Source organism: Kogia breviceps, chromosome 4, assembly GCF_026419965.1.
Source record: "Kogia breviceps isolate mKogBre1 chromosome 4, mKogBre1 haplotype 1, whole genome shotgun sequence".
NCBI lineage: Eukaryota > Metazoa > Chordata > Mammalia > Artiodactyla > Physeteridae > Kogia > Kogia breviceps.
Window position 1 is genome coordinate 100,355,138 of NC_081313.1, and position 144,179 is coordinate 100,499,316.

At 36.1% G+C, this 144,179-nt stretch overlaps 2 protein-coding genes and 1 long non-coding RNA gene across 4 annotated transcripts; 2 read left to right on the forward strand and 1 right to left on the reverse strand.

Moving 5' to 3' along the window:
• The first annotated feature begins 3,584 nt into the window (after window positions 1-3,584).
• Window positions 3,585-63,466, forward strand: SRFBP1 (serum response factor binding protein 1). Its single transcript, XM_059059877.2, has 8 exons — window positions 3,585-3,789; window positions 14,135-14,223; window positions 15,310-15,382; window positions 40,345-40,416; window positions 56,476-56,557; window positions 57,295-58,006; window positions 59,281-59,318; window positions 62,613-63,466. The coding sequence occupies exons 1-8, from the start codon at window positions 3,721-3,723 to the stop codon at window positions 62,795-62,797; spliced, it is 1,320 nt and encodes a 439-aa protein (XP_058915860.1). The 5' UTR covers window positions 3,585-3,720; the 3' UTR covers window positions 62,798-63,466.
• A 10,168-nt stretch (window positions 63,467-73,634) lies between these two features.
• On the forward strand, window positions 73,635-98,233 carry LOC131754368 (uncharacterized). The gene is made up of 5 exons (XR_010840215.1): window positions 73,635-73,843; window positions 74,996-75,131; window positions 89,939-90,180; window positions 92,423-92,537; window positions 96,771-98,233. It is a non-coding gene; the product is annotated as an uncharacterized lncRNA (long non-coding RNA).
• LOX (lysyl oxidase) lies at window positions 92,852-108,140 on the reverse strand. Of its 2 annotated transcripts, XM_059059879.2 has the most exons (7): window positions 107,117-108,140; window positions 106,657-106,765; window positions 105,428-105,565; window positions 104,009-104,165; window positions 100,534-100,629; window positions 100,055-100,170; window positions 92,852-96,656 (listed from the first exon to the last, which is right to left on the reverse strand). In XM_059059879.2, the coding sequence occupies exons 1-7, from the start codon at window positions 107,736-107,738 to the stop codon at window positions 96,650-96,652; spliced, it is 1,245 nt and encodes a 414-aa protein (XP_058915862.1). In that variant the 5' UTR covers window positions 107,739-108,140; the 3' UTR covers window positions 92,852-96,649. The 2 variants fall into 2 exon arrangements, with proteins under 2 accessions (XP_058915862.1, XP_058915863.1); XM_059059880.2 differs by lacking the exon at window positions 92,852-96,656 and having other exon boundaries at window positions 100,051-100,170; window positions 107,117-108,126.
• Window positions 108,141-144,179: the final 36,039 nt, after the last annotated feature.

The window sequence follows — 144,179 nt, forward strand, 5'->3', positions numbered from 1 at the left end:
AAAAGTCCTTTATAAATAGTTGCAAAATTTTCCTCTCCATGTAGAGCTTATCTTTTTACTGTCTTAACAGTGCATTTTGGAGAGAAGTGTTAATGTTGATTCAGTCCAGTTTATCAGTGCATTTTTATATGGATTCTGCATTTGTTCTGATATCCAAGAAATCTTTGCCTAACCCTAGGTCACAACATCTTTGTCCTATCTTTTATCCTACAAGTTTTACAATTTTGTGTTTTACATTTAGGTGTATAATACATTTTAAGGTTTTTTTTTTTTTGTATTTGGTGTGAGATGTGGGTCAAAGTTAATTTTTTATGAGTATCCAATTGTTTCAGCACAATTTTTGAAAAAGTTACCTTTCCTCCACTGAATTATCTTTACAACTTTGTTGAAAATCAGTTGCCCATATATGCATGGGTCTATTCCTCAGTTCTATTCTGAATGCTAAACATCCATGAGTTTAGTTGTAATCTAGAAATGTATGATTATAATTTTTGAAAGTGCAAAATGATAGAAATGTCAGTCATAAGGCATGTTAGATAAGGAGAATATTACTTTTGAGGTAATTTCCTTTTATCAAAGAACGTGGTGGGTGTTACAGACTGAATTATGTCTCCATATATTGAAACTCTAATCCCCAATATAATGATGTTTGGAGATGAAGTCTTTAGGGAGTCAATTAAGGTGAAATGAGGTCATAAGGGTGGAGCCCTAATACAATAGGATTGGCATCCTTATAAGAAGAGGGAAAGACATCAGAGAAGGCTCTTCCGGGTATGCACATTGGAAAGGCCATGTGAGGACACAGCAAGAAGGCTGTTTCTGCAAGGCCGGAAGAGAACTCTCAGGAGAAACAACCATGATAGCGCCTTGATCTTAGACTTCTAGCCTCCAAAACTATATGAAAATAAATTTCTGTTGTTTAAGCCCCCCATTCTGTGGTATTTTGTTGTAGCCTGAGTAGACATATACAGTGGGATTTGAGAAAGTCTTAAGAAGTTTGAACTTGGAAAACTTGAGTCCCCATTGTACATGCTTGCGAATCCTTACTTCCACTAAATGTAAAACTGCAATAAAGAGGAAAAAGATCTTATACCAGTTGCTTTTAATTATAATAGTTTTGTTGTTTCTTATCTCTGACAGCATTTAAATGATCCAGGACCAGCCCTTCAGGAATAAAAGGGGCATGTGTTGCTTTCTAGAGAAACCTGTAGCCTGATGAACACAAATGCATTATTATTACTAGAGGACATGTGTATAGCTTAATGAAAGCAGATTAGTTAGTAGAATCACCTCTGTAAAGAATCAAAATGATTTTTGAGGTTGTAACATCAAAAGACAGAGATGGATTGATATTGAAGTGATATATATCGGGTACAATGAAAAACTACGAGTCACTTTAAGAATGAATATCTAAGGTTGCTGAGAGCTTATCATGTAAAAGAGTAGACAGTACATAAGAAATTTCAAATTAAAGTAGAATATTGTAAATAATATAAGAATGACCTGCTGATGAGAAAAATTAACTTCTGTTGGGGGCTAAGAAAACAATTCTTAAAAAAGGATGTATAGAATGTGAACCTGTCTTGAAAAGTAGCACTTGAGAAAGCCGATCTGGCAGAGGGAGCATCATAAGCAAAGGAGAGAGTTTCTGCTATGAAAAGGTAGAAAACAAATGCTGAGCCTGAAGAGACTGTGGTGGCTAGAGAAATGAGATGTTGGAGAACAAGAGGAGTGGTCAAGAGAAGACACTACAGAGACTTAAAGAGCTACAGGCAAACTTCATATTAATACATTTTTTGAAGTATTATGGAATCATATCAACACCTTTCTCCTAAATTAGAAGACACATTTTCCACAAAGCTCTATATTTATCTTTAAAACAACCTTTCCTGGGCTTCCCTGGTGGCTCAGTGATTGAGAGTCCGCCTGCCGATGCAGGGGACATGGGTTCGTGCCCCGGTCCGGGAGGATCCCTCATGCCGTGGAGCGGCTGGGCCCGTGAGCCATGGCCGCTGAGCCTGTGCGTCCGGAGCCTGTGCTCCGCAACGGAAGAAACCACAACAGTGAGAGCCGCCCCCCCCCAAAAAAAAAAAACAACCTTTCCTGAGTATTTATGTCTGAAGTGCCTACTAGCCACCTGGGGTGAAAAACCCCTGCACTCCAGGAGATCAGTTTTAATGAGGAGAAGTAGCTGAATAAGGAGACAATGAAAATTCAGCATATGATTTATGAATGCAAAAACTACCTTGATGCAACGCTAGTCAAACAGGAAGTCACGCATTAGTCCGATTGTGCCCAAATCACACACTGAAGAATACCAATCCAAACACAAGACTGAGTTATTGTAAATTGAGTACAGAATCAGGAGTCAAGAGCATTGGCCCTGCACAGGACTGTCTTCCTGGACAGAAGCTCAGAAGTTGAGCCTGGCTTTAATTTTCTTTCAACACAGTCTTGAAATACTTAATAAGTTTATCTGTGAATTTGAGTTTTGTAAGTGAAATCCAGTGGGACAATGAAACATATGTCAAGGGCTTAGTCTCAGGTCAAGTGTGGTCTTCCCTGCCACATACTTCCATTTGGGTTCTCTGGCTCCCTACTTCTCTGTCTCTGCCCAGCAACTACTGCCACCTTGGTCCAGTACAGGCACTCCTCCCTGAGTCCTCAAGCATGGGTCCCAGGCACCTGTGAAGATGTGCACTAGCCCCATGGCATCCCTGTGCTTGAGGGAGCATCACATTAAATACCAAACAGAAAGCACATGACAGGTCAAAAGACACTACAGAAGAAAAGAAGAAACTTTTTCCTACTTTTTGAATGGGGGGGGGGGCTGCATTTTCATTTTTCACTGGGCCCCTCAGATTATGTAAGCAGCCCTGGAATCCTGTAGCAGTGGTTGGTTCCAGCTGGGCAAATCTTGACAAGACACTTGGCTCCTCGAAAGTTAGTTTCCAAACCTGTAAAATAAGAATAATATTTCCTATCTCATTGGATTTGACTATTTTGGAGATAACTCACGCAAAGGGTTTGTCCCAGCACTTGGCCCATTTTAAAGCTCTATACTACCAGGTGTTAACTATTAATATGTTATTTAACTCCGACTCAGTCCCTCATGTGTCCTCTACACGCAGCCTAATACTTCAAAACAGCCAAACTCACAGGCAGCATGAAATGTGCATACTGATTTTGCTTTATAAGTTCATTAGACCTTCTTACAGTGTGCAGAAAAATATGTCCATGCTTGAGCTATAAAATGACGCTGGTAAAAAAGCTGAATCTAACAGATGTGTTTGTTAGAAGCGCAAAAATCTTCACAAACTCTAGATAAAAATACGGAGCAAAATTGGTCGCTCAAGTGATCATTTCATAAAGGCTTTCACCCCCATTGAGACACGAAAAACAAGGTCCTTACACAGCTGGATCCACTCTGCGAACGAATATAAGAAAATCAGTATCTTGAAAAACTTCTAAACAAGGCAAAGGCTTCTGGAGCGCCCTCTTTGCCACCGGCCCCTGCCTGGTTTCCATAGGAACGCGCAAATCAGACGGGAAGCACTCCACGCAGGAAGTTGTTCTCCGTCACTTCCGTCCTTTACCTCAGAGTCGGTGTACCTTTTACTCGCTCTTCGGCTGAAGCAGTCGGCGGATGAATTTTGGGCCAACGAGGCCGCCGTTGGAGGGGCGCGGAAACGTACCGGCTTTCTGGCCGATGCAGTTCACATGCGGGCAGCCGCGGATCCTCTTACAGCTACCATGGCCCAGCCGGGGACTTTGAACCTCAATAACGAGGTGAGCACCGAGATCTAGAAACTTGTGGGACTGACCTTTAGGGCCCCCAGAACAGCTCTGCTGCGTCTTTTTGAAGGGCCTGGGCGAGGCGGGAGTCAGGCGAGTTTTCCGGAACTCAGAGACTGACAACAGTTAACTCCCCACCCCTTGGTTTCTAGGTGAAGCGTCTCTGGCCCACAGTCCTCGTGAGTTTTTATTTGTGGTACTTTGGGAAAATCATTTAATCTCTTTATTCAGTGTCCATCTGTAAAACGAAGCTCATGATAGTACCTTCCCCAACAAGGCTGGAGTGAGAATTAAATTAACTGGAGTATGTAGTGTTTGCACAGTGCCTGACAGAAAACTCTCAGTATATATTTCCTGCCTTTTGTTGACTGCAGAAAATGAAAGGGAGAGATTGAGAGCTGTAGCTTTTTCTAAGAAATTGTTCATCTTGAATGAGACCGTATCATTTATAAGGATGTACACTCACTCAGTACCTCATTTCTTCTTTCAGCTACTGTCTTATTTCTCTGCTTCCACTTACAGCAAAACTTTAATACTTGCTGGCCACAAGTTTTCGTCTCTCCTCTCTTAAATCCAGTCTTATCAGACGTTTTCCCTCATCACGTGTCACTAGGTTACCATTTCTGTCATTATCCCCTTTCTAGTTTCTGCTTCTATTCAAGGAAGTTATAGTCATCGAAGACTTAAAGTAAGCTGGAAAAGCAGGGATCAAATGAGGACCTCACAGCTACAGCAAAGGAAATTATTCTCCATTTTTACTCAGTGGATATATGAGTCTGCTGTGAGCAAGCCACTGTTCATATTACACAGTTCTGTAAGCAACCTTTTCTCAGGTAGGAAAGGGTAAGCAACATCCATCAATGATACAGGATAATGCTCACAGAAAAAAAGTTACGTAGTGCAGAAAAGTTTCCAAAGAGGGCAAGATGAAATGAGTGATACTTGTTCTTGGTCTTTAAGGGTTCTACACAGGATTGCATTCAGGAATTCAGTGATGGAGAAAGAAGGTGTTCCAACCAGAGGGATCAGTATAAGCGAGGAGAGAATGGGAGTGGGAAACCCCTTAGATTGTATAGGAATAGATAACTCTCTACTGATGAGAACTTGTGGGATAAAGTAGGAAATAAAGCTGAAATGTATTATTGCCTTACTACCAGTTTAGTAAGTCTGGGTTTCACTTGACAGTGGAGAACAGGGTATATTGAAGAGGAGAACTCTTGAAGGTGTTTATATTGATAAACATATGTTAAGCTCGTGCTAGTTACAGAAAGCATTTGGTGGTCTTTTTTTCCATTAGATTCCCTAGGAGGTATAAAAGATCTTAATTGGAGTGATGTCCTTGGAAATTCACTGGAGATACTAGTGAACTTCCTGTTCAATTTCGAAGTTACTGTGAAAGGAGTGGTGACAGTCATTTACCCGACTCTTCACTTAAGGCTCTTTCTTTTTCCACTTAGTTTCCAGACCTCTTCAAAACAGTTTAAATTTGACCTTTAGGAAGTCTTCACTAATTCACCTCAGTCTGGGTTAGGTGTCTATTCTTTATGCAACCAGGGTGCTTTCTACTTTGAAAACACTTGTTTACCTGTTTCTCTCTTTTGGTGTGTATGTCTGTCACCTGCAGCATATGTGGTCTGTAACTGTTTGCTGGATGATTGAATGAACTTATCCAATTAGGAAGTTTATACATCCCACACTGAAGTAAACCTTACATGTTCTAATATGAAGGTAGGAAAAAAAGGACAGAAGAAAATGGAGATGGTGGAAGAAAAGTGTTTTAATTTAAAATTAATGGGAGAAACACTACTAAGGGAAAAACATTTGTTTACATAAAAATTGAAAAACAAAGGGGGAAAAACGGGACAACCAATTAGAAAAAAAATACAGCAAATATGACAGATAAATGGCTAATGTCATTACTATAAAATAGCTCATGGAACTTAAGAAAAGTCATCTCATAGAAAATTGGTAAAAGAAATGAATTAAAACTTCTTCATGGAAGAAATATATATGAAAAAGAGTTTAAATTCACTGTTTTCTTTCCTATCTTTCCATTACTTTTCCATCATCACCCCTATCTTAGTCCAAGTTATATCTCCCAGCAGAACTACTATCCTAGACTCCCAGCTACTTTGACTTGTTTCCTCATCTCATCTCTCTAGTATAGCTGGAGTGCTGTCTTCAAAACAAATCAAATCATGTGTTTCCTTGCTTAGAACTGATTTGGTGGCTTCCTGTTGCTTTTGGTCAAGACCAGTCTACACAAAGCCAGTCTCCACTGTTATACCAGTACCCTCACCGCCCTCAGGCTGTGTACATCAGCCACACTGGCTTTCCTCCACTATCTAGCATAGCCTCCTCCAGATCTTTTGCACTTGCTGTTCCTGTTACCCACAGCTCCTTTTCCTCTCAGTACATTTTATACTTCCACTTAGTCACTTTCTCAGGGAAATGCGTCTTGACTTTCATTTACTCCTTTTGTAAGCTTTTGTAGCACTATTTACTTCTTTTTAGCATGTGTAAGAATTGCTTAATGTGTGGGGCATGTGAATGTGAGAGAGAGATTTCTTATGCCCTCAACCTGACTAAATTTTTGCTCACCATCATATCCTCAGTGCCTGTCTTTAAAATGAGTAACTTGAGGCATCATTTTTATGATCCTTAATAACTTAAATTAGGTCTCCTTAACTGAGATTCAGGAATGAATTTCAGGGATCGTATAACGACCTGAAATTATGTGTAATTTGTTGTATTTAGCCTGTCTCTGGGGGAGGGGGAAATATTTCATAGGTTTTATCACATTTGCAAAAATTTGTAAATCTCTGGTATTATCTTTGGAATATTGGTACTCATATCTGTGATTAATTTGATCGGAATCATTTTTCCATAATTTTTCATTATAGTCTTTTCTTTTACAAAGTTATGTGGCCAGCTAATTTACAGTATATTTAATTTCCCAAAATGTCTTTTGTGAAAATAAAAGCCACCTTGCAGACACAACTATTATATTATGCTAACGTTCAATGTCTTCAGCTCTAATTCTGTTTTTTTTCAATAATTTTCCAGGGCTAAAGGCTGACATTTGTAACACACTTCCTGGCTCTAGTTTCTTAAAATACATGTATTCTTCTGAAGTAAAGTAAAATTCTACCTTTACTTTTTTAAAAAATAAAGTATTACTTTTTACTTTATCTTATGATTATTTATTGCATATTTTATCTTCACAAGCACTCATGTGGACTTTGAAGAGAGAATATTTAATTGATTTATTATAGCAGTTTCCCTAATCTTTAACATAGTACCTTGTGTGTAATAAGTACCATATACTTGCTGGGTAGATAAAAGTATGGCTAACTCAACTTGAATCACCTAATGTTCAGATGAGGGGGAGAAATCTGCTAAATGAAGACTTTTTTCTCCCTTTCCATTAGAACCAGAGAAGGGATGTACAATTGAAAACAACAGTAAGCATTTAGTGAGTAAAGAATTTGCAAAACTAGAGCTGGGTTTCCTCCAGTCATTTGTTTCTTTAGGCAGCAGTGATATATAAAATCAGAATTAGGAGGTGAAACATTCTGATCTGGTACTCTAATTCCACAGTAGGGCCAAAGGCTTCTGTATGAAACTGACATTATTTTATTCTTGATAGCAAATTATTAAGAAGCTCATTAGAAAATTGCTTTCCATGTCCTGCAAGATAGTAAAGGTAGAAACTAAAATGCCAGAGAACAAAATGAGTTGCCTTTACTTATTTGTAAAAGATAAGAATGTCAAGAATTGTGTTTCTATGTGCTTCAGAAGTTGAAAAGCTCCAGTTTCATAATTAAATATGTGATACTTTTTAATAATTCTTTACTGAAGTAGTAAACTAGAGTCCATCCTTAAGAAGAGAACCATTTTCTATTTGGTTGTTAAACAATTCTGGGAAGTTTTGCTAGGTGGCAGCATATGCTCAAGTTGTAGATAATCACCAAGCACTCTAGAATTTTAAAATTGTTGCTCATTAGAAATAAAAAGTATAATTCAGTAGTAAATTATCATCCAAATGGCCAAATTAGAGGTCCTCTGTATAAAGTTGTAATTAATATTGTTAACTATGAAATAGTTCAAACATATGGAAAATGATATAACAAATGTCCTTATAATCTATTTTCTATATTTATCAAGTGTCAGTATTTTGCCATATTGTAATGCTTAATTCCACCCATCTTCTTTTCCACCTTAGAAGTATTACTCATTCCGTGTGTTTTCTCATATGTATTTTTAATAATTTTCATAACATATACCCATATTCATACCCAGTGTATAGTATTGTGTTGTATATTTTTACACTTTGTATGTGTGGTATCATACTGTATAAATGCAGTATCATATGTATCATTCTAAAAGTTACTTTTTTCACCAAATAGTATTTTCAGGGTTTATCCATAATACATGCAGATTTCCTGCATTGATCTAAAATGGTACATTGCTTATGCTTTATTTATATACAATATTTTATCTCTTATGCAATGTTTTGTAAAAATGCTGCATTGATTAATCTTGTGCATAGCCTTTTGCTATAGCTGGAGGTATGTCTTCTAGATTGTCGTCTAGGTTCTAGGTATGTCTTCTAGATTCCTTCTAGAAGTAGAATTTTTGTTAGGTGTTGCCAGTTTCCTCCAGAAGGAGTATACCAGTTTGCATTCCTACCAGCAATGTATGAGAGTGCCTGTTGCCTCACAGTCTCACAAACAATGTGTTGTCATATTTTTTTGTATTTGCCAGTCTTGACAGTTGGGTAATGAATAAGCAGAAGTTTTAATATATTCTAAGAAACAAAGATATACTCAGACTTTTCTTAGCACTGCAGGCTTCTCTAGAGCAACGAGCTCTTAGAATAATTGTTTTCTAATAACCATGGGTTTTTGTTATAAGTTAATTCATATGTGTAGCAAAGTTAGTATATTACCAAAAGAGGTTGGGTAATTGACTGGCTAGCAGATAGCCAACTACGAGTCATTTCAAGGTAACATTTACGTTTACTTTTGTCTGTGAACCAAAGTTTGCTCTCAGCTTTGTAGATCAGAAACTTGCTATTGTTGTCACCCCAAAAGTATTCTCAAAAAAGTATTCTCTCAAAAGCAAATTCATATCAACCATAAACTTATAAGAGACCATATAAATAACAAAGTTAGTTTATTGAGAAATATATCTAATGTGGATACTAATGCTCACATTGTAAGACACATTCTTTTCCTGTCTACTGATCCACATGAGCTACTTGAAATACAGAACCACAAAAAGGGTTTCAGGTGCATGATTCAGTGTTGAGGTGTGATACATGTGTCCCCATAATTGAGTTATTGCATTACAAATTGGAGTTCCCAGGTCTTTGAGCTGGGGAACCTTTCTTTGGAATCTTCTTGATTCAGGCACTGCCAGCTTTTGCTCTTTGTGGTTCCCTTTCCTGTGTTTAAGTTGACTCTTTCCCATATGTTCACATGGTCTTTTCCCAGTCAGGTATATTAGCTTTTTATTTATTTATGATTGTATTTTTGTACTGTCTATCTAATAGTTGATCCAGGTTACATTACTGTGTTCAGATTTCACCAGGTTAACTGAGGGCATCTCTATGCCTAGGTTCTAGGCAACACCTCATTTTCAGTGCCTGTATTTTGTGTGGGTGTGGATGTGTGTGTCTTACCTCTTTTGCTTGTGCTCTTATAGATTATTAAATGCATTCTTTTGCAGCTTGGAAGCACTCAGCTTGGGCTTATCAGTCTTGGTAATGATGACCTACAGAGTTTTGTCCTTCAGTTTTTGACTTCAAACTCTTTCCTTCCACTTCTTTTTCATTTTGACTTCAAACTCTTCCCTTCCACTTCTTTTTCATTTTGTCTCTTCTCTTTCAGCACATTTCATTATTCTGCCTGTTTTGTCTTTGCTTACTTTATCTTTCCTTCTTTTCCTCCTGAACAATATTATACTCTTCACATTTCTAACAATGACAGTTCTATTTGCTTTTGGTTGAAGAATTCACCAAAGCATGTTGCCCTTAAGCAGTATATTGGCCTTCTGACAGTACTGAGTGTTTTAGGCCTATTTGTTGACATCTGGGTTATCTGTCAACCAGCTTCATAATTCCTGGGTAACAAATGAATTGGCAACCTTTTAAATCCTAACTAAAAGGCTACTGATAGCTGTTTGTCAGTTTTACAAAAATAAATTTAAATGCTTGGAGAAAGCTAGGTGTTTGGGGCAGGCAGTGTGAGGAAAATAAAAGTAATAGTTCCATTTTTACAGGAAGTGAATATACTTATTTTTTTAGTATATTAAACTTAACAAATACTGGAAAAGTTTATAAGCTAGGAAAACATTTTTTGGCATTGGCATGAAACTAAGTACATGAAGCATTCCCTTTGCTTTTCAGAATTCCCTTATGCAGTAGTGACAAACATAGTACTTCTTAAATTGGAATTTTAAAATTGGAGTCTAGCTTTCCCAAGATTGAAATGTAACTGAGGACCAGTTCTGCCCACTGCAATTTATTAATTAAGTTTGGTTAAGAGCAGTTAGCAAATAGTATATAATCATCTCATGCACTTACAGGGTACAGCAATTAGAAATATTTGTTACTGTATTTTAATGCATAATTTATTACTTTCTATTTATTTTATGAATGACTTAACTTTCAAAAAATGTATCATAACCCCCTATTATGCTGCTTATGAAATGTAGCAGTTCATTTTTCCACTTAAACCTTGTCTAAATGGCTTTTGTTTATGCAAGTATGATTTTTTTTCTAAATAGATCTAACTTTGAAACAAATTTCAAAGAGGTTAACATATCTAGTGGAAATCTGATTACTCTACATTCTGTTATTATACTATTTTGAAACAGTGAATGAACTAGTGAGTATTGCTCCCTTTCTGGTCATTAACTTAACAAATATTTATTGAACACACTTATTGTATGCCATCTACTATGCTGGGTGTTAAGATGCAATGTTGAATAAAACCAGATATTTGACCTTTGTGGAATTTATAACCTAGTGGGAGAAAGATATGTTAAGCATAATCAGATTAAAAGTAAAATATTAAACTTAAAATAAGTGTCATGATAATTCTAGAAGCACTTTTTGACCCCTGAGGGAGGCCAGGAGACACTTTACTGAGAAATGACAGTTGGGCCAAAATCAGAAAGATAAGATGTTAAGCTAACATGGAGAGAAAGCTGTCCTATCAGAGAAAACAGCAGGTGTAAAGATTTGGTGGTAGTTGTAAGCATGGTGAGGATGGAGTAAAAGATGGCCCATGTGGCCATTCTAAGAGCAATTGGAAACCAGTGAAGAGAGTTAAGTAAAGGTGTTACATCAGATCTAAGTGTTAAAAAATGTATTCTGATTGAGTTATGGGTAACTGATTGGAGAAGGGCAGGAATGGATATTGAGAAAACAGTTGCCAGTAACTCAGCCAAGAGAGCCAAGAAGTCAAGATAGAAGAAAAATGGTACAATTTGAGAGGTAATGAGGAGATAAAATTATCAGAACTTGATAATAGATTCATTGTGAGGGATTTAGAAAAGAAAGCTACCTATAATGAGCCTAGGTTTATAACTGAAAGGATTGTTCTGTTCCCTTAAATATGAAACACCAAAAAAGGGATCGAGTTGGGAGTGAAGAACATGGGTTCAGGTGTGAGTTGGAGGTGCTTTTAAGCATACTTGAAATGTCAAGTAGGCAGTTATACATTTAGGTCTGGAGCTAAAGTGGAGATCTCATGTGAAGGTAGGAATTTTCGAGTCATCTTTGTTTCGGTGGCAAATTAAAACTGTATACACACACATAAGATCACTTAGGGCTAAAAAGTATATCTTGAAAAGAAGAGCTGGCCTAATCAGTTCAAGACTGATCAGAGGTGGATGTGCCTTTACAGAAGACCAAAGTGAAGTAGCTGGAGAGAAAGCAGAAAAACCAGGATAGTATTCTGTTACGGAAACCAAAGGGAGAGTATTTCAAGAAGGAGACAGTGTTCAACAGTATCAAATGCTGCTGAGATTTCAAGCAAAATGAAGTCTGAAAAATTCTTTTTGGATTCAGGGACTTTTAGACATCATTGCTGACTTCTAGAAATCATTGTGACAGCTTTTAGTAGACTGATGGGAATGGAAATTAAACTGGAATTATGTGGCATGCAGATAAGCAGATGGTGAGTTTGAACATCTCTAAAAGCTTGACTCTGGGGCAGTTGAAGAGAGGGTGCTCCTAGTGAACTTTGTACTGAGATGTTTTGTTTGTCTTTTCTTTAATGAAAATGACTCAAACATGATTAAAGATTAGTGGAAAACATCCATTTAAGAGATTGACAATGCTAGAGTAAATGGATAGTTTGTAGTAAGGGTTATAGGAAAGCAGAAGAGGATGGGATCCAAAATACAGTTAAAAGATTAACCTCAGAAAGTTCAGGGATATTTCTTATATTGTAACTTTATTAATAGAGGAGGATGGGTGATGCAAGTAAATTTACATTCATGGTAGTAGAAAGACGATGTTTCCCATCTGATGTTTATTTTCTCCATGAAATTGAAAAAGAGAGAAGAGAAAGGTTAGATGTTTTAGAAAAGCAGAAACAGATTTAAAATAGTCATTATAAAGTAGATAGAATGCCTCAAATATTTCCTGGCTCTTGGGGTACTGTGATAAAAGAACTCAGAATGTTGTTTTTATCCACGATTCACTAGAGGGATTGCTAACCAGAGGGATGAATTTAAGGTATTGACAAGTGTTGATTATGTACCTAAACTGGATAAGAGAAGGAAAATTATAAAGAAAAGGACTAATCATTTGAGAGAATGTATAGGGGTCAGTGAACTAGTGGTTCCAGTAAAGTCGAAGACCATTATGGTGGGTGGGATTGAACAAGCAAGCTGAAAGAAGTTGTGATCTCAGTGCAGAGTATTTGAATTGATGGTTTTAGAAATGGAATAGTTATGAGCAATGACTAGAACTACAGTGTGACCATGGAAGTGGGTGGCTATGATAGAATAGATTAGGTCATTAGAAAGGAGGAAGTCAAGAAGTGAGGATATAATATTGGGGGGGGGGTTATTCAAGTAGACACCTACATCACCCAGAATAATGGCAAAACTTAGGGTGGAGAGAAATTGTAAGTTGGTTGCCAATATCGTCAATGATAAGGGGGTGAAAGATATTAATGAAGGGTAAGAGGTAACAGGTAAATGCAAGACCTTGTAAAAACAGAATGATGTTGATACTGTTATTTTGGCAAGAAGAATTTGAGGATTATGTGTGCCAAGCACTCTTGCAAGGAACAGAAAACATGTAAATATTGCAAGTCCCCTGTCCTTCAGGAGATTATAGACAATAGAAAAAGACAGCCTCATGAGCAATTAGTGACAGTACAGTGGTAGGTGCTACCTACAGGTATAGTGGGAACTCCAAGGATGGAATGGTTATCTAACTGAAGAAGTCATTGAAGGTTTCACCGGAGCGATTATTTCTGAACTGAATTTCATGTAGTTCCTGAAGTGGAGGAGGGGTGAAGGATATTACAGGAGGAATTATAAGATGTATGCCTCTTAAAAATGATAGATAAAACATAAACTCAATAGCATCCCATTGCACTAAGTACTATTATAACATGTAGTTCTTTATCATTGGAATATTCCTATCTCTTGGCCAATAATTCTATTTTTTTTGTTCTTAGACCTCAGCATTGTCCTGTAATGGGGCGATTTAAAGTGTGTGTGTGTGTGTGTGTGTGTGTGTGTGTGTGTGTGTGTGTGTGCGCGTGCGCGTGCACGTGCACCTGCATGTGTGCCCTTGTGTTTTTTGAGTTATGCTTGAAATAATTTATTACTGAATATAAATAAAAGGGGTGTGCTAAAAACAAGTAAAATAAAATCACTTTCATGCATTTGCTTTTGTTAATACAAATGCCCATTCAGTAAATTAAATTCCTACGATTATGGGTGAAGCTTTGTTTTAAACCACAAGGATTCAAAGATAAATGTGGTGGTCTGTGATGTCAGGGAGCTCACAATTTATTATGTTCCAAGCCCAACAAGATGTAAGTGTAATTTAAAATACTAGCCACTGGGAATGCTGTGATTTTTTTTTTTTAATAAGTTGTTTCTCCTAAGTCCTCAGACGCATATTTAGAATGTTGATTTATTCCTTCACTGTTTATGGAAGAAGTTTGATTTCATCAAACTATGAATATAGTTAAATAAAGCTTTGATTAAAGTGGTAGACTTATTCTATAATATTAATACTCAAAATAAGGTATGTTTCTTCTTGAATTAAGAACCTCTCTAATTTTGGCTTTATTCCTTGAAGGTTGTGAAGATGAGAAAAGAAGTGAAGAGAATCCGAGTTTTGGTTATCCGAAAACTTGTCAGGAGTGTTGGCAGACTGAAGTCAAAAAAGTTAGTCATTTAAAGTCATGGTGCTATGACTAATAAAATGTCAAAAGTTGTCTTTATTCAGTATTTATAAAATTTGAGGGTAGGACCTAGAGGAGTAATTAAATGTCTTACTCATACAGCACTTTGTTTTATATGTAGATAGTGTCTGAGTGACATAAAATGTGCTCTGTCAGCATGTCCTTACATAGTTTGGACCATATTCAGTTAAGATATATGATAAATTCTGTTTTCTCAAAACTCTTCTTGTGGCTTTTTCAAAGTAAATCCTTTGGGCTTATTTATGTATTTTATGTTATTAGAAGTTACTTCTTTAAGATGTTGATATAGTTTAACAAATCAAGTGGTAACTTGAACCAGTTATAAAGATTTCATATCATCTTATTCCTTGAATTGATAATTAATTTGAAATCTTTAGTACCTTTTGGAAGTGTTTAACAAAACATTGTTTTCCATTTAATTTTTTTGAAAAAAATAATGTTTTGTAATTTTGGTATCACTAGTATTAGAGAAAAAGTATGTTATTTATAGTTCTTATGCTTTAAGCATGAATACTTACAAAGTCTTCAAGTGAAGACTTTTTGATTAATTTTGTTTCTGATTAATTTCTTGTTTTTTCTTTTGTAAATGTTTCATAAGATAGCCCTCCTCTCTGATATAATCGTGTATTTAACATCTTTATGTATTTAATTCCAGAGAACAGTTGTCATTTAATAAAATTCTATCCAACCTTGTAGCTTATGAAACTTAACTGTAGCTTATAAAACTTACATGAAATACAGTGTGCTATTAATCGATTGTTTAGAAAGTATTATTTGGCTTTCCCATTAAGGAATTAGAAGGCAAACTGTCTGTCAGTGGTAATAGTCATTAATATAATACCTGGACAGTGCTTATTTTTGCCAAAAGCTTGGGTTTGTTGATGGAATTGGGGTATGTGTTGGATGGCGGAGAGGGCAGTGCAGGATAAGAGAATGTTACTTAGAGATTTATTAAGCTCTTCTAAAAGAAATGGAGAGACTTTTCATTATGATACTAGTGTAAAATAAATGGTTTTTCTGGCTACATATTGTAGTGTGTCTTTTGCAGGGGTACCAAAGATGCACTGTTGAAAAATCAAAGACGAGCACAACGATTGCTCGAAGAAATTCATGCCATGAAGGTAAGAAATGGTGTGGATGTGTATATATGTGTGTTTCCATGTCTCCTGTCAGCCTGCATTCTGTGTGTGTTTGGTGTTACTTATTTGAATATAATTGTGAGTTGACCAACTCACAATTGTGAGTGTGGGTCTGTTTGGTGAAGAATGTAGCGCGTTTAGAAAATTGTAATGTGTTTGTTTGCATTATTCTATGTTTTTTACTGAAGTTGTTAAACTACTAGACTAATTTGAGTCAAAGCTGTGCCAAACTAAACTCATCTATGTTTAATAATGCTTCATACCTAAGATTTTTATTTTTACTGTAACTTTAGGCATGAAGTCTAAGTTAAGATCAAGTCTAAGTTAAGTTCATTCTGTTTGGTAATGTGGATGGTGATATTGGTGGCTGACATCATGCTTTGCCTATTGCCAACTCAATAAATTTTTGTGTGGTGGTGTCAGCATTTTATTCAGCTCTGTAGTAACTTGAAATAAAATTAGTATTGGACCAAAGTGATTCATATTTTTGTTTTCTTTCAGCCAGACTCTTCACTAGCATAATTTTTAGGTCTTCTGTCTGTTCTTATTTTGTGGAAACTTTCATTTACCAAATGACATACTATTAAATGTCTGGGAGACTGTTTTATTGCAGAACTGAAAAACAACATTTGGTACCAGCAATTACCTTAATTGCAGGGTCATTTTGCATGTATGTTTGACTATTACATTTTGGTAGAACTTCTAAGTTTTGAGATAGATAAAAGAGCAAGAGAAATCTAACAATATTTTAATAGAGTTAGATTATCAAAGCTTCTCACAATTTTTTCCTTTTGAAGGATGATAAAGTGTCCTATAAGATAAAGTTACCATAGTTAATCTGAATAGAAACCGATGTAGGACATGATCCTTTGGTGTGAGGTATGGTTTTTGTGGGGGTTTTTAAAGTTTGTTTTATTTTCACAGGACTGTAAAATTCATGGAAAATTCATGGAATCCATTTGATATCTCATAAGTTTTAATACCCTTAATTAAGGGTATTTAATACCCTTGTTGTCCAGTCATACATTCAAAATACTCTGTATTTGACTCTTAATTATTATTTATATCACTTTGTATTACAAATCATTTAGACTTTTTCTTTTATTTCCATAAAATTCCTGTGAGAAATAAAATCTTTAGAGATTTTTGTTTTTGAGGATAACACTAAGGTAGGAAGTTATGGTTTATGCTGTTGTCTTTCACTTTCTCTTAACCAAGCTCCTTACTAAATTACATTCCTTACCTAAATTTTTCCCTGTAATTTCTTCTGAATAGTCATTTTTGTAGTCCTAAATTATTCAGAGGCTTTTAGCTACTATATAATCGCTGATTTTATTTTACCATGGAAAGGATGGCTTATATATAATAAGCCTATGTACAGTATATCAGGAGTTTGGGAACAAAAGGTATTCATTAATCTTTAAAATACTTCCCTTCCATAACTCTCAATAATTAATTTAATTAGAAAGAAAAGTCCTATTTTATCTATATGTGAAACTTATTTTCTGTAATTCTTAAACCTCATCAGCAATAGAAAATCACTCACTGATAATTAAAGTTCATAGGTTTACAAGATTACTATGTCATGATAATAGTTTTTGTTTGTTTTGTTTCTATTTTTCCTTGTGTTTATAAAAAACCACTATGGAATTGTTGCCTCATAGAAAGCTAAAATTCCTAGCCTGGTATAGTCCTTGAATTCATAAAATTAATAGTATATATATTCTTTGAGTTAATGTCAGTGGTTAGCGTGGTTTAGTTTGGATACTCTGCCTTCAACTCCTTTTGTAATGGTATTTAAAAACTGGATTAAATCTAAGTATAAAAACCAGAAAAAGAGTAAGTCTATATGTTTGCTTTCCTTACATGTCAAATTTCATTCTTCATCCATGGTTCTTTTACAAAATTGGTCTACTTTTCTAAAAGAAGCAAATACATAAAGCATTTTTTAAAATTGAAAGGTCATTTGTAATTTCTTAAGGGAGTGTTTATCATGTACATGGGAGTATCAAAGAAATAGTCACAAAACAGAAAGCTCACAGTCTCAATTAGATTTGGAGAAAAACCTCTTACTCATTTTTCCAAATGAATTTTTTCCTTGGCTCATATACCATTACATTTTTAGTCTTGTTCATGACATACTGTTTTATACTTGCTTTATATGATAATAGGGTATTTTGTTGCAAGAAGACTTCCTTAAGAAGAAAACCTGATACATTTTTAGAAATGGGAGTTTGTTTTTTCTGGCCAAGGGAAAAAAATGGCCTGATCTATATGATACTATATAAAATGATAGATTCCAGTTTTATAGACTGTAATGTATAAATATGAAAGAAATCTTTGCTACCTTTTCTAATAGTATTCACACTTTTAACTTTGATACTAGTATATACACTGGCTTTTGAAACAGTTCCTTTTTCTTTGGATATTAAAGTAGCTTATTGACTTTTACAGATACCTAAGTTATTTAGCTAGAGAAGGAGATGGTAAAATTAAAGCATACAGTGAAATTAATCAAAATGTCCAAGAAATCTTTTTCTCAACAATAAAGGTAATATAACTAGCTTTTATTATTTACTACGTGCCAGGCACTATATTGTATGTTTTATATTCACTATCTCATGAAATAGATATTATTATCCCTATCTTACAGAATAGGAAACTGAGGCTTAGAGAAGTTCAGCAGCTTGTTCAAAGTCAAATAGTTGTTAGGTAGTGAACTAACTGTAACTAATTATAAAGCTGATACTGTCAGCCATTTCACCGTACTGCTTCATTAAGATGAGAACTTCTGAAATATATCTAGTCTCTACTCTCCTAAAGATTGGATTAAGTAATATAATAAGTGTGAAACTTGCCCTCTAGGAAAAAAAAGGCCCAAAGATGTGTAACAAGTTTTCAGATTCTTTAATTCCTCACAGCTAAATATACCCAGTTACCTCTTTTTTGTTTTTTTTACTTTCTCCTCTCTGAGGCCATTAATTTTCCTTATGCTGAATATTCCTATGCAATGATAATTTGTATATCATGTGAGATCTTGCTCTGCCTGCTACCTTTTACTTCTCTATTTTAAACCTCTTTCACCTTTTTTTGCATTTTTTTTTCTATTTTTACATGTTCTACTCTCTATTATTAAAAGCATCCTTTGAGCTTTATCAGCTGTTAGGATTGCCTTGTTTCATGCTCCACGATGGCCTGTTTCTAAGTGGTTGTCATTAGTGGATCACAGATAGGAAAATGGTGTAGATTATGATCTTTAGAAGCATTATATAAAATAAAGTAAAGTAATACATTATCAAAATAATATGATAACTACAGTTGACCCTTGAACACATGGGGTTTGGGGCTCTGACCCTCTGTACAGTTGAAAATCTGGGTAATAGTTGGGTATAATTTAGTGTGGGACCTCAGTATCTGTGGCTCTGCATCTGCAGAGTCAACCAACCTTGGATTGTGTAGTACTATAGTATTTACTCTTGAAAAAAATCCTCGTGTATGTGGACCCATGTAGTTCAAACCCATGTTGTTCAAGGGTCGACTATATATCATATCATTTGAACTTCACAAATCTAAAGTGGACAAAATCTTAATTTAAAGGACATATTTAGATGTGTTCTAGACTGCACACACCCCTTGGTTGCATGTTTGTCATATATAGTCATATATTAATTAGAATTTTATGGTATTTCAGGTTATATATGCTTTTAAAAAATTTATTGAGATTTTTCTCTGTAATTTCACGTACTATGATTTTGTTAAGTTTTTTCCATTATGAATGCTTAAAAAGAAATTTGCCATAGGTTAAAAGATGCCTTATTTGTCCTGAAAGTATACTGTGTTAATTATTTGTGCCAAATTAACATTTAATTCACTTATTCCACTAAAGTAATAGTATTAATAAGTATTAATACTATTGTTTTTCTAAGATTGTAATTATTTTTGATAGTTTCATCTTTTATTTGTAAGCCAATCCAAAGAATCATATCATCAAATCAGACTCATATATTAGAGATCTTACCTAGAATCCAGCTTTACTAATAGTTTCAAAGATAGATGCAATCAGAAGGCATAGGTGAACATAGGAGAGATTTAGTACTCTCCATGATTCCATAGGTCCTTCCTTTGCATCAGACATGTACTTTCTGGCACAGAGTAGATGAGATCTTTAAATGAGGAAGTTTAGGTATTACCTTATAGCAGCGAGCATTTAGATTTTGAAACATGCATTCTGTACCCCAAGGTTGTGTAGCTTACATGTTATTCTCCAATGTGCCATCCCTCATAAATTCATAGATTCTGGGTTAGTTTACTGTAAGCATCCTTAAACAACAGGACATCCCACTGAGAGCATTCATTAGATAACGACTTTCCTTCTAACAAAAATCAGCATATTTACCAGGAGAACCAGTTATCAGCATATTAACAAGTAGATTGAACTCCATCACATACTTTTCCCTGAGTTTCTTCCTGGTAAGGGACGTGAATAGATCCCAAGACAGCTGTTTTAATTCTTCCCCTCTCTGATTTATAATAGTATGCCTTTTGGCATTTTTTCCTTTTGTTTGTATTCCCCTCTAACTTTTTGGAAAATATTTCAAACCTATAGAAAAATTGTAAAGCTACAGTATAGTAATAATACATTGTATCACATACATGTTTGTCCCTTTACTGGTAATGGTGAGTTCCAGTCACTTGGTTTAGATATTGTCTGCCAGATTCCTCCGTTTTAAAGGTACCTTTTTTCTGTTTGCATTTGTTAAGTAATCTGTGAGATGATAACTTCGAGACTATGTGAATATCCTGTGGTCTTTTCACCCAGTGACTGATGTTCTTTGGCTGAATCAGTTAACAGTTTTTTATTGTTTCTGTTTCTCTGCTGGGATTTTTTATTTCTCTGATAAGATTTTAATCCATTGAGAGGAATTTTTTTTTAATATCATCGAGGATACTGATAATAGCCATTTGTGCTTGTGGAGAAGAAAATATATTTCTTTTTCTTGGTTCTTCATCTGCTGGGTAATTTTGTTTGTTTTTTGTTTTGGGCCATGCCGCGCACCATGCGGGATCTTAATTATTCCTCAACCAGAGATGGAACCTGTGTCCCCTGCAGTGGAAACACGGAATCCTAACCACTGGACTGCCAGGGAATTCCCATATGCTGGGTAATTTTGAATTGTACTCTGGACATTATGAAGATTAAGCAGAGATTCTGTGTTTGGTTATTTTTCTCCAGTGAGTGGTGGCTTTATCAGTTAACTTTTGGAATAGGCTTTAATTTCAAACAGTGTTTCTTGGACAGCACCTCTAGCTTCAGTTCAGATCTTTTGCCTTTTAGTGAGATGCTTTGAATCTGTTCCTTGGATGAGTTATTTAAGTTTAGGGATTCCTTGTGTGGTTCTTTCCCTTCTGGGTTTCCCCTGCTCTCTAAGTGGATAATGTACCCAGGCTTCACTGTTCCATATGTTCCTCAGCCACTGCTCCTGAACCATGCAGACTGCAGTTAGTCTTAGGTTGCACTCTGAAGAGATGATGTCTTACTTGTATAGCTTCCCATTTTTACTCCTAGTTTGTTTAGACTCTATATCAGAGCCTGTCTTCTTTCATTTACTCTGCTTTACCTTCACATAGGTTTTTTTGTAGTGTGTCCAGGTTTCATGTTTTGCTTTATTTTGTTTTTTGGAGGAAGGATTAATCATATTATCTGTTAGTGCCTTAGTCTGTTAATACCCAGAAATGGAAGTAGCCAAAGTTAAAAGTAATTGTAAATAGCTGAAAAAGAGGACTGAGCACCCATGACACTGACACTGTAAATTTAGGTCTTAGAGAGATGGAATAAGTAAGAGAGACTGAGAAAGTGTAGGCAGACAAAGAGAACCAAGAGAGTATGGTATCTAGGAAACCAAGTGAGGAGACTATTTCAAGAGAATGGAGTGATGAACTAGGTGTTTATGTTGATATTGTTGTTCTTGTTTTTAAAATTAGCAATATTATTTTTAAAGTGTAAACTCATTTATTAGATCATAATTACTGATGAATTTTTCAAGTTGTCGTTCTTCTGTGGTCTAGAATACTTTGCAGAACTGTGCTGATAGAATTAGAAAGGGTTTTGTTCTTGCTCATGTGATCCTAGGCATGCCTTCTCTCCTTCTTCCCCTTCCCTGTCCTATTTCTTTCTGTTAAAGTATATTTAAATCTCAAAAGTCTGAAATTGTTTCCACATTCATATTTTCTTCCTTTACGTATGAAACCTAAAAGCTGCAAACACTGTTCCAAGTATGGAAGAGGCATAATGTTTCTCTTTCTTGTTTGCTTCCCCATACTCATTGAGCATACCCACATTATGGTCTTTTATAGCTGCAAGATCAGCACTATAACCTATAATTCTCTTTTATAAATCTGCACTTTTAATTTAGATTATTTTTCTCTAATGCATTATAGAAATCAAGTAATAAAGAATTTCTTTAAACCTTTAGGTAACTTTAAAGATCCTCAATAAAAATTTTCAACTTAGGGTAGTATGTTTTGTTTGTTGGTTTTAATATTAATTATCAGAAACAGAAGAATGAATAGGCTCTCCATTTTATAGCCAGCTTAGCCAGTGCTCTAAGAGCGGTTAACTTCTAATTCAATTTTCTTTTAAGGGAGAATTTTATTGCCTCTGAAGGCAAAGCAAGATGCCCTGATTTAATATCCTTCTGTACTCAACTTGTGACATTTGAAGTGATAAACAGGAAGTCATAGTGGTGTTTTAAAAGGGCAAGGGGTCAATATATACCCTCTCTTCACACTCATGCAACAGTGTTTAGAAAGAGATCATCACATTGGAATTCTATTTTGCTTTCCTGGCATGTGGTTTCTGCAACTTTAAGCCAGTATTTTGAATAGCTCATAATCCTGAAATCCTTAGCAGTATTGCATTTTTAATGTGTAGGGGTCATGATTTTCATTGTAAGCTGTGTTGATATAAAGATGTTTTATCAAGTCTATGGTGGCCTTAAAATATTTTGTCTTTTAAATAAGAGCAGTGGTAGCAAATAAAAGTGGTATCCATTCTCTGCTTTTTAACCTTATTGCTTCTATTTGAAAACAAAGGAAAAGGTACAGGTCATTGTTGGTAAAAGTGATGAAGTGCTATTACCATTTACTGAGTCATTATGTACATTTAATTTTAAAATAAAAAACTGACTTTGGAATTGCTTCAGTCCAGATAAGCCTAGTTCAGAGGCTACTGAGTGTGTAAACAGGATTTAGGGGTAGGAAAGAAGGAGTATCACATGAGCCTTTTTTCCAAATTTTTTTTTTATTTCTTTCTGTTTTGTTTTGATTTGATTTTTTAAGTTTTGTAATTTTGGAAATTTGAACTTCCAACCTTGGCAGGACATTCCTACTAACTGTGAAAGCATCCAAAGCCCTTTTCAACTTTTAATTTTAAAAAATTTGGACAACTAATACTACTATCCTAATTCCAATATGAAATAAAGTGGTGATTAAGAAAAGTGGCAAATATTACAACATATTTTGTTGGAAACACACAGTGGGAGACAAAGGGCCCCAAAGAAAAGCAGCAATAAGAACAGTAAATAACTTTTGTTTAAATGGGATTTTCTTTTTATTCAACTGCAATATCACCTGAATTTTGGGTTAAAGGGAGACAGATTTTTAAACATTTACACTCCTTAACTTGAACAAGTTTTATGTTGTTAGATTTCTGTTGTAATGGAAACTCTATATTCTTTATGTTTTTTTCCCCTATATGTTAGAATAACTCATGTTAGTGTTTTGCTACTCAATTAGTATTTTGTGATGAGAAAAACTCAGTAAATGTTCTGTTTTTTTCTTGGTTGTGAAGAATTTTATTTTTTTTCTCTACCTGCCACTAAATTATGTAAACTATGTAGTCTTCTAATAAATAATAATAATCCCAAGGGTAGTGATTGCTCCAATTAAAAGTGCTTTTTTAGCAATTTACATTGAAAATGTGTAGTTCTTTTATTCTCCCCTTCTATAAAAACTAAACTCTTTACAAGGCATATTAATTTTATGTATGGGTGAGGTAGGGAGAGAAATTCTCACTTTTTTAATTCTTGATTTTTGTTGAAACTCAGTATATTAAAGTAGAACTTATGAGTTTTGGTGGTAGCGAATCAATAACTATAGTTATTCTTCTGTTCATCACAATCTAAGATAACCTCCTAGTTTATTAATGATCATATATCTTCTAAGACCCATAAAATTTTCAACCAGAAAAGAAAAATGTACAAATAAAAAAATGATTAAGAATTTACAGTACAGCTATTATAAATTCATATCATATACTCAGGTTAGTTAAATACATTTTAAATTAGAACCTATTATGTATGTAGATTAATAGGTTTCTGCTGTCAGGGAACATACTGTTCTGTGGGAAACAAGCGTATGTGTCTCTGTATGATATATACCATACCATGTTACAATCAAAGATTTGTAGGAACCTAGAGAAGGGATTGATTTATTTCATTACTTACAGGATTTAGGGAAGATCTTACAGAATGTGTGGCACTGAGTTGGAACTGTTTTAGAAAAGGTAGTCTAGGTAAATAGAGCACAAGAACAAAGCATATAGGTCTGCAAGTATATTGTGTGATTTGGAAGGGCTGCTTAGGACTCTTGCTATTATAGTATTCATTTAGCACATTGAACTGTAATAATTTCTTTATATGACTCCTTTTTTATGGATAGAATATTTCTGTCTCCAGTGCTTAGTGCACTAACTGACATAAAACAGACATTCAGCAAGTATTTCATTAATGAATTAATGTTGTGGCTGGAATATAGATTGAGAGGAAGAACAAATAGCTGAAGATAGTGGCTAAATGGAAGATGTGATTACAACTGAAAGCCTTTTGGGAAATGTGGGTATTCAAAGGTTTTTGAATAATCATATGTGTTTTCTAGAAAGAGAATGGAGGAGAGTGGAAAATTGATTAAAAGGAAACAAGATTGGAGGTGAGATCCCTGATTAGAAAGCAATTACTGGCTTAATTTTTTCATTCATTAAGGAGACATTTATTAAGGTTATCTTTATGGAAGCTAATATGCCATGTGATTCAGTGATCCTGCTCTGCAAAAATCGTACACTATCAGAGAAAGGAGCTGGTATTCACAGTTTTAAAAACTGGGTAAGTTATGATAGGGTCTTTGAAAATCTTAAAAGAGCAAAAGGTTGCTTCTAGCTAGTAATTAGGGAAGGTTTCTTGGAAGAGTTTAATAAAAAATTTTAATGTTACTGATTTATCAAATTGATATGATTTCCTTGATAGTATTTAATTGAATCCCAATTATATAGCAAGGATACTGTGTCATATAACAACTTTTCTTCCCAGACTTAAATATTATTTATAGCACTAGGAAGCTCAATTTCAGATATAAGAACACTGCTCATAAATAACTTAATAATAATTTTAGTTTTTATTGAGCACCTACTCTATGTCATGTTCTTTGCTACAGCCTACATATATGATCTCCAATCTTCACAGTTCCTAATTAGCCCTGTTTTACTGTAGTGGAAACTGGGGGTTTAAGCGTTATTTGCCTTGCTCAGAGTTACACTACTAGAGCATGGAAAGCCAGGATTCAGTCCAAATCTATCTGAATCAATAACCCATGTTCTTAACACTCTACTAACCTAACCTCTCTTAAGAATTAAGTGCACAATTTTATCAAGAATAATTGATAAATGTGCTTTTGCATTGTACTTTTAATGATCACTATTAATTGAAAAGTGAAAATAATAATGAAATAATATATCACCATTGCCCCTTTTGGAAAAAAATAGTATTTATTTTTAGTTTGATATAATTAGAATAGTTGGGCCTCCCTAAAGGTACAGAGTGTCTTGTTTTCCATAAAGGATTTTGTGTGTGCATTTAACATTTAGAAATAACATCTGGAAGCTAAATACCAAAATAATCAATTCCCTTGGGACTGTGAATTGGTAACTGATTATATTTCAAAACATTTTTGTTCCTTACTCAGTTTGGCACTATATTTTAAAACATTTGAATGTAACGTTCTAGAATTACTTGATGCAGGTTCTTTAAATTATAAACACATAGAAATATATTTAAGAAATATGTATGTATTTTATTATCATATATGCCCTTGAAAAAGATAACTGAAAACTTGAAGGTTCTAGAGAAAATACTTTGAAGGAATTAGAACTTATAATAACAAATAGTTTGACTTTCTTGAGACTTTCAAAGATTGTTCCTTATTCTTTCAGTTAAAGACTGCTCTCTTTAACATATACCTATACCCTTTAGAGTACCTCCCTATATCTTAGTCATAATTCTAAAATTATAGGGAAAATCTTCCTCAGTCACCTAATAAAATTTTCCTAAGGCCTTTTGATGCGTTTCCTAGGTGCTACACTCTTGGGGGGGAAATGTGCTATGAGCTTATGTAATTGTTAATTAAATTTGAGATTTTATTTCTTTCTTTGTTTCCTTAACTCTTTAAGGTTGGGTAAGGAAACCTAAACTTGCATGGGTAGGGTATGTAGATTTAAAAAATTAAGGAGTAAAAAAGTGAATATAATATATTCACACCAAGCTGTAATTTTGTCATTTTTTTATTTGATATACTAAATAATAAAAAATAATACCTATATATATCTCACCTCTTCTAATTATTCTTTACATTTTATTCTAAATAAAGTGGTTTTAAGTATTTTATTTATTCCTTATAAATTTGCCATGAAACAATGCTCTTTTAAACAAATGTTTGGATTCCACTTCAAAATGGTTAACTTTTATCCCCAAAGCCAGCCATTTTGTTAGAACAGAATCTCTCAAATGATGAAAGAATCTGTCCACTCTGACTTATTCCTTAGAGTGCGGAAGTGTTCTATGTAGAATCTTTGGGTTGATATAATTGGTCTGTCTCATTTTCTCTGCCTGCCTCTTTGAACATGACAGAAGTGGGTCATTTTATGTGCCAAGAACAGTTTAGATCAGGGAGGGGAGGATAAAAATGTTTTGTTCTGTTTTCTAAAAGGTATGTCTATTGTGAGAGATAGGAGTATATCGTGACAAGGTGGTTTTGGAGCTTCATTTGACCAAATTATTTGATGACGTTTATGCTTAGTTAATATCTATTTTAAGTGAAATGCAAATCTTTGGACTATTGAATTATGCAAGTTGTTTTTAGCACACTGAAATTGTAATTATTTTTGTGTCAGTAATTATTTTCATATCTTGATGGAAATAATTTATAGTTGAAAGATGAATTCCGTTTAGTTTTTAGAAATGAAGATTCAACTTTAAACATGAAAGTCAAGTTGGAAGTAAAATGAGACAGTATAGTAGTCCCTTATCTGCAGGCATGCCAAGACCCTCAGTGGATGCATAAAATGGCAGATAGTACTCAATCCTATAAGTATTATGTTTTAACCTAAACGTAAATACCTGTGATACAGCTTAATTTATAAATTAGGCACAATAAGAGATTAATAATAAAATGGAACAATTTTAACAATATACTGTAATAAAAGTTATGTGAATGTGGTCTCTCTTAAATCAGCCCCTTTAACTCTGCCAAAAATGTGGCAGGGGCTTTGTCATTGGCAAATGCAGCTTTTCCAGTAATTTTTATATTTTTCAGTCCAAACCTATTACTGAATCTGTGTAGTCATCACTTACTTGCAGTAAAGCTAGTGTCATTTGTTTCAGTGGATCCCTGGCTACAGTCTTCCTATAGGCTCAGTGCTTTCTGGTGCAGCATGTGGCCGTCAGGTGGAACACGTTTTGTGTTCATGTCTTCCATCCACAGATTTAATGCCTTTTCCATTTTAACTGAGCACTCATCCGAGATTTTTGCAGTTTGAGGTGCAGCAGCAAAACTAGCCTGAATTTCTTTTTCTTCTTCACCATTTCATGGACTGAAGATTTGTTCTTACTGTGGATCTTAGCACCCTCAGCTTAGGATTTTTTTTCTTACTAAGTCGAGAACTTCCACCTTTTCACTTAAAGAAAGCACTTTATCTCTTCTTTTTGGCATATTCGAATTGCTAGTGTCACTACTCTGAGGCTCTGTGTTACCTCAACAGTCAATTTGGTAGGAGATGTCTTCTGAGTGACTGACTAACAGGCAAGAAACCTGGACAAAGGGGTAATTGATGTACCAGGCAGGACAGGTCAGAATGGCACAAGATTTCATCGCACTACCCAGATTGGTGGTGCACAATTTAAAACTTATGAATTGTTTATTTTTGGAATTTTTTAAATTTTCAATCTGCCGTTTACCGTGGGTAACTGAAACCACAGAAAGCAAAACTGCAGATAAGGGGAGACTACTGTACTATTTGTTGATATTTAGTAATTCTTTTAACTGGCTGCCAGCAAAAACCTGACACTGGTAAAATTTCCTAATAGTAAACCTACTTTGTTTTATTATATCATCCTCATAATCAGCAACCTAAGTTAGATTTTCCTGTTGTCTACCAGACCAGTTCTAATTCCTTGTGGGTATTAAAAGCTTTTTTATCAGTTGGCCTCTCTCTTCCTGACCATTTCTGTCTACATGTTACAATCAATATTATATCCCCTCCACATACTTTGTGCATTCCTGTGGTTACGTTTCTGTAGCTTTATCTGATAACAAGGCAGAATTCACCACCTCGTACATGCTCTTAACAAAACCAGAGTGAATCATTTTCACAGCCTTCACCATCCTCTAAAACAGTGATTTTGTTGGGGGAGGCAGAGGTTAAATGTGCGAAGATTCCTGCCTGGGGACATATATCATAATGAATGGGATGTTTGTGCGATTTGAGAAAGGTCCCCCAGTGATTCTGGGTATCGTTTTATTTTTCCCGCCATTGAGAGTGACAGTACTCAGGAGAAATTGCCCTGCTATTTCATCTTCATATGTATAGTACTTGGGTGATCAGTTTTTAACAGTCTATTGCAGTGCTTGCTCCTTTGTGTTATGTCAGGTCATTTGCATGTTGTTTTGAAAATTAAACTCTACTCTTTCTGCTTATTTGTATTTTTATTTTTATTTTTATTTTTATTTTTAAACAACGCCTGATATTCTGCACAATAGAAGACTCTCAGTAACATATTTCAAATATTAATGTGCACATCTATTATAAATAGATATTTAAAGAGGTTATAGCAAAGTACCATTAAACTTTTCTGATCAAAATGAAGATAAATCTCTATCAAAGTTGTTTGGTAATTTTTTTGTTTCTTTTTCTTATACTCCATCTAATACTAATGCTAGAGACTTTATTATTAGTTCAGTTTTAATTTCAGGTTTAAGAATTTGAGTTTCAAATAGTGAGTTTTTTGAACTAAAATCAACAGTATGTTGATAACTTTTAAGATGAGGAAGGGTATAATTACAACAGCAAAGACGAATAAAGCCATTTGTGTTATTTCCTGAAATTTTTAACAAGTTTGGTTGGTATTGTTTTTGTACCATTAACTAATTGTGTGTTGTTGAGTCTGTTTCTTCATTTTAAAACTGGTAATAATTCCTGTCTGACTTCTTAGCTGTGGGGATTAAATAAAATATGCAATATCAGTGTTCCTAGTATAGTACTCTTTTAATAAACTGTTTAAGATTTTGAATCTCTGTAGTCTTTCACTCCATATAAATAGCATAGATGAAATATTATTCAGGATAGCCATTGCCTTCAATACCATTTTTTTTAAGGTAGTCCAAAACTATTCAATGACAGAGTTCTTGAACAGAGATCTTTTGGAGGTGTACTATACCATGCAGTCCATCATCATTTTCTGTGTAGCATTGTGAATTTAGACCAGTGCTGAAATCATTCTTATTATTTTAGTTTGTACTGTGGGATCCAAAAAATGAAAGTTTTACCTGATATTGTTTAATTCTGTACTTTGCCAGAAAAGTTTGCACATTTTTATAATGTCATTTCAGAACCATCCTCATGACCAAAGTACTTTATTTCAGCTCAACAAAAATGTACTAGGTCTGTACTTTGTATGCCAAATACTGTGCTAGTTTATACATATGTAAAAATTAATATGGCATTTGCCCTTGAGAAGCTTATAGTCTGATGAGAGACATGGACATGTAAACAGTTTCACTACAGTGTATAGAACACTGATAGATGTATTGGAGGAGCACCACTTATTACTGCTTTGAGGATTCAAGGAAAGCTTCCTGTAGCATGAAGCTGAGTCTTAAAAAGTGACTGAGTATAACTTCACAAGGTGAGAATGGAGACTTAAATTTATATCACTTTATCGTGTTTGTTTTGTAAAGGAAATACTTGCAGGATCAAGAAATACAAAGTTTTTAGATTATTTTACTAGTTTACCTAAATGAAGTTATATGTTAGGTGTGATAGCAATTTAGATTCACATATCAACCCGGTCAAATAATAAACTTGGATGAAAGACATAGTTATTAAATGTACTCTCTTGTAGTTCATTCAGCTCCTGAACAGGAGCATTGTTTACTGGCAGGTCTGATTTATGCTATACCCAATACTGAGATAACTGAGATACTCAGTTTAACAATTTATAATGTCTAACAAGTAAAAATAACTTCAGTATCTATTCTGTTAACAAGTATTTTTGAACATTTACCAAACGACATGTTCTTTTTAGGCACTTATGGTATACCTGAGGGGAGAAAAATAGAATTTCCTGGTCTTTTGTAATTTATTTTTCTGGGGGATTGGGGAAGAGGACATAATAAATAAGTTAATTATGTATTATGTTAGTGGATGATATACTGTGGAAAAAATAGAGCAGGGTACGAAGGGTTAGGAGACATGATATGAAGTAGTTTGATATATAAGTCTGGAGTGCAGAAGAGAGGTTTTGGCTGAAAAGAGACTTCTGGGAGTTGTTGACATGTATGTGATCTTTAAAGTCATGAAACTGGATGAAATCACTAAATCTTAGATAATTGTGAAGAGAAGAATACCAAGGACAGAATCTTGGTCTACTGTTAAGGTATTTAGTTAGAGGAAGAACTAGCAAAGAAAGCTAAGGAAGAACTAGCAAAGAAAACTAAGAAAGAACAGCCAATAGCATGGGTCCTGTAAGTCAAATAAAGAAAGTATATCAAGGAAAAAGGAGCAATTAACTTACTGAAAGTTGGTAATAGGCCAAGGAAGGTAAGAGTCAGATGCTGTGGATATGTCGAGTAAGAGGAGCACTGAGATCTGCTCGTTAGATTTAGCAATGTGAAGATTGGTCAGTTTAACAAGAATAGCATTGATGGGGTAAAAGCCTGCTTGAAGTGGCTTTAAGAGAAAATAAAGAATCTGGAGGTAGCAAGAATTGTCAAGTGTTATAATTAGGGTGACCATATGACTAGATTTCCCTGGTGTTTTGGTAGTAATCACTTGTCCCAGAGTTATTATTATTATTATTATTATTTTGCGGTATGCGGGCCTCTCACTGCTGTGGCCTCTCCCTTTGCGGAGCACAGGCTCTGGACGCGCAGGCTCAGCGGCCATGGCTCACCGGCCCAGCCGCTCTGCGGCATGCGGGATCTTCCTGGACCAGGGCATGAACCTGTGTCCCCTGCATCGGCAAGTGGACTCTCAACCACTGTGCCACCAGGGAAGCCCCCCAGCATTATTTTTAATAGCGCCTCATTTCACTCTCAAATGGGTCCTGGTTTGAACAACAAATGATATGGTCAGTGTAGTTATAATTTGCTGTCATTACTATGTTGGACACCCAAATTTGACCAGTAGTATCCTTTCTAAGCCAGCTTTTATGACTTTTTGAGAGAACTCAAATAGTTCTTCCTTTTCTGGCATAACAAAATTTTGCAAGGATTATACTTTTTCCGCCTCAGATCCATAATCAGCCATTTCTCTAAGAAGCCTTGTTTCATTTTAGTGACATTCAGAAACCAAGAATTGAATAGATCTTAATTGGGGAGAAAGGGAGCGAGAAAGGTAGGTGACCAGTTAGAGAAAGGCATTTCATGATAAAAATTTTAAAAGCAGACAGCCAGTCAAAGATACTGAGGTGGGAGAAGAGGAAATTTATTCAGGGAATTCTGTGTAAAACTGAATGAATGGCATATGAGACTCCTAGAAAAAGTGTATTATGTAATATTAGAAAGAGGCATTGAGACCAGGTAATGAAAGACCAGACTTAAGTTCTTTGGCTTCATTCTGTATTCACGACAGTGACATAATGGGCCTTGGAGTTAACTGGTTCTGGAAGCAGGAAACCCAGTTACGCTATTATAATCCACACAATCGATAATGAAGTTCGGAGCCTGTGGGTAGGATAATGGTAATCCAAAGGAGGGAACTAAATTCAACAGACACTACAGCAGAGAAAGTGGAAAGGGGGATGGGAGCATAACAGAAGCATGACTAAGAGGCCCACAGTGTCAGATGACTCTGAGCTGTCTAACCTGAGGAGCAGAGGCTGGAGATGCCATTAATTACCATAGATAACACAGGAATAGGTGAAGGAGGAAGACAAAGATATTTTATTTGGAAAAATCCCTTGGCAATATGATGACAGAGTATAACCTTATTGAAGTTCCATCTGGTACTGTATTTAGGAGACAGTAGAACAATATTTAGGAAATAAGGTTTTTGTTGTCACTGAAGGGTAACCATAATGAGATTTCCATCTGTGGAAAAGCATGAATTTGGATGTCAATAGGTCTCTCACGAGTTATTTCAGTTTCTTTATTTCAGAGAAGTGCATTTCTTGCCTCGTTTCCAAATAGACAAGAAAAACCTCCAAGAATCCAGACTTCTCTTGGCACCTTGTAATTCCCTGGTATTGGGATTAACCCCTCATAATCTAAATATCATGTTCCAATTTTAATCACATTTTGGAAACTGCAAACATGTTTTATATTTTACTGCGTTAAAAGCCCAATCTTAGAGCCAGTTGGAATTAATGTCAGCTTGATTACTGCCTCCAAGTTACTTTTTGTCTTTACCCAGTGTCCCTCCCCACTGCCTGACATAGAATAGTTTGGTTGCAAACATACTTTCCGCACTCAGCCAGAGACAACATTACACTGGTTACATAGGTATGAGTCAGTATATTCATTTGGTCAAACGAAAGCCTCTGGAGAGAAGAAAGACAAGGAGACAGCCAAATAATCAAAATTGGGATTAACTAATTTCAATTAAATTTGCTCTTTTGAATATAAGCAAAGCAATAGCATCTGGCACAGTGTGAAATAAAGGAACTGAAATATTCTGATGGATCTGGTTATTAGTGAATGGCTATCTTTAATGCAGGAAACTTGAGCAATGTTAGTTTAACATGAAGAAGAAGGAATTTCTACTTTATCACCACTGACAACAGGTTATGGCAAAAAGCAAAATGTGGGGGTTCTAGTTTGAGCCCTGTTGTAATACCTTGGATGAGTCTCTTAAACTTTATTAGGTTATCATTTTCTCTTCTATAAAGTTGAGTGGTTGGGGGTCCCCAAGGTTAAGTGATTCACTAGAAGGATTCACAGCGCTCAAGGAAAAAAAAAAAACTTTTATACTCAGAGCAACAATTTCTGTTGAAGGATACAGATTAAAATCGGCAAAAGGAAAAGGCACATGGGGGGAAGTCCAGGAGAAATCAAGCATAAGCTTGTGGATGCCCTCTCCCAGTATAGTCGCATGGACACACTCCTAGCAGTGATGTGTGACACTTGCAGAGTGTTGCCTACAGGAGAAGCTCAGTTGAGCCTTGGTGTCAGGGGTTTTATCGGGAGCCAGTCACATAGCCATGAATCACCTACGTGACTCATCTTAACTCCTCAGACTCCAGCTCCCCAGAGCAGAGACATGATCACCATAAATCACATTGTTAGGGTAAACTGCCTCATCAGATTGGTAAGCCTGTGGCCCAAGGACTCAGAATTTATTTCCTAGGAACTGGCCAAAGGCCAGTTCTGAAGATAGACCTCAGGAATGTGCAGAGTTTGAGCAGCCCAGGCCTGCTGAGTTAACCCTTTCCTACACAGGTGTAGAATTATGTGAGAGCTGAAGTCGCTTATAATTCTGATGTTTTATGAATGGATTAGTAACTCATAGCATATATATTGTAAAGAAGTTAATGCTTTATTTCATCTTTAAGATGGATTGGGTAGTTATAAATTTGAAACCTTAAATAAAAGAAACGAGTTATACTGATGCTAGAAATAAAGCTGGATTGACTGTCTAAAATAAAAGAATGTATGTCTTATACAAGTCAACACGGAGCCCTGCTCACTGATGAACAAGCTTGCAAGTGGGAAGATGAAGATTTTCAGACTTGAGTTATTTTAAGGACATCTAAGGGAAAAAAACTACTTAAGCTCAGTTTCAGAAACTAAGCTCAGTTAGCATTTGATTGGTGGCAAATTACTGTTATTTTTAATTTCCCTTTGATGATAAATTTAAACATCTTTTTTAATGAAAAATCTTTGCAGCATTTTTTAAAAATAGCTCCGGTTTTACTTGTCTAGTTTAGTGTGTCTCTCTTACACTCATTTTAAAGTTGTTTAGTGCAGTATTTCATATTTAGCATTTGTTACATAACTCAGGTATCTTCATTTTCCCATTGTTTTTTCTTGATCCATGGTTTTCTAATTGAGAATGGTTTTGTGTTTTTACTTTTGTCATTTTACTTTCTGTCAAACTTTAAAAGTGTTTAAAATTTTCTTTTTTAAGTTGAAATCTAGGTAGGTATTTTTTTCCAAAGTCCATAACATATGACTTTGGTATAAAATTTGCAAATTACCATATGGAATAATGCATCTTATTCTGCATTTGAAATTGCAGAATTATTTGAAATGGTTAAATTCAATTTAAAGTACAGAAAACTCTAAAATTTAAGAGAAATATTTTATCTGAAAAAAGGCATTGGAATTAGTTTCGTATAAAAGAAAGCCAAGTGTTCCTGTCTTAGTCATTTTACTTAGAATTAACCCCATATACTAGGCATGGCATAGTGTAAAATTATCTTATAAGTGTTGAACTGGTGTCTTTTCTTTCACATTTTTATTGGTATTTTCTTAACCATGTTTAAGTCTACCTTTCTGTGTTGAGTATGTTTAATGTCTTTGGAATAGGAACAGAGCTGCTGTGTAAAAATGTCTTTTGCTGGGTCTAGAAATGGATCTTAGCTTTCCAGTTGGTAATGAAATCTTTTCTCAGTAAGAGCAGTCTTGTCTTTTATGGCACCTGCCTGGCTTATTAGCTAATACGGTTTTCCACCCATTCACAATATAATATCTACGTTTCAGTGAGTTCTTAAGTAGTATTTGGCCCTCTCCCACTATGAATAAAAATTATGGTAACGTAGAATACTTTTGAGCAGTAAGTTTTCTGTTTTGCAACACTCTAGTAGTCCTAGCTATGTTTTCTAGTATTTTATCTCTTCATCTTTGCTTTTCTAAAGAAAAAACCCACATTGGCAACTAAAAATTCTTTGGAAATTCTGAATTTGACTTGTCTGTAGGTAAGAGACTTTACTGACCTCTCACTAAGAAATAGGCATTAAAATTTTTTCACTCTGGTCCATTTCTGTTGAACAAATGTATTGATATCATTATACTAGGATCAAATAGTCAAAGGTAGATAAGAGACCATTCTCACCCTTGAAGAACTTACACTCTGGGCTCTTCATTCCATTTTCCCATCAAGAAAATGAAAGAGGGCTTCCCTGGTGGCGCAGTGGTTGAGAATCCGCCTGCCGATGCAGGAGACACGGGTTCGTGCCCTGGTCCGGGAAGATCCCACATGCCGCGGAGCAACTAAGCCCGTGAGCCATGGCCGCTGAGCCTGTGCGTCCGGAGCCTGTGCTCCGCAACGGGAGAGGCCACAACAGTGAGAGGCCCGCATACCGCAAAAAAAAAAAAAAAAAAAAGAAAATGAAAGATTAAGCTTAGTATAAGCATAAATTATTCCCTGACTGTTTTATGCAGTTCCTCAGACCTTTTGACCAGGTGGCTTACTACCTAACCATGTTCAAGCTAGCTTAAGCAGAAGTGTTCCCAACAAGTTGGTTCCAACTACTTCCTCTTCTGAGTAGTTAGCCAGAAACCTGGCATTGTTGCAACTCTTTCATGTCCAAGCCTCTAAATACCATTTGTCTTTTAGAGTTCTCTACGTTTTACCTAAATGAGGGCTTTTTGGAGTTTTATCCACAAAGCTTGCAATCTTATGTGCTTTTCAAACTCTTGTGGGAAGCCATTCATTTATAATGAAGAGAGTAGATGTATTGTCAGGTAAGATACCACAGCCTCAAATCCAGTAAAACATCCATCATCCAAGGCATTCTTTGAAAACTGTGAATTACTACAGATCTTTAAAAAAATAAATAAATTCCCACTATCCCCTGCAGTTTATATTACTGATCTATTAGACCCTAGTGAATTTTGCTGTAGCAACCAGCTTTCATAATCAGTTTGAAGGGTAATTTATTCTTACAATATGAGTAAATTAAATTTTGTGGCTAAATTATAACCTATGATTAGAACTACTAAATCCAATCCAAGAATAATGAAAATAGTTGTTTAAGACTTCTTCCTTTAAACGTGTATTAGATATTCTGAGTCAGAATGTATATAAATTTAGAATTTGGAGCAATTAAGAGATGATTTGAAAGTCCTGGCAATTTACCATGAACTTGTCAAGTAGACTGCATAGCAGACTCTTAAGAAGGATTGAGAAAGGCTGTGGGTTAAATTTCATCTTACATACTGAAGGGAATACTAACATTTGAGGTGCTGTCTATCCATTTGGAATAACCCATCAAAGAGTCTTATTCTGAAAGGCAGTTCCTGATCTCTTCTGAATAAAAGTGTAGGGAGGGAAGAATAACTTCATAATATATATTTTATTGCAATTTTTGCATTGTCTAATAAACTGCTTGATTTATTAAATTCCTCAGTGTCTAATTAGGATAGTTCTGAACCAAAATTCTAGTTATGGCACAGCATTCCTGTCCATACAGTTTTGTTATTTAAGCACCATTTAAAAATTTTATATGAACTATGTCATAGGAGATAGCATTCCCTTTTAATGACACATATGTTTATATTTAAAATTAAGGTAAAAATGAATTGACCCAAAATACTGAAGTATGAGTGGGGTGATAAGGAAAGTTTAAGCCATCCAAATGCATCTAGATTTTACTTTTATAGTTTTAAGGTAAGTATTTAATTCTGGGCATTATTTATGGTGTATGGTGCTTGTCCAAATAATATGGTATAATGAATTATTTTATAATATGAAGATTGGTAAGAGATAAAAATGTATGTATATTAGTTTTCTAGTGCTGTTGTAACAAGTTAACACAAATTTAGTGGCTAAAAACAACACAGATTTATTATCTTACAGTTCTGGAAGTCAGAAGTTTTAAACCAAGATGTCTACAGAATTGTATCCCTTGTGGAGACTTTAAGGTTTTAGAGGTCACCTGTGTTCGTTGACTCATGGCCCCTTCCTCCATCTTCAAGGCCAACAGCACAGCGTCTTTAGATCTTAGTACCTCAGTATCCTTTTTTCTTTTCTTTCTCTAACTCATACCCTTCTGCTTCCCTCTTAGGAGGAGCCTTGTGGTTACAATAGGCCCAATCTGGGTAATCCAGGATCCCCATTTTAGGATCCTTAACTTAAATACATAATAAAGTCTCTTTGGCCATGTAAGGTAACTTATTCACAGGCTCTGAGCATGAGGACAGAGTTTATGTGTTATTCTTTCTCCTGTGCCTCCACATTTCTTTTAATTCTAGCTCTGCAGTTACATACTCAACATCAGTTCTTTTACCAAAATTATCTCTTGCTGGCTGAACTCCTCTAGAAGATTCCTCTGGACAAACACATGTGTACTGTATTTCCTGAATTCTTGCAAGTTCAAAACTGTTTTCTCTAGACCTGATTATTTAGAGCTATTTGACTGTAAAATTCTTGGCTTACACTTGCTTATATTGAAAATGCTCCTCCATACTTATTTTTATTTTGTTCTTGATATCTGATACCAGCTCAGTTTTTTCACCCTTATAACTAAATTGATCTCTTTGGCCATGAGCACTGAAGATTTTTTTCCTTTGTCTTTGAAGTCTAATAGTTTTACCAGAATAGGTTTCATTATTGATTGTTCCAGGTCTCTTTAAGCTAGGTACATAGTAAACCCTTTTGTTAAATTCTTTGGTTGTTTTTTTCCAGAAAGTTGTTTTAGAACTATAGTTTTAAGTACTGGCTTTTGTCTATTGTTTTTCTTCTTCAGAGACTCCGGTTACATGTATGTGGGATCATCCTTTGCCACTTTCTTTCTGTCCCTTTTTCTTTATCTTATTTTCATTTTCTTGACTTTCTTCAGTGTTTTCTTGACTTTCTTCAGTGTTCCTTATTAAATTTTTCTTTAAATCTGTTCTCTTTTTCTGTGATTGTTTTTCTTTTCTTGCATTTTATTTCCTAAGCTTTATCAACTATTGATGCACTTCTGTGTGTTACCTATTTCTCTTCTTCAGTGTTTTAATTTCTCATTTTGCAAATTTTTTTCTGTAGGTCCCAATTACTTGTTTGAGGCTCCCTAATGAAGTTTGAAGGGTTATGTTACAGTTGTCTTTTTGATGTTTAGTTTTTAGGAGAGAATCAGATAAAATGTTTTGATTTACATTTTCCTTTTTTTAAATTAATGTTATATGAATTTGACTTTTTTTCTTTTCTGAACTGCAGACATTTCTTATACAGGGCCCACCTTATGTCAGTATGGCAAAGTGACATTTTTTTAGTGGATAATGAGAAGGAGGACTTGGTTTACATGTATTTTCTTTCGTCTCTGTCGGGTCCTTAATGTCTTTTTCTTTCCTTTACCTATACTGTTATCACTAAAGGGAAGTGCACAACCCTTATTTATCTAATTCTCCTCAAAGCAGTGCTTCTTGAGGCTGTCGCCTTCAAAATCACTCACTTTCAAGCCCTTCCTTCTCTTTAGTGCTGTGAATTACCAAGTCTGAGACTTGTGTTCAACACTTTGACCTTTTGTAGTACTTTTTGCTTTCTTGTGGTGCTTTTTGTCTGTCATTAATGCATGTCTTGCAATCCACTCTCTTCTTTTCCTCCTAGTGTCTTAGTCTTTCATTCTCTGGCTTTTTATATTCATAAGTTTATAGCAGCAGTGAGAGCTGTTGAATTTGGTGTTAGTTTCTCTGCTTATAGGTATTTATATACTAATAATGCTGAGGGCATGGTTCATGTTTGGTTTTATTTGTACTCCTTGTTGAATTTATTGTTTTGGAGGGAATATGTGGGTGGGTTGAGATTTAGGTAGTATCATTACCTTCTGCACTTACTTAAGTTCATTTTAGCAATAAATTTAACCAATTCACTCTTTAGGCTGATTTTTGTCTTACAGAGTAAAAAAAAGGTGTTTGTAGCCAGCCATTGACAAACGTGGGGCAAGTCTTAAAATCTGGATTTTTAACTATAATTTAAATAGCTGTATTAATTTGAAACTGCTTAAGGGAGGCCATCTCCTAAATTAGCTCATCAAACTTAAAGACATTTTCAGCCAAAATATGTCACATAATGAACTTTTTTATATATACACACGTATACAATTTTAAAATGAGTCCATTACTTATATACTTTTTATATGGATTTGTTTTACATATACATTTTTCACATTTATATTAGTGTACACAAAATGAAATTGAGTTTTTACTCTCAGAAACAGTGCTTTCTGATCTTTTTGACATTGGATAATCATTATCAATATTTGATATTTTTTTCCATTCCATTCTTCTTCCAAAACTCCAATATAGCTCTTTAATATAGAATCTGTGGTAATTTTTCAGAAGGAGTTACACAAACCAGTATGTACAAGGATAGTCATCACATTCCTATTTATAAAAAGATCAAAAATCAGAAAATGTATTAATGTCCAATGCTAAGAATTTGGTTAAATAAATAAGAGCAAAAAAACCAAAAATAGACATTTGCCCTGTTATTAAATAAAGCTAGTTTACAAAATACTATGGTCCTGTTTTTGTTTTAAAATATAATTTAAATATCATTTTCACTTAATGTTTGCACAGTTTTTGTCACATCACATATCCACCTTACTGTCACTCAGTGTTGTTTTAAAATCAACTGATTTTTCTCTTTAGCTATCTTCTAGATAATAATTTTTTTAATGTTAATTTTTTTATGCATATTAGAATAACTTGATAACTATTAATGTAGAAAAATTGCATTTTCATATGATCTAAAGTCATCCTTCATTCCCTTAGTGGAATGCATATCAAACTTACATTCTTTTAAAGAAGCTTGTAGAAGAGTGTATAATAAAATTATAACCATGTAAATATTGCTGGTAATTTTACTTATTTTTCTTTCTGTTTTTCTGTGTTTTTTAAATTTTCTAAAATATCTGGATTAATTCCTTCCATAATAGAAAAGTGTTTTGTGGGTTAGATTTATTTTTTTTAATCAAGAATTAAGGGACTTCCCTGGTGGTGCAGTGGTTAGGAGTCCACCTGCCAATGCAGGGGACATGGGTTCAAGCCCTTGTCTGGGAAGATCCCACAGGCCGCAGAGCAACTAAGCCCGTGTGCCACAACTACTGAGCCCACATGCCACAACTGCTGAGGCCCGCATGCCTAGCGCCCGTGCTTAGCAACATGAGAAGCCACCGCAACGAGAAGCCCACACACTGCAACGAAGAGTGGCCCCCACTCGTCACAACTAGAGAAAGCCCACATGCAGCCATAAATAAATAAATAAATATTTTTTTAAAGTAAGAATTAAAATTGTTTCTCTGTAAATCTCTACATTTCTTTATAAATTGATAGAATTGCCAATGTCCTGAAATGTCATTAAAATAAGTAGTAGTTTCTTTAAATAATGGATTTCTTAAAAGCAAAACATGGGAACATATAATAATGACAGTTTAAAATAAGGCTCATAACTAAAATTAGTTTGTTTTATTCTTTTACAGGAGTTAAAACCTGATACAGTAACTAAATCTGCTCTTGGTGATGATATCAACTTTGAAAAAACCTGCAAAAAGGTACTTCTGCAAGGGGTTGTATTTCTTTTAGGAAAAGTTCCTTATTTGTATTGTTGACCTACTTTTTTCCTTTCAGAGAAAACTTACCAAAAGCCAGTTACTAAAATATCAGTCAGTGAGTCAATCACCTGGTGTGATTATTTTTTTAAAAAGCCAGTTACTATTAGTGTACAATGATTTTTCCCCATTTGAGCTCTACTACTGCCACCAAAAAATATTTTTATGGTAATTTATGAATTTTGCTTTGCTGTGATGCCACACCCTCAAGGACCTGAAAGGTATGTTGAAGTTAATGTGGCATTTGTGTGTTAGATAGCAGTTAGTCTCTTAATCTTACAAATTAGAATAAAGACTCTTTATTTTTATTCTTTCCAAATAGTTTTTATGAATATTTTATTTAATCCCTGCATTTACCCTATGAAAATTATTTTTACCCCCTTTTTGTAAGTAAGGAAACTGAAGCTCAGAAAGAATGAAGTGAGCTAATTAAGGGTATGCCACTGTTAGGTGCACAGTTAGGACTTTTACCTAGATGTTCTACTCCTTGCATTTGTGTCACTTGCCTTCATCCTTAGTATTTCCTCTTTTTCATTTCTACCCACTTTGCTAAAGGCTATGTGACAATTCCACCAGAGAACAGATTTTTGGATTAATTGACTTTTATAACGCTATTACATTTCTTTTTTCACTTTTATTCACATTTACTCTAATCTATATTATTTCTTCCTCTTGCATTTGTGCTTACTTTGCTCTTTCTCTAGTTTCTTAATGTGGAAGCTTAAATTACTGATTTAGACCTTTCTTTTTTCCTAATATAAGCAATTAATGCTATAAATATCGTTCTAAGCACTGCTTTAGCTACATCTTATAAATATGATATATTTTATTTTCTTTGAGTTTAAAATGTTTTAAATTTCCCTTGAAATTTCACCTTTAACCTATGGTTTAATTAGAAGTACGTTGTTTAATTTCTGAACAATTGGGGGTTTCCAGGTATCTTTTCGTTAGTTTTCTTTATGATCCATGTGCATACTCTTTATGATTTTTATTCTTTTAACTTTATTATTTGTGTTATTTGTCCAGAGTATGGCTTATCTTGGTGAATATTTCATGTGCACTTGAAAACAATATTATTATATTGGGATCAGTGTCCTATGAATGTCATTTAGGTCAAACTGATTGATGGTGTTGTTCAGGTGATTTACATCCTTACTGACTTTCTATCTACTTGTTTTATTGTTGACTAAGAGATGTTTGTTGGAATCTCCAACTGTAAATGTTAATTTCCCTATTCTAGCCTTAAGGAAAAAAATACTCTGATTCTACATTTATGTACACTAGCACTCACCTCTCTGCAATTCACTGATTTTAGCCATGTTAAATTTTAAAGCATTTTATTGTAAGAAGGCCAGAACATGAAAGTTTTTGTGTGTTTGAGGGGAGGGAAGATTTGTTGTTGTCACGGTCCTTGTCAGTAAGGCAACACCAAAGTCATGAGCATAATTTTACAAACAGCTTCCTTATTTTATACTAACATGATTTTACAGTAAATATTCTTATTTCATAGCATTCATTCATAGATAGGAAAAAATTTTAGTTCTGTTATAGTTTTTAACTTGTGTCTTGGTCTATATATTTCTGACAAAATAATGACATGTTAAATAGAATAGTGGTAATTGTATAAAAATATGGTAGAACATATTTGTTTCCTCTTGAGAGTTTAAAAAAATAATAATTTAAGGTTTTTACCAGAAAAAAATCTTTTGAATTTTCTGGTTGCTGCATTCTAAAAGTATTTCAATAATATTTGATTTGTGATGAGAATAAAAAGCAATTTATTTTTAGTTGGCTAATACTATGTTTCCATTTAAATTTCAACACTTAACACTTGACAGTATTATTTAATTTTAACTTGAAAATATCGAAAATAAAATATCCTTTGTCTTTTTTTATTTTTTTAACTTTTCAGTCAGATTTTTTTCCCTTTGGAAGGTTACTATTAGTTGATGTATGTGTAATATTTGTAGCATCATGTTTTTTTAGGATATCTTCTTTCATTTACAACCCTTCGTTAAACCTTCCATTGTGTGAAATGTCATCCTAAAAATGGGGAAATGTGTCTATATTCGCGTATCCATTTTTATTTTGTAATAGTAAATTCATTTTCATATTACTATATTTGTAGTCATGAGATTTATAATATTCACATAGAAAGTTTAGGATCTAACTGAAATATTGTCAAGCAAAACCTGATCAAAACCTGATTGCATTTCTGCTATTTTGGTATCTCCTCCAAACAGAAGGAAGGAAAGGGAGGTGGAGAAGGAGAAAAGGAAAACAGTTCTGTTTCATCAGAGTTCCTGATGGAACCCTTGAGGATTTAAAGCCAAGGGAAATTGCCTTGCTTAAAATGATTTCAGATTCCTCCCAAGCTATTTGATTTCAACTATTTTGCTACTGTTTTATGTCATTTGTGATATTCTTTGATTGGATTCATGTTCTGTATCAAAATATGTTAATAAATTAAACCTCTGGAATAAAAATGAGGCAAGTAGCAGTGTCATGGAGAGAAGACTGATTAGTTTGCCATAGGAAGGGAAGTTAGTGAAAGATGACTAAAGAGGAAATAAGGCTATTACCTAGAGCTCTGTACATTTGAAGCTGTCTGACCATCAGAATAGAGCAGAACAAACGAATTTATGTAACTTCTTAGAGCTTGCACAGTTCTTCCATATACATTATTACCTCAGTTGATCTTACAACAATGATCTCATATGGAAAACATTCATGTGTGCACATGTGTGTGTGTACGTGTGTGTAGTCATACTGGTAGTGTCTTCATTTTCCAAATTCAGAAAAGGGTTAGAAAGATTAAGTAGCCAGTTAATATTTTTATGAGAGTTTTAAAGCTAGAGAGTTTGGGGACTAGAACTGTGACATTTCCAGACAATTAATGCCAGAATTTCAAGGGCTTCTCAATTCAAAACATCTGTTATATGCAGAGCAATCGGCTAAGCACTATCGAAAAAAGGAAGGAAATAGAACACAGTTATATTAAACAGCTACAGGATGAGAGGAAGCAAATTAATATTTGTTAACATCTACCAGTTGCCTGACTCGTTAGATGCTTTATGTAAGTTAGCTTTCTCAGGGAAGATGATGATAATCTCGTTTAACAGATGAGACCATGGGCCCAGAAAGGTAAAATATACCCTATGGTCATAGGTAGTCAGTAGGAAATGACAGATCTAATTTTAAACCCAGGTCTCTGCCTACAAAATGAAAGTTTAGGACAAAAGGATGGAATAAATCCCATATATGTAAGACTGCACTTTGGAAATCATGATGTTATAGGGATTTTAAGAGTTCATTGAATACAGAAAAGTCTCCCATTCTCTTAAATGTGGACTCTAAGCCGTATTTTGCTTTGTTTGCCACAGTTCTTCTGATCCAGCTGAATAGACTGTTTATTATATCTCTAAATGTTTTTAATAAATACAAATATGAATGTGTTGGTTTATATCATTAGGTAAAATCTGGAATTGAATTTAAGTCCAGTGAATATTAAAAGTATGCTACTAGCATTCTACCTGTACTAGTTCATTTAGCATCAGTTTGTTTTAAGGAAACATTTCAAAGGAATGAACATGGTGTGTAAGAGAGCTTTTTCATTTTTAGACTCTTGTTTGTATTTACATGTACATTCTCAAAATTCTTTTCAAAATTGAACACCAAATGCTTTGTGTCCACAGTAAATACCCATATGCCAAAATAAAATGTGTCCATTAAAAAGTGAGGTGTTTTCCTTTTTTAATTTAATTTATTTGAAATGGAAGAAACTGGTGGTGTATGAAAACCACAGTTTCCTGAGAATTTTCCAAGGCAAACAGTGTGTCAACTTCAAGTAATGAAAGCTGTGGTTTCCTTCATATCCCCCAATATTGTGAAGATTGTTTCATGCACGTGTAAAAACTATTTGTTAATAGCGATTACTTAGCCTTTTAAGCTTCAAAATAATTTTATTTAAATTTAAGAAGTATGGCTGTATTTGAATTCTTTTATAAACCACCACATTTTCAGTCTCTCCTATGAAGTTTATCACATTCTACCTTGGGTTAGTTATTTGTGCATTTGTTTTAACCTTTTAAATTAGTGCAAGATCATGAACCTCAAAAGATGGTGTTTGTGTCCTTATGTGTAAGACTGTGCCTTCACATAATAAGGCATATTTATGTAAATATAAATATCTGTAAATATAAAGAGGGAGAAACTAAGTGAGGAAGGAAGATGGACAGGAAAGAAGTAAGGAAGGATAAAGAATTTGAAGTCCCTCATGACAGGGACTGTTGTATGACTCTTGTGAGTTCCTACACTTAAGCTCAGTGCCTTAAGCAAAATGTAGGCATCTCACATTGTAGCAGAGACCCAAAACACTGCCAAAGGTATGAACCTGAGCCCTCTTGATTAACAAGCCTCTTTTCTTATGTTTATATTTAATTTCTTTACAAAAAGATTTGAGGGAGGCTTGGAGTTGGTTCACAAAATGAGGGAAAGTTATCTCGAATAGTTTAGAAGAAAACTTGTTGAGAATACTAGACTGAATTCAGAAACCTGACTTTGAATTCTAGCTTGTTCCTAACTGGCTAAGTGGTCTTGAGATCAAGTCAATACTGTTAGTCTAATTGTTAGATAAAATCTTTGGTCTATATTCCCTTTACCTCTTTAACCTCTTGTTAAAATTTGAACTTAAAAAATTAAATGAATGATTTCTAATTGCTTTCTTAATAATAAAATTAAAGAAAGGTTTAAAGTGTTAAATTTGATAAAATTTTATTAGAGAAATTTAAACATTTATTTAAATGATTGCTGTAATTTATAAAATTCGGTATTTTTAACTAAGACTTTTTCCAAATCAAACATTTTAAGAACTACAGGCATACCTCAGAGATAGCAGGGGCTCAATTTCAGACCACCTCAGTAAAGCAAATAACAGCAATAAAGCAAGTGACAAAGTTTTGGTTTCTCAGTGCATATAAAAGTTATGTTTACACTGTACTGTAGACTATTAAGTGTGCAATAGCATTATTTCTAAAAAAATGTGCATACCTTAATTTAAAAATACTTCATTGCCAAAAAGTGCTAACCGTCATGAGTCTTCAGCAGGTTGTATTCTTTTTGCTGGTGGAGGGTCTTACCTTGAAGTTGATGGCTGCTGACTGATCAGGGTGGTGGTTGCTGAAGCTTGGGTGGCTGTGGTGAATTCTTAAAATAAGACAACAGTGAAGTGTGCTGCATCGATTGCCTCTTCCTTTCAGAAACAATTTCTCTGTAGCAGGCAGTGCTGTTTGATAGCATTTTACCCACACTAGAACTTCTTTCAAAATTGGTGTCAGTCCTCTCAAACACTGCTGCTGTTTTATCAACTAAGTTTATATAATATTCTAAGTCCTTTGTGGTCATTTCAGCAATCTTCACAGCATCTGCACCAGGAGTAGATTCCATCTCAGGAAACCACTTTCTTTGCTCATCCATAAGAAGCAATCCCCATATATTCAACTTTTATCATGAGATTGCAACAATTCAGTCACATCTTCACTTCCATTTCTAGTGCTCTTGCTGGTTTCACCACATCTGCAGTTACTTCCTTCACCGAAATCTTGAACCTCTCAAAGTCATTCATGAGGGTTAGAATCAACTTCTTCCAATCTCCTGTTACTGCTACTATTTTGACCTTTTCCCATGAATCATGAATGTTTTTAATGGCATGTAGAGTGGTGAATCCTTTCCAGAAGGTTTTCAACTTACTTTGCCTAGTTCCATAGGAGGAATCTCTAGCTATGGCAACTATAGCCTTATGAAGTGTATTTCTTAAAGAAGACTTGAAAGTTGAAATGACTTTTCGATCCATGGGGCTGCAGAATGTGTGTTGTGTTAGGAGGCATGAGAACAACATGAATCTCGTTGTACCTCTCCACCAGAGCCCTGATGACCAGGTGCATTGTCAATGAGCAGTAATATTTTGAAAGGAATCTTTTTCTCTGAGCAGTAAGTCTCAACAATGGGCTTAAAATATTCAATTCAGTAAGCCCTGTTATAAACAGATGTGCTGTCTCCAGACTTTATTGTTCCATTTAGAGAGCCTGGGCAGAGTAGATTTAGCATAATTCTCAAGGGCCCTAGGATTTTCAGAGTGGTAAATGAGCACTGGTTTTAGCTTCAGTCACCAGCTGTGTTAGCTTCTAGCAAGAGTTGTCAGCCTGTCCTTTGAAGCCAGGCATTAACTTCTCCTTTCTAGCTATAAAAGGTATCTTCTTCCCAAAAAGGCTGTTTCTACGTTGAAAATCTGTTGTTTAGTGTAGCCACCTGCATTGTTTATCTTAGCCAAATCTTCTGGATAATATGCTACAGCTTCTACATCAGCACTTGCTGCTTTACCTTGCACTTTGATGTTGTGGAGACAGCTTCTGTCCTTAAACCTCATGAACCAAACTCTGCTAGCTTTCCTTCTGCAGCTTTCTCACCTCTCTCAGCCTTCAAAGAGCTGAAGAGAGTTAGGGTCTTGCTCTGGATTAGGCTTTGGTTTAAGGAAATGTGGCTTGGTTTAATCTTCTATCTAGACCACTAAAGCTTTCTCTCTTATCAGGAATGAGGCTGTTTTGCTTTCTAATCATTTGTGTGTTCACTGGAGTAGCCCTTTTAGTTTCCTTCAAGAACTTTTCCTTTGCATTTACATCTTGGCTAACTGTCTGGGGCAAAAGGCCTAGCATTCAGCCTATCTTGGCTTTCAGCATACCTTCCCCACTGAGCTTAGTCCTTTCTAGCTTTTGATTTAAAGTTAGAGACATGTGACTCTTCCATTCACTTGAATACTTACAGGCCATTGTAGGGTTATTAATTGGCCTAATTTCAATATTGTTTTGTCTCAGGGAATAGGGAGGCCCAAAGAGAGAGAGAGAGACAGGGGAACATCTCAGTGTTCAGTGGATCAGTCAGAACATCAGTTGTTTGTTTTCTTTTATGAGCATGTTTTTTGGCACCCCAAACAATTACAGTAGTAACATCAAAGATCAGTGGTCACAGAGTGCCATAACAAATATAATAATAATGAAAAAGTTGAAATATTGCAAGAATTACCAAAATGTGATGCAGAGACACAAAGTGAGCAAATGCTGTTGGAAGAATGGTGCCAATAGACTTGATAGACACAGGGTTGCTACAAACCTTCAATTTGTAAAAAAAAATAATAATAATATTTGTGAAATGAAATAAAACAAAGCACAATAAAACAAGGTATGCATGTACATGTTTAACATCTTTTATTCATCTTATAAGAATGAAAATTTAAACCCTGAGTATTTATAAAGCATATTACTAATGTGTATGTCATTAATAGTTTTTCCATTTGCACAGTTTTTTTCCCCATTAAAATATTTTTTCTACTCCCCAAATCATGAGCTACTCAGATTTCCAAATCAGTAACAGATCATCAAGAACAGATATGAATTAATTAAATACAGCTAACAAATAAATAAAAGGAATTTTTTGTCTACCATGCTTCTGTTTGCAAAGATTCCTTTACAAAGGGAAGAAGCTTAAATTTTTAGGCGTTTTTGCATTCTAACTATAATTGCCTGCCTCAAACCGCATGACTTCAGGCAGGTCACTTACCATCTCTGGCTTTTGTTTTTTCTCATTTCTCTAATAAGCATCTCTTCCAGATCAAACATTCTGGTAATGCATTTCAGTCCCCCTTCAAAATTCTTACTGCATCAGATATGAAAATGACAGGGCTGTCCTCTCTGTGTGTGGTTTTGTTTTGAAAAAAAAAAAAAAAAATTAAATATTTTGTACCCCTCACACAATCCCAGCAAGATTTTTATGGTATTTCTGCACTGTATTATTTTTTTTAATATTCTTAAACAACTCTGACATTGTCATATTTCATTATAACAAGAATAGTTCATTCCCTAAGATATTTAGCAGTGATGTTGTATAACTAGCTTTATCAAAATTCCAGTTTATAAAAATTAGAAGCAGTAGGGACATATTGAAATGTTCATACACAAATACCATTGTAGTACAAAGTGGGTATGACACATACCTACAAGACAACATTTTTGTTAAATAGATTCCAGCTAAGTGAGAACATGAGAAACCATTTCCTTTTTCTTTTTCTTTTTTTTCTTTTATTCTAAAGATGCTAATATATTTAAATATTTTGGTAAAAAAGTTTTGTTTTTTGTTTCTAGCTTTATTGAGATATAAATTGACATAACATTGTATAAGTTTAAGGTAAACAACGTGATGGTGTGATATAAATATATAGTATGAAATGATTACCATAATAAAGTTAGTTAACACATCCAACACCTTACGTAATTTGTGTGTGTGTGTGTGTGTGTGTGTGTGTGTGGTGAGAACATTTAAGATTGACTCTTAGCAACTTTCAAATATTTGATAAAGTATTGTTATCTATAGTCACCATGCTGAATATTAGATCCCCATAACTTACTCATCTTGTAACTAAAAGTTCATACCTTTACTTCTCCCAGTCCTTGACAACCACCATTCTGCTCTCTGCTTCTATCAGTTTGGCTTTTTGTAGATTCCACATATAAGTGATACTGTGCTGGATTTGTCTTTCTGTATCTGGCTTATTTCACTTAGCATAATGCCAGATCCATCCATGTTGTCACAAATGGAAGGATTTTCTTCTTTCTCCTGGCTGAATAATATTCCGTTGTATATATACTATACCTTCTTTATCCATTCATCCCTCAATTGGCACTCTGGAGGAATTTTGGTAGGTATTGAGTTGAATTTCTAGATGGCTTTTGATAGTAGAGACATTTTAACCATATTAATTCTTCCATTCCATGAACATGGGGTATCTTTGCATTTATTTGTGTCTTCCTCAATTTCTTTAATCAAAGTCTTATAGTTTTCAGTATACAGATCACTTTCCTCCTTGTATTTTGCTGTTTTTGATGGTAGTGTAAATAGGATTGTTTTCTTTATTTTTCTTTCAGATATTTTGTTGTTATTGTGTAGAAGTGCAACGGATTTGAGTATGTTGGTTTTGTAACTTCACTGAATTTTTTTATTATTTCTAACAATTTTCTAGTGGAGTATTTAGAGTTTGCTGTATATAAGATCATGTCATCTGTATTCAGAGACCATTTTACTTCTTCCTTTCCAATTTGGATGCCTTTTATTTCCTTTTCTTTCCTAATTGCTCTGGCTAAGACTTCCAGTACCATGTTGAATAAAAGTGGTGAGAGTAGGCACCCTTGTCTTGTTCCTGACTTTAGAGGAAAAACTTTCAGCTTTTCATTGTTGAGAATGATGTTAGCTCTGTGTTTGTTATACATAATCTTTGTTAAACGGAGGTATGTTCCTTTTATACCCAATTTGTTGAGAGCTTTTATCATGAAAGGATGTTGAATTTTGTCTTTTTGTCCATCTTTTGAGAGGATCATGTGATATTTCAGCCTTCATGCTATTAATGTGGTACATCATGTATATTAATTTGTGGATATTGAACCATCTTTGCATCCCATGGTTAAATCCCACTTAATTATGGTGTATTATCTTTTTAATGTGCTGTTGAATTTGATTTGCTAGAATTTTGCATCTTTATTTATCAGGGGTATTGACCTGTAGTTTTCTTTTCTTGTAGTGTCCTTAAATGGCTTTGATGTCAGGACAATGCTGGCTCATAAAATGAGTTTAGTAATGTTCCTCCCTTTACGTTTTCTTTGGAAGAGTTTGAAAAGGATTGGCATTAATTAGAGAAGCTGTTTATTTTCAACCCATGTTCTTTTAAACAATTGTATTCCTACCAATAGAGTAGTGTTTATCCTAGCCACTGTTAAGGACATGGACACTGCCTCATAGTATAAACTGGATTTTGTATTTATGGCTATTCAAAACTTGCCCAGAGATATAAAATTGTTCTCTGGTATGGAGTGATTACAGGAAGTTAAATGCCCACACCTCTTAGATTTCCTAAGTAAGCCACATTGTCATCATATGCTAGCTGTCAAACTGAGAAGCATAAAGAATGAGAATATGTTTTATATCTTATGTTAAAGTACCTACTTTTGTCAACAAAGTACTTTCAGGAGAATAATACTTTTATTTGCTGATACCATTAACTGTTTCTTTAAAAACACAAATTACGTATAATCACAGAACCTAAAGCTGTGGTATACATAATTCTGCTTATTAAATTGTTATGTAATCATACCTGATTAGTAACTACTTAATTTTATAGACCTATATAGCTTGTAGACTCAAGCCTTCATGTTCATCTTTGAAATCACTGCTAGTACATATGGGTGCATAAGCAATATACTGTACAACTCCAATTGTGACAACTACAGTGTGAATGCCAACCCTGGGATTATACAACACAATGGCTATTTTTTAACCAATCTCACTTCTTATTAACCTGTATTCTCCCCAAATAAGTCCGCCACAGTTATAGAGGATGACATATAAGAATAACATCTTCAGTTATTAGACTAATACATAATTGTACAATTTTAAATCTTATTCTAGAGCCCCCCCACCTTTTTTTTTTTTTAAGAGAATTTACTGAAATTAGATCACTAAGTCACAATTAACTCTGGGATATCTTACAGGGCAGAGAAACAGCATTGCTAAGTAAATTCAAAGATTAAATGATTCCTATCAAAGCAGTATTACTTTGAGTCAGCACTAGACACAACACACAGTATTACCACTGTTCTTCTAAAACTTTATAATTAAGATGGAAAGATATAACTAGCTCTGGAAAGAAAAATACTCGGTTCATTAAAGCTTTTAGCAAGTTGTCAAAGCAGGGATTTGGTAACAGTAATAAATTTGGTTTTGAACAATTACACATGAATACATTTAGTCAAAATCTATTTCGTATTCCCAGAACTTCTTATCTAAAACGTGAAATTAACTCACTTGATAAAAATAATTACTTTCTAGTTTATCTGCTTTACAGATACAGTTGTTCATATATCAGGAATTTTCTTTGAAGTGAATTGAATTTTTAGTAGCTACTCGGGAAATATACTGAAAGAAAACAGTTAAAGAAAAAACAGATGCTATTGGAATGTCTTTTTCTCTTGTAACCTGAGGAAAGATTCCTGGGGTGTATATAACATTTGTCAGGACTAGTTGTTTTTGTTGTCACTGTTATTGTTTTTACATATAAATGTTCTAGAATTCGTAGTGAGGATTAAGACATACTTATGCACTAAATACCAAATTATTTCTACTAAGCTGGAATCTCTTATTATGTCAGCATTCAGGAAGCACATTTACTGCATTTAGTGCTATAACCTGTTGCCTCAATTTGGCAACAAAAATCTGTCATGGCAGTGCTTTTATTTTAAATTCAACTTTTAAACATGATGAGCCTGCTAAAAAAAATTTTTGTTCTGTTTTCCTCAGTTTTTAGTTTACCTCCACTGAGGATTCTACTTGCATGTGATGTAGAGCAACATTACACTCTTTCTGTAAAGGACAGTATTGTAAATATTTTAGGCTTTCTAGGCCTTACAGTCTTTGTCACAACTACTCAACAATGCCATTGTGACATAGTGCAGCCATAGATAGTATGTGAATGTATGAATTTGGCTGTATTCCCATAAAACTTTATTTTTAAAAACAGACAGCAGGTGAGAAGCTGGCCCATGGGCCAGTTTGCAAATCAAATAGTTCTACAAGATTGTAAAAGACTGAAATTAAAGCATTCTTTAACACTCTATACAAGAATAAACTCAAAATGGATTAAAGACCTAAATGTAAGACCAGATACTATAAAACTCCTAGAGGAAAACATAGAACACTCTTTGATGTAAATCACAGTTACAATTTTTTGGATCTGTCTCCTGGAGTAATGGAAATAAAAATGAAAATAAACAAATGGGACCTAATTAAACTTAAAAGCTTTTACACAGCAAAGGAAACCATAAACAAAATTAAAAGACAACCTACTGACTGGGAGAAAATATTTGCAAACAGTGTGGTTAATTAACTAACAAGGGGTTAATTTCCAAAATATACAAATAGGTCATACAGCTTAATATCAAAAAAACACAAATAACCCAATTAAAAAATGGGGGCTTCCCTGGTGGTGCAGTGGTTGAGAGTCCATCTGCCGATTCAGGGGACACGGGTTCGTGCCCCGGTCCGGGAAGATCCCACATGCCGCAGAGCGGCTGGGCCCGTCAGCCATGGCCACTGAGCCTGCGTGTCCAGAGCCTGTGCTCTGCAACGGGAGAGGCCACAACAGTGAGAGGCCTGTGTACCACAAAAAAAAAAAGTGGAGGGGGCAGATGAGCTAAGTAGACATTTCTCCGAAGAGGACAGGCAGGTTGCCAACAAGTACATGAAAAGATGCTCAGTATTGCTAATTATTAGAGAAATGGAAATCAAAACTACAATGGGGTATCACCTCACACCAGTCAGAATGGCCATCATCAAAAAGTCAACAAATAATAAATGCTGGAGAGGTGTGGAGAAAAAGGAACCCTCCTACACTGTTGGTGGGAATGTAAATTGTTGTAGCCACTATGGAGAACGTGTAGAGCTTCCTTAAAAAAACTAAAAACACAGCATAGGTGACCTATGCTGTGTGGAATACAATATAGTTAGAACCTTTTAAGCTGAAAGAACACAGTATGTTGCTTATTGAACATTCTAGGGAAATGAGCATATCATTCTGAATATTCTCTTTTTTGCTCATTATCTTATAGAGGAATAAACTGTTTGAACAACTTAAAGTACTGAGGTGTTATTTATCATTTGAATAAGCAGTAAAGGTTTCTTCAAAGTAAACAAACAAACAAACAAAACAAAAAAACTAAAAACAGAGTTATCATATGATCCTGCAATCCCACTCCTGGGCATGTATCCAGGGAAAATTCTAATCTGAAAAGATACATGCACCCCAGTGTTCATAACAGCACTATTTACAATATCCAAGACATGGAAGCGTCCTAAATGTCCATTGACAGATGAATGGGTAAAGAAGATGTCACACACACACACACACACACACACACACACACACAATGGAATATTACTCGGCCATGTAAAGAATGAAATAATGCCATTTTCAGTAACATGGATGGACCTAGAGATTATCATATGAAGTGAAGTAGTCAGAGAAGGATAAATATCAAATGATATCACTTATATGTAGAATCTAAAAAAATGATACAAATGCACTTATTTACAAACAGACTCACAGACATAGAAAATAAACGTACCGTTACCAAAGAGGGGAAAAAAAAAAAAGGAAACCCAGCAAGGAGTTGAAGAAACAGGATTGGCTCAACACTACTTAATGAATAGTCTCCAAATGGACTATATTTCTTGGAGAAGGCTGAACAGAGACAGTGTCTAAGAGTCAGAATCAAGGTGTATTAGTTTCCCTAAGGCTGCTGTAACAAAGTACCAAAAACTAGATGGTATATAACAACAGAAATTTATAACAAAATACCAAAAGTTAGTTGTTATATGACAACAGAAATTTATAATATTTTCTTGCATTTCAGAAGACTAGAAATCTGAAATCAAGGCATCAGTAGGGCTGTACTTCCTCAGAAGGTTCTAGGGAAGACCCCTTCCTTGCTTCTTCCAACTTGGCTTGTGGCAGGGTAATTCCAGCCTTTGCCTCAGTGTTGTTCCCTTTCTGTCTCCCTGTTCCTCTGTATTCCAAGTGTCCTCCTTATAAAGACACCACTCATATTAGATTTAGGGCCCACCCTGAACCAGTATGCTCTCCTCTTAATTAATTATATCTGCAATGACCTTTTTTCCAAGTAGGATCACATTCTCAGTTTCTAGTTAGATATAAAATTTGGGGAGGGGCTTCCCTGGTGGCGCAGTGGTTGAGGGTCCGCCCACCGATGCAGGGGACACGGGTTCGTGCCCCGGTCCAGGAGGATCCCACGTGCCGCGGAGCGGCTGGGCCCGTGAGCCATGGCCACTGAGCCTGCGCATCCAGAGTCTGTGCTCCACAATGGGACAGGCCACAACAGTGAGAGGCCTGCGTGCCACAAAAAAATAAAATAAAATTGGGGGAGGATACCATTTGACCCAGGACAGAAAGTAATTAGGCAGCAAGTCATCCTGGCACAGGATTTGCACCAGGTCTAATTTAAAGGAGTTGTTCTCTGAGGGACTCTACCTAGATAAGTTCTCCAAACAGAATAGATTTCAAACTGTTATCATCTTGCTTTTACTTAGGTACTCATAAGTGTTTATTATGGGGAAGGAAAAGGCCTTATTGGGCTGTTAACAATGAAGGGTAAATTTAAAGTAAAGATGTTTAAAGCTGATAGCTCTACTTTCACACACTAGTGAAATTTTTACTTGCTTCATAGAATATTTATTGAATGCCAACTATTATCAGTTATTGTCCTAGGCACTAGGTCTACAGGAATGTGGAAGGCAAAAGTCCCTGCCTCACAGATATGAAAATATCTGCACCGGCGTGCTGTGTTGAGTGATGTGAAGTAAATAGTGATAGAAAGTGTTTTAGTTCAGTTAACATTTAAGCAGAGACCTGAATACAATGAGATGATCAGCCCGTGTGTATTTGGGAATAGAGTATTCCAAGTAGAGAAGAGCTTGAAAAGGAAGAGCCTAAGCATCAGAAGGCAGTAAAGCTTTAAAAAGAACAGATAGGGAAATAGCATGATCTGGTTTTGTTTAAAAGCTTGCTGTGACTGCTATATGGAAATTGACTGTGAGAGAACAAGAAGCAATGGAGAATGACCAAGTGTGAGCTTATTACATTGGTCCAGGTGAGAGGTATTGGTGATTTGGTCAAAGGTAGTAAGTAGAAATGGTGTAAGTGACTGGTTCTGGATAGATTTTGCAGATGAAACCACAGGATTTGCTGAAGGATTTATTGTGAGCAGTGAAGAAAGGAGAAATAATGGAAGAATCATTTGAGTTTTAGGCCTGAGCAACCAGAAAAATTAAAATTACATACAATAAGATGGGAAAGACTATAGCAGAAGTAGGTTTAAGAAGAAAGTCACAGCATTCTCTTTTAACATGTCAAGTAGGTGGTTGGATATATGAGTCTGGAACTCAAGTTAGAGCTTGAGGTAGAAATTTGGAAGTTTTCAGCCTACAGGTGATATTTAAAGCAGTTAGTCTGAATTATGAATTTTCTAAATGTATAAATACTAATATATGTATGTGTATATATACATATATATATATATATATGTATATAATCCCATTCAGTTATCATCAAACATCTATAAAGTGTTGGCTATAAGCCAGGCACTGGTGGAAGGTTGTGAGAATATAGTAAAGGTAGTAGTCATTCAAAATAAAAATATAGAGCATTTGATAATTTCTAGGTCTCTAGTAAATGGAACTTCAAGCATTATAGTAGTCATGGATTATATCAACCAGCTTAGTACTAATATGTTACTTGATTCTTTCATATTATTTTAGTCTTCTTAACTAGATCTTTTAAACTCTTTGAATACAGGAGCTATATTACTTTTTTTTTTAATATCACACACGATGCCTACCACAATTCTGGAAAGATTTTTTTTTTGCGGTATGCGGGCCTCTCACTGTTGTGGCCTCTCCCGTTGCGGAACACAGGTTCCGGACGCGCAGGCTCAGCGGCCATGGCTCACGGGCCCAGCCGCTCCGCGGCATGTGGGATCTTCCCGGACTGGGGCACAAACCCGTATCCCCTGCATCTGCAGGTGGACTCTCAACCCCTGCGCCACCAGGGAAGCCCTGGAAAGATATTAAGTACCCAAATTCTGGAAAGATATTAAGTACCCAAAGAGTATTTATTCATTGATTACATGATAATTTTAACTGTTAAGAACAGTAGTATTTTTGTCATTGTGTTATCTTTAGCATGGATTACAGGTGAGTTGTCTAATTAGAATATTAACAGATTCCTGTTCCCTAACTCTTAACTTTTAAAAATTATAATGGATTGTATTTTATTCACTTCTTAGTAGTGTTACATAGTTTTTATTCCCATGTGCTTGTTATTTCAATTTGCAGCCTGATTCTACTGCAACTGAAAGAGCAGTTGCCAGACTAGCAGTGCACCCTCTTCTGAAGAAAAAAATAGATGTGCTAAAAGGTATGAATTAAATGACTTTTAAGACATTTAGGGTACATGATTTGAATAAACGGCCATTCATTTATTTACTTTTAGGGTGCTTTTCTCCTGTTGAGGATCTTTTATATTATAAATGTCTCTTTCAAATATTTCCAAATGTGGGAAGCTACCTGAAAATATGGAAGTTATCTGATGTCTGAAAAAATTTTGTATTTTTTCTAAATTCCTATTTCCTAAATATTGGTATTCTTCTAAATATTGGTATAATTCATATTATTACTTATGATGTTGCCACTTAGTCACATAATTTCTATTTATGTATGTACATTTTAAAATGTATTGAAAGAATTAAATGCTTCTGTCACAGATTAGAAGATACTTATGTCTGAAAGCACAATTTACGGTATTTACAATTGTATTAATACATTATTATTACAGAAATTAAAGTTGCCATTTTAGTCTATTTATTTGTATTTAGTGAAGTTTTTACTTTTCTTCTTAACATCCATACATGATGGAATAAATTTTCTTTTAATTTTAGAGATTTAAAATGGATACCTCTGAGCATTTTGTATGTTTGGTTTTGTAAAAGTCAGTAGATTTCTTTGTAAATTCATACCCATTATATATATGTAATATAAATTCCAATCATTCTCTTAAGTATTTCCAAACAATTTAAGAAATACTGTATTAAAACAGTAACGTTTTGTATTATTTGTTTCAATGCTGAAACAAGTCATATGCTGTTTCTCTTGCAGCTGCTGTCAAAGCCTTTAAAGATGCAAGGCAAAATGCTGTTGAAGTTAAGTCATCAAAGAATGCTTCAGAAGAAAATCATTCCAAGGACACTTTGTGTTCAAATGACGAAGCCAGTAAGTTACAGCATGAAGGAACTATTATCAGTGAGCAAAAAGAGAAAGAAGCCAAAATATTGGCAAAGAAACCAATAAATAATTCAAAAGAAAAAATAGCCAAGATGGAACATGGACCCAAAACAGTGGACATTCCAAATTCTCTATCAAAGCCTTCTGAAAAAGATTCTGCAGTACCCTCTGAACCCCAGAAGACACCTACTGACCCCCAAATGAAAACATTTAGTCAAACCAAAAAAGAGAAAGAGTCCAGTAGCTCACTTGGTGTTAACAGTGATGGAGAAGAATTACATGAAGAAGAGAAGGAATATTTTGATGATAGCACAGAAGAAAGGTTTTACAAACAGTCTTCCGTGTCTGAGGATAGTGATAGTGATGATGACTTCTTCATTGGGAAAGTCAAACGGACACGGAAGAAGAAAAGTAGTTGTCATTTTTCAGTTAAGGAACAAACCCCCCCAAAAAAATTGTTTTCTGAAGAAGATATACTTGAAACCCATCAGGATATGAGAAGTGATAATAACAAGCCACATACAGAAGCAAGGAAGTTTGAATCAGTGTTTTTCCATTCTTTATCTGGATCTCAAACCTCTGGAAGGTAAGAGTATTTTTTCATCCTGAAAGAATTAATTACTGCTTAATTTTTCAAAAGATACGAAATAACCACACATCCTAACATTGAGATACTATCTCTCATGCATAATTCTAGTTTGTACAATACATCCTATGTTTAGACTTGGCCCTCTCCAACTTTATATTGGATAATATATACAAATACATGTATGATAATGCCATATTTTTCCAACCTCATCAGAAAATGAGACAATATAGATAAATTTGTCTAATTTAATTGTCTAGCTAATTTAAGTTTATTCCTTTGATTATCAAAGTTTTGAAACTTTGAGTTAGCTTTTGGTGAAAACTTTTGAAAATTTCTCACATATCTCACTTTTTAGATAGAACTTTCTGAAAAGAATGTGGTGAGGTTTTTTGTTTTTTGTTTTCTCTTGTTGACCCAGGGCATTATTGTAAAACTCAATTGTTTTATTATGTATTTCTGTTTCAGTAGATAAGGCTGCTTGCCCTAACACTGAGTTTCTCCAGACTGCTTTATATTTGGTGATGCTGTCATCCTTATCCCTTCTGTTAATCACTACTTTTCACAGCTGTTTTGTTATAAATCAATAAGTTTAATTTCATTTGTAATTCTAATCTGGTAGGGGATATCGTCACATTTTAGAATAAAAATCATGGTTAGCTATTTTCTTCGGTAAACTTTTTCTATAATTTATAGGTCAGGCATAATTTTTAGTAGAATAGAAAAATGTGATGTTGAAATTTTCCAAAAAGGTCAGAGTATGGAAAAGACACACAAACCATCTTTGGATCCTTGAAAATTATTACATTATTTCATATATCTCCCAACTGTGCCTAAAAAAGCTATAGTTTTTCCCTCACTTGAAAATTAAGCACCACTATCCCTTCCCTCTCCCAAAAAAATGTTAATCTTAATTTTTGTTATATGTGATTGTTATATGTGACTCATTCCCCCTGAAAGATTTTTGAAATTCTTTGTCTAGATAGTTCTCAAAGGTACAAGGTAACTAAGACAGGATATTTTTGGCCAGAAATCCCTATACGGGTGGTGAGAGGAAAATTCCTACATGTTTCTGTAGTAATATTGGGGTCTAACAAACCTTTGATGTAGCTAAAACATCACGTTTTCATAATTTTTTTATTTGTTTTTTGGGGGGTAAAGGAGTATGATAGTTTTTTTAATGAGTTTTATCAACATTTTTATTATGTTATCTTCTTAAAGTCAGAAGATTTGTTTATCTTTTAAATGTCCTAATGGTGTTTTTCTTCTTTTAGAAATTACAGAGAACAGGCTCCAAGAAGCAAAATCCCAGGTATGTATTAATGACTGCCTGACTTCCATATGCAGTTGAGCAATGCTTTGCCAAAGAGGAAAAATGAAAAATTCTGGTTGCTTAGTCTGAATCAATTATGTACCCACAGAATGGAAATAGAGCATCTTATAATTATCAGAATAATTTTTAAATTTTATTTATTTATTTTTTTTACCCTCTATGTCCTGCCAGTAGGAAATATGTTAGACAAAAGTTATCAGGAAATATTTGGTCTATTTAATTTATCTTGAACTAATTAACATTTTCTTTAAGTAAATAGCTATGTAAGTTCCATCTTAGTCAATGCCATGCCATTAAACATTCAGTAATAAGTATGTTACTTTCAGGGTTAAGAGTGAAACCAGATTTTTAGATTAATTCATAACAAATCACGTTTAATATTTTGGGTGGTCTGACTTCTCTACATAATCCCAAACTCTCACTGATTTCAAATAATAAAAATTTATTTCTCACATTACAGTCTACTATGAATCAGCACAGGGGCTGTGTTTCACATAGTCATTCAAGGATCAGGCTCCTTCCATCTTTTGGCTCCTTTCTACTCCTGTTCCCAAGTATTCTCCACTTGGCCAACAAAAGGGAATAGAGTACATGGAGAATTTTGTAAGAAGTTTTCATGGGCCAGGCCTGAAAGTGTTAGGCATCAGTTCTGCTCACATTTCATTAGCCAGAATTTAGTTACATCACCCCATCCTAGCCAAAAGGGAGCTAAGAAATGCAGTCTAACTATGTGGCTGGGGGAAAAAGAAAATGGATTTCTTGAACACATAACTGTCTGCTGCTGACCATCCTTTTGATCATCAGATGGTAATTTCACTGGTAATTTTCTCCGGTAATTTCTCAACACATAGAGCACACTATGTGCTTCCTTCCTGAGGAAGCCAACCCAAAGTCCCATCCAGTCATTGTATCCAGTTCAAAGCCTAGGATCCCTGAGTGATGATGCAGTTCTTTCCATCAGATCTCATGATGTGACTGCTCAAAATTTGGTGACCTGTGCACTAAAAAGACACACTGCCTGCCCACAAATCAGACCAGATGTTTAGTGGCAGAGCAGGAACAAGGTAACCACAATAATAACTCTCAATCAGTTAAGGGAAACATGGGAGGTGTGCAACATGTCTACTACCTGAGCAAAGATTGTGAAGAATCTATGAGGAATTTTCTTATCCACTGTTCTCCATAGTCTCTGACTGTGTTCTTGGGAGGGTCTTTGTTCCATGGCCACAGCTGAAGTAGACAGTTAGTATGATCTTCTTGGGAGTTGCCCCAAGTGATTAGTAAAAATACATGATCGTGAAGATGGTTTAAAGTCTTAACAGTCAGGTTTTTTCCAGCCTAGTTTTGTGCTTTCTTTCACAATAAAAATTCCCTCCAAAACTTATTGGATTTCTGACCTCTTTTTTTCAATCAGTCCATCAATGAGCTAGTCACCACACCAAAAATTCTTTCTTAGAGCTATTTTTCAAACTTGCCTTATTTATGTTGGTGGGTCGTTCCCTGCCCCCACCCTCCGCCACTATCCCAATCATTCAGTGTCTGTTGCATTCATATTCTCAGGTTTGGTTGAGACGGCCATACCTTTTATCTCTGCTCCAGAGGTAAATCTCTTTGGACCTTTACTGCTTAAAATCTTTCTCAGTCTTATCTCTTACTGTTAGGAGTCCAAAGGCTTTTCTAAACCTTAAGGTCCCAAATATCTGAACCCTCTCTTCCCTTTCGATTCTGCTTGTGAGCTGGCCGGTTCTTTCCTGAACTCTCCTCTTTTTTTTGTAATACTTTGCCAAAGAGCCATCAGCACACTAATCTTTTTATTCTTTCCAGCCACTTACCCTTGTGCTGCAATTACATAGGCATGTAGCCTACTTCCCAGGTTTTCACTGTCAACAGTTTTATCTTTTCCTTAACATATACATAGGATGCTCACTTTTCAGCCTCAGGTATCCATTTCCTTAGTACCTACCACTGAACTGCAAAGCCCGTGCCAAATTTTTATGTTATTTTAATGGCTGTATTAAAATACTAGGTTTGACAAATACATGGCCTTATATTCACAAATACAGAATAACTATAAATTTAAGACACTCCCACATTTTCCCGATAAGGAAACCCAAGTAAAACATGTTTTTGTTTTTAGTTTATAAATTTATAATACTTAATTTATCCATTTGTTTGCTCGTGCATCTATGCTTTACATAATTATGTAAAATATATATCAGTTTAGAAATATTGCCTTATTCAAATTTCAGTTTACATGAAACAATTTCATTTAACATTTAAATTCATCACTCTTTATCACTAGAGACATTCTTTGAGTATTATAGATTTCTAGAGCACATGTGATTTGTACAAGATATGGGACATTTTGAATCTGTGTGCAGTGATGTTTTGGAAATGTTATCCCAACTGTACACTTACTTGTATAATATTATGACATTTGCTTTTTAAGATCTTTAAAAGGCTTCTGACAATGATGGCTAACTTGCAATGGAGAAATTATACACCCCTAGGACTGATTAATAAATCTGTATTAAATTTTTGCCTCTCTTTTTCTTTCTGATTCTATAAATATGCATTGATTCAGTCCTTTCAGGCTAGCATGTCTCCCAGTACTTTGTTCAAAATAATATAATTGAAGTTTCTCATAATAAAAGAGGTTGTAAGGACTAGAATACAAGTTGCCACTCTCATATCTGGTGGATAACTTTATGGTTAAAAAAGAACTTAGTCTTAAATTTGAGCAGATACAGCAGTTTACCTTGCAATCACAACTTTTTGTTTAATAACAGAAAGGAGTGGAATCAATTAACAGCCTTTTAAACAGCTCACCCATCAACACTGTTGGATTCAATATTTTAGTTAAAACATGTGAATTTTCTGGCTACATTGCTCCACACACAGGTGTCATGATAATGAATCATATTCCTTTAAAAATACAAAATGCCCCTCCTTTTAAAATTTTTTTGCCTTATATGTTGTCTGGACTGTGTTTCTTAATGTCAGTGTGAATAAGACAGCACAGCATATACTAGGAGGCATGCAACAGACATCTATTTGCAACTATTAGAAAGCATGTGTCCCAAAACTGACTGCTCATGTGTGTATTTCAACTTCAAACTTCCCTGTAGGACTTAGATTTTACACTGTGAGGTATTCCATTTAAGTAAAACTAAATTTCTTTCTTAAACACTGACTTGAGAAGATAAAATGTATTTGTTTTCTATGCTATTTATGTATAGATTTAGTTTTCATTAATTTTGCTTTGTCCTCCAGATTTTCAGCAAATTGAACCTCAGATCAATAATCAGTTTAATAAGAGTGCACGAAGAGGGCCTGAAAATACAAAACAGAAATCACAGCTGCCTCTTCATCCTTCATGGGAAGCAAGCCGGAGGCGAAAAGAGCAGCAATCCAAAATTGCTGTGTTTCAGGGGAAAAAAATTACCTTTGATGATTGATTAGTACTATTTGTTTCTCTATCTAAAATTTGTTTTTCTTTTTTTAACGTTTCTTTTTTTTAACCGGCCCATTATTTAAATATGTATTTGAATAAGTCTTTGAACGGGTTATAGAAATGAGTTTGGTTTTGTCTTTTTTTTTAAAGTGTGTTCAAGTTATGTTTAAGCTTCCATAGATCAAGTGCATACTTAAATTAATTTTAAATATGTCAAAACTATTCCCTTTATAAAAGAATATTGAGATGTTGGCTGTCCTAGATTTTCTCATTTGTGCTAATCATGAAGTATATTTCACTAGTTTAGCTCTATGTTTCTTTACTTTGAAAATAAATGTTGAGGTATATTTAAAATAATAATGGAAAAATATGAGGAAATTGTAGCTATCTAAAATAGATCATTTTTGCTGAAAATTGTTCTTAGCAAAACTAACATGGTAACTTTTATTATAAGTATACAGATAAATTATATAAGTTAATATTAACTTTTGTTATAGTTTTAATTATTTGTAATTTTTTAGTTTTTAACTGTTTTAAAATAAGTTCCCAGGAAAATTTTGCATTTCCGAATTAGGCTTCACTTAGTTGGACAACATTCATGTTTAAATGTAGCAACACAACCAAAAATGTGTTTTGTATTTTATTGCATATAAAGTTTCTGTCAAATCAAGAATGTGTAATATCTTGACCATGTGTTCTTTTTTTTTTTTCAGGCAGGGCTTTATTGGGGTCCCTGCTGCAGCAGGGGGCAGTGAGAACCAACAACAGGTTCCCGTGCTTGCTCTCTCCCATGTGTTCTTATAGAAACAGTTTTTGAGGAATCATAGATTGGAATTTATAAGAACAAATTCTGAAGGAGATGTGATTGAAGGAGCATTTGTACTGATAGCTGAGCAGAGGTTATGAGATAACTCACTGAAGAAGAGACTGCTTTATACTTCATAGTACTATTATTTAAAAAGAAAACAGGATTTTAAAAATCCCTTCAAATGTTTCACTTTTTGCTGCTCTGAGAAATTAAGGTTCTTGGTTAACTAAGTAACACTAATTAAATTCTGTTTTCTGTGCATTGGTGCTGTTAATGACAGAAAAAAACCTTCTGATTAATAGGAATTCAGAAGCTCTGGAAAGTCATTTTTATCTTTTTCAAGAGCTTAAGAATTTAAATAACTAGAGCAATAGAATTCAAGAGATCATACAGAAAGAAAATTATTTTTGCTGTATTAAATGCAAAATTTGTTTTTTTCTCCTTTTTTAAATTTTTATTTTTACATAATTCCAATTATGTCAAATTGAAATAAATTTCAAGTGAAATTTTAATTATGAAGAATTACTACAGAAAAGTTAAATAATGTCTCTATCCCTACCCAGATTTAGCCAAACTGTAAGGTTGAGAGCACTGTCTGTCGGCCCAAGACATCTAACCCCAACTTCAAGGAATTAAGGTTTGCCTACAAAGTTAGAGGAAAGAGCCCATACAAGACCACTCTCACTTCTGACACCAACTGCAGGTTTGGAGATTGCAGGGGAGGGTTCGCCAAATACACTCAGGTTCAAAAATTTGCTTGCAGAACTCACTGAAACCTATTATATTCCCAGTTATAGTTTATTACAGGGAAAGGGTACAGATTATAACCAGCCAAAGGAAGAGGATGCTTAGGGCAAAGTCTATGAGGGTTCTAAAAGCAAAGTTTCTATTGTCCTCAGGTTGCATTACCATTGTGGCATCAATATGCACAGAATATTGCCCATCAGAGAAACTCACTTGAGCTTTAGTGTCCTGAATTTTTATTGTGGCTTCGATATGAAGACATGATCAGTTGATTGCCAGCGTGATTGTTGCAGATGGATTAAGAATACTGAAGTCCCCATCCTAAATTACATGGTAGGTCTTTTTTAGTGCAGCCAGCTCCTGCCCTAAACAAAGACACTCCTATCAGGTATGACATAGAGTGCATCCACGAAACTGAAGGCAAAGGCACTTTCTCTCTTTGGGCAAGGCCAGGTCCTTTACTACACAATATTCCTTCACCCAAATTTCCCAAATATTAACATTTTCCTGTATGTACTTTATCCTTGACTGTCATCCTACCTTCTCTCCTCTCCTTTTTTCCTTCCTTTTCCCCTTTCTCTTCTTCCTTTTTTAATCTTTCTCCCTTTCTCTCTTGTCTCTTTTCTTCACTTCATCCCTCTCTCCCTCTCTACCTACTCTCTACCTCTCACCCTTTTATCATTTCCATCTTTTTCTCTCTCCCCTTATATTCTCTCTTTAAAAACAAAGTCATTCTCTATTCTTTTGTATTACCACACTCCAGTTATCACATATTCAGATTTTGCCAATTTCCCAGTGTCTTTTTACAGCAACAGAAAGTGCAGTATCATGCCTTACATACAGTTGTCACATTACATTCACTTGTCCTCTCTCTTTGGTTGAGAACAGTACCTCAGTCTGAGGATTTCATGACATTGACATTTTTCAAAAGTACAGATCTGTTTTGCAGTGTCCCTTTATTTGGGTTTGTCTAATATTCCCATTATCAAATTCAAGCTCTGCACTTTTGGCAGGAATGTTAGAGAAGGAATGTTGTATTTGTCCTAGTGCATCATATCTGGAGTTAGGTGATGTTGATATGGCTGGCCCATTACTGGTAGTATTAACTTCGCTTACTTGTTTCAAGTGGTATCTATAAGGTTTCTCCACTGCAAAGTTACTGTTTTTCTCTTTGTAATTAATAATTATCTTATGAGGAGATACTTTGAGACTGTTTAATTCTGTCCTGAAACTTTCATGCACTAGTTTTAATTACATTCATTCATAATTCTTAACCTGAAACAACTATTGGTATAGTAACTGTAAATGATGATTTTTTTTTTTAATTTCATCTTTTTTCTACACTTTTTAGATGGCTTTTTAGAATAAGGAAGAGTCTTCCATTTTCTCTTGTTTATTGAGTTTTGTTTTGTTTTGTTTTTCGGTACGCAGGCTTCTCACTGCTGTGGCCTCTCCCGTTGCAGAGCACAGGCTCCGGATGCGCAGGCTCAGCAGCCATGGCTTACGGGCCTAGCTGTTCTGTGACATGTGGGATCTTCCCGGACTGGGGCACGAACCTGTGTCCCCTGCATTGGCAGGCGGACGTTCAACCACTGCGCCACCAGGGAAGTCCCTATTGAGTTTATAAATGTACTTCGGTATTATCTCATGGGGACCTCTTTTTTCTACTAATAAGGTATTTTTTATTACTTCATTTTATCTATTATTGGCTTATGAGGTTTACTATAGTATACATCTTTAATTTATCACAGCCTAACCTCAGGTAGTATTTATACCACTTTACATATGGTCCAAGTACCTTACTACAGTACATTTCAGTTTTTCCCCCCAGCTTTTGTACTGTTGTTTATATACTTTTTGCTTGTATATTTAACCGTATAGTACATTGTTATTGATTTTGCTGTAATATTCCACTTGTCTTTGTATCATGTCCATGTTTTTCTCTGCTTCCTGGAACATACAGAACATTCATAGCTGTTTTAATGATCTTGTCTGGAGCAATTCTCAACTTGGGGCAGTTTTTACCCACAAGGTATATTTGGCAATGTCTAGAGATACTTTCAGTGTCACAGCTGGGGAGAAGGATGTTGCATCTAGTGGATATAGGCCAGAGATGCTGCTCAATATTCTACAATATATACAACAAAGAATTATCATACCCAGAATTTCAGTAGTACTAAGGTGGTGAAATCTTGGTCTAGGACTCATTTGGCACCACTACTGAGGCATTACGATTCTAAGAACACTGCCTAATTCTTTGTTAGGAAATATTTCTGTTGTGTCTGGTGAGAACACAAACTATACCTGGACCTGTGTTAGCTCCTAGGATGTTTCCAGTAACTCTTCTAGTGACTTTTTCCCCCGGCCTTGTTAGATTCTTTATATACATTGCACAGATCAGTATAATACAGTTGACTTGAGGGGACCATTGTACAGATCTCCAGAGCACTTTTACCTCTTCTGTGCATCTCCTTCCTCTCTATTTTTTTACCTCACAAATTCTAGTCACCTTAACCTATCTAAACTTTGAACTGTCTCTTCAGAAAGGCCATTGGACTATTTTGGATTTCCTTCCCCCTGCACTGTAATTTGGAAACTCTTCAGTGAGCTGGTATACTTATAGCACTCAACTCATTTGAGTTCCTTCTCTCAGGTATTAATATCCTGTACTGCTTTTTGTCCATTGTCTAAAACCTTTGTTTCATCCACTTTGTCCAGTTTTCTAGTTGTTTAATATAGAAGAACAAATCTAATCCCTGTTATTTCATAGTGGTGGGAAATAGAAGTTCTTTATTTTGATGCTCAAATTATCCTTAATTTGGTTAGTGGAAGCCCCCTCAAGCTGTCTCCTCTGTCCTTTTGGCATGTAAATCATTTCTGTAATAGTGAGGAAGCTGGTTTCTTATTTTCCACAATATATTTACTTATTTTCTCAACCCCAGAGTACGCAGAAGTTAACTTCAGAATTTCTGACTGATACCTTTGCAAAATACAAGTCTACTAACCAAACTTTAATTTATGTTTAGAGTTCTTTTTTCTTTAGCCTGAGGGCATATGGTCTCAAAACTAAGTTTGCAAGTTACCTGGGATAATGTCAGCAAAAATGGCTGAGTAAGGACATCCAGAAATTCTTTTTCTCCATTAAAAACAGTGAGAAAACTGTCCATATTGTCAGAATCAGTTTTCAGAACTGTGGAATTAACTAAAAGCTTACAGCAATCCAGGGAATGTTATTTATTTAAAATGGCAGAATCTTGGTAAGAACAGTATCTTTGTGACACGCTAACTTGCCCTATTTTCATCCCCCACTCCCCAAATCCATGATGTCTTGAAAATCAACAACCCACGGTCATGATGAAAACCTGCAGCCTGGCAGACACTGGAGGGGCCAGAACAGTGTTGGAGCTTATTCAAAGACACATTCCCCGAGAATTATCATTATTTGGCCAGTATGGTAGTTCACTGGAAGACCCCATGGCAATTCTGTCTTTATCTAACTTGACTAAGAGCTTTCCCAGTGTGAAAAGTGTTTTTCTTGAGATCACTTTTTGAAATCAATTAGAGGCAATTGTTAACATCACAGCTGCCTGAGGCAGTGAATAACAGTTGGGGAAAACAAGAAGTTAATCAAATTAAAAGGAAATCTGGAAAATTCAGTATCTTTAGGGAATTTGGTAAGTTTTGACAAATTTCCTGGAATTAAAGAAAAGTCACATGAATGACAGGGCTATGTGCATGTTCAGGAAAGTGCCAAGAAGGCGCTAAACCCTCACTTCTGGTAGACTTTGGGGGCTCTACATAACTAGGAAGTGAAGGCTGATGTGGAATTGTCAACTTCGTGGCCAAGTGTTGAAGGTGTGCCCCAAACACACATACAGACTCTCAGCAAAATGAGAGAAATATCAATTGCAAGCATTAAGGAAATCTTTGTCCAGTTATTAGTGTATCACTAAGCTAATGAAGCAGAGACTTTAGTAGCCATATACAACAAAGAATACAGACTTCACAAAAATAGTTCAAAAAAGTCACTAGACAGACAACAAAAAAAAATAGCAACAAACAACAAGCCCTGAGGAGAAGAGAATATCTGATTTTGGAGTTGCAACATTATATTTTTTTAAATGTCTAGTTTTCAACAGAATGTTGTAAGACATACACAAATAAATTGTGGCTCATATACAGTGGGGGGAAGCAATCAATAGACACTGTCCCAAGCAGGTCCAAACTTTGGATATATTTGACAAAAACTTTAAACTATTTTAAATGTGTTCAAAGAACAAAAGGAAGCCATATCTAAAAAACTAAGAGAAAGTTTGAGAACAATGTCTCATCAAATAGAGAATATCAGTAATGAGATAAAAATTATAAAGAAGAAATAAAAAGAAGTTTAGGAGTTGAAAAGTACATTACTGTGAAACAAAACTTTCAACAGATGGGTTCAACAGTACATTTGAGCAAACAGAAGAAAGATTGGGTAAACCTAAGAATTGATCAATTGAGACTATCCAGTTAGAGGGAAAAAAAAAAATAACGAAAATTTCAAAGACTTGTGGGGATACTATCAAATGTACCAACATAGGTATAATGGGAGTCTCATATGACCCCACATTTCCAATCATAGCCGTATACCTGCAAGAGAACTGAAAACTTGTTTAAAACAAAAAAAAACCTGAATATGAATTTCATAGGAGCATTATTCATAATAGGTAAAAAGAAGAAAGAACCCAAATATCCATCAACTGATGACTGGATAAAAGTGGTATGTACATGCAATGGAATATTATTCAGCCATAAAAAGGAATGAAGTATTGATACATATTGTGATATGGATGAACTCTGAAAACATCATGCTAAGAAAGAAGCCAAACACAAAACAGGGTTCCATTTATATGAAATGTCTAGAATACATAAATCCATTGAGATCAAAAGTAGATTAGTGATTGCTAAGGGCTGGGAGAAGGAGGAATAGTGAATGACTGCTAATAGGTGTGGCATTTCTTTTAGGATTAAATGTGTTCTGGAATTGGACTGTAGTTTGCACACCTTTGTGAATACAAAAATCCACTGAATTGTGTACTTTATAAGGATGCACATTATTGTATGTGAATTGTCTGTTTTTAAAATAATAATAATAAAAAGTTACCTGGGTTAGTGTTTCTTTTTTTTCCCTCTCCTTCCTTCCGTATAGTACTTCATTTGAAATGCATTTTAGTTCATATATTTATGATGGTATTTGATTTGAAGTATTTTTTTCTCCATCCTTGGTATTTTTATTTATTTGTTTCTTTATGTATGTGAAACGTTAACATTGTTCCATATGTTAGAGCTGCACAAAACAGTATACTCAAGAGAAGTGGCAACTCTGCCCTTGCAATTGTTTCTTTCCTTTCCAGCCCAATCCCACCCACCCCATGTAGATAGTCAATCTCATTGGTCCTTGGTGTATTCTTCCTATGTTTCTATTTGCACAGATTAACAAACATGTATATATTCTTATTTCCCCTTCTTTCTTACATAAGAATTGACATTTCCTAGATACTTTTATGATCTTTGCTTTCTTAATTTAAAAATGTATTCTGGAAATCACTACAAATCTGTCAATAGAGATTTTTCTTGTTTAAAATAAAACGAACAAATATAACAAAACAGAAATAGACACAGAAACAGAGAACAAACTAGTAGTTACCAGAACAGAGAGGCTTGGGGGGAGGGAATTAAAAGGTACAAACTACTAGGTATAAAAAAGTTATAAGGATGTAATATACAGCACATGGAATATAGCCAATTTTATAACTTTATATGGAGTATAATCTATAAAAATATCAATTCACTATGTTGTACACCTGAAACTAATGTAAGTCAACTATGCTTCAATTAAAAAAAAAAAAAAAATGTGTGAGAGGGACTGCACCTGCTATTGCTGGCTTCAAAGATAGAAAAAAGGATCACAAGCCAAGGAATGCAGGTGGCCTCTAGAAGCCTTCAGTTTACATCCAGTAAGAAAATGGGTATCTCAGGCCTACCCCTTCAAGAAACTGAATTCTGCCAACAACCTGAATGACCCACTAAAAGGATCCTCCCCAAGAACCTCTAGAGAGGAACACAGCCCTGCTGACACCCCGATTTTAGCCCAGTGAGACCTGTGTCAGAACTACATGGGTCTAAACTGCAGAACTATTAGTAATAAATTTTTGTTGCTTAAGCCATTACAGAATATAAATAAATAAAAAATGACATTGTACCTCATTGGGTAGGTGTATCAATTTATTCAACCACTCATCTATGTAGGAGCCTATAGATTATTTTTCATATTCTACATCTACAGTGTTTCAAACAAAATATGAACCAGTGGTATGTATTTTCATATTGTTGGAGGTATGCCTTTGGGGTAAGTTCCTAGAGCTAACACTGTTATGTCAGAAGATAAATGTATATGTAGTTAAAAATTGCCAGATTTTTTTTCCATGAGGGTTTTAACAATTTGTATTTTCACCAGCAGCATATAAGACAGACTTCTGTTTCCAACACCTCTCCAGTAGTGTATGGTGTTTTACATTTTTAGTTTTGCCAATTGGATAAGTGAGAAATGTCACTTCAGTGTAGTTTTCCTATACATTTCTCTGATTATGGGCATAGTTGAGTACTTTTTTAAATTTAGGGGGACAATTTTATATGAATTTTTGTGAATTTTTTCTGTCTTGCCCATTTTTCCATTGGTGAGTTGTTTTTTCTTTTTGTCCTTTTCCCCAGATTTTTAAGATTTATTTATGTTTTAGGGATACTAGCCCTTTATCTGTTATATGTATACTGCAAATATTTTTTCCTGTTTTGTCAATTGTCTTTTTATTTGCTTATAAGCTATTTTTATTTTGTCTGCCTTTTTCTAATTGATTTTTTAAAATTTTTATTTTATATTGGAGTATAGTTGATTTACAGTGTTGTGTTAGTTTCAGGTGTACAGCTAAGTGATTCAGCTATACATATACATATATCTCTTCTTTTTCAAATTCTTTTCCCATTTAGGTTATTACAGAATATCGAGTAGAGTCCCCTGTGCTAAACAGTAGGTCCTTGTTGGTTATCTGTTTTATATATAGAAGTTTGTATCTGCTAATTCCAAACTTTTAATTTATCCCTCCCTCACCCCTTTTCTCCTTTGGTAACCATAGTTTGTTTTCAAAGTCTGTGAGTTTGTTTCTGTTTTGTAAATAAATTCATTTGTATCATTTTTTTTAGATTCCACATATAAGTGATATCATATGATATTTGTCTTTTTCTCTCTGATTTACTTAGTATGATAATCTCTAGTCCATCCATTGTCAGTTGTCTTTTGATTTTATTTATGTCATTTACATTTCTATCATGTTTATCTGCCGATTATCATATGTAATCAGATGTACTGGTTTCTCTTTTTATTTCCTATTATTTCATTTTTGCATATAGATTTGGGATCATGGTTAGAAAATCTTACCCTACTATTTGTTTTCTACTTGGATACAAATATTGCTATCACTGCTTTGTGTTTCCATTTGTCTGGAATACCTTTGACTATCCTTTCATTTTTAGTCTTTCTGAATCATACTGTTTCAGATGTGTCTCTTGAGTAGAGCATTTTGTTGGGTCTTTATGAGCCAGGTTGAAAATCTTTCCTTATAATAAACCTTTTCACGTTTGTTGATAAGATGATTATGATTGCTTTCAATTCTATCAGATTATCTTATACTGTAATTATTATCTTTATTTTGTTCCTCTTCATAATGTTTGCTGTGTTCTCTTTTTAAAAAAGAAATTCCTAAATTTGACACTTAGGAAGGATAGTATTTCTGTTCTGGTGGTTATCTTTGTGCTTATACCTTTATTTAATGCCTTTAGTCCCTTATTCTTTTATTCACAATCTGTATTGTCCATCTTTAATGACATCCCTTAAGTATCACTTGTTGCCTAAATCACAGCTAATGGGTTTATTCTACTTTCCTTCTTCCATCTGCATTCCCTTCCAATTTTTAATTGCATTAATTTAGCTTCATTGGAACATACAACACGTAACATTGAACATTATTATATAACATATTATTCTACCCTTATCCCCACCTTAATTTTAGCCTTAGATTTGCAGTTAAGTATATTAAAGCTAAATTCCTGAAGTTTTCCCAGTTATGTTTTGTTTGGATGAAGTTCATTTTCTAGTACATTCCTCAAAAGAGGACTCATGGAAGGAATTATTTGAGCTCTTGGTATTTAAATATTTTTTTCTGTAGTTTTCATACTTTAAAATTTTTTCTGTGGTTTTCATACTCAAACGTTTATGACTGGATCTTGGTATTGTGGCTTTCTGAACAGAGATCCTGCCCCTCTTCCTTGTGGCCGCTAAACTTTTATTGCATCCGTGGTAAATCTTGCTTGGGAGAGTTTCTTGCTCCTTCCCAAGTTAGGAGATCTGGGTGAAGGATAGCTTCTTGACCTTTCTGAGGGACACAGAGTTGTTTTTGTTTTTTGTTTTCCCTTATACACTTCCAAGCCACAGTGAGTCTTTATACCTGTGTCCTGGCTAATTATTTGATGACGTTACCGTGGCTTAAGGCTTTTTTCTTAGTAGGGAAGAAGGATCCCCGTTGGTATTTGTGTCCTTCCTGTAACAGTAACCTCTCCTCTTTCAGGCCTGCACCATCAAGGAAAGTTTTCTCTTATCTTTGCTCTGTCCCCCATCTTTCTCCTGAGTGCCCAGTGTAGGCCCATGGAACTCCCATACCCTTTTGAGTACTTGACATCCCTAAATAATTCTACTGTATTTTCCTCTAGTATTTGTATAGGTTTATGTTTACCTTTAGGCCTTAATCTTTCTGGAATTTACCCCAATTGGCAAACTGCTTAATCAAACCAGTTAGTGACAATGAATCTGTGTTTCTCAGCCTCTCCTGAAGTTAGGTTGGGGTCATGTGACAAGCATTACTTATTTGAATATGGGTGAAAATTATGTAAACCACTTCCAGGTCTGACCCATGAAATCCTCTTCTCTCCTCCACCCTTCTTTTGTCCCTCAGCTGGGTTTCAATTCCCAGGGAAACAGTAGAGGACCCCATTTTCAAAATGAAGAAAGAACCATCAATGTTGGAACGTCAATAACTGTGGAAACCATAGTTATCCACCTTTTCCTCCATTTAAGCCAACTGGACTTAAGTTATCATCAAACAAGCATCTATTGTGTAAAACCACTGAGAATTTGGGCTTTTTATGGTTTGTTTTTTGATAGTACAGGGTATTACTCTGATGCAGAAATTGTTGCCAGAAGAAGGATGCTACTGTAACAAAAATCCAAAATTCTTGGCATTGGTCCACCATACAGTCAAGATGGAAACTAATATCCAGGGCTATAAAACTGGAGATTTCTGCATGCAGTAAAAGAACAATTTTTTAAATGGTCATTTACAGTTACTTGGAAGGTGGACCACATGCTTACTGACATCATAGTGCGGAGAGAGGCTGGAGAATGGAATGTTGGTAATGAATGTTGATTGTTACTATCTGCATTTATCAAGGTGATACAAGAAACAAGAAATGGGATGTAGCAAAAACTTGTTAGTTTGAAAGCGGTGGGGGGGGGGGAGTAAAAGGATGGAAAAGCCATGGCTTCTAGCCCCAAATAATAAGAGATTATGGACAAATGCCCACTAAGACTTTTGGCTCCACACAGTTCTAAGTAAGGATGTGGCATTTCCTCCTAAACATGATGACTTTAAGCCATGTTGGCAAATGAGGGAAAAAATAAGGCAAGCTTGAGAATTATATTTAGTAAAGAACTTTGGGGGTGCTATCAGCATATGTGACTGAATAGATACCTTTCCCTCAAAAACAGTAATCTGCTTTTTTGTAATGCTAAAGAAATTGCAAGACTAGATTTCAATAGCCTTCAAATGTTCTATCATTACTAGTATTTGGGGGCTTCCAAACTTGCTCAGGTAAGAGATAGGTTGCAAAAACTGTGAAGTCCCCCAGTGAGGGCAAGATCCCCATCATTTGTATCAAATGTAATAATGGACCAAAAAACCTCCAAAAAGGTAGATCCAGAGCTTTGAAGAACATTGAATAAGTAGTTCCTTCCAGATAGAAAAACTGAAATCAGGAAAATGTCCCACTGCCAGATAAGAGGGACCTCAAAACACCTGCCAGAAGGATGTCATAACTACTATAGACCATCACCTTCTGTGTGTCTCCCATGTTCCCTTTACCAGATGGCAGTTTTTATTACAAATGTCATGGCCATGCTTCACCACGATAAATCGGGCCAGCTGGCAGTAGGGAGATGTCTATAACATCTGTTGCTGGTACAAGTCACTGGAACCTCAAGTGGCCATATCCAGAACTGGTGGAAAGAACTATGCATTATTCAGAGATCCTGGACATTGAGCTGTTTGCAATAACTGGATGGAATTTTGGCATGTCTCACTTAGGGAAGGAGGGAACGTGCTCTATGTGGTAGGGCACCCGGTAACCAGAAGGACATACTATGTTAGAAATTGGCTAAAAAGTGTTCACTTAATCTATTTCTTATTTTACTTAGGTAACCGAATATGGGTAAAAGTGATTACATGATTTTTACATGCTCCACAGAACTTTCCAGGCAATCTCCACATTTCTTTCTTTGTTTTCCAGCTAGATGTTAACATATTGGGAAACCTTGCAAGATAGATCTTGAAGTTGGTGAAATTTCTATCAGCCAGGGTTCCTGCATGGTGGCATGAAACAGATCCCCACAACCTTACCCAGCCACCTGTTGAACTTCACATGAGTAAGAAATAAGTATTTGGTTATGTCACTGAGATTTAGGGTGTTATCTGTTACTGCAGCTAAGAATTATTCTAATAAGTATATGATATGTTGTTGGGATCTAACTTCTAGTTTTTCTGAAATGAATATGGTTTTAATGCTATTTTTGAGTAGTTGAGTCATCTCTTCTCTACTGATTTGAAATGTCACCATATAAGCGCAGCATTGTTCCTATGCTCTCTCTCTTTTCTGCGTATCTGTTTCTCTGATCAGATATTACATTTTAAATTATTATAGCTTTGTATTTTCCTTAGATACCCAGTAGCCCTGTTTACTCATAATTGTTTTTCTCAGAATTTTCTTGGCAAGTCTTTTGTCTTTTCTTTAGAAACAAATTTTAAAATCAGCATCTAAGTTTTATTTTTAAAAATTGTCTTGGGGGCTTCCCTGGTGGCACAGTGGTTGAGAGTCTGCCTGCTGATACAGGGGACATGGGTTCATGCCCCGATCCGGGAAGATCCCACATGTGGCTGGACCCGTGAGCCATGGCCCCTGAGCCTGTGCGTCCAGAGCCTGTGCTCCACAATGGGAGAGGCCACAACAGTGAGAGGCCTGCGTACCACAAAAAAAAAAAAAAAAAAATTGTCTTGGGATATTAATTTTGATTACTCTTAGAATTTTTTTGTAACGTGGGAGGTATATGTGTTTCAAACATGTTCTTATTGTTGTTCTCTAGTTGTATAAAATGATGGGTCTGCTTCCATGGATGGGCCTAAAATATAGAACTGTAGAAGAAATGATATGAACAGGAGCAAGTTCAGTAGTCTAAGTATGACATCATCGTGCAGAAATTAAGTAGCCTTAAGTTGAATACTGGAATGTTGTTTGTACTTTGAACATGTGTTTCTCCTCAAGGGGAAACTTGTTTTGAAAGAAAGTCATTCTCCATGCTGTTTTCAGGATATAATTGAAAGGATGTTTTTCAGTAAAGACAGCCAAAACTTAGAGGGTCAATGAATGGAGGAGGATTATCTGTGTTTATTTTTAAACTAAACATGGTATGAATATTCAGTGTTTAGCTTAGCTCTCTCTGTTATGGATGGGAGTTCATAGTCTTCACATAATACCAACAACAACCAATTTAACTCAGGTCTAAAATAGGTGTGAACTAGTTCTGATTTTGTTTTTGTTTTTTTTTAATCATAGGTACCACCTGTGATAAAGGAGAGGTTTGCAAGCCCTATCAAATTTTTAAGGCCTATAATGCCATAATTGCCTTATCAATGCTTAGAATTTTCTTACTTTAGTGAGTTCTATAATTGCATTACTAAATACTTAGAATTTTCTTATTTTAGTGCTTGAATTTATATTCTCTGCTTTGATATCTGCAAACCTCCCTCCCTCAGTTTTGCAGGTCTCTGTTCAAATGTCAGCTTATTAGGGAGAGCTTCTCTCATTTCCCTTAGAAACCAACTGATTATTCCTTCCTCTTTGCTTGGTTTTTCTTCTGTGACATTCATAGAAGTACATGATAGTGCTCAGTTAAATATTTGCTTTTAAAATACATATTCTATAAATATTTGAATAAATATTATTATTGAATAACTAATCATGGATATATACAAGTTTTTTCAGCATATCAATGACTCATATAGTTGAATACCTGAAGCTGCCAGTTAGAAGGCTATTAGAATAATCCAGGTAAGAGATAGAATGGCTTGGACTTGGATGGTAGCAGTGGAGAATGAGAGTGGGAGAGAAGGTAATGTTTGATTATAGAGGAGAAAGTATGAATTAATGCTGGAGAAAAAGCATGAGAATAATTGAAATAAGAAACAGTATCATTACTAGGCAGCATTAGAAGTTCATTTGAAGTTTACCGTAATTAATTTAAAATGAGAACAATTAGCACAGCCATTTGTATTTTCATTTTCTATGACCTATTTTTTGACCATATTTATTTGGGGTTCTTAGTCTTTTTGTTACTGGTTTGTAGGAGTTCTTCATATGTTAGTGAAATAAGCACTGTGCCTACCATGATTTGCAAAGAATTTCCATTTTGTCATTTGTCTTTTGACTTTGGTTTTTTTTTTCCAAATAAGGTATTTGATTTTGTTCATGTTATAAATGATATCTAATTTTTAACCTCTTAACTGGTTATTGTTGATGTATATGAAGGCTAAAACTTTCTCAGCTACCTTACAAAACTCTCACTGTTTTTTTAATAGTTACTCCACTGTTTCTCCTCCATCTTCCCAGGTTCAGAATTATACCTTCTTCAGATATTGATCGTTTTACTTGCTCCTAATTTTTGTAACTCTATTTCTTTTACCTAAGTATAATGGCTAGTACCTCCAATACAACATAAAATAATAACACTGAAAGTGGACCTCTTTGTCTATTCCTGACATTAATGGAAATGCTTTTAGTGCTTTCACTTAAGCATGAAGTTGACTTTTAGATTTAGAAAGATACATTTTATGAAGTTATGATCTATTCCTATTATTAAAACATATTTTTTAATCAAGAATGGATGTTGAGTTTTAACACATGCCTTTTAAGCATTTTTGAAAATTACTAGGTGATTTTCTCTTTTGTTCTTCAAAGATTTCGTGGAATAATTCTAAAAAAAATTTCTGCCTGGTGTATTTCTCTATTTTTTCTATATTAATTTATCTATTTAGATTTTCACCTGAACTCAATTTTATATTTTTCTTAAAAAGTAACTTTTTCAGGAATTACCTGACGGTCCAGTGGTTAGGACTCGGTGCTGTCACTGCAGGGCCCCGGCTTCGATCTCTGGCTGGGAAACTAAGATCTGCAAGCCACACAGTGTGCCCCCCCCGAAAAACAGTAACCATTTCATCCATGATATATATTTTATTTGCAGAGCTAAACAATGTAATCTCTTGATTTTTAAAATTACCTCTACAAATTTGGGTGAGTTCAGTCTTTTGTTTTATTTTGTGTATTTATGTTTTATACTTTTTTCTAGATTAGTTGGTTAATGGTTTACCTAAGTAAGGTATTCAGTTTTTTCTTTGTGTGGTCTTTTAGCCGTATACCAAATATTCTGATACATTGTGATTTCTAAGCTGCTGGTTTTCTCTTTTCCTACCTTTTTCAAATTGCATTTCAGATGTTTTTCCTATTTTCCTTCTCTGCTATTTTGGAATTTCTTTTGGTAGTTACCCTTTAAAATTTAAAGTGAATATTTTTAAGAATTAAAGTTAACCTCAGTAACTCTACCAGCCTACTAAACAATACATAAGCTTCCTAATTCTTGGATCACTTTTTTATCTTGTGTGCATTTGTGTCAAAAATTTCAGTTCTGCCTTTTAACTTTATCTCCAAATTAGACATTATCATTGTTGCTTTATACAGTTAATGTTTATATAGATTTACTCACAAGTATACCACTTTCTTTGTTGACCTTTTTTTTTTTTTGTCTTTGACCTTCTTTCTGGTATCATTTTCCTGCTTTCCTAGGTACACATTTTTCAACATTGTATAGTGAAGATCGGTTAGTGGTAAGCCCTCTTAGTTTTTGTCTGTTAGAATAATGTCTTTATTTCAGTCTCATTCTCAACTGACATTCTAGTAGGGTAACTAATCTTGGTTAATAATTATTTTCTTCATTAGTATGAAAATATTTCATTGTTTTCTGACTGTTTCTATTGAGAAGTCAGCTGTCATTTACATTGTCATTCTTTCTAGGCAACTTTTGTGTGTGTCAATGATTCTTTTATAATATGAAATATTTGAACGTTTTTAATAGAGGCTATCTTTATCATTGTAATCGTATATATACACAGACATACTTAATACTCTATTGCTTTAGAATATGGGTCATCGAACACTTTCTGTAACAAGTGAGAGTAAATATTCTAGGCCTTGCAGCCCATAACGTCTCTGGTGGCCACTTGACTCTGGTGTTGTAGCACAAAAGCAGCCATAGATAATATGTGAACAAACAGATGTGGCTGTATTTCACTAAACTGTATCTACAGAAACAGGTGGTGTATTTGATTTAGCCAATTGTCCATATTTGTTGACTTGCTTTAGACAGTATATTCTGAATAATGCTTAAATTAAATTGTTCTTCCTTTCAGCATTCTTTCCTCCATTACTATTAGTCAGTGATATTATCTTTCTTAGGGTTTATCTTTATACTAATAAATCTAAGAATAGGTAGATGGATATATTTATCTGCTTTCAATTACATATTTTGACCCAGCTATAAAAATATGAAAAAGTAGCAGATTTTTCTTTGCTTTTTCTTCCCTTCTCACTGTTTGTTATTTATACCATTTCTACCTTATGAAGGTTTATAGAATTTACATTCTGTTCTATCACCCTAATCTTTGTTGGTCACTTGACTTGTTGAAGGTCACACAGCCAGTAAGTGGTGAAGCTAAGATGTGAACTGAATAGCCTGTGTTGTTAACAACTACATCATGCTGCCGTATTTTTTGGAAGATTGGATAATCTTGGTACTAAAATTAACAAAGATTATATTATGGGGAGTGGGAGGAGCTGAATCATTTATAAATGTGAATGGGAAAATGTCAAATAATACTGCAAACCAACTTCTCTATATTTTTTAGTATTGTTCAGTATTACCATGGTTAATTAAATGATAGGAACTGAATTTGACTAAATGCATCATTCCAGTAAGACCAATAAAAAATCTTTTTGCATCCCATTAAAACACCAAGAGATTCATTAATCTGTCCATTTCTAAACAAAGCACTTAAAAAATCTAGGAATAGAAGTTTAATTTCTTAATGTGAAAATGGGTGTCTTAGACTAATAGCCAATATTGCATTTAATGGAGAAATATTGGAAGTTAGAAACATAACAAGGATGGCTGTCATTATACTATTATTACATTTTCACTTCACATTGTTTTGGAAAGTTGAAGCCAGTGTAGTTAGAAATAAAAGAAGTACGATAGGTATAGCTAACAGGAAAGGAAGAAATAAAATTAACATTGGTTCTACCTCTGCCTCATTTATAGTGGAATTTCCCATTCATTTTATTCCAATTTTATTGCAGTTACAGTAAGGGTGTTTTTTGTTTGTTTTTTCTCATCTTCATGTAAGGTATCCAAGTTCCCTCACCCCTTTCTCCAGAAGGACCCACAGGTATTCAGGACTGTTGAATGACAGGTTACCTGTAGGTAAAAAATCAGAGAAACTTTCATTCTGCTCCCCAAAACTCTGAAAGTTCTAATCCTTCCTCTTTCTAAACATCTTCCTCATCAGGTTGAATTCCCACTCTACCTTTCCTTTTCTTTTTCCACTTCCAGTTTTATTTGTTCTTTTGAAGCCAGAGAAAACAGCCCTACAAGTATGCCTATAAGAACGATCTGGAGATTGGTTCAAGACAGAGTAGAAGGACGTGCGCTCACTCCCTCTTGTGAGAACACCGGAATCACAACTAACTGCTGAACAATAATTGACAGGAAGACACTGGAACTCACCAGAAAAGATACCCCACATCAAAAGACAAAGGAAAAGCCACAATGAGATGGTAGGAGGGGTGCAATCACAATAAAATTAAATCCCGTAATCACTGGGTGGGTGACTCACAAACAGGAGAACAGTTATACCACAGAAGTCCACCAACTGGAGTGAAGGTTCTGAGCCCCACGTCAGGCTTCCCAACCTGGGGGTCCAGCAACAGGAGGAGGAATTCCCAGAGAATCAGACTTTGAAGGCTAGTGGGAATTGACTGCAGGACTTTGACAGGACTGGGGGAAACAGAGACTCCACTCTTGGAGGGCACACACAAAGTAGTGTGCACATCAGGACACAGCAGAAAGGAGCAGTGACCCCATAGGAGACCGAACCAGACCTACCTGCTAGTGTTGGAGGGTCTCCTGCAGAGGTGGGGGGTGTCTTTGGCTCACTGTGGGGACAAGGACACTGGCAGCAGAAGTTCTGGGAAGTACTCCTTGGTGTGAGCCCTCTCAAAGACCACCATTAGCCCCACCAAAGAGCCAGGTAGTCTCCAGTGCTGGGTCCCCTCAGGCCACACAACCAATAGGGAGGGAACTCAGCCCCACCCGTCAGCAGATAAGTGGATTAAAGTCGTACTGAGCTCTGCCCACCAGAGCAACACCCAGCTCTACCCACCACCAGTCCCTCCCTTCAGGAAGCTCACAAAAGCCTCTTAGATAGCCTCATCCACCAGAGGGCAGACGGCACAAGCAAGAAGAATGACAATCCTGCAGCATACGGAACAAAAACCACATTCACAGAAAGATAGACAAAATGAAATGGCAGAGAACTATGTACCAGATGAAGGAACAAGATAAAACCCCAGAAAAACAACAAAATGAAGTGGAAATAGGCAACCTTCTAGAAAAAGAATTCAGAATAATGATAGTGACGATGATCCAGGACCTCAGAAAAAGAATGGAGCCAAAGATCGAGAAGATGAAAGAAATGTTTAACAAAGATCTAGAAGAATTAAAGAACAAACACCTAAAAGAATTAAAAAACAAACAGAGATGAGCAATACAATAACATCAAAGATACACTAGAAGGAATCAATAGCACAATATATGAGGCAGAAGAATGGATAAGTGACCTGGAAGACAGAATGGTGGAATTCACTGCCATGGAACAGAATAAAGAAAAAAGACTAAAAAGAAATGAAGACAGCCTAAGAGATCTCTGAGACAACATTAAATGCACCAACATTCGCATTATAGGGGTCCCAGAAGAGAGAAAGAAAAGATCTGAGAAAATATTTGAAGAGATTATAGACAAAAACTTCCCTAACATGGGAAAGAAAATAGCCACCCAAGTCCAGGAAGTTCAGAGAATCCCAGGCAGGACAAACCCAAGGAGAAACATGCCAAGACACATAGTACACAAAAATTAAAGACAAAGAAAAATGATTAAAAGCAACAAAGGGAAAATGACAAAGAACACACAAGGGAACTCCTGTAAGGTTAACAGCTGATTTCTCAGCAGAAACTCCACAAGCCAGAAGCGGGTGGCATGATATATTTAAAGTGATGAAAGGAAAGAACCTACCACCAAGATTACTCTACCCGGCAAGGATCTCATTCAGATTCGACAGAGAAATCAAAAGCTTTACAGAGAAGCAAAAGCTAAGAGAGTTCAGCACCACCAAATCAGCTCCACAACAAATGCTAAGCAAACTTCTCTAAGTGGGAAACACAAGAGAAGAAAAGGACCTACAAAAACAAACCCAAAACAATTAAGAAAATGGTAACAGGAACATACATATTGATAATACCTTAATTGTGAATGGATTAAATGCTCCAACCAAAAGACACAGGCTTGCTGAATGGATACAAAAACAACATCCACATATATGCTGACTACAAGAGAACCACTTCAGTCCTAGGGACACATACAGACTGAAAGTGAGGGGATGGAAAAAGATATTCCATGCAAATGGAAATCAAAAGAAAGCTGGAGTAGCTATACTCATATCAGATAAAATAGACTTTAAAATAAAGAATGTTACAAGAGACAAGGAAGGACACTACATAATGATCAAGGGATCAATCCAAGAAGATATAACAATTATAAACATGTATGCATCCAATGTAGGAGCACCTCAATATATAAGGCAACTGTTAACATCTAGAAAAGAGGAAATCAACAGTACCACAATAATAGTAGGGGACTTTAACACCTCACTTACACCAATGGACAGATCATCCAGATAGAAAATTAATGAGGAAACACAAGCTTTAAATGACACAATGGAACAGATAGATTTAATTGATATTTATAGGACATTCCATCTGCAAACAGCAGATTACACTTTCTTCTCAAGTGCACACAGAACATTCTCCAACATAGATCATATCTTGGGTCACAAATCAAGCCTCGGTAAATTTAAGAAAATTGAAATTGTATCAAGCATCTTTTCTGACTACAATGCTGTGAGATTAGAAATCAACTGCAGGAAAAAAAACTGTAAAAAAACACGAACACATGGAGGCTAAACAATATGCTACAAAATAACCAAGAGATCACTGAAGAAATCAAAGAGGAAATCAAAAAATACATAGAGACAAATAACAAAGAAAACACAGCAATCCAAAACCTATGGGATGTAGCAAAAGCAGTTCTAAGAGGGAAGTTTATAGCTATACAAGCCTACCTCAGAAACAAGAAAAATCTCAAATAAACAATCTAACCTTACAGCTAAAGGAACTAGAGAAAGAAGAACAAAGAAAACCCAAAGTTAGTAGCAGGAAAGAAATCATACAAATCAGAGCAGAAATAAATGAAATACAAACAAAGAAAACAATAGCAAAGATCGATAAAACTGAAACCTGGTTCTTTAAGGAGATAAACAAAATTAGTAAACCTTAAGCCACATTCATCAAGAAAAAGAGGGAGAGGACTCAAACCAATAAAATTAAAAAGGAAAAAGGAAAAGTTACAACAGACACTACAGAAATACAAAGCATCATGAGAGACTACTACAAGCAACTCTATGCCAATAAAATGGACAACCTGGAATAAATGGACAAATTCTTAGACAGGTATAACCTTCCAAGACTGAACCACGAAGAAATAGAAAACATGAACAGACCACTAACAGGCACTGAAATTGAAACTGTGATTAAAAATCTTCCAACAACCAAAAGTCCAGTACCAGGCGCTTTCACAGGTGAATTCTATCAAACATTTAGAGAAGAGCTAACACCTATCCTTCTCAAAATCTTCCAAAAAATTATGGAGGAAGGAACACTCCCAAACTCATTCTAGGAGGCCACCATCACCCTGATACCAAAACCAGACAGAGATGCTACAAAAAAAGAAAATTACAGACCAATATCACTGATGAATATAGATGCAAAAATCCTCAACAAAATACTAGCAAACAGAATCCAACAAAACATTAAAAGGATCATACACTATAATAAAGTGGGATTTATCCCAGTGATATAAGGATTCTTCAATATATGTAAATCAATCAATGTGATACATCATATTAGCTAATTGAAGAATAAAAACCATATGATCATCTCAACAAATGCAAAAAAAGCTTTTGACAAAATTCAACATCCATTTATGATCAAAACTCTCCAGAAAGTGGGTATAGAGGGAATCTATCTCAACATAATAAAGGCCATATATGGCATACCCACAGCAAACATCATTCTCAATGGTGAAAAACTGAAAGCATTTACTTTAAGATCAGGAACAAGACAAGGATGTCCACTCTCACCACTATTATTCAACATAGCTTTGGAAGTCCTAGCCACAGCTATCAAAGAAGAAAAAGAAATACAAATTGGAAAAGAAGAAGTAAAATTGTCACTGTTTGAAGATACTATACATAGAGAATCCTAAAGATGCTACCAGAAAACTACTAGAGCTAATCATTGAATTTGGTAAAGTTGCAAGATACAAAATCAATGCACAGGGCTCCCCTGGTGGCGCAGTGGTTGGGTGTGCGCCTGCCTATGCAGGGGACGCAGGTTCATGCTCTGGTCCAGGGGGATCCCACATGCCATGGAGCGGCTGGGCCTGTGGGCCGTGGCCACTGGGCCTGCGCGTCCAGAGCCTGTGCTCCACAGCGGGAGAAGTCATGGCAGTGAGAGGCCCGCATACCACAAAAAATAAAATAAAATCAATTCACAGAAATCTCTTGCATTCCTATACACTAACAACGACAGATCAGAAAGAGAAATTAAGGAAACAATCCCATTCACCATTGCAACAAAAAGAATAAAATACCTAGGAATAAACCAACCTAAGGAGGTAAAATACCTGTACTCAGAAAACTATAAGACACTGATGAAAGAAATCAAAGATGACACAAACAGATGGAGAGATATACCATGTTCTTGGCTTGGAAGAATCAATATTGTGAAAATGACTATACTACCCAAAGCAATCTACAGATTCAATGCAATCCCTATCAAATTACCTATGGCATTTTTTACAGAACTAGAACAAAAAAAAAAAAATCTTAAAATTTGTATGGAGACACAAAAGACCCCAAATAGCCAAAGCAATCTTGAGGGAAAAAAATAGAGCTGGAGGAATCAGACTCCTTGACTTTAGACTATACTACAAAGCTACAGTAAACAAGACAATATGGTACTGGCACAAAAACAGAAATGTAGATCAATGGAACAGGATAGAAAGCCCAGAGATAAACTCATGCACCTGTGGTCAACTAATCTATGACAAAGGAGGCAAGGATACACAATTGAGAAGACAGTCTCTTCAATAAGTGGTGCTGGGAAAACTGGACAGCTATATGTAAATGAAATTAGAACACTCCCTAACACCATACACAAAAATAAACTCAAAATGGATTAAAGACCTAAATGTAAGACCGGACACTATTAAACTCTTAGAGGGAAACATAGGAAGAACACTCTAAGACATAAGCAAGATCCTTTTTGACCCAGCTCCTACAGTAATGGAAATAAAAACAAAAATAAACAAATGGGACCTAATGAAATTTAAATGCTTTTGCACAGCAAAGGAAACTATAAACAAGACGAAAAGACAACGCTCAGAATGGGAGAAAATATTTGCAAACGAATCAACAGACAAAGGATTAATCTCCAAAATATTTAAACAGCTCATGCAGCTCATATTAAAAAATCAAACAACCTAATCAAAAAATGGGTGAAAATCTAAATAGACATTTCTCCAAGGAAGACATACAGATGGCCAAGAAGCACATGAAGAGCTGCTCAACATCACTAATTATTAGAGAAACGCAAATCAAAGCTACAATGAGGTGTCACCTCACACCAGTTAGAATGGGCATCATTAGAAAATCTACAAACAACAAATGCTGGAGAGGGTGTGGAGAACAGGGAACCCTCTTGTACTGTTGGTGGGAATGTAAATTGATACAGCCACTATGGAGAACAATATGGACGTTCCTTAAAAAACTAAAAATAGAGTTAGCATATGACCTAGCAATCCCACTACTGGGCATATACCCAGAGAAAACTGTAATTCAAAAAGACACATGCACCCCAATGTCACTGCTGCACTATTTACAATAGCCAGTTTGTGGAAGCAACCTAAATGCCCATCGACAGACGAATGGATAAAGAAGATGTGGTACATATATACAATGGAATATTACTCAGCCATAAAAAGGAACGAAACAGGGTCATTTCTAGAGACGTGGATGGATCTAGAGACTGTCATACAGAGTGAAGTAAGTCAGAAAGAGAAAAACAAATATCGTATATTAGGGCATATATGTGGAATCTAGAAAAATGGTACCGATGAACCGGTTTGCAAGGCAGAAGTAGAGACACAGATGTAGAGTACAAACGTATAGGCACCATGGGGGGAAAACAGGGGGAGGGGGGTGGTGTGATGAACTGGGAGACTGGGATTGACATATATACACTAATATGTATAAAATAGATAATCAGAAACTTCTGTATAAAAAAATAAAATTCAGAAAAAAAAAAAAAACCTTTGACTTTGTTTGCTGATTTTCAGAAGTGTTTTGTGTGTGTTTTATGGGGGAAAGAGAAGGAACTCTTAAATAAATCTCTGTAATTCATTTTTTTTAAAAAAGGAAGAAATGAAAAGAACTCATCTGGCACTTCAGGGGTAATTTTTTTTTAATCTTTGTTCCTGAGTGAATATGAACTGGGAGTAGAGAAATGACCAATTGAGGGTAAGTGAGAAAGAAAAGAGGGTAAGAAATACCCTGAAAACAAAAAAATAAATACTAAGACCTAGCCCAGCTATATTTGCAAATAGGAGTCTATACATAGTATTTAGGGTTCTTTGGCAAGCGCTCAGTAAATAATAGCTGTTAGTTCTTGAGGAACTCATCTGGCTGCCAGTTAATCCTTTATAACCATTATCAATCTTTTAGTCACTTTGCTGATAATTAAAATTTTAGGGAGAAAGTCTCCTTAATTCATCGAGCTTGGGACCTGGAGCTGTGTCCTGCTTGGTGTAGGATACCTTGATTAACAATGCAATGTGGGAGAAGTATTCCCCCAAAAGGAAATCAGGGTGCTAATTTCTTTTAAATAGTAGGAAGACATGGTGCTAGCCAAGAAAGAGTAGCTGTCTACTACAAGTCTAGTAAGAGAGCATGAATATATGTGAATCTATTAAAAAAAAAACACAACACCTTAACAGAGAAGTGAAGTCCCTGTGTTTAGCCCAGGAAGTACTTAACTCCTGGAGAGACAAGAGAGGTAAGGAGAATAGTCAGTTGTCTAGTTAGGCCCGAGGAGACAATGCACAAAAGTAGTAGATATGAAACCAATAAAGTGGAGAATTAGGGCGAGATAAATGTAGGCCTTGAATGTCATTTAAAGTTCTTGAAATTTAGTTTACAGGAAATTGAGAAACCAAATTTAAAATTGAAAAATCTGAGGAAGGAGAAAGCTATGCACTTGTGTAGAGATTTGAAGGGAGTAATATAACCTTTCCAAGTGTCCTTAGCTTTTGTGTATTTCCAGTAACTATCCTCTTTGAAAATGTTCTAGGTCAAAGTTTTCCCATGATATTTCAAGTCAACAGATCACTTGTGTAATGTTAAAATTACCTTTGACAATAAGGGGAGAAAAATATACACGCACATGAGAAAAACAGCTCCAAAAACAACGTTTTGGCCTTTCTTGTGAAAGAGCACAGCACCTTAAATGTCTTTTATAAGGTTCCAAAACTATCTCAAATTACTAAATGGAAAAAAAAGATCAGTTATCAAGTTGCATGTTAAATGTTATTTAATTTAATAAAGTGCATTAATGAAAGAAACAAATAGTTCAATTCAAATGAAAAAGTGTATATGCCATTATGGAATACTCACTGTTCTTTTTTTAAGAAAATCACTTATTTTGACCTAAATAAGAAGGAAATCCAAAAAAGGGGGTATATGTGTGTGTGTGTGTGTATATATATATATATATATATATATATATATATATATATATATTTCACTTTGCTGTACAGTATAAACTAACACAATATTGTAAAGCAACTGTACTCCAATAAATTTTTTTTAAAAAGAAGGAATAAGTTAAAAGAAGCTTAAAAAAATTTAAAAATCACCTATTTTGAAAATTTGATAATGGATCTAGCAATGATCAATAATGGCTGCTAAAATGAGTAGGTAAAAATCTGATGGGGACTTCTATATTGGATGGATCAGACTGACAACACTGAACCCACTAGTCATTCTTAACATCACCAAAAGATAGATGGTAGAGACATCCTGCGCTTCCTCATATGATGCAGTTATGAAGGACACACCACCACGTATCATGTCTTCTTGCTCCCCCAAATCAAACCTAACCTACATCTGGTCAAGTCTCTAGATTTGACTTTTCATAGGAAATACAAGGAACAGAAGAATGTATTAAGTGACACCACCAGGACACAGTCTGAAAAATCTAGAATGTGGAAAATTCTATGAGACAGTAGATATACTATAAACATACCTATTTTTTCACACACATTAAGAGCAAGATAAAAAGAATGATAAAAGGGAAATATATATATATTAAAGAGACTTAAAACACATAATAACCAAGTCAATGTGTGGTCCTTGTTTGCTCCTGAATCAAAGAAATCAACTTAAAAGAAAAGGAAAAAAATTTTGAGACAGTTAGTGAAATTTGAATGCTAACTAGATACCTGATGATGTTAAGGAACTGTTACCTTAGTAATTACTGAAGTGAAATGAAAATTATTTACTGATGACAACCAACTTAAAGGATTTCAGTGGAACCAGGATGGAAGTATTGATTTTGAGTGAAAATCTAAAATACTCTGATAGGGCAAAGTCTAACTCTTAGATATTTTTCTAAGTACATTCAAATGAGACTAATGTTTGGGGTTAAAGCACTGTTATTGGCCTCTTGTTGATCATTAAGAGAGGACCCCCTGTTGCTAAATTGTGAAATCCTGTACATGATGAGAGAGAAAAGGAGAATGTCATTTGTTTTCCATGTCTCTAATACTCAAAAGTATTCCTTTTAGAAAATTGGGGAGAAGGGGGGCAGGAAATAAGGCTATGTGTACCTAGCTCCTGATAAACCTTCTCAAACTCTGAAACAGTAACAGAATAACTCCCTGCGGATGAAAAGGCAACTATGGTCAGCCTAGGCCTTGGAGAATATCTTGGCTTTGTAGGTCACTTTCCAGAGAGCTAGTTGCCTAAATTAGTGAAGAAGTTGCACCATGTATGTTTTCCATCCCATTCCTTCTGACCTCACCCTCATCTGCAAAGCAAATTTAACCCAGTTGCTGATGCTCTTGGACTCAGGTTCAGAAACGTCTGGGATGAGTTGTCATACCTGTGTACCACTCCTGCCTCACCCCAGCATCAACCCCGTGCCAATTTTTCTATACTGTGGATTAAAAAGAATGGTGAAAACACTAAGATAATATTGGGAGAGGGATGGGTATAGCTGACTACTTATTACTCTCACCCAAGCCTCTCATTACAGCTGCAGTTCTTCCAGAACACTAATATTTTGCTGTGCTTTTCTCTGAGGTTTTCATTCCCCACTTTCCATGCCATTGATTTATACCTACTCTACAGGGACTGTAAATGTGTTAGAAGCATAATGCACCTAACAAATATAGAAGGCAATGTTCCCTCTCTAAGATATCCCTTCCAGATGGAGTCTCTCACTGATGGTCAAAGACAAACAACAGGGTAGAGGGATAGTAGACGGGTCAGTGAGAATGGGTAGCATTTGGAGGAGCAAAATCTTAAAAGAATGGCTCTTTTTCTTATTTGTTTTCCTTTTCCTCTTTGGATGGATTATTTTTTCTTATTTTTTCTTTTTTTTTTTTTTGCAACTTCAAGGTGACTAGTTGAATAAAAAGGAGCTAGGATCTTCTCGCACTTGTAAAGATGAGCTTCCCTCCTGAAATGCCCTACTAAAGACTTTGTGAAATGGAAGACGGGGTGAGAGTGAACACTGTTCAGGCTTGCCAATAGGGGAGGTGAATAATCTTGAAAGGGAGAGCAAGATGGCATTACTTCTTTCTGGATGAATAATCAGCCCTTTGATACAGAGAATATGGGGTTCTCTTAACAGAAATGAGGTGGGTGAGTATTTTGGAAGGAAACACTATGAGTTGAATTTTATAGGTATTGATTTTATTAGTCTTTTTGCTGGACATAAATTGAGTGACTTGCTGGCTCCCAGTAATCTTTTCACTGACAATACACATCATAACTCACCCCCTTCCTCTGGAGTTATCATTGTCCATGCCCCACCTTCCCCTCATACCCACACATGAAGCCAAAAATGCAGTCACGTGCTTTGGATGGGAGCAGCCATCCTCTTACTTGACTCTGTCTCCTTGACTTTGGTGATTTAATAGGGTAAAGAACTTGACTCAATTGGACCTGTCATAGTATCCACAGTGACTGGAACTGACATTGGCACATGACCTAGACTGAGCCTATGAAATGCCTTCCCTTAGAATTTTCACACTTGAGTAACAGGCTAATGCCATTTTCTTTCTGATCAACAAGCTATGTTGGTGTGTAAGCAGATCTGCAGGCAATAAGGTTTCCATCCTTATTGAGAAACTAAACTAAGAGAATGAAGTTGACACAAACAGAGAAAAGGTAGCAAGAATGTGGTCTTGATAGTATTTGATTTCCTGGTTCCATCTGCTCCTGAGGCAAACCCTAACTTGCCCCTCCTCTGTTTGGTTACATAAGCCTAAAATTCCTCTTTGGAGTAATCAAGTTTAAAATATATTCCTGTTACCAGAAACCAAAGAGCCCTAAAACAAAAGCGAAGTGATCACAACTATCAGATTGTTTATATATCCATGAATCTTAGCCCCAGCATCAACCCAACTATAGATTGTTATGTTTTTTTCCTAAAACCATCTCACTGAAATATTGTCATTGTAATAATTGAAAATGTTTGATTCTAATGGTTTGCTGTATGACAATGAATGGTATAATTCACTAGTTTGCAAATGACTGGTTGGCAATATTGGCTCCAAATTTTTCAGGCTCCAAATGTATGCATTAGTTCAGTAAAGATATGTGATAAACATCCAGCATTATTGATTCATTTTTAAAAGGAGTTATCTCTTAACAAAAGTTTCTATCATTGCATTTGTCCTTCGTCCCTGTTATATACAGTTGTGTCATAAACTCTGGATTGACTTGGTATTTAAAGGAATTAGGAACTGGAAATATTGTATTTCTAACATTGGCAAAGACATGTTCTTGGTCATTGTATTGATGGTTCACCTTGTGGTTTGTGGCTATTTTTTCTCTCTCCAAAGTTGGTGCCTATTATCAACATTTTAAACAGCAAATTATTTGGAGCAAACTGTAAATACATGCATATATCCTTCCAAGTCATTCATTAGCAGTTTTGTTTTTCCCTGCCCACTGTGAGAAGTACTAAGATTTAACTGAAATTTACTTACTCTATGCTATTATGTATAACATAATAATTTCAATTATACAAAATGAATGAACCATGAAGAAAATGACTGGTTCATCCTGAATGTTATAAACAACTAATATGTAGGAGAGGAGAGATTTTAATTAGGGGTATATAAAGCTTTCAAGTTACCTAACAAATAAGAAAGATCTCTGTTTCCTACTGAAAAACAACATGATTTAGAAGCTGAAATAATCATTTCCTTTGAAAGGACCCTATTTAACCATGTAGTTTTTTGGAAGCAAGGCAGGCAGTAAATTGGTGGGTTTCAGGTATTCCTGTGTCCTACAGCACAAATGCTACCACTATCATACTTTAAGTAATTTGTAAATGATATTATTTTTATGAATTGATAATTACTTAATATTTCATATACCAGAGTTTTCCAAGAAGAAAAAAAGTTTAACAGGATAACAAGTGCTATTTAAAAAAAAAAAAAAAGACTTTTGTGACAAAATAAATTTGAGAAACACTGGCTAACAAACTGGTTTCTTTCCTGCAGGGCTTCTCAGAATCTTTAACATGGTAATATGTATTGTGAATAGCCACCATAAAGATAACATTTCCCATAGTTATTTTACTGTAGGGTTCTTTTTGAGTAGAGTATCTGTGAAACTAGAATTCCTTAATACATGCTTTAAGTGATTTATTCAACCTGTGTGTTAATTCCCTACTAATATGTGGCAAGGATTAGAAATATTAATAAATGAGTAACTTAAGGCAGTCAAAGTTTCTGATAGAAGGAAAAACCTGCCTTCCCCTATTGTTGGTTAATGAGCTAATAATAATGAACAGTGCCTGAAACACTCAACACTGATTAGAGAAAGGTAAACATCTTTTACACTAATAACATATTTTGTCTTGAGCAGGTGAGGAAAGCAGGAAATTGGTGGTTTCCAGTGTCACTAATGTCCTGCTAATGTCAAATCTGAAAATTGCCAGACACAAGCCTTCGTCTACTTTGCCTGCAGGAGCTCCTTAAAGGTGAATTGTTCGTGGGTTAATTTTTCAAATTGTCCTCCCAAAACACTTGCCCACAGTTTGGGGCCTGTTTGTCCTCTCAGGTTAGCCAGCTTCCAGGCTAATCTGGTACACGTTTAAATAAGGATTACTATGATAGCAATATTTTTCTTCATATAAATAATTTGTATCTAGAGCTGGATGTGTCCCCTGGGTGTATATATGCTCTTGTATATTTCTAAGAAATGCTAATCAAACCAGAGAGTGGTTATTCTTACAATGCTTGCCCTGCATCCTTGGAAGTGCTTGGTAATGATGACAAAAGTCAGAATCTGTTCATGTATGATAGTTTCTTTTTAAAATGTCAGCTAGAGTTTTATCCATCACAGACAAGTTTCAAGTCATGTGAGCTTGTTAAACAATTTGTTAATACAAAAGGCAATTAAGCAAAACCACCAACCATACACATGGCTTTAAGATCTTAATCTAAAGTGAAATTCATATCATTTATTTATATGTAACAATAAATGACCACTCTAGACACTTGAAATCATTTATTCAAGGCATTTTTACATAATCTTGCAATCATAGTGTAGGCATATAATAAAAGAATGTGAGAGTGTAAAGAAGAATATAAAGCCAGTGTCTGGGCATTTAAAATAAGAGCTCTTCAAAAAAGTTAAAAATGTTTTACAACTAGAATTCCTGAAAAATTGGGCAGAAACTAAAACTTCATTAAAAACATTACAATACCAAATCACATGTTACTCAGTTAATAGCAAGCAGTTATATATTAAATGTTTATAACCTGTGAGCTAAGACAACACATTTTACATTCAAGTTGAAATAATTCAGCACCATTTTGGCTAGAAGGATAAATGAGAAATGCCTTAAGTGTTCAAGAGTGGCCCAGGACTTTTGGTAGCTGGGAATGAAATATGGCTATTGATTGAATATATTGATTGCAAATGTGAATTCTAAACATAAAAAATATAGAAAAGGGTAATTTTTACTTATCAGTTATACTGTTACTATCAAAACAAGCTATTTTTAAAACAAAATATCTTCTGACCAGAAATTCAATATTTTAACAAATTTGGTAAAGAAAAATTTTTAGTACCATGATAATTTTAGTGAACTGCATTTCCTCTACAATCTAAGTATTGGGAACGTTTGTGAGTGTGATTATCTCCTATGAGGTCAAGGAGAAAAAAAATTGTTCATTATTAAAAATAATGCCTAATGAATAATTAGATGATAGCAATTGTGAATAAAGTCATTATGTAAAAATATAAAGATTTCCTGGAAATAGGCAAGTTATGTGTTTGTACGTTATGGTACCGTTGTGAGACTGAATCCTAGCCTCAAAGGTCAAGACATCTTTAATACACACTGTGGTCTGGTCTGAATAATTATGAGGCCACTAATATGGCATGTGGAAGACTCACTAAGTTATCTTCCCATTTAGCCGACTTTTTCACAGTTCTTATTAGTTTAAAAAACAGTCTCTTTTCAGTACTCAACATTCTTTGTATCATTTCTACTTCCTATTTAAAACATTTTTTATTTAGAGTTTGGTAAGACTGGATTATATTTTTTATTTTATTAATGGATAAATTTTATCAGCTAATCATTATCTGTGAGTCTTGGTGGTTATTTAGAGAAGAGATTCCTTGAGGTTCAGAAATATTGAGTGTTAAATCAATATTTGTGAGTTATTTGGGAGTGATTAGGGGTGGGGAAGAATATTTATATAAGGAATACGTGAGAATCTTTAACTTCTTAATCGAAACTTTTTTTTTCTAAAATCAGTGAAATAGTATGTGTTGTATTTAAAAGGCAAACAATTCAGGGGTTGGAAACATAGTTTTAACTATTAGTAACACATACATGCCTATATCTATTCATTTTTAGCTTTTTTTAAATAAAATATGGTCATGAAAAACAATAGTGCTTAAAACAGAAATTTTTTTAGACATGTACTTATGATGTTAAAAATGAAATAAGCTGAACCTCATCGGTAATAATGACATTTCAAATACTTATTGAGGTTAGGGACAATCATTTTCATATCCCAATGCCTAGCATATGAGTGCCTAGTGTATATTAGGCCTTTAAATGATGATGGATGTACAGATAGATGGAAGGCCCATGGAATGATAGTAAATACATCTTCTCATATGTATCCAAAGGCCATGATATTAGCTAGTTTTTAGAACAGGGGTAAGAATCTTAATGAAATGATAGGTCTTAAATCTGTAGATGCCAGTCTGGCTCAGTATTAATACTGACAGTAGTTTTTGTTTTTAAAAAAGCTAGTATATTAAAATATCTCTATTAGAAAAGATTACAATTTAAAAGGATCATTCTACAATCTTAAAACTAAAAGCAATTTAAGGCAAAGAGGTACATCAAAGAAGCTATTCCATAGCTCAGATACTAGCTCAGTGGAAGTTCTGGGTCTCTATCAAGCTGTCTGTGTTGTCTCTTGGTAAGTGTGTGCCCTGGCAGATGAGGATCATGTGGCCCACTCTATCTGCCCTTGATTACTGTCCATCTCTAGCCCCTCTTGCCTTGCTAGGCACTCGTTGAGTGCAGAACGGTTATTTGTAGCCGGTGTTGACATTATAACTCCATGACATATAATACAGGGATGCCAACTCACTTTTAAATTCTACCTAATGTGTCCTGGCACTGCAAATACCTTGCTTGAGATTTTAATACTGGTTAAGGAAGGAAAACGTCTGCTTAAGCACCACTAACTTAAAAGTGTAATTTGATTTCTTTCTGTACCTTTTGAATCTCGGAAAAATAGAAATTCTCCAAATTCTGTTGTGGCACATGGTTTCACAGTTTAAAATAAAATCACAGCTGTCTCATGCAACACAGTCCTTGGTTTTGCAGAAAGTTGTTTTTTTTTCCTTATTCACCAACATCTCAAGTATATAATGCTATGTGCTTTGCTAATTTGTATATTTCAGACACTCACAAAAAAACATGTATGACTGATTCCTGGATGACCTAGGATAATGTCCTTGTATCCATATACATTGTCATTTATTCTGGATAATTTAAAATTTTTCAGTCTTATTCTTTTTAAAGCTGATCATTTAAAAAATGTAGAAAAGTTGAAAATCCTAAGGTGTTTTTCATTAATATTTCTAAGTATTTTAGAGACAGTTGTGGTTTGGGGGACTTGTTTGAATGATTTTCATGTAAGCAAGGAAATTTTTTTGGCTAATAGTTTAATATACTTAAATGCATACTATCTCTGGATGTATTACATCTATCATCAGAATGACTTCCCATTGACATAGCTGTCCTATGTATAGCAGTCCCCAGAACAGTAATTTTAAGAATGCCAATTAAAAGGTCTCTGCCTGTAGGAAAACTAAAGAATAGAGGGGAGCATCAACAAAGGTCAGACAGGAGTTGGGCAGCTCAATTACTTAATTAATTCCAAAACAAAAGCTGACTTAAGTCAGAATGAAATTTTACACTTGACAGAAAGAAAGGAGTTTATCTACTAATTTTAAAATGTAAACATAAATTTTATATAGGGTGTAACTATCTGAATACATATATTGCCATTTCTCTGCTATATAGTAATATTTCTTGACACCAATGGTAACATGTTTGTTCCTTCTTCAGCACCATATGTGTCCATATCTATTTAAACAGTAGGAGCCTCATTTCTGAAGTAATCTATGCTAGGGCATATATAAGCCAGTTATTATTATGGTTCACTAAAGTTTCAGAACTTTAGAAAATTCTCAGTTTAAAATAATTTTGACTTATTCATTGAAATATTTTTCTTCGTTTTGCACTATAATTTCAGAAGGAGCATAAGAAATTTGGATTTCTTTGAAAGAGCCAAGTGTGCAATTACAGACTTGAAACACTGCATTAATTCACAAAGTAATGTGAATGATAATATTTAAAATTTCCCAAATAATGCCGATTTAAATGTTCAAAATCCAGTTATGTGCTTTGTTACAAAACAGTCCAAACAAAAATTCCTTTGTTGTTTTCTGTTCTCTCTTTCAAAATACATGAATCCTACTGAAGTTAATCTATTTTTTCCCACTTCAGAACACCAGGTACTGATTTATCCATTGGAAGTTTTGGCTTGCTTTCTAATACCTAGATTAAGAAAACAAAATAAGACAAATTATTAACCTGATAATACTCTGAATGAGTATAATAGACAAGTTTAAAGTCACCTTTATATTTATTTATTTTATTTTTTTTTTGCAGTACACGGGCCTCTCACTGATGTGGCCTCTCCCGCTGCGGAGCACAGGCTCCGGACGCACAGGCCCAGCGGCCATGGCCCACAGGCCCAGCTGCTCCACGGCATGTGGGATCCTCCCAGACCGGGGCACGAGCCCGCGTCCCCTGCATCAGCAGGAAGACTCTTAACCACTGCACCACCAGGGAAGCCCTAAAGTCACCGTTTTAAAATGTGTGTGTGTGAGTGTGTGTGTGTGTGTGTACAAATAGATGGATAGATAGCAATTTCCCTCCACCAAAGCGATAGTCACCTTCTGAAATCCATTAATACATTATTTTAATACTGATTTGAAGAAAGTGACTATGTCAGTAGCAGAAAGTGTATGCCTGATACCTACAGACTTGATGTTTAGAGTTAAAAGAAACATCCTCTGAAATAATCAAGGCTAAAGCAGGATTTATAGGAACAGCAGCCCTGGCCAGGTGAGTTCACTCCATGCAGCAAGTGTGGCATGTCCACTAAGAAGCAGGTTCATGACCTCTGCACTGTCCTGCATTAGTCCTTTCCCAGCATGGTTCTGGATGTAGAATGTTACATTAACAGGCCGAGACTGGGTCAAAGCCAATAAATCTAATATTGTATTTATATTGTGATCATAGATCCCCATGTAAATGAAATAAGAATCACTTAGGCCAAATCATAAACCATCAGTTTCCAAATAGTCATTTCTATGAAAAAAGAACTTAATCATGGTATCTTAGAATTGAACTGGGCCACAGAGTCACTTGGTTCTTACACTGAGTTTACAGTGAGGAAAATGAGGGAGATAGGACCCATCAAAGGCACACACTTTCTTACTGGGTGGTTTTTACACACCAATAGAATGCTCTCAAATATTTGATTAGCATGAAAAACAATCAGTGAACTAAGAGATGATGTGTCTTTAAGAGTTAAAGTACAATAATGTTACCAAGAGCATCACACACACACACTTGCTTACAGAGCCACGGACTGACCACATGGCTTTAGGCAAGATACACACCTTGCTCAAGAAACTTCAAAGACTTCCCGTGGCCACCAGCATGGAGTTCAAACTTTTTAGCTTGCTCTTCAGTGCTCGCTTTGATCTGGTCCCAAATTTTCCATTCTTTTTGCCCATGAAACTTATGCCTTAGCCAGACTAGAAGACTTGCTTTTCAAACATGCCCTGCAATTTCTTCTTGCCATGCAGTTGCAGGTGATGTTGACTCCTCCCAGCATGCCCTTCCTTAACTCTCTCCAGTGCAGTCCTCCTCAGCCCTCAAGGCCCAATTCAAATGCTGTCCTAAAGCCACTCCTGAATCTCAGCCAGAGAAAATTTCGCCTTCCTCTGAACTCTGATCCCTACCAAGGGAGGCGAAAGTGAAAGTCAAAATATAAGAGGTGAGCATCATTCTAAAGGTGAGGGTTTCTTTCGCAAGTCAAGGTTTCTGTACTTCTCCCATTATTTTCCACTCGTAGAGAAGTATGAGCTCATTATTTTATTACAAATCACTACCTATGGGTCCTTTCATTTTTTCATATTTTCATCTGATCAATATTGCTCATTAAAATTTTACATCAACCACTCTTGCAATTTATAGTCAGTGACAAGTGGCTAAAAAAAGAGAAAGAAACTATGCTGGAACAAAAAAAACAATTTTTATTTGTTCTAAGTATCTAGCAATATCCAATTCAGTAGATTCTACTGATGACAAGCAAGACACCTTCTATACAACAACAGAATCACCTCACCAGACCTTTTCCTCATGGGAGGGCAGCAGTTGTACCTGAGAGTCACTTAGCTTATTGTAGCAGAGGTCATCCTGTTCTGACTGCATTTTATTTTACCCCTAACCATGGAATTTTCATATTGTATCAAAAATGAAAGTGCCAATGAATACATAATGAGTGAATAAATTAAGGAATTATAAAAATTAAGAGAAATTAATCCAATCCACTTATTTTAAATTATTTTACTTTAAGTTACTCCTCTTCTGAGGATTTTCAGTTATACGGTGATCAGCTCCACACAATATGGGCCATAAACAGCCAGGTTTTCTGTATTTTGGGCATGTTCAGAAGAATATATTTGATAATCTTCTTTCAGTGCTACTCCTTTGCTGTCATAGACTACATCTGTCTCTAATGCTATGATGACACTTAAAAAGCACAGGCTTTGCTCCTGTATGGAAATAAGGAAAAGGCTCCCCTCCAAGATGAATGTAGCCCACTCCACTTTAAGCTCCACCTTCCTCCTGGCTAGGATCCCCAGTAGTGGGCAAAATATGCACAACCAGATAGGTTTATCTGTACTTTGGAAAGCCCACAAACTACAGGTTCATCTGCAGCAACCACTGTCCTGGTTTGTGTAGCAGGGAGAAATTTCTATAAATTTTAAGTTTCTAGTGTAGCTCTGTTAGACACCTTTCTGCATGATCCATAAGCACTGACTGGTGCCTCTCACATCACAGCAAAGCTGACGTGTTCAGTATCACTCTAATGGTGTTCTTGTGTTGGGAAGGTATCACTCACAGGTGGCATATGTAGTTAGAATCTATAACCCAGCATCACTAGAGCAGGCAGTGCTTAAGGGGTCAAGGTGGGACAGAGAGACAAGAACGCAAAACTACCTTTTAATTACTCTCATCAAAGCACCACGCCTGTAATATTTACATGCTGGGATTCCTTCTAAGATTTCATTCAAAGAAGGGTTTCAGGACTAGGAAAATTATGAAGGCACCTCCATACAAGCCTCCTTTTGCAGGGTATTTCCCTATTACTTGTGTTTGTAAGAATTCAAATATGTGCAATCTTGATTTCTACAGAACAGGTGGTCTGACGTCTTCAGCTGCATACTTTAAGACAGTCACTTTCAAAGTGTACTTTGAAGAACTCTAGGAATTTCTTCAGGGCTCCTTCATGGACTATGGGGAAGAGGCAGGAAACCCAACTCTCTGGGCTCCCACAAGTTTATCCACACTGCATGTTGCATATTTTACAGACTCAGCTGCCACAGGCTTTGAGGGTAAACAATGTGTTCTCTGTCTTGTCTTAAAAACTAAGTTTCAGAGTGATAAAAACCTGAGTACATCCCCTCCTCCATTCTCTAGCATTATCAAAAAAAGATCAGCTCTAATTATGTTATAGTACAGACTCTACCGTTTTCTACCTTTGGTCTATTTTACAAGGAAGCTGCAGTAGTAGTGAAAACAAATGTGTATAATGCCTATCAATGAACTAAAACTCATTGTCAGGAGAATTACTTAGCTAGGCAAATAGGACTCACGGTGAAATTGTGCAGCCTGAGGCATACGCATGATGTCCTGTGTAGCGAATTTCACAGCGGACGACATTGTTGGTATAGTCTGACTCTGGCACCAGGTAGCTGGGGTTCACACTGACCTAGGCAACACAAACATCATCTGTGTTTCAGATTTTATCAACAGTGTTTACTGGTTAATTTCTTCCTATTTTCACAGGGCTAGAACAGAGGCAATATGCTCCAACTAAATGAAGCAGGGAGGGGGTGTAAGTTAGGCACGTGGTTCAACTCTGGAGAAGTTATCGAAGGAGGCTGTATATTTTTCCCTAAAGTTCTTTCAAATAAGAATTTTAAAAATATATCTAGGTTGGTTTAGAAGTACTTCTAGAAGATATATAATTGCTTGAAGGACCATGATTATTTAACATTGGAATCCAGAGAAGAGGCCCATGAGTTGCAACTGAAATAAATTATGGGTACATATTCAACCCAAAGGTCTCTACCTTTAGAATATAGTTTCCAGGTTTTACATCTGTAATATCAATCCACTGGCAGTCTATGTCTGCATTATAGGTATCATAGCAGCCAGGACTCAGCCCCTGAAACAAATAAAATTCAAAAATTAAAAAGATGGTATATTGCTAGAATGTGCTAAAGAATATGCTTATTATTTGCAAATTAAATTTTAAGTTAGTACTTACAAGAGTTTGACATAAAACTATACTTATATTGCATCTCCTTTGAGAAGTATATATTACTCAGCCTTATAGCACCTCCAGCTAAAAAAAATACAGGACTAATATAAGTAGTAGTACATCTCGCTTCTTAAAATTGTTATAAATCACTAGTGATAAATACAATCTTAAGTGACAAAATAGGCCTCTACCAAAATTCTTGAATATTACCAATTCAGGAATAAAGGCCATGTAATAATCAACTTGACTCAAATGTCTTGTTATCAATGGAACTCTCTCCAATTTCTCTTCTTGGAAATTACCTTCCTATACTCTGAATACCCAAGATACTCTGTGTATAGATTTTATGGTATTTATCCTTCTCTCCTCTATATTAAAATCATACTATATAAGAATATATCTAACTAGAGATTGTAAGCTCCCCAAGGACAGAGTCTATATTGCATTTTTGAATAGTTAACACTTATGAAGTATGTATTATATGCCAGGATCAATTAAACATGTTAACTATATAAATTTAATTCTCACAACTACACGAGGCAGGAGGTAGTATTAACCCATTTTACAAATAAAGAAACTGAGGCATTATAAGGTCACTTAGGTCACCCAAGAATATATAGCTAGTTAATGGCTGAGCTGGTTTTGAGTTTAGGCATTTCGGGGACAGGGTCCCTGATTGTAACCACCACACTATGTTCTTTTTCACATCATTGCTGAATATTTTGTTGTATTAAAGGGATGATTGCCACATCAACTCTACTTGCAAAGATATTCACTTCAATAAATAAATGAGTGCCTTCTACAGTCTGAGAAGAGAAAAACACCACTAAGATATGGATCTTGCTCTCCAGAAAGTTATAGCCTGGTGAAATTTGCCCAAATTGGAGTCCATAGGTATATTCTTGATTCCACTGGTTCTTCATCACATGTTTTAACTGTTGTATTTGCAGTCTAATACTAATCAAAATGAATTTAAAAGTATAGGCTAGAATCATTTAAACTCAATACCACGATTTAATTTCAGCATCCAAAATTGTTTGGTGCTTAAGATCACTTTGGTCACCAGAGAGATGGCAGAATCATCTAACGCGTGTTCTACCAGTGCTGGTTTGCCTGTGGTTTGATTTGGGAAGAATGGGGGAGAACTGTGCTCTCATACAGCACACCAAACTCAAAAAGTACCTGTGCCACAGCAGTGAGAACCATTTTCCCACTTTGGTCCATATCAACTTGTGATCATTCGTTAACCTTATGTTAAGTAGTAAATATATAATGAAGAAATTTCTGTTTCTGATTTCCAGCACATAATTCTGATTCTGGCACATAATATATATTCAGTAAGTGTTAGCTATTATTGTTGCTACTACTACCACTACTACTACCACTACTACTACTACTATTACTACTACTACCACCTTCATGGCACTGTAAGGGATTCACTGGATTAGATACCCATTTAAGACTAGTTTAAATAATGCTACAATGCTTATCTTACCTTTAAGTGAACAAAAGAGCTTTAAAGAATGCTGAAATTGCCACTCTACCTTACTCAAGTGGCAGAATTGAAGTATAAGCTTTGATTATTTGAACTGGCAAACAAAAAAGGAGTTTTTCAGGGCAGCAAGCAAACAGTCATTTCCTGTATTCAAACTTTAAAAACTAAAAAAAGTGTAGAACCTTAGCCAAGGCTGTATAGATTAACTATTTGGTTTTAGCAAAACATAACTGTTTGTTACATAAATTAATGAGGTTAATGTAACTTTCTAGTTTCATACATATTTAATATGTAAATTTGTTATCTAAGAACTTATATGAAAGTATAAATATAAAGAAGTCACATCTAGTATTACTTTTGGATACATTTAAAAACTTTATAATACAACTAATCTAAGTCAATACTGGGACTTTGTGAGAATTTTTTTTCCCTTTAAATGAAGCCCATGTTCAAGAAACACCAGTCTAGTGAAAAACACAAATACATTAGTTCATTTGTAGTGTAAGACCTAGTGAATAATGGTTAAATAGGACACAAACAGAGGATAATTAACAAGAAAGCTACCTCACTTCATTATAAACATAAACTAACACACCATTGTAAAGCAATTATACTCCAATAAAGATGTTAAAAAAAGAAAGCTACCACATAAAAAGAAGTAGGGTCACCCCCCCCCACGGAACTGGGGGGCTGACATGCTATAAATACCTATAGTCTTAGATTCAAATATTTCAGCAGTGAGCTGTCCAGAGTGCCTCTTTTTCTAAAGGAAGAGAATAAACTCCAGGTCCGCTGCACAGGCGGGTACTGTGGGACTTGGAGATCACTGAGTGAAAAGGGGACCTCTGTATATACATATGTGTAATGTGTGGGTAGGTTACATCTCTTTTGCTTAAAGAGTAAGTGCTGCCCCAGGGCGAGAGGAATTGAACCATTACCCCTCCAATTGCTATGATGTTCTAAGCTGAGAGAAAGAAGCAACTATAACATTTAGGTCACCAGAAAGCTTCCTGCCACAGCCCTGGAATTTGCTTCCCAAGATGCCAGCTACTGATCCTTTTGTGCCCTGAGTTATGTACATTCACTACTCCCTGCCAAGATTTCCGCTGGAGTAAAATTATAATGTCCTTTTACAAATTAGGGTTTCTTATGGAAATACTGGCACAGCTTTTGAATGACACACATTTTCCCATTATAAGACATACAAACTGCTTAGGACAGCACTCTTTTTAAAAATCCATCCAAAGGACATCTGACATCAATTATACCGTAGGTTTAAATATATATGCATGGAGAAAACTGTGTCCTTCTCCTCTTCTTCATATGATTAAAAGAGACATTTTTTAAAGTACTTTTTAAGAAACTTATTTTCTGGCCTTTTGCTAATCCCAATCACCATTCTATTTTTAGTTTAATAGGTAGAGGGAGGAATAGTTTTGCAGGTGACAATACAGAGATATCTTTTCTACAATTGCTTACCAATCAAGTTAAAGAATACAGAATGAGTGCAGAAACTGGAAACCATTAGGATTTTTTCAGATAATAAACTACTGCTTTTCACTGTAGAACATAACAGGTAGGCACATTGACTTTCTGTGATGATGAAATACTTTAAAAGTAATTTGGATCATCAAGCTATCACTTTCCTTTTCCCAATAATTTACCAGATGGACTAGATGACCCCCTAAATAAAATAGTTTTTTTGAAAAGACAGGCTGCAGGAAAGAAAATAGAAGACTGTTTTCTCTCTGAAGCCTGTGCGTTCTTGATTCCAGGTTGCCACCCTACCTGTGTGTGTGCAGTACATGCAAATCGCCTATGGTAGCCGTAGTCACAGGACGTGTCCTCAAGACAGAAACTTGCTTTGTGGCCTTCAGCCACTCTCCTCTGGGTGCTGGCATCAAGCAGGTCATAGTGGCTGAATTCATCCATGCTGTGGTAATGTCTAATGTCCCACACAACACAGAGACAGTGGTCAGTAACATACAGAGAAAGCAATGAGGATTCTAGATAATATCCCCACTGCTTCCCGCACTTGTTTTCACATCAAAATTGAGATCAAGTTGATTTCTTGATCAACTTGAGATCAAGTTGATCTTCTTAAAGGTAGATTCATGCTAGATGTTTTTTCCAGGACAAAAATCTATCAAAATCGTAAGGCTTTAACTTTGCTACTAGGAAAAAAAGACCTACGTTGAGTACTTTGCTTTTCTATTTCACCCTGTTTTATCTTTGAATATTAAATAGAGATAGATAGTAAATTATCTCTGTTTAAGTGAAACTTGCCATATGTTCTCTAGTATATCTCCTTTGGCTGCCACTACCGATGCTTCATTCCAAAAAAGAAGAGCACTTGTCTCTTGGGAGGTTTCTGTGAAATTTTTAAAAATTGTGTTCTCACACATTTAAAATCCTTACTAAAATGCAAAGGAGAAATAAAGGCATGTTTTATCCACCATTATTATCTAACTAATATAAGCTTTTATTTAGAAATAATTCTATTTTATCAGCAAATTAGGTGCTCACATCTATTTTCCTCCTTTCATTAAAGTGAAGGTGCTGAGCTGTTCATCTTGTCACATAAGGAAAGAACAAGAAGAAATGGCTTGAACTATAGAAAGTTTAAGGGCACAAAACAGGATTTCCTGGCAGTAAACACCTAGGCAAGTTACCTAGTCAAACTATAGAGTTACCTTATGTGAAAATATGTAAATTTAGGATAAAATAAGCAACTACCTTGGGTTTGATACAGGCCTTTTAAAAGATTGAGTTAGGCCCTTCTCAGTTCATGGAGTAAATCATCTACATCTTTCTTTGAGAACGGTATCTGAATCCTTTTCAGAATGTGTGATCTTTATTAAATGCTATGAAATGCTAACTAACTGTAGATGATCTTCACTGTAATAGGCTTTTTAGAACTCTTACCTGTAGTATATCGGGATAAGATTCTAGTGAAGCTAATTGCTGTATCCTATCAACAGTTTTAATAAGCTGGGCTTAGAGTTTCCAGTTTAAAAGATAACAGGATATAGTCGTTGATGTATTATCTTAAAGATAGATTTCCTTGATTATGTCAAATTACATACAGAGAAATTCTAAACGTAAATAACAGCAATTTTCTCCCTTTGTGTAAGAATCTGTCATATCAAGAATCATCTGTAAAATGAAAAAGCAACTCAAAAGTACCCAAGAGGCCCATCCACTTACTGGTGACAACTATGCCATTCCCAGGAATATCTCGGTCGGCTTGGTAAGAAATCTGATGTCCCTTGGTTTTTCACTCTTTGGGGAAATCTTAGCAGCACCCTGTGATCATAATCTCTGACATCTGCCCTGTATGCTGAGCTGTGATTTTGAAAAAAGAAACACTATTATTTTCACAGAATATTAACTAAAGACAAAATTACAAGCAAAACCTTTCCATTTTATAATGGTCACTACCCTCTTCCCCCAACTAGGCTATCAGTTCCAAGAGACCAGGGCACTTTGCATACATTTTTTTCTTAAACAGTTAACTAAGATGTAAAGTGGGGAAGTAACTCTAATAAAAGAGTATTCCCAGATTAGATAAATAATTTAGTAACTGTCTTTAAAACAACGGCATTACTGTGGTAATATCATAGGGAATGCAATGGTGTGTGATGCCAGACTCTAGAATGAAGATGATGAGCTTGGATTTCTTCTTTTCTTTTAGCTGGACAGTTATAAAGGAAGTGGAAGAAATTTACAAAATAATTTTTTTCTTATTTATTTTGTGTGAATATATATATTTAAATACTATTGATGACCTTATTTTACATTAAAAAAATGTTTTATGCATTTTCTCACATCATCTTTTGCTCCCTCTGCTGGTTTCCCAGCAGCAAAACTCAAGGAATTCCATTCCCCAAATTGCTAAGATTTTATTTGAGGACGAGTGCAAAAACAAAGATCTTGCTCATGCTCTTATTCTGGCTGAAGTAATACCAAAATGACTAAGTTACTTGTGGCTTCAAATAAAAGGAGAAAACTATGACACCCAATAAGGGGTGCCGGACTGGCAAAGTGGCTCCCAATCTTTTAAAGGGGAATTAACAAGCTCTTCCATTACAGTATTTTTTCCACGTGATAGCAGTTTAATAAAACCTTATTGGAAACAGTTGGCTCCAGAGTTTAAGGATCTTGGAAAAAGAATAGGAGACATCCCTCCCTCCCCCCACACACACTCTCCAGGATAAGGGTTTGTTTCATCTCCCTGACTTGTGCCACAGTTTGAAAGTCAGAACCCACAGAAATCTTCAAAATGTTAACTCTCCATCCAGGTCAGCATGCCCGGGAGAACACGTTCCACTTCCCAACTCTTGTCTGCACGGAACAAGAGTGGTCAGAACCAGGCACTTGAGCAGCATCCCCGGAACCAAGACGGAGGAGCTGGGCCGAGGAGATACAGCCGGTACCTGGCCAAGCAGTTTTCCTCCGCAGCGCATCTCAGGTTGTACATGGCCGTCTTTTGCACGTACGTGGACGCCTGGATGTAGTAGGGGTCGGGCACCAGGTCCGGAAGACCTAAATGTCAGCCAGGCGATAGGGAAAACAGTGAGACAACTCAGCGGCCCTCACCCTGGCTCCGGGTCCCTCCATGTCCCTTACTCCTCACCCTTCACCCAACCGGACTGCGGCTGTAGGGCTGCGGCTAGCAAAAGAATGGGGACGCCCAGGGCTGCAAAGCAATGTGGAAAAAAAGCAGGAGGGGCCAGGCGCGCGGTTTGCACCAGATTCCAGGGCTGCCTCTGCAGGAGCAGGGGGAGGGATGGGATCTGCATGGACTGAGGCCTGCCGCGCCCAGGCAGCCACGTCGGGGAGCCACAGAGTTGGGGAAAGGGTGCGCGGGTGTTTCCGGCGACTTGGGGTGCTTACCATACTGGAAGTAGCCGGTGCCATATCCGGGCCGGTACCTGCTCCCAGGCCTGGGCCTTTCGTATGTGTCGTAGTAGTTGTAATAGGGGTTGTCGTCGGTGTACTTGTAGGGGTTGTACGGGTCGTCGCCCACCATGCCGTCCACGTCCACGCGGTTGGGCGGCCGCAGGTTACTGAGCGCCGGGAGCTCTCCTGGCGCCGTCTGGTTGCCGGTGCGCGAGGCCCCAGACATCGAGTAGCCAGCTTGGAACCAGTGGCGGGCGGCGGGCCTGGGGCGGCCAGCTGCGGCTCCGGACGAACCGGCCGTCCGCGCCCGCGCCGCCACGGTGCGGTTGTTGCGGAGCAGCAAGATGGGTGTGCGCAGCTGCGGGGCGGTGGCGTTGGCGGCGCCCGGGGCGGTGGCGCCCGGGTCCCGTCGGCGCTGTGGCTGGTACTGTGAGCCCAGGCTCAGCAAGCTGAACACCTGCCCGTTGTTCTCCCATTGGATCTTCTGGCGCCAGGCGCCCGGAGCCGCCGGCTGCTCGCGAGGGGGCTGCTGGTGGCCGGCGGCCGGCGGGGCGCAGCGCACGAGTGCGCAGAGCTGCAGCGGCCCGAGCAGGAGTGCGGTCCAGGCGTAGCGCATCGCTCCCTTTGCTGGATTGTCCCCGCTCCGGGAGGACGTAGTTCGGAGAAAAAAAAAAAAAAAGACGGGGCTCAAATCACGAGAGAGAGGGAGAAATCTTCAACTAGGGAGGCGGACTGGGCTCGCGTGTATCTCAGTCCCCACCAAGCAGTGCCAAGGGTGGGCTGCAGACCCTCTCCAGTACAGGCGGCTGCTGGGACGTGGCACTCGCCTCTCTCCTCTTTCTCAGTCCTTCTGGAAGGCGACGGGGAGCGGCGTGGCGGCCCCAGCGAACGGGCAGTGTCTGGAGTGAAGGAAGGAGGAGAGATTTTAAACTTTCTGGCACATTTGCAAAGTTACACAAGCCGTTCTGGCCCGGCCGCCCCTCCGCTATTTGTTCACGTAATGTGATTGGAAACGTGCAAGGCGGACAGCTCCTCGCCTCTGCCCCTCCCTCTCCTCCCCGTCTTGTCCTCCTCCCCCCAGACACGTTGCACAGGGAGCGTTAAGGGGAAAGAACAAAACGGAACACACATCCTGAGACACACTCGGCTTAATCTGGGGCGAACATGCAGGAATTTCAAAAGACTCAGACAGGCAAAGCCAGCCAGGCCATGGGGCGACGCCAAAATATGCACGAAGAAAAATGCTATTAGGTCACCAGCCCTGCAGAGGCGGGAAGTCGGGAGGTGGGGAGGGTGCTGGGGGCGAGAGTCGGGGAGGGGGGGAGGAGGGAGGGGGGAGGGGTGGGCGGAGGAACGATTGTGACTAACTTATCCATAAGGAGTTAACCAGACAAATTTCCCAATGTACACGCCTCACTTTTATGGGAAGCGCCTTCAGCAAATAAACCCCAAGATATCATATTTTGTTTTTCTGTGTGTAGGTAATATGAGAAATGGGTTACAAATTTATTTCCTCCAGTAAATATTTTAATAACCAAAAGTAAAATTTTACAGGGAACAAAGCCAGCTAACGCTGAAATGATGAATAAACCTGTCTCTTTCAAAATGCCGGCCTGAATTGTACTTTAAGTGGAAGTGAAGAACCATCTTTCATTTCCACAGTGTCTCTCAGGAAGTTTCAGTAAAGGGGGCTAGAGCAAGTCTGCCTTAGCAATCAGAAGGCAGTTTCAAATATGCATTTCATCTGATTTTTTTCTCTTTATATGTTTAATAAGGAGGTTTGACTTTGGATTTTTAAAAAACTTAAATAACCATTTGTTAAATGTTGAAAAGCCAGTAAAGAATCCTTTGGTGTTTGATTGATCTTGCAAGCTAAACAAAGAGGTTAATGAAGAAACAGCCTTGGGTTTCAGATTTTGGTAAAGAGAAGGGAATGGGAGTGGCCAGAGGAGAATGTGTAGGAGAATGTGGGTAGGAGGTAGGTAATGCTGACTGGAAAGGGATGCTTAATGGACAAGTTGTTCACATGCCACTCATGGTTTGGGCAGTGCTGGAAGCATTTCAAAGAAAAATATTTAACGGCTTGGTGTAAAACTACAGTCAGAACCAGGTTTTATTAACCTTTTAATTGGACTCATCATTGATTGGGCTTTTGTCTAGATACAATTCAATATTCACCTATCACTGTTGGTCTCTGTCTCTTGATGATTAACCACCACATTTGGGTTGTGTTGTGGACCTCTGCTAATTTGACTGCCCAACACACATTTCACTTGTTTTCTGGTCAGAACAACTGTATTTTCCTTTTGGAAACTTCCCCTACCCAGTTGCATGGTGGGACTGACTGAGCATTCATGAGACTTCCCCCACTTCAAACGGTGGTCATTAGACTCAAGCATGGCTAATCAAACCATCTCCCTAGAATTCAAATCTTGAGCAGAAGTACAAAAAGGTCAGAATTATTGGAGCCTGCTCTTCCCGCTAGTAAAGAAAGTTTCTGTGAGTTGTTGCTACACAGATTCCCCTTAAGGTGTCTTAGGCCAGTACCTTCGAAGACCTGGTTCTTCAGCTTTTCCTTCCATTTTTCCACTGCATTCCTTTGTGGCTTAATGTGGTCAGAGTCAATTTCTGTTGTTTACCACTCAAGAACCCTGACTGACACTAAGGTGAGGGTTGGCTGGTTCTCTCAGGTAATCAGATCTCATGATTCTGAATCCAAGATGATGCATTTGGCTTTTACTGAGTCAAGTTAGATTTGCTCTGCCATGTCCACACATCATCCTTGATCACAAACGGGTGTCAGGTGGAAGCTTGCCTATGGATTGCCAGATCTCTTACTTAAATGTTGAAGATAAAAATTTAAGTGCAAATCCCATGGGTGATGGCAGGTCAGCAGTGGTATCCCTCTGTATGAAGTTCAGAGATATCTCTAGCTATCATGTTATAGAGTTGCGGCAGAACTTAAACTACTCAATTCCCCAAACGCATTAAGAGAAGGAGTAAAAAGAAGAAGCAGGTGTATATAATTTGGATGGACGGGCCAAATTATAGGAGAATCAGGAAGGGAGACAGTGTAATTATCTCTCATCAGAAAAATGTTCTGTATTCACCCATGAAGAGCTCATTCTCCAGGAAAGAGACGCCCACAACTGCTAAGGCTTGACCACACACTGCTGAGGGAAGACCTCTGCTATGGAGTTCAGACCGTCAGAGTGGCAGACCAGAGTGTCCCTTAATGGGAGGGTAGAAAATTTTTCCTGGATCTTGGATAAAATACTCTTGCTTCCAATCCTGGTGTTTACATAAAAAAACTGTGTATCTTTGGACAGCTGACTTACTTTCCCTGGCTCTTAGTTTTATGTAGGATTCAAGGATTAACTCAAATCCTTTCTAAAGTATTTTCCCTGTTTTAAAATCACTGATTTTTGTGAATAGCCAAGTAACTCCAGTTACTTTCAATTCATTCACTATAACGTTTCATTATGATTATTAATATTTAATTGAATAACTAACTCCTTTAGTTGGACTTTAAAGCTTTGGATGTATTTTATGTGTGAGAGTGTGCAGACTGCCATTTTCCCTTTTTACATATTTCCCATCAGAAATTCAGTGTACATTGGTTTTACAAATATTTCTTGAATACAGTTATACTGTGAAGTGTACTATACAGTAATGGTGATTTGCCCACCTGGGCACTTAATGAATGTCAATTGATTAACTCATTATCAAAATTTATGGCTGAATGAAATTCATTTTTTTCAAATTTGCTCCAACAGACTTAAAAATTTCTTGTCAGAATAAAATAACTAGAAGAGTAATGTGTGCACTATTTATTTTCTTTTAAACACACAACATTACTTTAGGGGGGGAAACACATTACCCTTTGTTATACTTCCTAATGAGATGCTTAGTTGCTTTTCTTTCTCTTCCCCTTTCTCTAAACTCTCTCTGCCTTACGACTCAGCCAGCTGAAAACAAACATGTGGAAAGCACATTGGGGAAAATTGAAAGTGTTTGCAAACCCTGCAAGAGACAGTCTAGCCACACATTGTGCCTTCTGTTCAATGACAAAGATATTATTCACAAAATTGGAGAAACTACAGTTCCTTCTACTCAACACTGAAATAATCATGAATAATGACAATAATAACTGCAGCTACATCAAGATAAATTTGCTTTTATCTTTAGTAAGATCCATAGCTGATTCCACTTTGACTCTGAGATCTTCTTTTGTGGACAATTCTACAGTATATAGCATAAGAGGAAAAGAGATGGAATGATGCTATGTTTTCAAGGTTCTAGAATATTGATATTAAGAATTTAAACTGCAGTGTCTGTCACATTGATTAAGAAGTGAAAGTTGTTGGGACTTCCCTGGTCGTGCAGTGGTTAAGAATCCGCCTGCCAATGCAGAGGACACGGGTTCAAGCCCTGGTCCAGGAAGATCTCACATGCCACGAAGCAACTAAGCCCATGCGCCACCACTGAGCCTGCACGCTAGAGCCCACAAACCACAACTACTGAGTGCATGTGCTACAACTACTGAAGCCCGCGTGCCTAGATCCCGTGCTCTGCAACAAGAGAAGTCACCGCAATGAGAAGCCCACGCACCACAACGAAGAGTAACCCTGCTCACTGCAACTAGAGAAATCCCGTGCACAGCAATGAAGACCCAACGCAGCCAAGAAAAAATAAATTAATTAAAAAAAATTTTTTTAAATGAAAGTTGCTATAAGACTGTTCTGATATTTGTAAACTGTATTCATATATGTGGGATAATTCATATAAATGGAAAGTAGAGTTACACAGAAAGCCAGAACACTAATGCCTTGGTGGAAGGACTCTGGGTTGAGAACAGATTCTTTAGTTTGGGGTTCAGGAAGCTCATACAAATGTCGTTCATTGGTAGACTAATGTTCATACATGCTTTGGTGCCATGCAGTTTGAAAACATCACAGAGAATAAAATCAACAAAGAAAATGGGAAGTTGGAGATGTGTAAGTGAGAAATGATTGAGAAAAAAGGTAGGCATGATATCCAACACAAGGGAGATGAATTGAGAGGTGAAGACACTAAGCACATTTTTGAAGGTAATTTAGAAAGGAGTACAGCGTGAACCAGAAGTCTTTGAACCAGAAATCTTCTTACTTAGGGTAAAATGGAGGAGAAGAGCAAGTTAGTTTTGAAGTTAACAATGTGCTTGTATTCCCTTCACCTCGTTCTTATCTTCTGCCACATACCACTTCCAGGTACTCGCTCAAATATAAAAAGTAGACTATTGGTACACACTTATCTCTGTGTCAAGGCTGAAATGAAAAAAAAAAAAAAAAAAAACAACTGTAAACAGACCAGATAGAAGAATTCCAGAAATAATGAATTTTAAATATATCTTGTTTGGTTACTTATCCCCTTGGGCCACCTAGGGAATGGAAAAGTGGAGCTTAACCCTAGGGAATGGAAAAGTATTTTTTTCTAGTGTCTTTAATACATATTCATATGTGATTAAGTAAATAATGTTAGTCACTATAACAAAATGGGAAGATGAGAAGGGGTGAAGTTATGATAGGAGAATGAGTCTTTGAAATTCAGTTAATCAGAGTTCAAAGTAATTTGGTTACATTAACCACAAAAATAAGGGGTCAGCCTTATTTTTGGCAAAACTGCCTACAAATGAAGTCCAAGTGATTCGATTGGACGTGATGGACTCTCCATGACAAAGAATCCACTGTTCTTCATGCCATGAGTTGTACTAGGGTCATTCCTGTTTTTAACTGATACAATGAAGTGTGTCCTTTGGTCCATGTCCTGCCTTATTTGCTGCTTCTCAGCTCTTCCTAGATTCAGCTTCACTGTCTCAGAACCCTAAAAGTTATTTAATACAACCTGGATATGATCCTCCAAGGTGGTGGGACTAAGGTGTCCCCATCTACTTGTCATATGCTATGATTGAAGTCCACCATCAGATTGTCTTCCCTCTGCTTTAACTTAACCCAAAGTGCTCTGCCTTCATTTAGTGTCCAGGAGGACTAAGACCACAGATTACTAACAACCTATTGCAAATTATATGGAGTTGTATTTTTTTCTCTCTCTCCTGTAAGACAGTAGTTCTCAGAACACTTGAGGGTGTTTTGGATGTTTGGAGTAGAGGCGGAGTGAAGAAAGATTTCGACAGGGCTCTAGAGGTAAAAAACTATTTACTAATCGTTGCTCTAGATGAGCTTTGAGAATCATTGTTCTTTCTCTTTCTGTTACTATTAGAAAATTGCTTATTTCACCATCTCACTTCTTGATTATATAGCACCTTAAGCAAAGAATCAAAGACTTTTATATCATGGCTCTTAAAGCTATTAGAATCTTTTAAAGCAGTTCCAGTTACTTATATAGTTAGTACATTGTTGTAAACATGGGTTTCTTTGGCTTCTATGTATTTTCTTTTCCTACTTTTCAGCTATTTCATGGATCACGGCCATCCCTTCCAGAAAGTGGCAGATAAAAAGAGAAAAATTGAAGCTCATAAAGTGTGTGGGAACTCTGTCTCCTATAGGTCACATAATGGCACTGAACAGTTTAACCACTATTCTGGGCTACTTATGGGAACAAGACAGGCTTTTCTGCCAGTGACATATCTCATATACTTTATTCTCAACAGTCTATATAAGTTTTTGCAAATAATTAATACAAGAGCCTATGATACAATGGCATATTTGAAAACATTAAATGAATTGATTAAATGAAAATATTAAATGAATATTAAGTGAAACTTGTAAATAAATGTATACAACCTCAAAATGATCCGTGACGAAGGAATCTCTCAAGCCCAATAAATGAGTTGAATACACAGGGCCTTTTCAAACTTGCTAAATGGATTCTCAGTAGAAGAAGGAAATAATAAGGAAATGAATAATAATAAAAATAAGCAACTTAATTACTCTTTTTTTAAAAATTTGTGCTCATTTATCTTGAACACATTTTTTAAAATTTATTTTATTTATTTTTGGCTGTGTTGGGTATTCGTTTCTGTGCGAGGGCTTTCTCTAGTTGCGGCAAGTGGGGGCCACTCTTCATCACGGTGCTTGGGCCTCTCACTATCGCGGCCTCTCTTGTTGCAGAGCACAGTCTCCAGACGCGCAGGCTCAGTAGTTGTGGCTCACGGGCCTGGTTGCTCTGCGGCATGTGGGAGCTTCCCAGACCAGGGCTTGAACCCGTATCTCCTGCATTGTCAGGCAGATTCTCAACCACTGCGCCACCAGGGGAGCCCGGAAGCCCCTAGGGAAGCCCCTTAATCACTCTCTTTAAAGGACACTACCGGTCCTCTCATTAACAATAAGCATTTCTATTTCTTGTCATTTGCAATGCTTCTGGCACAGTGTAAAGTGCGTAAATGTATTACCTCATTTTATTCTCACAACAACCCTGTGAGCTGGTTATTAATACTTCCATTTTATGAATAGAAAACAGAAGCTTAGGTAGATTAAGCAACACGGTCAGTTAAAAATGGACAAAACTAGATCTTGAACCTCAGGTTTATCCTGTTATAAACACTATATTACTCTTGCCACATGAAGTAGAATAAAGGTAAGTAATAGTCTCTTTCATTTTCTTTCTTTGTTTTAATTATTGGAAAATTAGGCTTAGTGACTCACTGAAGGAGATTGTGGCCAGGTCAATTAAATGACTAGCAATGACTATTTACCTAGTGCCTAAGGGTAAATGGCTTTGGGATAACTGGTTAATGGAGACAGAGTCCTTGGATAACTATTACCTCTACTATTTACTAACGGGGAGTTCTTGGATGAATTAAGTATTCTGAGACTCAGGTTTCTCAACCAAAAATAAAGATAATAAGACTTATCTTGCAGGAATTGTTGTGAGTATGAAATATTTGTAAGTAAATGGCAGAGAATCTAGCTTACATTAGGCAATAAGTAGATGATAACTGTTGTTAATGCTTGGTACTTGGACATTACAATTTAAAAGTCAACAAGACTATTTGTATATAAACAATTATGCAGAAAGGAGTTTTCTCTAAACATGGAAAAAGAGACATTATTTAATTTTTAAAGTACCTGTTTTGTTACTCTGAGGCAAGAAAATTCTTTAAAAAATAAGTCAGCTTTATTTAGCTATAATTTACATAAAATAAGATGTGTAACTTGCAAGTACACAGTTTGATGAGTTTTAACAAATGCGTATGTCTTTGTAATCAGCACCATAATCAGGATATAGACTATTTCCATCATTCCATGAAGTCCCCATGAGCCCACCCCTACCCCAGGAAACCACAGATCTGATTTTTTTTCACCTAGATTAGTTTTATCTGCTCTAGGACTTCATATAAGTAGGAATTATACAGCAGATATCCTTTTGTGTCTGTTCTTTTGCTCAGCATGTTTAAGATTCATCCATGTTGTTGCTCAATGTGCAGTTCATTTATCTTTCATAATGAGTAGTGTTTCATGCTATGTATGAACATACCATAATTTGTTTATTTGCTTGTTTGTTTTCCAGACTGGAGCTATTATATAGCTGCTATGAGTATTCATCTGCAAGTTATTCAGTGGATGTATTTTTTTTTTTTTTTTTGGTAAATACTTAGGGGTAGAATTGCTGCATCTTTAGAGTTAGGTATCTGTTTACTTTTATAAGAAACTATCAAATCTTTTTATAAGTAGTTGTATCATTTTACATTCACACCAGCCGCATACAGAGATTCCATTGTTCCACATCCTTGCCAACCCCTGATATTTCAGTCTTTTTCCATTTTAGCCATTGCGTATGAAGTGGTATTTCATTGTTATTTTAATTTACATTTCCTTAATGACTTATGATTTTAAGCATTACTTTCATGTGATACTTTTTTGTGTGCTATACATTTTTGAAATATATATTCAATTTTTTGCCCAATTTTTTTCTTATATTCTTATTAAGGTGTAAGAGTTTTTTATACATTCTGGAAACAAAACTTATGTGAGACATATGTATTACAAATTCAGACAGTGAAAGTCCTCCAAAAATATTTTGACTGTTTTTGGTTCTTTGCATTTCCATACACATTTTAGAAACAGCCTGACAATTTCTACCCCCCAAAAATGCTGGATTTCTGATTGAAGCTTCATTGAATCTATACATCAGTTTGGGGACAATTTATACTTTAACGATATGAGTTTTCCAGTCCATGAACATGGTATACACTCCACTTATTCAGGTCTTTAATTTCTTTCAGCAGTGTTTTGTAATGTTCAGTGTAGAAACTTTGCATCTCTTTTGTTAAATTTGTAAGTATTTTATGTGTTTTGAGATTATTATAATGAAAATATTTAAACTGAATTTTCTTACTGTTTGTTGCTAGTTTATAGAAACACAAAATAGATTTTATAAATTGACTTTACATCCTCTTTAAAACTTTGTTTTAGTTAAGATTTAAGGAGGAGAATAACAAGAGACTGTGAAAGAAACCTGGTGGATGTAAATAAGAGAACAACAAAGAATGATTCTATATGATCACAAGGAATGATTGTATATGAACAATTTTAGAGGGTAGGTAATGAAAAAATAGTACCATATCTGCTAACTATTGCTATATAACAAATCATTTCAAAACCTGGTGCCTTAAAATAATACACATACTATTATTTCACAATCCTTTGGGTCAGCTGAGTGGTTATTATGATTTCAGCTGGACTCACTCATAGAGATACATTCAACTGTATCTTTGTGTCAGAAACATATCTGGTACGTACTTTATTCTATCTGTGAATGAATCAATTTATTGGGGAAAACAATTTTGCCCATAAAAAATCTACTGAAAAGAACATGAATAATTCATTTCACATACTCACAATATTGGAAATAATCAGATACTACCAAAAATATTCACCTAATTAATATAAAATATTAATACTTCTAAACTAATTATGGTGATTCATAAAAATATCAATCAAAAATTTTAAAAAGTATGAAGTATTTTATTTACTTATTAAATAAATTTAACCCATCACAGAATCAATAAAAGAGTTTCATAAGAGGAATCAGGAGTAGTATTTTATATATGAAAGTTTGTTTAATCATGGATAGAAAGGAAATAATTTTTAATGTTACTAATGCATTAATATACATATATGTCTAGTCCAATATTTTTCATATATAATATAACATGTCCCAAACTGATTATTTTTCTGCAGCAAACTTTTTTCTTTATTCTCCTCTCTCTTAGTAACCATAACCCCAGCTGGCTAGTCCAGAAACCTGGGAGTCATCCCTCAGGTCACCCTGTCCTTTACCCCAACATCCAATCCATTTTAGAATATGGTCCATTGGACCTCCTTTAACATTTCTGCTTTTCCCCATCTCCATTTCAAACACCCCTGACAAAGTCACCAATTCTCTCTCTCTTAGGCAATAACTTCCTAGCCAATTTCCCCACATTCATTGACCCATGCCCACCCTCACATAGTCCATACTGTAGCTAGGCTGATTATTTTTACAAACAAACATATGACGATGTCATTCCTGTCATCAAAACAATTTAGGAGAAGCTCACTTCCCTTAGAGTGAAGTAGAAAATTCCTACTATGGCCTAATGGACTCTGCTTTTGCCAATTTATGTAGGTTCAATGCTGCCACCACTGCCACATCCCCACAGCCCCACCTCCTCTACACTGCTACTGTTCATTGCAGTTTCCAGACCAAATTGTCATACGCTCTACCATCAGAGTCTTTTTTGCATGAATCACTGTTTCTTCTACTCTTTAGCTAGCCAACTTCATCTCATTCTTCAAGTCTCAGAGCAAATATCATTTCTTTCTGGAGACTTTCCTTTCACCCCAAAACAAGGTCAACTCCTTTTTTGCACATACATAGTATACTGCACTTGTTTGAAAAATTAGCCTCACCTGTAATTATGTGCTCAATTCCTGTCTTCTCAATTGAACTATAGTTTCCATAAGGATATAAATTTCATCCATATATATTCATCCAAGTTGTTTATTTCCATCTGTAGGAATGAGGACTTCCTTTTTGTATTGTATGTGGACCAAGTACAATATCTATTCTCAATACATGTTAATAAGTAGTAATAATAAAAATACTTTCTCCTAACTTAGCATGGTTTCAACAAACATGTATTGCGCTCCCAGAATCAGTGTGCCAAATGAAAAGTCACTTCAGCTGCCTCAGCATGGGAACTTAAGTATTTACCCACTTGGGAGAGAAACAGGCTTAATTTAACCAGAATAGCAGAGCATCTGCTCCAGAGATGTCTTGGGCTGAAGCAATTGGAACCTTAATCTCACCAAAATGACAAGGTTTTGGCTGAGGTGAATGGGGAATCTTGCCCAATACTTGACCACACCAAACTGGCTTTAGTCAGGCCCAAAATCTACTTGTTTTTTTTCAAAATCTACTTGTTTTTTTTTTTTTTTTTTTTCGGTACGTGGGCCTCCCACTGCTGTGGCCTCCCCCACCACGGAGCACAGGCTCCAGACGCGCAGGCTCAGCGGTCATGGCCCAGCCGCTCCGCAGCACGTGGGATCCTCCCGGACAGCGGCACGAACCCGTGTCGCCTGCATCGGCAGATGGACTCCCAACCACTGTGCCAACAGGGAAGTCCTCTACTTGTTCCTTAATTTTTAAAGGGTAAAGGTAACTTAATTGTAAACAATGCCGTTTTATAGTAGACTAAATAGTTTTAGAGTTATCCCATTTAAATTTTCATTTTTAAATTGAATAATTCATTTAACTGAGTATTCACATTTTCTTAGGACTCTGGTTATTTTATGAGCCGCCCTTTGTTGAGAATGGTGTTTGGGCATCTCAACAATGACTGCATGGTGAATTGTGAATAAGATGAGGAGAAGAAATAATTTAAGGTGATCTAACGGTAAATTGCAAGGTTTATGAGGCAGAAAGCATGCATGAGCATTGAAACGGGACTCTTAAAAATGCTGTGACTTGTTCTTGGAAGTAACGGGACCCCCAGCTAAGAGCAGCTCCAGCTGCAATCCAAATGGTGATATTTTCATATGAGAAGTGCTAAATGATCATTTCGTGATCTTTCAAGCAAACCACAGAGGAAATTCACAAATTACTACAGCAGACTTTGCTTGTGTTGACACTTATGTACACAATCAAAGAGGCTTTTCTCTAAGTGTCTCCATTAAAGGCTTGCTTTCACAAAAGAAAAATATCCGTTACAACTAGCTATAGGAACAAAGAATAAAGAAACAGAAGTTTCTGTTTTATTTATCAATATATTTTTACTATGCTATAACTCTGTACTAATAATCAGCTATATAAACAAGTGATTCGTAAGAAAAATTGACACAGTTTACCCATTTCCTTATGAGTAAATGGATATTATCAAGTTGATTATTTCTGGAAGTAAATAATACATTTTTGTGTGTGTGATACTAAGGAACCACTAAATAAAATACTGCTATATCTGCTATCGTATATTTAATCATCTTTCACAAAAAGATACGTCTTTCATGATGGTACTCCAACTTAATTTCTGAGCAGCTCTGCCATAACACTTTGTAAGAGAATGGAGATATATCTTGAATATTCAATGGTTATTTCACATTGACTAGATATTGAGACTAAATGTGATGTCTGAAGAAATTTTTTTTTTAAAGAAAACTGGCTGTTGTAAGTATGTGCTCTCTATTTTGGCATTTTCCTTGGAGACTGAGTAGTTTCTAATTGCTTAATTACCTGTTAGGATGACTGACCATTGTTTATTGAATTGACATCCTGCTGGGCCAGCATGGGCCCAAGTTCTATCTGAGTTACAAGTTAGGGACTATTTTTTCATGATTTTGAGCCTAGTGCATAATAATTGCTAGAACTAAACACTTACCCTATGTCTGCCAAACTATTAACAGAATAGATATAAAGGAGGAAATGGTCTGAGAACAAGTGCCAATGGGTTTTAGAATAATACTAAGAGCCAATGAAATGCTGTGGAGATGTACTGAAGCAAAATGTCAATTTTGGGAACCGGATGCTCTAAAAATAGGACTAGATTTATGCAGCATTGTATTGGGGGTTATCTATGAGCTTGATTTATAATCTTTTCTCAACAGACTTTCAATTTCTTGGAATTTTTCTCAATTTTTGGTAATAATTCCTGAAAGGAAAAAAAAAAAAAAAGATTATAGCAGACCTGTGATTATAATGTCTCTACTCTTCCAAATACTTCATGTCCTCAGAACATGGCTTCCGCTGAGAGATTTGAAATCAGTTTCTGGATTTACTGATACAGGCTACTTGCTACTAGGAATTTGAGAAATTCATGGGAGATGTCTCACCAGGAATCCAAGAAATGGAATTTTAGGTGTGGCTAGCAAATGACTTAAAACTGCTTTAGTAGACTTCCCTGGAGACAGAAAAATACTGTCTACAGGTCTAGTGGACTCAAAGCCACACAGTTTTTTCCTTTCTGTAGTGGACTTTCTCACTGCTCCAGAATGAGTGTATGGCAGGATGGAGTTTTTTGGAATTCATATGTCAAGTTCATAGCTACAAGTGGGTAAAAACTCTGATTTTGCATTCCTACAGAAAACCACTAAAATGAGCCAGCCTCTTTGGGGCAATAGAGCATGATATAGGCTCAGAATTGTCTGGATCAAGTTCCTGAGGGAATGATTGATCATGAAGAATGATTAGTCTTAGACTTGAGAAAACCTTAAATAGGCTTTAACTTTATTATAGTGCCCCAGAATCCCCTCAAATTTTTGTGGCTAGTGAAGCTAAACAGTGCTGAGGTAGACCAATTGATGAATGCAGCTGCCCTGAAGGAGAATCACAGATGAATGAACCTAAACCCCAGATCTGCAGAAGACTTGAAGAGGAAGGGCTGGGGCAAGACTGACTGAGCCTCTTGAAGTGCAATGCTCTACAGTGAGACTTCTGACCCTGAGGAGCCCCTGTCTTGCCAAAGGAGTTCCAGTTGGGGGAGTGTCCCTCCTTATTTAACTCCAGTATGATTTTTCAGCTATCTAACTCCCTTCATTTTATAGTATCCAGGATGGCAAGAAATTTTTTCTAGGCAACTTGATTTCTCAAAACTTTGGTTATTCAGCTTGGTCCCATACTGCCTCAGTTATGTTGGTACAGTTCATGGAATAGTCAGTTGCCTGTGTAATAGAAAGAATTCTGTGAAATTACCTTCATCCTCATGTTATGAAAACAAGGACCCCAGGAGGGTGGGTGGGCACTAAAATCCTAATGCTGATGTATTTCCTTTCCAATTTCCTAGGAGAAACTTAGACAGACACAGGTATGGTACACTTTCCAGAGTGCCTGATGGGAAGCCCGTCTGACCAAAGTGAAGAAGGAGAAAAGCATGTTAGAGTGTGATGAGTGGTGGTGGTGAGTTGTACAAACACATATGGCATTCTCCGCTTGGTCGTGGGTGCATAAATTTCTGAATGGAGAAAGGGTAACAGAGAAATAGAATTACTTTGAAAGTATCCATAGCCTCCTTCACCACTTTGTTTTCTTCCAAGAAGAAAAAGTATTACTGATTGGATCTCATTTTCTATGTAGAATTTTAGTGATGGAATAATTCTTATGAGAAAAGCAATCAAAGCCCAGGGTGAGAGTAAATTTGACAGAGGGCTGCATGCAGCAGGGAAAGTCTCTGTAGGCAGCTAGAGCTATTGGTACGGGACTGATAGGAGGGTCCCTCCTCTGGAAGGAGGAAAATGAGAGAGAAAGGGTGGCAGTGAGACTGAGTTGAATATTGAAAAGTGATGAGGAACAAGAAAACTATCCAAAAAAATTAAAAAGTTAAGTCATGTGGCTTGTATTAAAAACACGCCATCCGTTTTCAGGCATTGTTCCCCCACCAAGAGACTTCGCAAAGATTCCAATTGCTTTTATTTACTATTTGAGAATAGGCCATTTAGGGACAGGGTTTCATTTATATTTAGGTTACAATTAAAAAGTATATTGACTTGGAATATCATTATATATTTATTAGCCTAAATTACTTCTTTTAGCTCTTTCTTCACTTTATATTTTGATGGTACACTTTCCTAAGTAGCAATAAATCTGAAAAATATTTTAAAAATCAACAACAACAATATTACCAGGCTTCCTGCCAAGTACAGTAATTGTTACTTGTGGAATTTTCTTAGAATGGCCAAGGCATTTGACTCAATAACTATAACTCTGGAATGAGTAGCTGGGTGGAGACATTAGTCTGTTGGAATGTTGGTGAGTTAGTTCAAGCACATATGCTGGAAGAAGAGATTTATCGATGGATTCACTCAGGAAATCCAAGAAATACATGGTCTATGTTTTCTTCAAATCAAACACTGAATTTCATTAACCTATGCTGTTGGTTCCCCTTTTCTCTTGACAGATTGTTTGCTTCTTTTTTTCCCACTCTTCTTGCCTTTTGTGTTTTTTATACCATACTAATAATCCATTTATTAAATTATACTCTTTTTTGGATATATAAGTACAAAGGCCACAGTTAGGTCATGTTAAGAAGGATGGGTTCAATTATTTAAGAGCACACATTGACTGGAAATAACCACAAAGTATGAGGAACTAGGGCAAATAGGAACCAGAGGACAACTACCCCACTGCTCAGCCAAGCAACACAGAACGCTCAGTTCCCAGCCGCGATGTCCAGATCTGGATTTTGACATTCTTCTTTCACTGAATTTGAGTTGAAACTGAATTTCCTTGTTGTTCTATCCAAGTTGGCAATGTGTGGAGCAAATTTATAGAAACTTAGAATGTAAATGTAAGCAAATAAATTGCAAATGGTACACCCTAAGTGCAACAGTTAATTCAAAAACATTCATCTGTGAACGGGCTGGTTTATCTGCAAAGTATTAGTTAGGATGTGCCCAGTGCAGAGAACAATTAAGGAACACTTCTGAATTTTGAATGGTTTTTCATTGCTGCACATTTATTAGGTCCTGAAAGTGATTACACTACTTTTAGTTTCCTCCCCCTTTTTATTTCAATTTGTTGAACATATCTGTACACAATTCATTTTTGCTTTTAAACTTCCAGCCGTTAATATAAACAATTAAATAGTATAAAGTTGTCCTTCTCTTTGATTTGTCCATATGTTAAAAACACTAAACTATGAGATGTGGTTGTGCAGATCTCATCTGAGAATTTGCAAATATGTGGCTCCATTTGCAATGGGCCTGCTGCTATATAGGGATGTCCATGTGCCTCAGGGCTCTCATCCATTGTTTTTCCCTTGCACATGTCACTTTAATATTCATTATTTTAGGAAATTACTGTACCTAATCAGCATATAATTTGCCTTTCTTGTCAATTAATGTAAATAAAAAGATCATCGTATTTTCTAAGAAACAGATAAAAAAGCTACTAAAGAAGATAATATTCCTCTGTAATACCTATATAACAGGAAATGTTTCCCTACCCCTTGCACTGAGACATATGCAACTTTACCCCAGAACTTCTTTAAATAAATTTAAACATTGTTTAAAGAGATGTTTATAGAACCTTTCAGTTCACAAATCCCTAGAAGTTAATTTGCTTTGCTTAGAATTCAGCACTTGACCACATAGAGAAGGAAGTTCGAGAAGTAGTACAGTCCCAACTCACTGGAATTCAGCGGGGAAAAACATGGGGCTTAAGCTGATTTTAGACTCAGAATGCAGCTCATTAACATTTTGTAAATATGACACATCCAAGAACCACATTTATTACAAATCCAAGAATAAGTGAGGTCATCTGTTTCAAGCTTGTAAGAATTTTGCTTTGGGACTTTATGGGGGATGTGGCCCCTCTTGTGTGACTTCCTGAACTGCAGGAATGAGAAAGCTAATGTCTACACCTCTCAGAGTCTGCTGAAGCTAGGGCTGAAGGATTAGGTTCTGCAGTCAGATGGGATGCCCAAAATTTGAAACTTACTTAAAGCATAGGTTTCCCTTCTTCAGTTTCTGCTGATTTTGCTGGAAAGCATGATTGCACAGGAATTAGGATTCCCTGCTTCAGATGAAGGCCCCGGGTCTATTCAGTAGCTTTGCAGGGCCCAATTATATTACAGAGCCTAGGAGGTGCAGAATGGTTCTAGAGCTAACAGCTACACCTTCCAGATCCCTGGATTGCGCAGTTAAGGTAAGTGTTCCCAGAGCAATAGTTCCAGGGACAGCTTCCAGATTTCCAGCTTCCCTAAATGTGGTCAAGGTAACAGCTACCTTAGTGGGCCAGAATCATTCTGAAATTATTTCTAGAGTCCAATTCTCCGTCTCTTTAAATGTTTTTATAAGTATCTAATTCCCTGATTTAAATTACTTCTGGCTTGAAATAGAGTGTTTCATCTGTGACTGAATTCTGATTGATAATAGTGTTTGAGGTAGTAGGTTAGGTATTTAACCTCCTTGGGTATGAAGGAAGTGAGGATTGACCTACCATTAAACAATGGAACAATAATAATCTGTGGAAGCTGGTGGTGAAATAGTTAAATTATTACCTGTATTCATCTGGCTTGAGGTGCCTAGAGGAAACATGACTTTGATAACTGAGTGATAAGGTGGCACAGTATGAAGACATGATGAGTAGGGGTAAACTGGCTGCTGCATACTGCGTTAGAGAGATTAAAAAGAGAAATGAAAAATGCAGGGCTTTAAATTATCCACTCAGTGTGGTTAGAGGACTAGGAAATTTTTAGCTTTAAAAAAATCTTCTTTCTTGTGGCTGTTGGTAGCCGGAAACCAGAGTCTGACCCTACGGCTTGTTAAATTACAACATGGGTTGAATTCAAAGACTTGCCAGGTTTCTTACGTGAAAATGCATATCTTGGGAAAAAGTAAGATTCTGGAATTTGGAGAGGTGATCCTTGGAAGAATTTGGAAAATTCTGCCAAAACTAAACCCATTGACCTTCCAGTGACAGCAAATGTAGCCCCTTCTATCCTGTGTTCTAGTTTTTCCTTGCTTTAAAAATCTGTGGTGACTTTTGTTGAAGTTGTCACCTAACCAGGGGATACTAATTTGCCTCATGTTCCATTCTACTTAAAGCAGTCCTTCTGGACCTATAAGTAGAATCTGATCCCACAGGGACCCAATTACAAAGCCACATATGAAAGGAAAATACATTGCACTTCAAAACACTGCAAAATTTTGCCAAAAGAAGTAAAGAAATGTGCTGATTCTCATCTTACTGTGTACCTCATTGCACAGAAGCAGCCGGCCTCATAGAAGAATGAAATGACTTATTGAAGACAGCAATTATGATGGTAGGTAGAAGTCAGCTCCTTGTGAATTGGGGTCCACAGAGAACATGAAATCTTGTCTCAACCAGTGACCAATGTATATATGGGTCTGGAAAGAAAGAGGTGCAATTGGGAATATCACTGTTCACGGTATGCTGATGACAGCCTTCCCAAACTGTTGCTTCTACCTTACTATGACTAGGAATGCAAAGCTCTCATTGGCCAGGTATAAGTTCCATGTCAACCCTCAGTATCAAGCATCAGGTCCACTCAAAACAAATGGTTTGAGAAGTGGGCAGATGGTAGTTCTCCAAAGGAATATCTGAATATGATTGCCAGAAGAAGGGAAGGGAATTCTGGGTAGCAAAACAACTGTCATGTCATCTAGGAAGCCATTGCCCCATGTATCCCTTATACCATCATAATGACTGAAAATCTACCGCAAGCAAATAAGTACTGTTGTTCACAATTTGCCCTTTTAAAAATGGCAGGGACTTCCCTGGTGGCACAGTGGTTAAGAATCTGCCTGCCAATGCAGGGGACACGGGTTCGGTCCCTGGTCCGGGAAGATCCCACATGCCGCGGAGCAACTAAACCCACATGCCACAGCTATTGAGCCTGCGCTCTAGAGCCCGCGAGCCACAACTACTAAAGCCCGCGCGCCTAGAGCCCGAGCTCCACAAGAGAAGCCACTGCTATGAGAAGCCCGCGCAGTGCAAAGAAAAGTAGCCCCTGCTCGCCGCAGCTAGAGAAAGCCCGCATGCAGCAGCGAAGACCCAACACAGCCAAAATAATAAATGAATTAATTAATTAATTCTAGAAAAAGACACACACACAAAAAAACCGGCAAACACTTTCTACTTAGTGGATTATCCTCATTGTAAAGATGAGAGATTAAGTAATCTGTCTAGAGTGGTAGAAATGGGACTTCATACAAAGCTGTATGACCACAAAGCCCTTACTCTTAAAGAAAACAAAGTAAGCAAATCACGTATATGCTATAAAATTTTAAAGGTGCAGTTAAGGAATATATAGTAAAAAATATATTTCCCTTTCACCACTGCTCCTCAGATACCCATTTACCTGGAGTGTCTGTTACCAATTTCTTATTTAATCCCCTATGTATATGTACATACATATACAAACATACACACACAAATATTTATCCTAAAAACACAAAAAGATAGCACCATAAGATTATTTTATGCTTTTTAAAAAATATATCCATCTGTCTTGGTGACAATTACATATTAGTAAAGCAGTATGGCCTTGTTGGTTTTGCTAATATCTACACAGTGTTTATTGTCTATATAGAGCTTTATTTGTGTAACTAGCCTTACTTATACATCTTTAAGTTCTTTCCAAGCTTTTGCTATTATTAAAAAATGCTGCAATGAATATCTTTGTACAGATAGCTTTTTGCTCATACTTAAATATATTTGCAGGATATAGTCTTAAAAAGAGGCTTTTTGAATAAAAGGGTATGTGTGTTTTTAATTTGTTAATCACTGCCAAATTGCCTTCCAAAAGGATGATTTCAGTTTTTACTCCCATCAGCAGTATTTGAAAGCACCTATTTTCCTGTACTATCCTGCTCAACTCAGCATACTATCAAACATTTTGCTCTTTATCAATCTGATAAATGGAAATGGTTATTTTTCTTACAGGTTTAATTTGCTTTTCTTTTATTATGGGTGATTTTGAACATTTTTTCTTAAGTCTAAAAGTAATTTGTATTTCCAGTCACATTAAGTGTTCATATCCTTTATCTCCTGGGTTGTTAGTCCTTTTACTTTGATTTATGGTAGTTAACTGTAGATTAATGAAATAAGCTTTATTTTGCTCTGTTACCAATATTACCCTCATTTGTTCACAGCACTGTTACTCTAGGCAGAATCTTATCTTCACTTCACTTATGGTTTCTATTGCTGTATTTTATTATTTTATTTTATTTTTTATTTATTTATTTTTTTTCTGTACGCGGGCCTCTCACTGCTGTGGCCTCTTCCGTTGCGGAGCACAGGCTCCGGACGCGCAGGCGCAGCGGCCATGGCTCACAGGCCCAGCCGCTCCGCGGCACGTGGGATCCTCCCGGACCGGGGTGCGAATCCATATCCCCTGCATCGGCAGGCGGACTCTTAACCACTGCGCCACCAGGGAAGCCCTCTATTTCTGTATTTTAAAATATGGTAGTCTTTTTGGTGTAAAGAGTGAGATTGGGATCCCATTTTCCTTTCCTTTCTAGATAGAAAAAACTTCCCATTTCCGCAACTATGCAATGTTGCTTTCTTGAGACCATAACAGCTTAACAGTTCTGCCTGCCTTGTGTCCCTCACGGTCCAGTAATTTATCAGTGCGTTTCAAGCTGCTTCCTCAGAGTTGAGCTTTATTTTCTCTTATTATTAATTTATTATTTCTATTGAGACATAAATGTTGATTTGATATGTTGTATAACTTAAACTTCCACAATGTCACATGTCATTTGTATCCTGCATAAAGTGTGAAGCTCAGCCAAGAGGCGAAGTCATTTCCAATGTCACACAGGCAGTAAGTACAGAAGCTGGGGTTGGATCATCTCTACCGTGCTGACTACAGAAAGGGTGAAGACTGGAGGTAGTGGTTGGAGCCGTCGAAATCACAGGCCTCAGAGGTGAGCAGGTGGGGATGGAAGGAGCGTGTGAGGACAGAGGGTGCGCTGCCTCTCAGGTGCCTAAGAGCCTGGGCTGGGTCCTTGGAGGGCACACTTCCCCACAGCCACGCCCCCGCCCCAGGCACCCCCCCCCCCCCCATAGAGGACAGAGCTGGGGTGGGTCCAGCAGACAAAGTGTGGTGGATTCCTTCCCTTAAGGCACTGGGGTAGTCATCTGAAGAGAACAGGTGGACCGACTCATCAGAGGGAATGCAAGTTCCCGCCATGCCCCCCAGCTAGGCAGCCCCTGAGCCAGCTCCCCGCTGAAAGAGCAGGACTTGATCCAGGTCCACAAGGAGGGAGGGAGACGTTTAGGGAAGGCTGGCCCCTGCCTCTGCTCAACAGACTAGCACTCTGACCACACAGCAGCCCCATACACAGTCTTCAACATATGGATCAGGCTGGGGCCTCTGGCTACAACCCACGGGAGAGGGATAGAACCAGAGACAGGCGTTAGTCTGAGATGACTTGGAGCTCCCAGAAATCTATCTTCTGGGTATTTTCCCCAAGGCTTAGCTGGTCTTGAGCACTCCTGCCAAGGAATGGCTCAGGCATCCAGGGACCACATGGAAAACCTTGCCTGTTGTTTTGATGCTGATGGCTCTCAGGAAGATGGCAGCTATTCAAAAGAATTGTACACGCCTCTGAGATTTTATGTACCTGACCTTTTAAAAATAAGCCCTAGATTTTCTAAAGCCTGCTATATCACCTAGCTTGAACTTGGTAAAGTGTGTGAAACTGAGTTTAAAAAATTGTGTGGGCCTCTGGGTGTAAGCACATGAATAGATTTCTGAGGGAATCTACTTAAACCTTCTGAAATCTGTATTTTTTCAGATAACTGTATATTGTTTTTTCAAGAACTTGACTATTAGATTATTAAGTATTATATCCAACAGCAAGATTTTTACCTTGGTTTAAAATGAAATAAATAAGTAGACAAAGTGCCTTAATATTGATTGAAAACAAGATCTCTTAGAAAATGTATGTTGTACTGTGTACTTGGCCTAGTCATATAGGTATACTTTTTATAGTAAGAATTCATGGTACTTTCTGGATTCTTACCAGATGCAATAAAAAATTAATTCACTTTGTAATGCCTTTCTGCCCAAAATTGAAAAATAGAAAGTCAAGAAAGTAGTTACGGTTGCTATTAACAGAAAATGATATTTGTGTTTCAATTTGGTAAAATAATTTATGCAATTAAGAAGAAGTGAGGCATGGTGGAGACAGCAAGGGTTAGGAGTCAGATACAGCTGGTACCAATTCTGCCTCTGCCACTAATGGCTCTGTATTCAGGGACAGTTACGTGACATCTCTGAGCTCCCTTAGTTTTTTCTTTTGTAAATGGGGATAATAAAAACTATCTTAGGAGATAGTTGAGAGTGGAATGGCACAAAACAGTCACTCAGTAATGTTATTGTTTATTATTATTAATGACATGGAAAGTGAATTGTCAACCAAGAGCAAAATGTACTTCCTTTGAATCAGAAAGAATTAGGTTCCCAAACTAAAGCTGGTTACAGTTACTAAATGTAAATTAAACCATAATCTCTTTGGATTATTGACATTTCTTTATATCTAATAGGACAAAAACAGTTTGGAATTTGTAGGTGACTTTATAGCAAAAAATCAATGCCTCGTGGGTGGAAATATTACTTCCAAATTTGGAAACATTAGGTGCCACAAGCCAAGTCTCTCAGCTACTCTGCCACAGTGTTATTAGTCCTAAAATACTTATGATGAGGAGCCACTTTCAGGCTAAAATTAAAAGACAAAAGGGCTTTGTTTTGGAAAAAGCGATTCATCGATATTTTTTTCCCATTGCTATAAAAAATATTTGAAAATGAATCAAAACAAAGTAATGAATCAAAACCAAGAAGTAAAAAATCTTGGTATGTATTTTTTCCTTGGATAATGAGGTACTCATTCAAGTCCTCTTGGAAAAGATTATTTTGTGCTCTGGTCAAGGTGGCCTACTTTCTTTTTGTGTTGAAAAGAAATACAAATAACTTGTGAAGTTATTTGAGTTAGAAGTTATTTTTATTTTCCCAGGGAGAAAATTAGAAGTTATTAGAAGTTAGAAGTTTGAAATTAGAAGTTATTTGTATTTTCCCAGAGAGTGTTCACTTTGGGAAGAAAGAAAATTATATGCCTGAAGAACATGGTTGGCCAATTTATTGTTGTTTGTCTATGGTAGGCCTAAAAGGAAATACATAGAATTCAAGGGTTTTTCTTTCCCTAGGAAATGCAGTATCTCATTTTGTTTTTGATAGAATACTATTCTTTCCCTCGTTTTTGTGTGTTCAAAGGTGAATTATTTGAGCTCACAATCTGAACCAAACCATGTATATATATATATATATATATATATATATATAAGAAATGGAGGAAAGAGAGCCTATCAGAAGTCTTTCCTTACAGGAAGGTTTCAATAAGTATGTTTTCCCTCTTCTGAAAGATTGCTCAAACACATTTTAATTCCTCTAAAGTGCTCATTTTGAGAAATTGTCTACAAAAATAAATTCTTCCCTCTGAATTTTTTTCATATTTATATGATCTTGTTCCTGTGTTCTCTATGGAAAAATGAGTATCTCATCCACCTGGGATATTATATAGTTGAGGACTGTCATCAAGAGGAATGTGTAATTGCAATTATCCTTATCTCCAAAGGAGTTTGCAATGGACACATAAAATAAATTGATTTGTACAAATGGTAGAGCCAAAGAGGAATCTTTAGAACCAGATGTTGGCAGAATTATTTCATTCATTTGTGCTAAGTGCCCTCTCCTGGTCACTGTGAGTAACGTGCAGGAGCTTATTTTTCTAGATCTGCTTTGCTACATGTACTCCATACTGGGCTTCCTATATGAGGAAAGAAATCTGGAGAAAAGTGACTCTCAACCTTACAAGAGTTAGAGTCTTATTTCCCTCCCTCACCCTAGTACCTTTGACCATCAAGAGACATTTATTTAGCCTTGTATGGGAGGGTAATACTTTTGTTTGTTGCCCAGAGTGCTCTTCTCTTTTTCTCAAGACTTCACCATCGATCCAAGGGAATCCTGCATATGACCTGTTTGTACATGACAAGAGTGATGTGTGGAACAGGAAACCAGCCTAGAACTTGAGCAGGTGAGGAAATGAACATCCTCCTCTTCTCCCATGCTCACTCATACAACAGCAGCATTTGTGTAAGCCCTAGGAGCAACAGAACTCAGGAAAAGGGAGCAGCCCAATGTGATTGAGTGTTAAACCTAAGTATCTGTGAAATCGCTGAATTTTACTTTAAGTTTTTGGCATCAGGCAGAATGGTGGGTGGTCTCAGAATGAGAAATTATGTGAAATTTATTACTGAAAAATTTTGTCTTCTATACCTGTTTAAAAATTGTGATTGAAATAGGGATTCTTCTGTCTAATGACTTCAACAGAAAAACACAATTTTTGATTAGAGAGATTAGCATATCAGAGTTGGGAGTGACTGCATATGTCACCTAACCTAGTCTCTAGTCTAAGATATAATTAGACTTTCGATCTCTTCTGATAGAAGAGGTAAGTGTATTTCCCCAGACAAAGAATAGGCTTGCTTACTGTTTGTTAAAAAAGCAGTAGATTCCTCAAGGTCAGTGTACTTTAGCTGTGATGCAAACCCACTGTGTGCATCAGATCCAAATCGATCTGAGCATATTGGTTCATGTTGATGGGACTTGGGGACAGGAGAACCCATGTAAATATGCAGATACTCATACTCCTTGCTGTGCCATGAGTCATGGAGTTCTGTGTTCCTAATCAAAGTCTTGTGTCTTCAGCCAGCACCCACGAAACAGTAACAGGCTAATTTCTTACTCTGTAAGTAGAGCAAAATCAAATCCCAGACCTGACAATAGCCGCCCACCCAGCTGAAAATATTTTTTCACTGTAGCATTCTATAAATAATATTTTCACCTTCTTTATATGTTAGAAATGAGAGCAGTTCCCAAAGCTAATTCATTTATCTTATTCATCTATCCCACTGTGATAATAAACTATTTATAGAAATCAAAGTTTAAAACACTCAGAATATGTTATTGGCAGAAAAGCAGACACATAAATCAAAGGAACAGAACAGAGAGCCCAGAAAAAAACCTACAAACTTAAGATGAATTTATCTACAACAAAGGAGGTAAGAATATACAATGGCGAAAAGACAGTCTTTTCAATAAGTGCTGCTGGGAAAACTAGACAGCTGCATGTAAAAGAATGAAATTAGAACACTTTCTCACACCATATACAAAAATAAATTCAAAATGGATTAAAGATATAAATGTAAGGCCAGAAACCATAAAACTCCTAGAAGAGAAAATAGGCGGAACACTCTACAACATAAATCGTAGCAATATTTTTTTGAATCAGTCTCCTAAAGGAAAAGAAACAAAAGCAAAAATAAATAAATGGGACCTAATTAAACTTAAAATCTTTTGCACAGCAAAGGAAATCATTGACAAAATAAACAGACAACCTACGGAATGGGAGAAAATATTTGCCAATGATATGACTGGTAATGGTTTAATATCCAAAATATATAAACAATTTATACAACTCGATATCAAAAAATGAATAACTCGATTAAAAATGGGCAGAAAACCTGAATAGACATTTTTCCAAAGAAAATATAAGATGGCTAACAGGCACATGAAAAGATGCTCAACACAACTAATCATCAGAGAAATGAAGATCAAAACCACAGTGAGATATCACCTCACACCTGTCAGAATGGCCATCATCAAAAAGACTACAAATTACTTAAGTGTTGGCAAGGATGTGGAGGAAGGGGAACCCTGATGCACTGTTGTTGGGAATGTAAATTGGTGCAACCACTATGGTCAACAATATAGAGGTTCCTCAAGAAACTAAAAATAGAACTACCATATGATTCAGTAATTTCATTTCTTGGTATATATCCAAAGAAAGTGAAAACACTAATTCAAAAAGATACATGTACCCCAATGTTCATAGCAGCCTTATTTACAATTGCCAAGATATGGAAGCAACCTAAGTGTATATCAACAGATGAATGGATAAAGAGGTGAGATATATATACACACACACACATACATACACAATGGAATATTACTCAGCCATAAAAAGAATGAAATTCTGCCATTTGCAGCAACATAGATTGACCTATTATACTTAGTGAAATAAGTCAGACAAAGAAAGACAAATACTGTGTGTTATCACTTATATGTGGAATCTGAAAAAAATTAATATAACAAAACAGAAACATACTTAAAGGTATAAGTAACAAACTAGTGGGTACCAGTGGGGAGAGGAAAGGGTAGAGGGGCAAAATAGGGGTAGGGAATTAAGAGATACAAACTACTACGTATAAAATAAATAAGCAACAAGGTGTATTGTACAGCACAGGGAAATATAGCCATTATTTTGTAATTTTTTTTTTTTTTTTTTTTTTTTTGGTGCTATGCAGGCCTCTCATTGTTGTGGCCTCTCCCGTTGCAGAGCACAGGCTCCGCATGCGCAGGCTCAGCGGCCATGGCTCACGGGCCCAGCCGCTCCGCGGCATGTGGGATCTTCCCAGGCCGGGGCACGAACCTGTGTCCCCTGCATCGGCAGGCGGACTCTCAACCACTGCGCCACCAGGGAAGCCCCCTTGTAATAATTTTAAATAGAGTATAATCTATAAATATACTGTATCACTATGTTGTATACTTGAAACTAATATAATATTATAAATCAACTATACCTCAATATGAAAGATAAAATAAATAAAATTAAAATAATCAGAATGTAAAAATATGTTACTTTTATAAATAGTATATTTCTTATTAGAAAGCAAAACTTTAGCAAAATTTTAATGAGGCATTCTGTAGACCTGGCTCCCTTAAACAGGAAAATAGCTAAAATCCAGCACAGATTTGATAATTCTCTGTTTCCCTCACCAGCATTTTGAAGGGAGGGAATATACATATTCAGTCACCACAGATAACCCTAGAGCCTACCACACTGTTCCTGGTACATAGAAGGTGTTCAATTAACATTTTTAAATGAATAAATAACAATACTCTAAATTTTGTTAACTCTGTGATGATGAGCCCAAGATAATGTCTCTAATTACCATAAAAATGACAATCATGAATAAGTTACAAACAATGGTTTGTAACCATCATTACAAATGGTTATGGTAAAGAAATGGTTATGGTAAAGGGCTCATTACTTTAAGATTGATTTTATATTAATTGGATACATATTTTTCCAATGATCTTTCTTTTCCATTTTAAAAAGTGAATTAGAAACATAAGTATAATAATGCCTAAAGTAATAAACAGAAAATGGAAGAGAGAAAAGCTCTCTATTATGGAAAATTTCAAACATATATAAAAGTAGAGAGAATAGTATAATGAGCCTCTAGGTACCCACCAACCAGTTTCAACAATTATCAAACATGGCCAATCTCATTTCATCTTTAACCCCTATTCCTCCACTCCTCCGCTGAATTCTTTTGAAACAAATCATGAGAGCATGAGAGTTTATCTATAAATACTTGAAAACAAAAATATTTTTAAGTGAAAAGAATAAAAATTTCCAAAAATGATAGAAGACTGTCATGAACTTAATATTTCTAGCCAAGTGAAACATGACCAGAAGTGGTGTTTCACACTTTTTAGTACTTTTTAGTACTTTTATTTCATTGGTATGGTCAGCTCTAATATCTGCTCAAGCAGAGAGATATATTAAAACTCTCCTTGTTTTGTTTTTATTTTGGCCACACCACATGGCTTGAGAGATCTTAGTTCCCTAACCAGGGATTGAACCCAGGCCCTGGCAGTGAAAGTGCCTGAGTCCCAACTACTGGGCAACCAAGGGATTCCTTAATTTTTATCACTGAATTTAGAATGTATTGATTTAACTAGATCAATATTAATGGAAACAAAATAAAACCATTTCAATCTTAAATAAAGTTTTCCATCAGAAAAAAGAATATTTTCCAGTTACCACCATTTTCGGGGTAGAATTTTTAATACTCGACTTCTATGATAGGAGGTCTAAAAATAATTATTTTTCTCTATTAAAATGGCCATATTGATTTTTTCAAAACTCCTGATATTATAATTTGGCAAAAGAAACATTTTTTCAACATCTTTATTGGAGTATAATTGCTTTACAATGTATTAGTTGCTGCTGTATAACAAAGTGAATTAGCTATATGTATACATATATCCTCATATCTCCTCTCTCTTGCATCTCCCTCCCACCCTCCCTATCCCACCCATCTAGGTAGTCACAAAGCACCCAGCTGATCTCCCTGTGCTATGTGGCTGCTTCCCACTAGCTATCTATTTTACATTTGGTAGTGTATATATGTCCATTCCACTCTCTCACATCGTCCCAGCTTACCCTTCCCCCTCCTTATGTCCTCAAGTCCATTCTCTACGTCTGCGTCTTTATTCCTGTCCTGCCCCTAGGTTCTTCAGAACCATTATTTTTTTTTCTTTAGATTCCATATATATATGTTAGCATACGGTATTTGTTTTCCTCTTTCTGACTTACTTCACTGTATGACAGTCTCTAGGTCCATCCACCTCACTACAAATAACTCAGTTTCATTTCTTTTTATGGCTGAGTAATAGTCCATTGTATATATGTGCCACATCTTCTTTATCCATTCATCTGTCAATGGACACTTAGGTTGCTTCCATGTCCTGGCTATTGTAAATAGAGCTGCAATGAACATTGTGGTACATGACTCTTTTTGAATTATGGTTTTCTCAGGGTATATACACAGTAGTGGGATTGCTAGCTCGTATGGTAGTTCTACTTTTAGTTTTTTAAGGAACCTCCATACTGTTCTCCATAGTGGTTGTATCAATTTGCATTCCCACCAACAGTGCAAGAGGGTTCCCTTTTCTGCACACCCTCTCCAGCATTTATTGTTTCTAGATTTTTGATGATGGCCATTCTGATTGGTGTGAGGTGATATCTCATTGTAGTTTTGATTTGCATTTCTCTAATGGTTAGTGATGTTGAGCATCCTTTCATGTGTTTGTTGGCAATCTGGACATCTTCTTTGGAGAAATGTCTATTTAGGTCTTCTGCCCATTTGTGGATTGGGTTGTTTGTTTTTTCGATATTGAGCTGCCTGAGCTGCTTGTAAACTTTGGAGATTAATCCTTTGTCAGTTGCTTCATTTGCAAATATTTTCTCCCATTCTGAGGGTTGTCTTTTCATCTTGTTTCCTTTGCTGTGCAAAAGCTTTTAAGTTTCATTAGGTCCCATTTGTTTATTTTTGTTTTTATTTCCATTTCTCTAGGAGGTGGGTCAAAAAGGATCTTGCTGTAATTTATGTCATAGAGTGTTCTGCCTATGTTTTCCTCTAAGAGTTTTATAGTGTCTGGCCTTGCATTTAGGTCTTTAATCCATCTTCAGTTTATTTTTGTGTATGGTGTTAGGGAGTATTCTAATTTCTTTCTTTTACATGAAGCTGTCCAGTTGGCAATAGAAACATTTTTTGAGAGTTTTGTTAGTGGGCCTATGTATCAATATTTTTGTGTTTGCATATACACACAGTGAAAATGCCTTAGAGTTGTGAGAAAATTCTGTAGTTTGTTGGCTTATATTCAGTAAACACACACAGGTTTAGCTGTACTTGCTAAAATAATAAAGTAACAATACTTGTAGGTAAAGAGTTGCTGTTCTAAACCTCCTGACTGTGCTTCTGCTGCATAGGCCACCTGGATCTCCCCATGATCCAGCATGTAAAAGGTTAAAATTAGCCCAGCAGAGAACCTGGATGACCCTGTTCTAGCAATAAGCAGCCCTCAATCTGATTGATAGGTACCCCTGCCTTACTGATTGTTAAACATTTTGAAAAACTGATCAAGTTTAGAAGATGGTATAATACTGATCCAGGGAGTAGATGAAAGGTGGGATAAACATGACAGGAAAATAAGGAATAGTCCCAGAATAGCAAACTGGAGATAACTAAAAAACTTGGCTAAAAGTTCCCTATGTACATAAAAGAAACAGAACTTAGTATTTCAAAGCTAGACTAAGGCTAAATAAAAAATAAAGACAGCAATAAAAAAAAAATCACAATAGGATTGTATATACTGTGCCTGAACTGAACACTACAAAGCAAGTAAATGAAAAGAGAGTTGACTTTGTTGATAAAGGATGCTGCTGGTGGGCACCATAAAAAAAAAATCCTCCTGTAATACAATGAATTTGCTGTGAATGATTTGTAAGAAACTCTATTAACTTATGACTATTTGATCAACTTGCCATACTATCCAATCTTTTCCACTCCTCTCCATAAAGCACAGATTGGTGCCCACAGTTAGCCAAAGGTGGACAGTCATCAGGCTTTTCTCCAGTCAGCTGAGCTCCTACCATTTGAGGTATGTTTACCCATACAAGAGTCAGTTGCTGACAGTGCAGAAATACAAAGGTTCATGAGAGATTACTACAAGCAACTCTATGCCAATAAAATGGACAACCTGGAAGAAATGGACAAATTCTTAGGAAAGCACAACTTTCTGAGACTGAACCAGGAAGAAGGAAAAATATAAACAGACCAATCACAAGTACTGAAATTGAGACTGTGATTAAAAATCTGCCGACAAACAAAAACCCAGGACCAGATGGCTTCACAGGCAAATTCTATCAAACATTGAGAGAAGAGCTAACACCTATCCTTCTCAGACTCTTCCAAAATGTAGCAGAGGGAGGAACACTCCCAAACTCATTCTACGAGGCCACCATCACCCTGATACCAAAACCAGACAAAGATGTCACAAAGAAAGAAAACTACAGGCCAATATCACTGATGAACATAGATGCAAAACTCCTCAACAAAATACTAGCAAACAGAATCCAGAAGCACATTAAAAGGATCATATGGGGCTTTGCTGGTGGCGCAGTGGTTGAGAGTCCACCTGCCAATGCAGGGGACACGGGTTTGTGCCCTGGTCCAGGAAGATCCCACATGCTGCGGAGCAGCTAGGCCCGTGAGCCATGGCCGCTGAGCCTGCGCGTCCGGAGCCTGTGCTCTGCAACGGGGAGAGGCCACGACAGTGAGAGGTCCACGTACCACAAAAAAAAAAAAAAAAAAAAAAAAAAAAAGGATCATACACCATGATCAAGTGGGGTTTATCCCAGGAATGCAAGGATTCTTCAACATATGCAAATCAATCAATGTGATACATCATATTAACAAATTGAAGGAGAAAAACATTATGATCATCTCAATAGATGCAGAAAAAGCTTTTGACAAAATTCAACACCCATTTATGACAAAAACCCTCCAGAAAATAGGCATAGAGGGAACTTACCTCAACATAACAAAGGCCATATACGACAAACCCACAGCCAACATCGTTCTCAATGGTGAAAAACTGAAACCATTTCCTCTAAGATCACAAACAAGACAAGGTTGTCAATTCTCACCAGTATTATTCAACATAGTTTTGGAAGTTTTAGCCACAGCAATCAGAGAAGAAAAAGAAATAAAAGGAATCCACATCGGTAAAGAAGAAGTAAAGCTGTCAGTGTTTGCAGATGACATGATACTATACATAGAGAATCCTAAAGATGCTACCAGAAAACTACTAGAGCTAATCAATGAAGTTGGTAAAGTAGCAGGATACAAAATTAATGCACAGGAATCTCTTGCATTCCTATACACTAATGATGAAAAATCTGAAAGAGAAATTAAGGAAACACTCCCATGTACCACTACAGCAAAAAGAATAAAATACCTAGGAATAAAACTACCTAAGGAGAAAAAAGATCTGTATGCAGAAAACTATAAGACACTGATGAAAGAAATTAGAGATAATAAAAACAGATGGAGAAAAATACCATGTTCTTGGATTGGAATAATCAATATTGTGAAAATGACTCTACTACCCAAAGCAATCTATGGATTCAGTGCAATCCCTATCAAACTACCAATGGCATTTTTCACAGAACTAGAACAAAAAATTTCACAATTTGTATGGAAACACCAAAGACCCTGAATAGCCAAAGCAATCGTGAGAAAGAAAAATGGAACTGGAGGAATCAATCCCACTACTGATTCCTATACTATAGTACAAAGCTACAGTAATCATGACAGTATGATACTGGCACAAAAACAGAAATATAGATCAATGGAATAGGATAGAAAGCCCTGAGATAAACCCATGCCCATTTGGTCACCTTATTTTTGATAAAGGAGGCAAAAATATACAATAGAGAAAAGAGAGCCTCTTCACTAAGTGGTGCTGAGAAAACTGGACAGCTACATGTAAAAGAATGAAATTAGAACACTCCCTAACACCATACACAAAAATAAACTCAAAATGGGTTAAAGACCTAAATGTAATGCCAGACACTATCAAACTATTAGAGGAAAACATAGGCAGAACACTCTGTGACAAAAATCACAGCAAGATCCTTTTTGACCCACCTCCTACAGAAATGGAAAAAAAACCAAAAATAAACAAATGGGACCTAATGACACTTAAAAGCTTTTGCACAGCAAAGGAAACCATAAAGAAGACAGAAAATAACCCTCAGAATGGGAGAAAATATTTGCAAATGAAGCAACTGACAAAGGATTAATCTCCAAAATTTACAAGCAGCTCATGCAGCTCAGTATCAAAAAAACAAACAACCCAATCCACAAAAGGGCAGAAGACCTAAATAGACATTTCTCCAAAGAAGATATACAGATTTCCAGATGCCAGAAAACACATGATAGGATGCTCAACATCACTAATCATTAGAGAAATGCAAATCACAACTACAACGAGGTATCACCTCACACCAGTCAGAATGGCCATCATCAAAAATCTAGAAACAATAAATGTTGGAGAGGGTGTGCAGCAAAGGAAACCCTCTTGCACTGTTGGAATATAAATTGATACAACCACTATGGAGAACAGTATGGAGGTTCCTTAAAAAACTAAAACAAGAACTACCATGCGACCTAGAAATCCCACTACTGTGCATATAGCCTGAGAAAACCATAATTCAAAAAGAGTCTTGTACCACAGTGTTCACTGCAACCCTATTTACAATAGCCAGGACATGGAAGCAACCTAACTGTCCATCAGCAGATGACTGGATAAAGAAGATGTGGCACATATACGTAATGGAATATTACTCAGCCATAAAAGAAATGAAATTGAGTTATTTGTAGTGAGGTGGATGGACCTGGAGACTGTCATACAGAGTGAAGTAAGTCAGAAAGAGAAAAACAAATACCGTATGCTAACACATATATATGGAATCTAAAAAAAAAAAAAAAAAAAAATGATTCAGAAGAACCTAGGGGCAGGACAGGAATAAAGACGCAGACCTAGAGAATGCACTTGAGGACACAGGGAGGGGGAAGGGTAAGCTGGGACGATGTGAGAGAGTGGAATGGACATATATACACTACCAAATGTAAAATAGATAGCTAGTGGGAAGCAGCCACATAGCACAGGGAGATCAGCTGGGTGCTTTGTGACCACCTAGATGGGTGGGATAGGGATGGTGGGAGGGAGACGAAAGACAGAGTAGATATGGGGATATATGTATACGTATAGTTGATTCACTTTGTTATAAAGCAGAAAGTAACACACAATTGTAAAGCAATTACACTCCAATAAAGATGTTAAATAAATAAATAAATAAATAAATAAATCTCTCTCTCTCTCACACACACACACACACACACACACAAATAATAGTCATTTGTGTTTGTTCCTAAATCTCTTTATGTCAGTTGTACTTATAACTTTGAATAGACATATTATTACATAAATTAATAAAATATGAGTGAAAGGGGGGAATGTAGTTGTTTCTATGAAAATTAAGTTTAAGCTTTTAAAAGATTTGAGAGATGAGTCACAAAAAATTGCTGTTGAATTACATGTGGATAATTAGTGTAAAAAACAGGAAGAGGGCAGACTTATTTTACTCTAGAAGGATTTTATGCTTAGATTGCTTTACAAGTATCTTCCAAATCTCAATCTACCTTAAGGAAATAAAAATTAGAAATTAGAGATAATGCATGATGAAGTGGTTTATTTCTTTGAAAAGCAGCATGTATTTAATCATTTGGCCTATTGGTTGTACATAAAAAGAGTGTGACTAAATGTGCATTCTTTTGCACAATGGTGAATAAATATATCTTTTTAGGTAGAAATAAAAAGTTAAAGGTATGTATAATTTTTTATGAGTAAGCACTTTAATGGATTTTTTGATTAATGACCAACTATTGACCCAGATTGCACCAGGATTTCTACTGTATGTGACTATTAGAACCAATTAAAAATTAAGTACAACTTCTGTTATTTCAATAAATATTCTACATAGAATTATTTATAAGACTAACAGCAGTATAAAAGTTTTGTATAAACTTTCTTAGGGTCTCCCTTTCATGTACACTTTTCATGTTTGAAAAAGAGTCAGAACAAGGATCTAATTCTCTTGCCCTTCCTCTATGTGAGAAAAAGTTTGAGAAAAGGGTGAACTGATTCAACAAAGCATCACTATCTGTGTTTAGTAGTTCCAGTAGATTCTTGTTGTGTACAAGGCAGCAGCATCAGTCGCTCAGAGAGGGGAGTAACCGTGGTGCTCCAGGCTCTGACCCTGGGAGACTGGAGGCATCTGCAACACCATGAGGCTCTCTCCCTGCAGAATTCTGCCTTAGGGGTGACTGCTAACACTTAAGAATGTGTAGTGCAGTGAGGGGAGGGCTTGAAAACCATACACCAAGATTCAAGTCTGCAACAAAATGTGGTTTCTTTATTTTCTAAAATTGATCTCATCCTGCCTTGGAAATCCTTTTCCTGCTAATGGCAGAACAATAATTGCACTTGTCAATTAAAGACAAGTTATTCTCTTAAAATTCAAATTTATTATGAAGGTTAATTTTTACTTTCAAGATTTTTACTCCCTTTCTTTCTGCTCAGACTGGCATCTGGGTATAAGGGGAAGCTGATGCAGGCTTAGAGCTTTGGAGGAAGGCAGTCGGTTTCTCACTAGCCTTTTATGAGATGCTCTCATTTTGCCTTGTTCCTGGGAGACTGTGCACTGATGTCTGCTCATTTGTGGCTGGTCTTATCTGGACTGGTGACATAGTGTTGTGCCGGCATTCACAGGTCGATGATCATAGGTTTAGCCATTGCCTTTATGTACAGTGACCCTGTACCACAGGCCTCTTTGGTCTACTGGTCCTGTACATGAGTGCTCCACTGGGAAGCTCCAGAACCTTTGCCTGTTTTCTCCACACCTCGCTGAAGGATACAGGATTCTGTGAGAAAGCTCAAGACCCCTCACTCAGCCATTGCTGTTCTGCTCATATGAGCCCTGGTGCTTCAACACCAAACTGGATATGGGGCTTTGCTAAGATATAGTCTCCCTGTCTGGTTTTATGAACATAGACCATTAGCTCCTATGCTTTTGAAGTATTCCTCAACCTGTTTGATACCTGCCCTCCTCTTACCCCAGGGACAGTGAATGTGAGAGAGGAGCTAGAATACTTGCATACAACCACTTGCCCAACTCTAATCCTTCTTGTCTCTGCTCCACAAAAATTAGAAGAATCTTTCCTTATTTCTGTTGGATGGAATCTTCCTTTACAACTATCTTCATTCTTCTCTTTACTTTGGTTTACACTAAATATTCTCAGACCCTCTTGTTTTGTTCTTGATATATAAAGGGAAGTTTAGAATTTATTTTTTTAAAACTTTGTTTCAGTGAGGCCTGGATTTCAATGCTATTACTTCACAAAGGAGTCAGAAGAGTCTTTTTTATACTCAAATCTGAGAAATGACATTTTTGATCTAGGGAATATCTATCTATTCCTCCTTCTATGGGGCAATAAAACTTTGGGTCTAGCCTTAATTGCTAAAGGACAATAGTGGAAGGTGGAAAACTGGATTACTGTGAGAAAAAAATGCATTAAGTAGTATTTTAAAAATTCCTATTCTTCCCAGGTAAAATATTACCTCCTGCCTTCTTTAAGCCCTATTGTTTCTATCTGGGTGCACACCTTCCCAAAGCCATTCCTTGTTCTTATCCAAGGAATAGCAATCAAAGATCTCTGGGAATCTGAGTTCCAGTGAACTAAAGAGAGATGGAAAAATTGAGTAATAAAAACACCAAAATAAGATATATCCAATATCTGATACAGCCCATTGATTCTGAGAGACATATGACTCACATAAGCCGTCTGGTTCTAAGACTGGGAAAACAGAGTAACATGTTTCCCTTTGATTCTCAGCTTGCACCCCCCTCACTGCCACACTAACCCCATGCATCTCTTTCAAGTGTCAAGCACAAAGTAGCTTTAATAATCTCTCCTTGGTCTCCTTTACCCATTAAAGCACAGATATAAAGAAAATAGTACCACAGACAGGTGTTTCCTTATAAAATAAGACAGCCATTTCATTGAGTCTTTTCCAAAGAGAAACTTATAGAAGCACTAGTGAGCCAGTATTCTCTCAACTACACAGACACCATGAAGCCAACAAGATGATGAGGAACTTCCAGTTATGCTGCTTAACATTGAGAAGATGGCTAATAAAGTAAAGGAACTCGTGTTTTCTTAGAACATTGGCTTAGGTGACTATATGCTTTATTTTCAAACTGGGAGATTTTTTAATAGTGAAAGGGAGTATATTAATAATTAGCTCAAAACAATGGGCATTAACAAAGAATGTCCCCGTCAAACTAGAACATATGGTTATCCTAATAATAACACAGAAATTATGCTCTAAAAGATGGTCAACACCGGCAAGAAAAAGGTTTCTTCATCTTATGGATGCTTTACTCTGAGGATTAGGAAACATGATGTCCCCTCTTAGGATGCCTAAAAATGCCTGTCACAGCTTCTGTAAGATGGAGCTGAAGGGAGTGCAGATTAGATATTGCAGAAGAGAAGATTAATGACTTCAAGACATAGAAATAGAAACAATCCAAAATAAAACACACAGAGAAAATAAACTTTAAAAATATATGAAGTGAGCATAAAGGAGCCATGAGCAATCTTCAAGCAGCCTAATATACACATAATTGGAGTCCTTAAAGGATGGAAGAACAAAAAAAAATTTTTTGAAGAGATAATACCTGAAAATTTTCAAATTTGGTGAGAATTATAAATCCACAGGTCCAAGGATTTCAAACCAAAC

Coding starts and splice junctions, on each gene's coding strand:
- SRFBP1 (XM_059059877.2), top strand. CDS start 3,721: ATGCGGGCAGCCGCGGATCCTCTTACAGCTACCATGGCCCAGCCGGGG. Junction 56,558..57,294: donor AAAAATAGATGTGCTAAAAG/GTATGAATTAAA, acceptor TTTCTCTTGCAG/CTGCTGTCAAAGCCTTTAAA. Junction 58,007..59,280: donor GGATCTCAAACCTCTGGAAG/GTAAGAGTATTT, acceptor TTCTTCTTTTAG/AAATTACAGAGAACAGGCTC.
- LOX (XM_059059879.2), bottom strand. CDS start 107,738: ATGCGCTACGCCTGGACCGCACTCCTGCTCGGGCCGCTGCAGCTCTGC. Junction 105,566..106,656: donor GAGGAAAACTGCTTGGCCAG/GTACCGGCTGTA, acceptor TCAAAATCACAG/CTCAGCATACAGGGCAGATG. Junction 100,630..104,008: donor CATGTACTGCACACACACAG/GTAGGGTGGCAA, acceptor TATTTGTTTCAG/GGGCTGAGTCCTGGCTGCTA.